At 42.8% G+C, this 144,179-nt stretch overlaps 3 protein-coding genes, 1 long non-coding RNA gene and 1 pseudogene across 9 annotated transcripts; 3 read left to right on the top strand and 2 right to left on the bottom strand.

Moving 5' to 3' along the window:
- The first annotated feature begins 19,032 nt into the window (after positions 1-19,032).
- Positions 19,033-54,120, top strand: KLHL7 (kelch like family member 7). Its single transcript, XM_006138353.5, has 11 exons — positions 19,033-19,568; positions 28,007-28,109; positions 29,136-29,229; positions 31,095-31,219; positions 31,908-32,083; positions 34,483-34,657; positions 36,970-37,112; positions 42,900-43,140; positions 46,102-46,303; positions 46,591-46,688; positions 52,433-54,120. Exons 1-11 carry the CDS (start codon positions 19,449-19,451, stop codon positions 52,714-52,716), a joined length of 1,761 nt encoding a protein of 586 aa, XP_006138415.1. The 5' UTR covers positions 19,033-19,448; the 3' UTR covers positions 52,717-54,120.
- A 4,040-nt stretch (positions 54,121-58,160) lies between these two features.
- Positions 58,161-74,253, top strand: NUP42 (nucleoporin 42). Of its 5 annotated transcripts, none has more exons than XM_006138354.5 (7): positions 58,161-58,180; positions 61,521-61,767; positions 63,377-63,471; positions 67,791-67,867; positions 71,833-71,919; positions 73,043-73,124; positions 73,238-74,253. In XM_006138354.5, exons 3-7 carry the CDS (start codon positions 63,396-63,398, stop codon positions 73,807-73,809), a joined length of 894 nt encoding a protein of 297 aa, XP_006138416.2. In that variant the 5' UTR covers positions 58,161-58,180; positions 61,521-61,767; positions 63,377-63,395; the 3' UTR covers positions 73,810-74,253. The 5 variants fall into 5 exon arrangements, with proteins under 5 accessions (XP_006138416.2, XP_014436715.1, XP_075778329.1 ...); XM_014581229.4 differs by lacking the exon at positions 58,161-58,180 and adding an exon at positions 58,270-58,379; XM_075922214.2 differs by lacking the exon at positions 58,161-58,180 and adding an exon at positions 58,412-58,546.
- A 10,214-nt stretch (positions 74,254-84,467) lies between these two features.
- LOC106733019 (uncharacterized) lies at positions 84,468-97,738 on the bottom strand. Its single transcript, XR_001369270.4, has 4 exons — positions 97,611-97,738; positions 94,651-94,769; positions 85,597-85,705; positions 84,468-84,821 (listed from the first exon to the last, which is right to left on the bottom strand). It is a non-coding gene; the product is annotated as an uncharacterized LOC106733019 (long non-coding RNA).
- Positions 85,751-89,097, bottom strand: LOC149525415 (uncharacterized; annotated as a pseudogene).
- A 1,419-nt stretch (positions 97,739-99,157) lies between the features above and the next one.
- GPNMB (glycoprotein nmb) lies at positions 99,158-140,952 on the top strand. Of its 2 annotated transcripts, none has more exons than XM_075922212.2 (12): positions 99,158-99,347; positions 108,595-108,747; positions 109,822-109,965; positions 112,610-112,783; positions 114,990-115,148; positions 116,914-117,222; positions 121,528-121,587; positions 125,498-125,620; positions 126,625-126,727; positions 128,667-128,872; positions 132,406-132,493; positions 136,899-140,952. In XM_075922212.2, exons 1-12 carry the CDS (start codon positions 99,266-99,268, stop codon positions 137,050-137,052), a joined length of 1,755 nt encoding a protein of 584 aa, XP_075778327.1. In that variant the 5' UTR covers positions 99,158-99,265; the 3' UTR covers positions 137,053-140,952. The 2 variants fall into 2 exon arrangements, with proteins under 2 accessions (XP_075778327.1, XP_006138417.2); XM_006138355.5 differs by having other exon boundaries at positions 99,159-99,347; positions 132,400-132,493.
- The last annotated feature ends 3,227 nt before the right edge of the window (positions 140,953-144,179 follow it).

Raw genomic sequence — 144,179 nt, 5'->3', positions numbered from 1 at the left:
AGTTAAGAATACCTAAGAGAAAGCAGAATGTCCCTCCTTTAATATAGATGCTGGCAACATATATCTGGAAATCACATGTCTTAAATGTTGACAGTATTACATATTTTGATTCTAAACTCTTTGAAGCAGTGACCATCCTCTCATTCTGTATTTGTACAGTGCCCAGCATAATGGGATCTTGCTCTATGACTAAGGCTCCTAGGATTTATGATATTAAACCTAATTAATAAAATAATAATATAGCTACTTACAAGCTATCCAAAGAATAAAAATAGCACAATGAAAATTGCTCTATTTAACTCCATTATTGTTTCAATATGCTACACAAGAGCTAACTGCAACTCTAGTCACAGCAAATCTTCATTTATAATACAGCTTTCTGTGAATGAATTAATTCAGTCCAAGAAGATTCTGCTGTGTTGAATGTTATAGTTTTGTTGTGACTGCTGGAGCCTTTCACTTAGTGCTAGAGCTGTTAGGACAGCACAGAACACATCCATGTCTCTTACGGAATGTCTTCGGAAAGGGAAGCTAACAAGGTTTTCCAATTAAATTACCAGGAATGAAATGCAAAGATACAACATTTCATCTGTGCAAATGCTAAAAGTGCCATCTTGTCAGGTGAAATGATGCAAAACTTGTTCTCAAAGACAGATATTTTCCCCCCGGCTACAAACATTAGGCCAAAGTTGATCTTAGGAAAGAAGTGGAAAAAATGGGTGATCTTTTGAGACAGCATCCGTCACACATCAATTTTGATTTAACCACAATCCACTCTGCACTGCTCAGAGCTGATCTCTAATTCTACTGCTCTGTTGTGTTTGTACATCAAGGATGAAATTCAGTCAAGTGCAGAGGACCCATATAAGATTCTGTGTACCATTAAGCCCTCTGAATTCACTGCGGGGGTGGGGAGGTGTTTAGCTAACCCATGTAATGCACTTTCTCTACTAGCTCTATACTTACATAGGTCTAGTAACTCAAGCCCTACACTGGTGATGCAGCAGGCAGTGGCTTCTATTCCAGACCTTATGCTGAAAACAGATACAGATGGCTGCCTGCCCATTGGTTTCAAGGTGTGAATTCCATCATCTCCAAACTTCAGCATGTCAGCCCATTAATTGTATCTAGTACAGGAAGAAGTATATTTCACTCTCATAACAAAAACAGGGAAATAGAAATAATGGAGCATTCCAGACAAAATCTGAAATTTTACAAATCATAACCACCCAAAACCACATTGAATTCTCCATCCAATCTGATGTCCCAAGCTAGAATTAAGTCAAAAAACAGATATTAAAGCATCAAGTACTGAACAAGAAACAAAAATAATTTTGCATATGGTGGGTCACAGGTCAATGCCTAACGCCTCACTGGTTTTCTAATAAGAGTACTTCTGCAGTAACTTGGTCTTTCAAACTAAATTTTTATCTTAATTCTGTAGTTGTGATGTTAGTATGACTTTCACATAAAAACATAACAGTAATTCTTACTGTAATATAAAGAACAGATTTGCTTCTTAAAACATTGGGCAAGTACATAAGTAGCATGACACTGTTAATAGTACTTAGTTATTTTAATTGGCTATACAGGGAGCGCCTCAGTTGCATGTTTCACGAAGATGACTCATGCATCCTTTCCCTGAAAGCATCCAATTACAGAACACATTTGAAATGGAAAACATTGTTTTACTTAAAACATTTACAGAAATATCATTAGGATCAATGATATATCCATAGGGAAATTGTGCTTCGGAGTTTCGTAAAATTATGATGGGAATCCAGGATATATGAAGAGTGTCCTTTTTCTGCCATTTTCAGACAGCGCGTGCTACTGTTCCAAAAAAAAGTGCCCAGATCCTTTCATGATGTGTGATGTCTTGCAAATGCAGATAAATCATAATGGTTACAATAATAATTAAGAACAGCTTTGTCTTAAAATTCTAGCGCCAGAATGTTGTTATTCCTCTCCATCCTCCACAGATTGCCATATGGAAGGTCTTTTCTGTGCAGATCTCTTTGTTCCTATGCAAAAGAGGGTGGGATCAGGCAATGTTTGCTCTAATATTTTCTATCCATAGGCAGATTTTTTTCATCCATGTGAGGAATAAAATGTTATGGGCACCAAAGCATGTGCAAATGTGCACCACTCACAGAAATAAAAACCTAGCTGTGGGTGCTCTGCTAATCAATTTGACAGCATTTGAATTTCTCCTGAGCAGCCACACAAGCACACAGCTGACAGGGAACGCTGGGGTCAGCCCTGCCCTATGGGATACATGGGATATCTCTGGTCCAAGGAAGTTCTCTACAATGTTCAGAAGGCAGAGAGGAAATGTAAGATGTACACTGTCCCTCAATGAACCCCATGAACAATCTTCAGAAAAGTTAAAACAGGTTGGACTTCCCTTGTCCAGCACCCTTGGGACCTGACCCATCCCAAATAAAGGAATTTGTGGATCCCCTGACACGGGCATCCCAGGATGCTTCCCCTCCCTGCAGCTGGCTCCACTCCTGCCCTATTGCCACTGGGCTCCAGCCTGCAGGGCTTGGACCTGGGCTCCGGCCCACTGGGACTTACTGGGACTTGAAAGCTGTCCCGCTTTTGCTGTGCTCCTCTGGGTATCCTTGGGGATGGGGCTTGCCAGATGCCCTGCCTTTGCTGTGCTCCGCCGGGGATTCCTGGGGATGGGGCTTACTCCGCTTCTGCCGCGCTCCACTGAGGATCCCCAGGGACCGTGTTTGCTGGCTGCTTTGCTTTTGCCGCTAGCTGCCCCACTGAAGTCCTGCCCGGCCAGGACTCCCCGGGGATGAGGCTTGCCAGTCCTCCTGCTGCCCCACCTGGCTGAGACTCCCCTGGGATGGGGCTCACCAGTCCTGCTTGTCAGGGCTCCCCAGGTACGAGGCTCCCAGCTGTTTTGCACTCCCAGGCACCAGGACTCTCTGATCCAGCAACATCAGTGGTCCTGCCAGACTACGGATGTTGCCAGACCATAGAGCAGAGGTTCAACCTGTACAATCTGAGGCTGCAGCACATATGAGAATTCATAACAATCTGTATGAATTGTAAGATATTGACATCTCTATTCACCTTACTTTAATTGATCATTATTCTTTGAAAAGTTAATAGAGATGGGTTTTTCATCTGGGAATTTCCTTTCTTTCTCTTTTTTGTTTTGAAAGGAGATGCATCTCATACATAAGATCAGATGGGATTGAAAAGAGATCATTGATATAATGGTTTTATCTGGGGGAGAGGAGTATTAAATTGTGAGGGCAGAGATGAAACTGTTTGTACAAATATTTGTCTATGTTGAAATCCAACATTTACAGGAACCAATTTGTAGAATGGGTTGGGCTAAATTGGGCTACAACTACTACTTTCCCACTCCCCTATCCTGCACCTCAGTATAACTCTGCTGAAATATAGGCCAGAGTTCAGTCTTCACGAGATTTTTTATTTTTTTGAAGAATCCCACATGGGGCTCAGCAAAATGTTGCAAATAGTTTATTCCTTGAAAAATGCCGTTTCAGTCAACCTAAAACTATTAATCAATTTTACATGAATTTGGTCAATAATTTTGGCCATTTAAAAAAAAAAACTAAATTCACAAAAGGCATTTGGTGCCATTCACAAAACACTGAATCCCCTTGGATAGCCTTTAACCTAGTGGCTAGGTACCCAACTGGAAGAGTGAAAACTCAGCTTCAAATACTGCTCTGGTCTGGAACAGAAATTAGAATCCCTTTCCCTCCCAAGCATTCCAGGGGAATGTCCTAATTACCAAGTTACAGGCTATTCTTTAGTGGGTGCCTCTTAATCTGTCATGTTGAAACTGTTCCACTTTGTATAAAATACTTAAATATTCATTAGAACAGGGACTTGAACATGGGACTCCCTCCACATGGGTGAATCTCCAACCTCTGGGCTGGGGGGTGTTCTATAGTGGGTCTTTCTAAGTCCTTCCTGTTGAAGTTGTTCTACCATGTAGAAAATACCTGAAAACTCTCAGAGCCAGAAAGAGAGAGTGAGAATGTCTGTCTATCTTTTTTGCTTCTGTTCCCAACTCTGACAGTGACCCACTGTAAAAGGTAAGACAAGCCACTTACCCAACATATAAATAGGGGAAACCAAATCACTGTGAGATTATGTAAATGCTCATCTCCACCTAGAGTTCAGAGACAGCACAGGGAGATATCCTGAACTAACATGTGATAAGGCGTAGCTTAGTCCCTTAAAAGAAAAGTGGATTAGTTCAAGGCAGAAGACAGAAGCATGGGCAGTGAGGGTTCTAGAAGTCAGGACATGCTGAGTGACCCAGTTTGGTTTGTTTTTTGTAGTTTTGAGTTTACTACTTTTTAAACTGTGTAGAAGAATTCAGGTAGAAGCTTTAGCCAAGTTAGGCATCATACACAACCCCTACAACAAAACCCAACCCAGAAAAGGTAATTGCCATACACACCTCAGTCTCCAGTGCATTTTTCTTGACAATTCACTGACATGCCTTGCTACAAACACTACATTACCACAATCACTTACCCATATTTCCTCAGACCAAGGAAGGACTAGACCTTGTTCTGTCTGAAACCTCTGCAGTATCATTATATCCTGCTGGCTCAGGAAGTGAGAATCTGACCGTATATCCCCATATTACTCTTCCATATGAAATCATGTAGTTTTACCAGTAGAATGCCATATATTTCAGAGATGCTCACTTTCTCTTGCCGCATATAATTATGCTATTAGAATCATAAAGTCATAGAACTGGGAGGGACCTTGAGAGGGCTTCAAGTCTAGTCCCCTGTCCTTATGGCAGGACCAAGCACCATCTAGATCATCCCTGATAGTTGTCTGTCTAACCTGCTCTTAAATATCAGAGGGGTAGCCGTGTTAGTCTGAATCTGCAAAAGCGGCGAGGAGTCCTGTGGCACCTTATAGACTAACTGAAGTGTAGGAACATAAGCTTTCGTGGGCAAAGACCCACTTCGTCAGATGCATCTGACGAAGTGGGTCTTTGCTCACGAAAGCTTATGCTCCTACACTTCAGTTAGTCTATAAGGTGCCACAGGACTCCTCGCCGCTTCTGCTCTTAAATACCTCCCTGACAGCTAGGAAGTTTTTCCTAATGTCCAACCTAAAATTCCCTTGCTGCATTTTAGGCAAATTGCTTCTTGTCCTATTATCAGAGATTAAGGAGAATAATTTTTCCCTCTCCTGCTTGTAACACCCTTTTAGGTACTTGAAAGTTGCTATCATGTTCCCTCTCAGTCTTCTCTTTTCCAAACTAAATAAACCCAATTCTCTCAATCTTCCCGCATAGGTCATGTTCTCTAGACCTTTAATACTTTTTGTTGCTCTTTTCTGCACCTTCTCCAATTTCTCCACATCTTTCCTGAAATGTGGTGCCTAGTGTGACGGCGCGTTGGGGGTCCCCCGTCTCCTGCACCCCGAAATGGCACAAACAGACTGCACCAGCCGGTGGAATAGAGGAAGCTTATTGCCTCTCCAGGATACAGCACAGCACAGATGTAATCTGGTCACAGAGCTGGGCTAGGATGCCTCAGGCCCCCTTGAGATAGGGGGGAGACTGGGCCCCTAAACTCCAGCCCCTTTCCCTAGGCTGTCTCTTCCATGCTCCCAGACAGCCACTAAACCCCCCTCTTCCAGCCCTGCCCCCCAGCCAGGGCAGCATTCCCCCTTCCTTTGTTCCTCTCCATGGGGGGTATCTGGTTCAACCAGTGTGGCATCACCTTTGCATAGTGAGGTTTTCCCTGCTGGGTCTTGCTCCAGACAGCAGAGGTCACCACAGCCCAGCAAGTACCCCCGCTACGTCACACCTAGAAATGGACACAATACTCCAGTTGAGGGCTATTCAGGGCAGAGCAGAGCAGAAGAATGATTTCTTGTGTCTTTATCACAACACTCCTGTTAACGCACCCCAGAATCATGTTTGCTTTTTTGGCAACAGTGTCACACTGTTGACTCATATTTAGCTTCTGGTCCACTATGTAGCACTCCTTCCTAGACAGTCATTTCTAGGGTTGCCAGATGGTATCGACAAAAATACCGGACACACTTGATCTCAGATGGAGGGGGGAACTGGCCACAGGGAGAGCGGGGCTGGTCGGGAGGGAGTCGGGGGGAGCGGGGCCAGCCGAGGGAGATCAGGGTGGGGGGACTGGCCAGTGGGGAGCAGGGCTGGCCGGGAAGGTGTCGGGGGGAGTGGTGCTGGCCCGGGGTGAAGAGCGGGGGAGAACCGTCAAGCAGGAAGCAGGGCTGGCCCAGGCACACGCAGATCCTGGGGTACTGGCCATCCTGCGCACAGTCCCGGTGGAGCGCATTGGTGAGTCCGGCCCCAGGATTCCATCCTACCCTGGCACCGCCCCCCTCCACTGCACAGTTGTGTACTGCCTGGCTGGTAGACATGCTCATGCAGTGTGAGCGTGTCTACCAGCCAGGCAGTACGCAACTACATACTGATACTCATGGTAATAATAAAACTTACTTAATTAGAAAATACCGGACATTTATATGTCTGGTATCTTCTCAATTTGTTTCCCGGACAGAAAGCTCAAATACTGGACTGTCTGGTTCAAAACTGGACACCTGGCAACCCTAGTCATTTCCTATTCTGTATGTGTGAAACTGACTGTTTCTACCCAAGTGGAAAACTTTGCTTTTAGCCTTATTGACCTTCAACTTATTTATCTCAGACCATTTCTCTAGTTTGTCTAGAGACCCCGGCCCCAATCCTGGCTGCTTTATTGGCCGGCATCGGCTTCCCTGGCTGCATCCAGCACTGGGCATTCTGCGTCGGCGCACACAGCACTGAGCAGGTTGTTCCGCCCCCCCGCGGCCCCAATCCCGGCCGTTTTATCGGCCGGCGCTGGCTCCTCTGGTGCCAGGCACTCTGAATTGGTGCACATGGCACCCAGCCTACTCCCTGGGTTTTAGCGCCCACCGGATCTAGCCCCGCCGCCTCGGAGCATGCCTGGCAGAGATACTGCAGTGGCGGACACTCTCTCAAGAGGGCCGTACCACCGCACTCAGCAGTGCGGGGTGCTGCTATCCCATCACACAAAATAATAGGACTGTGCGCAATAATTTTTCTAAGGACCGATACTGGGCCTCGGACCACACTTTGGAAAACGCTGGTCTAGATCATTTTGAATTATGACCCTATCCTCCAAAGCACTTGGAACCCCTTCCATCTTGGTATCATTCCCAAATTTTATAAGCGTACACTCTCTGCCAATATCTAAATCATTGATGAAGATATTGAACAAACAAGTCCCAAAACTAATCCCTGCAGAACCTCACTTGATATGCCCTTCCAGCAAGATTTTGAACCATTAATAAATACTCTCTGAGAAAGGCTATCCAGCATGACTGTGAACCCTTGATAACTACTCTCTGAGAATGGTTATCCAACCAGTTATGCATCCACTTTTTAGTAGCCCCATCTACAATGTATTTGCCCAGTTTATTGATAAGATCGTCATGTGAGACTGTATCAAATGCTTTATTACAGTCTAGATGTACCACATCTATCACTTCCTCCTTATCCATAAGACTTGAATCCTATCAAAGAAAACTATCAGGTTGATTTGATATGATTTGTTCTTTACAAATCCATGCTAATTGTTACTTATGACCTTATTATCTTCCAGATGTTTGCAGATATATTCCTTAATTATTTGCTCCATTATCTTCCCTGCCACAGAAGTTAAACTGACTTGTCTGTAGTTTCATGGGTTGTCCTTATTTCCCTTTTCATAGATGTACCCTTTTCCAGTCTTCTGGAATCTCTCCTGTCTTCCATGACTTTTCAAAGATCATGGCTAATGGCTCGGATACTTCCTCAATCTGTTTCTTAAGTATTTTAAGATGCATTTCATCAGGCCCTAGTTACTTGAAAACACCTAACTGTTCTAAGTAATATTTAACTTTTTGTTTTCCTATTTTAACTTCTGAACCTGCCCTTTTTTCACTGGCATTCAGTGTCAGGTGACCAATCACCACCAACTTTCTTGATGAAAACTGACACAAAGAAGCTGTTAAGCACTTCTGATATTTTTCTGTTATTGTTACTGTTATTCCCTCTTCATTGAGCAATGGGCTTATCCTGTCCTTGGTCTTCCTTATGCTTCTAATATATTTGTAGAATGTTTTCTTGTTACCCTTTAAGCCACTTGCTAGACTGAGCTCATTTTGTGCCTTTGCCTTTCTAATTTTGCCCCAATATATTTGTTTATATTCATCCTTTGTACTTTGACCAAGTTTCCACTTTTTAATAGGGCTCCTTTTTATTTTTAGATCATTCAAGAATGTATAACTAGTAATAAATTCTGTAGTGTTTGATATCATTACAAGTTACAATGTTGTTTTTATAGGGATGAGAAAAGGAAAGTTAATTGGGTTAGCAGTATAGAGGGTAAATGACACCGATATTTAGCCTTCCTCAGAGAGTTAACTTTAAGAAATGGTCTTGAAGTAGCTAATACACTAACAAAACCAAATAAAATCATTTAATCTAAGTCAAACACCCATAATCAAAGAGGATAATGTTGTGTAATAAATACTATTAGAGCAATAACTTCACCTCACCCATAAGCTGATTGACCTAAAGGTCAGCCAAGCAAGATTCAGATATTTTCCTCCTTTTATATAATTTAATCTGTTCCCACAATGAGATTATTTTCAGAATATTTACATGGATTTGTCATAGGTGACTCCTTAGGGTGGCCCTAAGAAGAGGTTGTTCCACAACAAGCTAGAATAGGAATGTAGTCAGCTATAAGAAAAGCACGGCTTGACTGAATGTACATAATAAACTGTCAGAGAGAAGCAGGTATCAAACATTAAGCTATCAGTCACTGCAACTTTAACAAGAGTGTTTCCTCTGATTCACCAGGCTCTTGATTTAAATTGGGGCTAAAAAGCGAAGTGGCTCACATAGTCTGAACACAAAAAAAATCTCTCAAATAATCAGGCTGGTGTTGCTTGGTATCTCATCACAAACTCACTATTTCTCCAAGTTATCCATGGACTCTTCTAGGAAAAACAAAGTAAACACAACCTGAACACCAAGTATGAAAGAAAAAGAAAAGGGAAAAAACTTTAAATTGAGGTCTTCATCCCACATCATGAAGAAGCAAAAGAGGACACAAATCTATTACCCGCCCCCTCCAATGAGGTCATTTCTAAAACTACAGTGCTTTTAAACAGCTAGCACCAACTTCAGTTGCAAACTGAAGCAGAGCTGTAAGAGAACAGCCAGTTCCCCTTTTTCTTTGGTCATAGACTCATAAGCCATAATTGCGTAGGAAGAAAACGAAAGAACTACTTGTTCAAGAAAAAGAAAACAGAAGAGTAGAACAAAGAGCTCTACAGCACTAGAAACAGACAATAAGCCTCTTATTCAATGAAACACCCATTCAAGCCAAGCAATAAGAAAAACTTAATAAATTGTGCAAGGAGTATGCCAATCCAACCAACGCCCATTATTAAATACAAATCCCCTTAGATATGAACACAACTTAGAAAGGATCAAGAGAGATGAGGCAATGTTTTTTCAAGGGGAAAATAAGTTGGCACATCATAACCTGCACCCACAAAGACTGCTGCGCAACTGACATTTTTAAATGTCACTGTGCTCACCCAGCCACCTCTTGAGTACCTCCTCATGGCCTCAGGTGGCTTTTCAGCAATCTGCATTAATTTTCCCTCCCAGGGTGTTTTTTTCTCTCCTAGGAATTCACAGGGCTTAGCCCCACCTCCAGCTAGGACATGAGAGTTCAATTCCCTTTCAGGGTAACAGCAGTCCCGACAAAAAAATTCTCTTGCCCCACTTGGGCTCATCAGCTTGTCTTCTGGCCTCCCTCCTGTGGCGACAGAGCACTAACTCTTAGGCTGCTTCCCTGAATCTCTCTTAAATCCCAGCCTTTCTAGGCTACTTTATAGTCATCCTTGCTCTAGGATAGGGTCCTGGCTTCCAGGTTACTTCCCTTGATTATCCAGGTTTTTTCCCAGGGCCTACCATAAAACCCCAAGTAGTTCCTTTTCAAGGTGTGTCTAGATTACCGAGTTTTGTCGACAAAAGTGGACTTTTGTCGACAAAACTATACCAGCATCTACACTACCGCTGAGTTCTGTCGACATAATGTCGACAGAACTCAGCAGTTTTGTTGACGCTGGTATACCTCATTTTACAAGGCAAAACACCTTCTGTCGACAGAGTTCTGTCAACAGAAGGTGTTATTGCCTGTAGGGTTGCATCCAGACTACGGGGTTCTGTCGACAAAGCAGCTTGCTTTGTCGACAGAACTCAATGTGTCTGGACGCTCTTTGTCGACGGAAGTTTTGTCGACAGTATCTGTCGACAAAACTTCCGTCGACAAAACGCGGTAGTCTAGACGTACCCTCATTCTGCCTCTGAAGAGGCCCAGGTGTTCATCAGTCTTTCACCTTATCCCAATTAGTTCTATTCCCTTAGACTGGGAAGCCACTAATTATGGAACAGGCAGAGCTGGCCCCATTTTCCCTTAAAGAAGCCAGTCACCCCATGACAATACCAAACTGAGGTGGAGTTTTGATTACGGCAATTCCTGTTAGAGCTCCCTAATGCACCACTGGCCAAGAAGGGTTAAAGCAGGCTGGAGGGACCCTGCACAGAACCCTAGCCAATCAGGGAGAGACTTTTAAGTAGCCAGTCAGAGGGCTGCTTGCTGGGACAGCCCTATATATAAGGAGCTGCTCATTAGCGAGTGAGCAGTTGGCTGTTGACCAGGTAGGGTACAGGACTGGTTCCTGGAGCAAAACAGACTCGGGCTTCAGCTTGGTACTTGCCAGGCTGCAGACCTTGACACAAGGGTCAAGGAGGTGCAAGGGTCATAGAAGAAGTGGCCCAGGGAACAGGAGGCAGTAGAAGGGAGAGAAGGAGGGCAGGATAAGTCTGCTGCCAGAGTGTGTCTGGGCTGGGAACCATATTCGTGGGTAGGCCTGGGTCCTCCCCCCCACACTTTACATAAGAATAGTGGCCAATACAGACTGTGGCTTGCCCCTAAGGCTTTGGGGTCACAGTGGCAGGTGAGACTGAGGACAGCTGATCCCCCTAGAAAAGGGGCAAGAGACCACTATGGAGGGCACTGCCCCTAAGAAGATGCCATTGTCTGGGAGAAATTCAGGTCCAGAGCAAGATCATGGGGAGAACACAGAATGATGACAGATGAGACACATCCCCTGTTGAGGAAGGCAGCCTGTGTTTTTGTGTCCACCATTTTGATTTTTCCCTTGAGGATGCTGTCAGCCTCCCTGTCACCATCCTATGCCCAAAAAAGGCAGGAAAAGGAAATGTGGGAAAAGTTGAGTCAACTGACCCTAATCTGTCCAGCAACAGGAGGGCATATGCGAGGCATTCACCTGCTCTCTGCATGCTTAATGCGGCTCTGCGATGCTGGAGCGGCAGCTGGACTGTAACCAAGTAGCTAGGGCAGACTGTCAGCTTAATAGGCCACCAGAGGCAGGAGCCTGGTTGCTTGCCTACTATTGAGAGCCTAGGGATCTCCAGCCATAGAGTCTGGTACAGTCCTCAGGAGTGGAACAACTCTGTTTCCCCTCACCAGTGGCGGTTGCTGGCATAGATATATTTGATTTAAGCCAGGGTAACAGTACTAGGATTAAGGCTGTCAGATTCCTCAAGCATACTCACACACGCACACCTGTTACTTGCCTCCTCATTCGCACATTACACAGACAACTGGTCAAGAAGAGAAGAATTGAAGAAAAGAAGAGAGAAGGCCTCCCGGCTGCCTGCAACAGTGATCCGTTGTCCCAAGTTCCCTTTTTTGTGGTGTCTCCTGTTCCTGTGACATCTTGCACAGAAAATATGAAAACTGCTATCCTTGCTATATGGAACCAGCTCCACAGGCTGTTGTAGTGATGCTATAGCCCCACAATCTTCCTGACCTCTATACGAAAATTTATACTTCAGGATACATAGCACTCCTTGCGCTTCCCTGAGTGCTGAGGCTAGACTTGTCCCTGGTGGTGTTCCTTTCCTATCTTATATCCTGTAACCCCATGAAAAGGCCAGAGACTCTAAAATCAGGGTAAATGGTGGTATTATTAATATTTAATGTTCATGCCTATTCATGCAAGTATAGTTGTCACAGAATTTTGCTCAAATTTTACATATTTATAAACATCTTAATCTTTAGACATACTGGAATAATTTTTGAGATTCCATTGGATGACCTCCACCCTTTTTACCCTCCCCTTATAAAAATGAAGGATTGATCTTGCATAAGGAGCTGCCACAAATGCAGGGAAGTATCCCTAGTCATCTGCATGCCAGAGCACAACACTACTGCTGCGCCAACAGAAAGCTGGTTTAGTTGTTTCTACAATGCTACAGACTAGAGATTACTGGAGTGACCCAACCATGTGCATTTAAACATTTCAGGATACCCAGGCACTCTTGTACAAACCTAGTCAGCAGTGCTAGCTGAAAGCTCAAAATGTAATACTATGTATTTCTTTCGATTGCTCTGAAAAAGGTATTTGTACCAGTCCAACTACTTTTCTACCCAAGCCTGTGAATAAAATGCTTTTGGGGGAGGATGAGAGACCTTTCTAAATTTCTCTTATACACAGTTTATAAACAGTGTACGGTACAACTAATTTTTTACAGTATTTTGCAAATATAATGTACCATACCAGGTCTAAATATTATAATAAAATTAACTTAATTTCAATAATAGGCAACTTTCAGTGTAAATTGGCATATTTCTCTTTCAATTAAATTATCTGGTGCTTATTTCTTATTTTTACATGGGTAGCACTATTTTCAATCAACATCACCACCAGACTTGTACATTAAGGGTCTGCAATGCTGAATGCTTATGGCTACATTGTGCAGCTTTACTCCAGGCCCCTAGAAGTTCCACAGGGTTATCAGCAATCTACTGCAGTCAGGATAATGGCAGTAGACAGCATGACTGTTGCCAGTCCATGGCCAATGTTCCCTCCTGACCCTCCAAGTCTCGATTTGTCACTTTATCTCAAATGAAGGCTACATGACCAAAGAGTGCCAGCCAGCAACAACCAATGATTTTAAGCCTGTCAAAGATAGTTATCAATAATATACCTATATTTGTGATAAAAATCAAGCCATCTTATGCCCTGCATATAAAGTGCCTCTAGTCTCTTGATAACTTATCCTGCCCATGTTTCAGAACCATACAAGAGGATTGGAAATACACAAATACTGTTCCAATCCCCACCCCAAAATTCTAAAGAAAAGACTTTCCATATGTGTCTTGTGTTGTACTCTTTCTCACATTCCTCTTAAGGCTGAAAACTCACATCTTGTGATTTAGCATCTTAGCACACATTTTTTTCTTCATAATTTTTTCCTCCTCTTTTAGATTACTTGTGGTTCCATCACAAGAGAAAGATGGAATTCATGAAGATTCATCTATTTCTAATGCATTCTAGATATTACTTTGTGTTCAGATCTAAACAGAGAACTCATCTCTTCGAGACACTGTAAGTTCCCTTGAATAGATTATTTAGGCACACGAAGCCAACCATGAACTAATAAAGCTATTTCTCTTGTTGTCTGGAAAGGAAATATGAGACAGATTGTTGTTTTCATTTTTAAATACTCATGAGACACTCAGAGTGTATGGTGACACAGGCCAGATAAGTATTTAGAAAACACTCACACCACTCTGTCTTCTTTGATACTTACAGTTCCGGAGACTGTCTTCCACAACTGTATGTAGTGTAAGGGTAGTTGTGTCAGTCCCAGAAAATCATTCTCTCTCTCACCAACAGAAGTTGGTCTAATGAAAGATAATACCTTATTCACCTTTATTTATGAGATAATCTAGCACCTCACAATGTGGAGATATTGAGAGTTTAACTATGGCATGATGTAGGGAGAAAGGATTTTGATTTATTAGGAAATGGGGAAACTTTTGGAAAAGGGGGGACCTATACAGGAAGGATGAACTCCACTTAAAGCAAAATGGAACCAGATTGCTGACATTTAAAATTTAAAAAGATTGAAGAGAAGTTTTTAAACTAAGGACTGGGGGAAAGCTGACAATAAGGATGTAAAATTCTGTTTAATTGGTTAACCCATTAAACATTATGTTGAACTGGTTAACTGCTAAAAGAGGGGCAGAGCAGTCTGTCTGTGGTGTGCTGCCTGGGCCAGGCCCACCACGGACAGCGGCTGCTCCAGCCAGCCGGAACAGCCCCTGCCTGCAGTGGACCCTGCAGGGTTGCAGCAGTCCCCTACCCACAGTGGGCGGGGAGTTGCTTCAGCCCCTACCAGTTACCTAGAACATGTCTGGAGTGGCTGGAAGGGGGGGCGCAACCACAAGCTCCCAGCTGGGAGGCAGGGCCACGATCGGCGCTGGGAGCCTGTGGTTGCGTGCAGAAGGCAGGCGGGGGGAGTGGCTAGGAATCCCAGCCACTCCTCCTGACCCTGCCAGGCTTCAGTCCGGTGCCCAGCACATGTCCAGTATTTTCTGAATTTTTTTACCAAACAGAGGGTGCAAAATTGGACTGTCTGGTAGAATACCAGACACCTGGCAACCCTACGGGAGACGGGGGCCAACAGAGCTGGGAGGTGGAGCAGGGGATGAGGGGCTGGAAGACTGGGGTTTGCCAGAGCCAGTGGTGCCCACAGCCAGTGGTGGCCCCAGGCATATGCAGCATAGGGCACAACCGAATTTAGAGCACCACTGGTTCTCCAAATTTAGTGGTGCTCTACACCAGTGTTTCTCAAACTGTGCTCCGCGGAGCCCCAGGGCTCCGCAAGACACCTCCAGGGGCTCCGCGAGGTTGACAAACAGGAACAATGCATACAATCAGTGGACCACTGGGGCTCCGCATAAATGTTTACGCATGTAAAGGGCTCTGGAGCTCCAAAAGTTTGAGAACTGCTGCTCTACACTGTTGTATATACCTAAGAACAGCCCTAATGTAATGGCAAAAAGCTAAATAATAACAAGTTTTTAAACTGCTTATATATAAACACTAGAAGTCTAAATAATAAGATGGGTGATCTAGAGTGCCTCATATTGAATGAGGATATTAATAGGCAACACAGAATCTTGGTGAAATGCGGACAATCAATAGGACACTGCAATACCAGGTACAAAATATATCCGAAGGAAAGAACAGGCCATGCTGGTGGGGGAGTGGCACAAACATAAAATCAAATGGAGTAAAAATCTTAAATGAGCCAAACTTCCACAGACTGTGTATGGATAGTAAATCCATGCTCTAATAATACGAATATAGCAGTAGGGATATATTACTGACCACCTGTAGGGATATAAGTGACTTGTCGAGTAGTCGACTACCTGATAAGCCTAAGCTCACCCTCCCTACTGCCTCTGTATCAGAAGCAGCAAGTGTGGGGGAAGCAGGAGCTGGTGCTGTGCGGAGCCGGCTTCCCCCCCTCACGGTGCATGGGGATAAGCAGGGGAGGCAGAGCCACATTAGTCCTGGTGCCGGCACAATCCGGGACTGCTCAGTCCTGGCTCACGCCGGCCCCAGAAGCTACCCTTGCTGCCCTAGTAAGAGCCTGGAGAAATTTGAAGCACAGCTAGTCAAAAACTCAAAAAGTAATAGCAAATTTTTTAAAGTACATTACAAGCAGGAAGCCAGCTGAACAACCAGTGGGACCACTGGATGTTTGAGATGGTACAGGAGCATTCAAAGACAATAAAGAGGTCATTGCACAGAAACTAAACGAATTCTTTGCATTGATCTTCACAACTGAGGACATGAGGGAGATTCCCAAACCTGAGCCATTCTTCTTGGGTGACAAATCTGAGGAACTGTCTCAGATTGAGGTGTCATTAGAGGAGGGTTTGGAATAAATTGATAAACAGCAACAAGTCACCAAGAGCAGATGGTATTCACCCAAGAGTTCTCAAAGAACTCAAATGTGAAATTGCAGAACTACTAACTGTACAGGTTGGACCTCCCTGGGTCTGGCACAGTCAGGACCTGAGGGGGTCCCAAATCAGGAAGTTTGCCAGACCAGGGGAGGACAATGCTCCCCTGCTGGCTGCCCCACTCCTGGGCTCCTCTCCTTGGAGCTCCTAAAGCTGGAGTTGTTGCCCTCTCACTGCCACCAGAGTTCCCCAGGATTCCAGCTGGGACCGCCTGGCTGCTCACAGAATAACTGCCGCTGGAAGTTCCCCGGGGATCCTTGGCCAAAGTTCCTCTGCTGCCGCCTGGCCGCACTCCACCAGATGTTCATGGGATTCCCTGGCTGGGGCTGCCTGTCCACTGCTGCCCCCCCCCCAACAGGGACAATCCTGATCTCGCCAGGGGTTTCCTGGACTCCACCAGCCTGGGGCTGCCTGGACTCCACTTGGCCCTGCTGCCACCGAGGATTCCCTGGCTAGAGCAAGGGCTCCCCATTTGTCACCTGGCCCTTCTGATGCCAGGGTATTTCCTGGCCAGGGTGGGACTTCCCACCCCTGTAAGCCCTGCTGATGCTGGGGATTCCCTAGCCTGGCCAGAGCTCCGCAGCTGCCACCTGCCCCAGCCACTGCTGGCCCAGCTAGGGCTCCTCAGCCCTGCGTGCTCCCACTCCTGGCATCCCGGGCTCATTGGTCCAGCAACATCCAAGGGCCTGCCTCACCAATCTACCAGAGTTGGGGAAGGAGGGGAAAGATAAATAAGCATGTGGACAAGGGATGTTCAGTGGATATAGTGTACTTAGATTTCCAGAAAGCTTTTGAAGAGGTTCTTAAGCAAAATAAACTATCAGCAAGGGAGGTTAAGGTTGGACATTAGGAAAAAGTTCCTAACTGTAAGGGTAGTCAGACACTGGAATAAATTGCCCAGGGAGGTTGTGGAATCTCCATCTCTGGAGATATTTAAGAGTAGGTTGGATAGGTGTCTGTCAGGGATGGTCTAGATGGTATTTGGTCCTGCCATGAGGGTGGGGGACTGGACTCAATGACCTCTTGAGGTCCCTTCCAGTCCTAGTATTCTATGATTCTATGATCATGGGATAAGAGAGAAGGTCCTATCATGGGTTGATAACTGGTTAAAAGACAGGAAACAAAGGGTAGGAATAAATTGTCAGTTTTCAGAATGGAAAGAGGTGACTAATGGTGTCCCCACAAGGTCTGTACTGGGATCAATCCTATTCAGGATATTCATAAATGATTTGGAAAAAGGAGTAAACAGGGAGGTGACAAAATGTGCAGATGATACAAAAGTGCTCAAGATGGTTAAGTCCAAAGAAGGCTGTGAAGAACTTTAAAAGGGTATAACAAAACTAGGTGACTGGGCAACAAAATGGCAGATGAATTTTAACATTGACAAATGCAAAGGAATGCATATTGGAAAACACAATCCCAATTATAACATATAACATGACAGGGACTAAATTAGTTGTTACCACTCAAGAGAGTGATCTCAGAGTGATTGTGGATAGTTCTCTGAAAACATCCACTCAATGTGCTGCAGCAGCCAAAAAAGCAATGTTAAGAATCATTCAGAAAGGGATAGAGAAAAAGAGCATATTTTATTGCCTTTGTTATATAAATCCATGGTACACTTACATCTTGAATACTGAGTGCAGATGTAGTCACCTCACCTCAAAAAGATGTCTTGAAATCGAAAAAAGTTCAGAAATGGGCAAAAATGATTAGGGATATGGAAAGGCTGCCATATGTGGACAGATTAATAATACTGGAACTTTTCAACTTGGAAAAGAGACAACCAAGGGGGCATATGATATAGGTCTATAAAATCACAACTGGTATGAAAAAAATTGAATGAAGTTATTTATTCCTTCCCATAATACAAGAACTAGGGGTCACCAAATGAAATTAATAGGTTGCAAATTTAAAACAAACAGAAGGAAGTACTCCACACAACACGCTGTCAACGTGTGGAACTCCATGCCAGAGGATGTTGTTAAGTCCAAAACTACAACAGGATTCAAAAAAGAGCTAGATAGATTCATGGAGGATAAGGCCATCAATGGCTATTAGCTAGGATGGGCAGGACTGTTATCCTTAGCCTTTTCAGAAGCTGGGAAACAGCGATATGGGTAGATCACTTGATGATTGTTTAGTCTGTTCATTCCCTGTGGGGCACCTGGCATTGGCCACTGTCAGAAGACAGAATACTGAGCTAGACAGACCTTTGGTCTAACACAGTCGGGCCGTTCTTATATTCTTATCTCGATTTGTCCTCCACTATGGTCACTATCACCCAAGTCAGCTGCTATTATGAGATTTTCACCACTTAGGACCAAAATATCAGAAGAATAGAGCTCATGTTCTTTTCTGGGTTTGATTTTGCTCTGAAACTAAAACTTTACAAACAGGTATTTGCATACCCTGATTAGTGTTTTTTGAGGCTAGATTAAAAAAAAGGGAGGAGAGCTAAGAAGGAGCTACCCTAGTTCTTAACCTTTGCAGGACAAACATGATTGAGACTACCATGTGGCTATTTCCCTATCTGCAGGGGTGCGGTGCCAAGATGCTCTGGCCTGGATTGGTGAGTGCCCAAGTAGTGACTTTTTCTTCTTCTTCCATAAAAGGCAATAGGATGTGGATTGTGGGAGCTGGGAACAAAAACCGTTATCAAAAACTAGTTTTTACCTCTCCCCGTAACACTGCACTGCCTCCGAAGCTCTGCAGCTGGCAGTAGCTCAGATAGCGCGGGCTTTGCAGAGCGCCTTTCCCAGCCCGCAGCCTCATAGGCGAGCACACACCAGCTACATTACGACCGACCCTGCCTATAAGGGACCTCAAGACAGCAACAGTCCCGCCGGCCGTGCGCGTGCGCCCTCCTTTCGCTCGCCCCTGTTCATAAACCAATCACATGACCCGTTCCGCCTCCTGCTCCTTTGTTTGTTTTTCTCCGGAACGCCTGAAGGCGACGGGCGTTCCGGAGAAAAACAAACAAAGGAGGGGCGGGGCGAAGAAGACTAGAACGAGACACCGCGCTGTTCTATGACGTCATTGTGCGCCGGTCCGCTCGCCTTTGAGAATTATGTAGGATACTCCTCAGGAGCTCGCGTTCTACCTATGGAACGCTGGCAATAGATGTATCGCGCGCCCCCAGCCCCGGAGCGCTGCAGACGCGGCGGGCCCTAGGCTGCATTCCCAGGAGTCTGCGCTACGGGCTGCTTGTCCCCGCGGCTGCTTCTGGGGTTCGATCAGCCCTGCTGCTCCGGCTGCCGCGGCAGGTGGTTACCCAAGCGGCTCGCCCTGTGGGCTGCCTGGTTGCAGAAGCAGCAGGAAATTCTGCGACGGTGCAACCTCCTCGTCAGTCTGGGATCTTGGCTGGGGCCGTTGGGCTGTCTTATAATTTGCTTCCATTGGCTGCTGTGCATGGGCCTGTCTGGGTCCTGCAAGCCCTTGTTTTCTTAGTGGTGAGAGGAGGGGAGCATGGCAGCCTCTGCATCAGAAAAAAGCAACAAGAAGAAAACAGAGAAGAAACTTGCCGCCCGAGAAGAAGCTAAGCTGCTGGCGAGCTTTATGGGAGTCATGAATACCATGCGAAAACAGGTAGGGCAAGAGATACAGCTTGAAAGAGCAGAACGTTCTTTGTTCTTTCGCTGTTTGTGATGAAGTCTGCCCTAAAAGAACCAATGTCCAATGTCTAGTAGGAAACTTCACCACCCCTCAGTCTTAGTAAACTGATCTAACCTTAGGTTTCCTAGTAATTGTAGGTATAACATGTCATCGTTAGTCCTCTGTTTTTTGATACACGTGTGGTCTTTCAGTGGCTTCACTGCTAGCTTTGAATATAACACATTAAGCTGTACTTAAGTAAGCTATCCAAGGTCTGAATTCTTGTTTCTGTTTTACAAGCACCAAGACTTTAAAGTAACTTTCCCGAGGGTGCATATCCTATCAGATGTTGAACCGAGAAATCCTGCAAACCCACTTGTATTTCCTAGACTTTTATCTTTAATACACGAGGTATCTTCCTGCCTATATGTTGATTGCCAATACATCTTTCAGTGGTACTTTGTTAAACCACTATCTCCTCTTAATTAGTTTAGTAGGACATTCACCAATTCAGAGTTTGAGTCCAGCCAAAGTTAATTTCTCAACTAGGCTTTTGTAGTATCCTTTTATTAAATGAGTATGTTCATATAGAATAATCTAGAGATCTTGTGGCACTTTTTTAGGAAGGGATTTTGTCCATCCCTATTTAATCCATGTACATACTGGTTTTTGATAGGAAGATGTCACAAAAGATACACAAATAGTCTTAACACCCAGCATGCTTTGAGCATTATAAAAAATAATAAATAATTGCTAACATACGTATGTGGTGTGACATAGTAAGCATCCTCATGTATTGAAAGTTCTGTTATTGTTATGCGGTGTTGCTGATACTAAAACAGGAAGAGTTACTGTAGTGGGTCCACTTTCTTATTTGAGGTTTTCTTTGCAGTAAGCCAAAAAGTCAAATATGGATAGAGGGCTGAGTTATTTTGGTTGAAACTGTACTAACACAAACTTCTTTCAGAGACTGTTGAAATTGAAGTGGATATGCACAGTCAAAGTCTTTATGCCTGGTGTAGACGGAACAGGTGATGGGTATTTTTAACATGTATTCATCCACTGTGGAGAGGAAATACAACTCTTGCCCATTAAATCAGTTGAGATGATTCTGCTAGAACTCAGGTAGCAACTTTACAAATAAATTCACCAAAATGTTGTGTTTCGTGTGCAACATGGCTGCTTACTTCAGAAGCCCATGCTCATGTTTGTAGCCTGATCGATACTACTGAGTCTGTCTCTGTTCTTCTGAATTGTTGTATGCTGGCTCGAGCCTTGTCTTCAGGTTGATCAGCCTCCCAGGCCAATAACCTGATGGGCAGCCAGGTTGCCTGTCACTTGGTGAACACAGTTTCATTGTCCAATATCTTGACTCTAGAACTGGCTTTCTGATAAACTGTCAGAGTTCATGAAGTGCCACTACTGGGGAAAAAATTAACCTTTGCAAGTTTGGTGCAAGAGCATCCAGATAACTAAAATGATTGATTCCCTGATGCAAAGGAAGACCTATTTCTTTTTTCTGTGAGGAAGTTAATCAGAATCTATATAAAATGTAGGACAGGAAGAGACCTTGATAGGTCACCTAGTCCAGTTCCCTGTACTGCTTCAGGACTAAGTATTAGCTATATCAGCAGTTCCCAACCACCGGTCCGGGTACTGGTGGTGGGCCACCAACTTGCTGAGCAACACACTCTGCCAGGCCACGCCTCCAGCTGCTAATGAGCCCTTCCTGCTGGGGAACTCCATTCCCTATAAGTTGCACGCTTGCACATGTACTAAACATTCTTCTCCCACCCTCCCACAGTGAGTGGCATTGCAGGCTGTGTGCCGTGGCTGGAGCCTGCCCGCCGTGAAGCTGTTCCTACTGTGGCAGTCTCATCATGGCCCTAGTTCCAGTTCCAGCTCCAGCAACAGCCATGTGGCCCATCCAGTGGCCCAGTGTGCTGAGTAGCTGCCCCATGTCCTTTCTGTTGCAAACAGCATGTTTGGGACCAGGGAGCAGAGTTTTCATGGCCATGAGCGGCCTTTATTGATACCAAGGAGGATCAGGTTAGAGGCCCCAGAGATCCGGGCTGGCTGTCTGCAATTTCTGCCCCTCCTCCGGCAGGGTCTGGCTTCCCCCACGGGGTCTCCCCTGCTGGCTCTGGCCTACACCACATGTTTGGCCGCTTCCCATGTTTGGCAGCACCGGTCAGAGTTGTGCGGGGGAAGCCTGGCTCCTTGACTCAAACCAGCTGATGTCAGCGGGGCTAGTACCACTAGTACCACCCAGCTATTAGATGGATGCTGTGAGCCCGAGACGTGCATGGACTGAGTGTCTCGGCATCTCTAGGCCCTGACTGTTAATGGCCTGTGGAGGAACTCTTGAGCCACCAGAAACATGGTTAGTGGAATTTGTGGGCCCCTCTATAATCTGAGGTGGGGCCAAAAATGAGGGATCCAGTGTGCGGGACAGGGCTGCCAGTGTGTGGGATAGGGATGGGGGTGCAGAATTTGGGTGGGAAATAGGTTACAGGAGCAAGCTGGGGGTAGGTGTCTGGCCAGGAGGGAGGGGTCAGGAGCAGGGTGCTGGTGGGGGTCTGGTCAGGGGGCAGGGGCAAGGTGCTGGTGGGGGTTTGGGCAGGGTACAGGGGAGTCTGGTTAGGGGGCAGGGTGCTGGTGGGGGTTTGGGCAGGGGGCAGGTGGAGGCTGCTGATGGGGGGGGGGTGCGGGGGTTCTGGCCAGGGGTCAGGTGCTTCTGGGAGTCTGGGCAGGAGGCAAGGTGCTGGGGCAGGAGGCAAGGTGCTGGGGTATGGTGCTAGAGCACGGGGCAGGGTGAGGGTGGGGACAGGGTACTCATGGGGTGGGGTCTGGCCAGGGGGAGGGGACAGGGACAGCTTGAGCTGGTACCTGGGGATCCTTCAGCTGCACTCCAGGTCTCAGGAAGCATGCGGGCTGCTCTTCCACTCCCCCAAACAGCCGATGCACTTCCTGAAAAGCCGGGTCTGTCATGTGCCGTCAACTTCCTTCCCCTTGCTGCCTTCCTGGGGTCAGGGGAGTAGGAGTCCCAGGACTGCGCCAGCTCCAACTGCTCAGGAAGTACGTGCCCTGTTCCTCCACTCCCCACAACAGCCATGCGCTTCCTGAGCAGTTGGAGCTGGCATGGTCCCAGAACTTCTACTCCCTCTTCCCCCCCATGCTGCAGGAAGCCGGCGCTACCTCCATTGTCGCTGGAGGTAACGTCAGTGGGGGCTGCTGCTTCGGGGTGGGAGAAAATGGGGGAGGGCCTGAACCTTTCATAATCAACTGGTCGTGCCCCCCGATTGACCAGTCGATCACGATCGACGGGTTGGTGACCACGGGTCTAACCTATACTGAAAAACTTCCTGTGACAAGAGATTCCACAGTCTCCCTAGGAAATATGTTCCAATGCTTAAGAAAAACTTCCCAACTGTAAGGGCAATTAACATCTAACCTAAATCTTCCTTACTGCAATTTAAACCCATTACTATTTGTGCTGTGCTCACAAATGAAAGAGAACAATTGATCACCCTCCTCCTTGTAACATCCTTTTATGTATTTGAATACAGTTACTGTGTCTCCCTTTTATTCTTCTCTTCTCCAGATTAAACAACCCCACTTTTTTTTTCAATCTTCCCTCATGGGTCATGTTTTCTAGACCTTTAACCATTTGTATTGCTCTCTTCTGGACTTTCTCCAGTTTGTTCACAACTTTCCTCTAGTGTGGTGCCCAGAACTGGTGACATTACTGTAGATGAGGCCTCTTGTGTCTTGCTTCTGCTAATACATCCTGGAATGCTCTTTGGGTTTGGCTGTTTTGTTGTTTTGTTTTGTTTTGTTTTGGTGACAGTGTTATATTGTTGACTCTTATTTAATTTGGTATCTATTATAACCCCAGATTTTGTTTCTACCGTATTTTGTCCCAGGCAATAACTTCCAGTTTTGTATTATGTGCATTTGAATTTTCCTTCCTATGTATAGTACTTTGCATTTGTCCTTTTTAAATTTCAGCCTGTTTAATTCAGACCATTTCTCTAGTTTGTCAAGATCATTTTGAATTTTAATCCCTTCCAGAATGATACCATCTACGAACTTTACAGATGTACTCTCTATGCCATTAACAAAATTATCTATGAAGATGTTGAATAAAACTGAACTCAGGAAAGATCCTTCTGAGACCTTAGTCAATATGCTCTGCCAGCTTGATTATGAACCATTGATAACTATTCTGAGATTAGCTTTCCAGTCAATAGTGCACCCACCTTATAGTAGGTTTGTCTAGGCTATATTTCTGTAGTCTGCTTATGGAGAAGGTCTTGTGAGACAGCCTTACTAAAAGTGAGATATCTGACATCTACTGCTCCCTCTACCCCTATTCACAAGGCTTGTTATCCTGCCAAATAAAGTTATTGGTTTTTTGTTTTGTTTTTTGACAAATCAATTTTTAGCTGTTACTTATTTTCTTCTGAGTAAGTATAAGTTGATTGTTTGTTTACTCCGTTATTTTTCTGGGTACTGAAATTCAGATGGCTGGGCTATAATTCCTTGGGTTCACCTTACTCCCCTTTTTATAGTTACGTACTGTATTTACCCTTTCTGGTCCTTTGGTATCTCAAAAATAATCACTAGTGGCTTAGAAATCTCATCAGCCAGATCCTTAAGTATTCTAGGGTATATTTTATTAGATCCTGTTATCTTGAAGACATCTAACTTGTTCTCTTCCTATTTTATCCCCAGATTCTACCCCTTTTATGTTGTTGTTCACTATTTTAGTCATCCAGTCATTGCTAAATATCTTTGGTAAAATCCAAAACAAAACAGGCATTTAAGACTTAGGCCATCACTATGTTTTCTGGAAGAACATATATCAGTGTTCACATCACATGCCCCAGCAGTACCCAAGTAACTACAGTTCAAGTCTCAAGTCGAGTCTCTAATGTCACTTTTGAGTCAAGTCCCAAGTTGAGTCTCAAGTCTTAATTTAAAAAATGTCAAGTCACTTTTGTACAAGCCATCAATATCGGCATTTTCAGACAATTTTTTCACCAAGGCGATTTAACAAAATTAGCAAGTCTCAAGTCACAAACAATGAACCCGAGTCGAATCTCAAGTCAAGTCACCTAGGCGACTTAAGTCGGACTCGAGTTCAAGTCGTGGGACTCGAGTCAACAACTCTGATGTCTACAGCAGTTATTCTGGGGGTGGCCGTGCCTGGCGGTTTGGGAAGGCAAAGCCTTCCCCCACCTAAGCCACCAGATGCCCTGCCTCCCCATTAAAGTAAGGTAAAGGTTTGGTTGTGGGGGGGGAGGGAAGGGAGGGGAGGCCAAAGCGCTCCTTCCCCTCACCCCCACATAGGGGTATTCATAAAACCACACTGAAAAAAGACAGAATAACCAGCCAGGTGAAAGGGTCTGGTTGGGAGTGCCACTCCCCCCATCCCCGTCTGGGACTGCCCCAACCCTGAGCCTTCCACCCCTCGGTGCCTTTCGGGAAGATGGGAGGGCTGCAGCTCATATGGGAACGTTGGGAACATGCTGGCTGTTTCACTTGGTCAGGGAGTGGGGGGAAAGTAAACAGTTAATTTCATTCCTCAATCTGGTTGGGGAGTGAACAGAAAAGATGAATTTGGGCCTACCCCAGCCCTGGGACATGCATTCCCACCCCAGCTGTGCCCACTGGAGCAGCAGCAGCTGTGGAGAGATGCCTCTCTCCTGTTTCCAAGCTGCTGTGCTGAGAGAGGGCTGAGAGTCCTCTTTCCCGGAGGAAGCCTGCATATTGAATCCTTCATTACCAATCCCACCCCAGAGCAATGATTTACATGAAAAATAAAAAAAAATTAAGGACCCAAGCAATGCTGGGTGAATCTTCTACTGTTATACTTTAGATCAGTAACTAGTTTAACCTTGTTTTGTGCTATGGCCTTTCTGATTTTTTCCCTACATGCCTGTGATGGTTTCTATTCCTCCTTTGTAATTTGATTGAGTTTCTACTTGTTTGATTCTCCTTTGAATAACAGGTCATTGAAGATTTCCTGTGTAAGCCAACATAGTATCTTACCATACTTCCTGTCTTTCCTGTGCAGTAGGATAGTTGGCTTGTTGCTTTTAATAATGTCTCTCTAAAAACATGTTCCTTCAAAGGTGCGCGGCCACATGTAAAAAATTCTAAGCCCACCCACCTCCTTCCCAGAGCCACGCAGCAGCACTCACCTTCCTACTGGAAGACGAGCGGCGTGGCTGCTCCCAGGGCTGGGGAGTAAATGGAGGCAGGGACAGGGCTGCATTGGGAGGTGGCTGCTTGGGCAGCTGCTCCAGTGGCTGGAGCCACATTGGGGAGCAGCTGTTTCTGCTGCTGCCGGGGGGCAAGGCTGTGTGGCAAGCTCAGCAGGCAGCGGCTGATGCTGCTGCCGGAGGCCGAAGTCACAGCCACGTGACAGACTTGGCAGGCAGCTGCTGCTGGATGCCGAGGCCACCGGGGGTTGGGGCCACAGGCGGACAGCTGCCACTGCCAGCCGGGGGGTTTCTAATGCCATTAACATTAATTTTCCTGGCTCAAATTGTAAACTACAACATTTTTATTCCTTCTTTAACACACTTAATTTTAAGATAATAATGACCACATGATTATCATATGAAGAATAAGAAAAGGCACCAAAAGGCTCTTTCCTATACCAAGTTCTGCCTGGCAAAAGTATTAGGGAGCCAGTTATGTTTTTCTCATCATCTGGGTTGAACTTTATTTTGGCAGCACAGATTAGAACAGCTAGCACCAGAAGATTATCAGTGAAAACTGCAAACCCATGTGCAAGCCACTCCTCTTCTTTACTTTCTCTACTCTTTCTCACCCCTCGAATACTGCTCCTATACCAACGCCATGTAAAATTGTGACAATACCAGACAGTTGCATCAGCTGAAAGTAACCACATAGAAGTGGAATTCTCAGCTAGCCAGAACCAGCTGCTTTCTGGGCCCCACTTTGCACAGGGATGGCAATTTGTAAGAAAGAATCTGGCCCTATTAATTAATACCAAGTTTACCCAGACATTAATGCAGGGCCTCAGACAGCAGAATTTCTGCCCTGGAATTGAGGTGTCAACCTCTCCTCTGTAGAGTGTCCTTGTGCAGAGAAACCATCTAATTGCTTACCAAGAACAAAATTGCTTTCAATAATCAATAAAGAATAAAATAGCTTTGTAATATATCAGCAAAGCTGAAACAGAGGAAATATACAAAATGTCCTTTAAAAAAAATGATTTGAAGGGAGGAAAGGGAGGCATTCTAGAATGTAGAGCTGAATTACAACAATGCCTCTAGCTGGAATTTGGGAAACGACAAATTACATAACAGATTTCGGAAAAAAAGATTTCCATCTAGGTATTAGAGAGAACAAAAATGAACTTCATCTTGATACTTTAACATCCTTTACTTTAGTTCTGTAATTTTAAAAAACATTTTATTTTTTTCAAATTCCAAGATGTTAGCCTTTAATGTGGATTAATCCCTGTATTTTTAGACACAGTGGTTTTGCTGGTCTCCACATGTAATTTGAAGTCTGAATCTTCCCTATACCATAACATCTTAGAAGAAATTGTATCCCATTGGACCCATAGTAATTAATAACTGTTTAGATTTTAAACTATCATTGTGTTTTCCCTATGTCATTTTTGACTATGCACTCTTCCTTCTCCATATTGATGGGTTTAACTTTCTTGTAATAAGGGAACTTAATGCTACTGAAATTCTAATGCTACATGCTGTATATCCTTATGTTCCATTGAAGTCTTACATAAGTCAGTTTTAATGTTCTTAATGTCCATCTTAAATGAATGCCAACTTTAAATCTATTCATTTGTATATATTCCACCCCCACTCACTAGTCTTGCCCCAGCAACTTTTCAAGTTTCACAGTTGCTTTCTCTCCTCATCACTGTGTGAAAGATCACACAACTGGGAGAAACTGACTAGACCTAGGCAGTACTGTCAAAACATACCAGGAAACCCAACTGTGTAAAAAGAAAACTTTTTCAGAACTGTGAGATTACATGTTACTTAGACAATGGTAGATAAATATCATTTATTTGTGAAAACTCTTAAACTGACAACTCTTTTAAAAACATCAACTGGTTTGTTTTTGAGTTAATGCTTCGAGGTTCCATTTGTCTCCAGTATAAAGGTGTATTATTGTCTTGCTAAACAGAGTAAACCAAGATTGATACTTAAGCCTTAACTTGGATTGTCCCACCTTTGTTTGACATATTTAAACTACTGATTCTTCTTAAGTTTAGTAGTAGGATGGTTTTTACTTCACCTTTATGTGATGAGCCTGCTGAAGAGCACAGAAAGCAATTGATTTCTAAAAACTTCTTCTAAGATAATATTGTGTGTGTTTCTCATGAAGTTGATCTTTATTTTTTATTTTGTTGTTATTATCAGAAAACTCTCTGTGATGTCATTCTCATGGTCCAGGAAAGGAAGATCCCAGCTCATCGTGTTGTGCTTGCTTCAGCCAGTCACTTCTTTAACTTGATGTTTACTAGTAAGTCTTTTCAAAATTGCCTTGTTGTTAACCTTTTTATTTTAAAAGCTTTTTGCCGTGGGTCTCTGTTTAAGAGCCAGTCTCTATTACTTTGTTCAATCAGAGAGAACGCTCTTGTACTTTCCTCTCTCCTTAATTTCTGTTCTTCCCCCATGAGTCACTGCTTTTTACCCCTTTTATCCTCTCTTGGGGCTACTCATGTGATTAAGGCCTTGTCTATCGTTACTTGAAAGGTTGAATTAATATACACAACTCTAGCTACATTAATTGCATGGCTGGAGTCAACGTACCTTCATTCGTCCTTCACATTCTCCATAACAGCATCAACAGGGCACTCTTGGCATTCAATTTAATGGGTCTTTACTAGACCCACTAAGTCGAACTCCGAAAGACCGACCGCTGTAACGTCTATCTTCCTGGTAGTGAAGACATGGCCTAAGTATCTTCCTTCATCAGAGAGAAGGCATGTGAGAGAAAATATTTTATTGGACCAACTTTTCTTGGTGGAAGAGATGGAGACAAGTTTTCGAGCTACACAGAGCTCATCTAAGGTCTGCGAATATGTATGGCTAATAACAGACATTTAGTCTGTTCTTGATTTTTTTTTTTTTCTTGTGAGTCTTTTCATAATGCAAGAGGTTTTTTTTGTTGTTCCCTCCTTTCTGCTTTCACCACTCTCTCAGCACCTTCCACCATTAGGCACTTGTTTACAGAAATGTGAGTTTCTTTGGATGAGCAGTATCTTTTAAAAGTTTAGTTGTATAGTATTTATGTCAAAATGTGACTGTAATATACAAAAGGAAAGTTATTATTGGACTATTAGCAAGCTTTCATGATAGAGTATAAATTAGTTTTGTTTTTATTTTAAAAGTTCCTATGTTTGAATATTTAGATTCTGTAAATACTCCTCTTGGTGGTGTTTGGGTTTTCCCCTTGGCATAGTTGCTTTACTGTGGATTTTTTTCACTAATGGATAAATAATACTCAGTGATACACTCATGTAGTTCTATTTTACTTTCATTGCAGCAAATATGCTTGAATCAAAGTCCTTTGAAGTGGAGCTAAAAGATGCAGAGCCTGACATTATTGAACAGCTTGTGGAGTTTGCTTATACGGCAAGGTAATGTGTGATTTTTAAAAATGTCATTTTTGCCAGGAGGTTGACAACTTATTTATGATAAAATCTCAAAGAAAAAAATGCTTGTGTAGTTCAGTGACTTGTTTTTAATAGTTCCTTATTTCAGTCTTCCTTAAAATCTGTTAACATTTCTGTACCATTGTCATTCAAATAACTACTTCAACTAAAATGTTCATGTATGCCTGATTCTGAAAACACTTATACATGTATATCTTAAATAGGGCTTTGTGTGTGTACATCTACGCTAGGAGTTGGGGTATGATTTCCCCTCTTCGTGTGAACATACTCATGCTAACTCTCATCTGAGCTGTGCTGAGTACAAGCTGAGTCAAGTTAGACAAGTACATGTACATGAGCAAGGAATCACACCCATAATTCTAGGTGCAGACATGGCTTAAAAATGTATAGTTAAACTCTAATATGTATATGAGATCAGTACCATAGTGATGTAAATTTCTCAAATCGTTTTTCCATTGTTCCAGTTTAGGAACTTTAAAAAAAAAAAAAAAAAGAATTTATAATTGGCAAGTTTTTGGCTTTTGTTTCTAAATATACATTCCCAAATGCTTAGATGTGCTATTACTAAATGGAGTTGCAAAACATCAGTCTGAAAGCACCTAAAGCTGCTTTATATTTGCATCTATGAAAGAGACACCAAAGGCTCTGATCCTGCAGTCTGTTCTCTGTAGACAGGGACCCTCGCATGCACTGTTAACAACAATGGAGCTCTACATGGGCGCTGGTCACTGGAGTCTGCCTATGCAAATTAACTTGCAGGACAAGGGGAAATGGTTCTAGGCAGACTAAATATGACTTAGTGGACCACAAGATGGAAATCCAGAGGAAATCTGTGGCCCATTGGGGTTCCACCTACAGCCTGTGCACCCTGTCTCTGCCCCTTTTTCCCCCCCTGCTTCTCGCGCACTGGAGCCCTGCACATACCTACTTCTCTCTCTCCCTCCCAGCATTTTTGGAGTGCCATGAATTGGCTAATTCATGTCCCGTCCACACTTCTCCCCCTGCTTGAACACTGCAAATCATCTGATTCACAGCGCTCCAAAAGTGCTGGGAGGGAGGAGGAGTAGGTAAGTGCAGGGCTCCAGTGCCCCAGTGCGCAAGAGGGGTCAGGGCTTGCTTTTCATTCTGTTCCCCGGATTACCAGGGAGTGAGGGGGAAGTACTTGAGAGGTCTTCATGGAATGCAAGGATTTTCCCCTCACTCCCTGATAGTCCGGGGAATGGGATGAAAAGCAAGCCACATCCCAGAGCACACGGCTCCTGCTCCCCCTACGCTCCCAAAATGGCACCCTTTGTAGAGAGGGAGTGCATGAGCCGTAGGTGGAACCCCAATAGGCCGCATGCTGGTGCAGGTTGCCCACCACTTATATATGAAGTTTACAGAACTACCTATCAGTATTTCTTTCCTCTTCTGCTTTTACATAGTACTTCAGTCATCTGGATTGTTTATATGGTGATTGGGGTGACACTTTCTGAAGACATGGCCTGTTCCTTCAATCTGCCTCCACTTGTATAAGGGATTGTACAGAAGAGGGGTGCAAGATCAGGCCAATACAAATCTCCAAATGTTAAACATCATCTGTTAGAATTAAGAATCAGTGGTTCCGACTTGCCTTATTTGCTTATTGCTATACAAGTTTTGGTATTTGGGAGGGGCAGGAAAGGGCCAAAGGAAGAATACATCTCATACTTAAATGGAAGGTAAAACTGGCTAGGGAAAGCATGGGGAAATAAATTTGCAGATCTTTTTGCTTAACTTTGTTTAAATGTTTCAAACAACAGTAGCTTTATAATTTGTAGTGCTCATTTTGTACTAAATGTGTTTTGCAGAATTTCCGTTAATAGCAATAACGTCCAGTCTTTACTAGATGCAGCAAACCAATATCAAATAGAACCTGTGAAAAAAATGTGTGTGGATTTTTTGAAAGAGCAGGTGGATGCTTCAAACTGTCTTGGTAAGAGATTTCTTTAACAGGAGTGCATCATTTTAAAGGTATTCTTTGAAAAATGCCATTGAATATTTGAAGCTGGGTATTTCTTTTTAAAAGATGACAGACTTTGCACAGATCAATATGCCATAAACTTTTGAGACTTCACTTGGAAGCTTGTGAACTGGTTATATTACTAAAAACTTACCCACCCAGATCAACTTGTTCAAATTTCAGTGTCGTATCTACAAACAGTATTGCTTATAAAGTTCAATAGATTTAAGTACAGGATCCTGTTTAACAGAATGAAGTTTATAGTCTCAAGTTCTTGGCACTTTTTGAGGAACTTATTTTGTTTCCATTATAAATTGAGGTTCCTATTCTATAACTAGCTCTGACTGGGCAAATACCTATTAGAGTGGTCCAATTACGGGCTTCTGCATGATTTGAAACTAAGAATGGAATATCATTGGTGGTAGCAGTGGTTCTCTCCTTTCTTTCCACTGAGGTAGATCCATAAGTTAGTGTTTACTTCAGAAGAAGAGAAGCATTCAGCTCTTGAGTTATAGATGAATTATGTGTAAAACTGTGTGCCATGTAAGTAATAAAAATACCATAATTCTAGAGATACTTACTCCAATGGCATATATGAAAACTTCTTGCAGTACAAACTTTGGGAAAAGTTTAACCCCTTTTTTTATTCCCCCCCGTATAGGTATAAGTGTATTAGCAGAATGCCTAGACTGTCCAGAACTGAAGGCCACTGCAGATGACTTTATCCATCAGCACTTCACTGAAGTTTACAAGACAGATGAGTTTCTACAGCTTGATGTTAAACGTGTGACACATCTCCTGAACCAGGACACACTGACTGTAAGGGCAGAAGATCAGGTAAGACTCCAGTTTTCTTAGTACAGTGTGCCTTCTACCAGCTAAATACATCAATTAAAAGGTTTAAATGCTGACTTAAAATGTATTACATTGAATATTTCCATAGTGTTAATAATATCATCAAATAATTTATGAGCCTTGGTCCAGAAATCTGTCTAATTCAGAAGACCCAAGGCAGCATTTCAGTTGTTGGAAGCTGCGTAGTTGTGAGGATCGCTTTAAGGAAATAAGAGGGGGATTATGGAAAGCGTTCTGTCTGTCTAGCTCCGTATGTGATCTCCATTGCCATAGTTAAAGTTAAGTCCCAGGTATTTTTAATAAAAGTTACAGACAGATCACAGGCAATAACAAAAATTCACAGAAGCCTATAACCTGTCTGTGATTTCTATTAAAAATACCAGGTAGATGGGGAAGATTAACACTGAGAGCTCCACTGGGGTCTGACCACTGGCAGGTACAGTAGGCTGAAGCTGAAAAAATCATGGAGATCCACTGAAATCACGGAATCTGTGACCTCCATTGCAGAATTCTATCCTTAGTCATAGTATGTGAGCTGAATTTGAAGAGGAGTCGGTCTAGCTAAAATGGAAGAAATAGTCAATTTTCAGGAATAGAGACAGGTGACTGGTGGTGTCCCCCAAGGATCCTTACTGGGACCCCCGTTCAACATATTTATAAATGATCTGGAGAATCAATGAGGGTAGAAAAATTTGCAGATAATACTCAACTCAGTATAGTTAAGAACAAAGCAGACTGTGAAGAGCTTCCAAAAGATCTCACAAAACTAAGTGATTGGGCAACAAAATGTCAAATGAATTTTAATGTTGATAAATGCAGACTAATGCACATTGGAAATAATAATCTCAACTATGCATACAATATGATGGGGACTAGTTTAGCTATAACCACTCAAGAGAGAACTATCCACAGTGACTCCAAGATATCTGAAAACATCCACAGAGGCTATGTCTAGACTACACTGATCTATCAGAAAAAGGCAAACTGCATTCCGTCTACACTGGGCCAAATTTCAGAAAAGCCTCCTCTTTCGGAAGAGCCTTTCTTCCACGTGGAAGGAGGAAGACAGGACTTCCGAAAGAGTGAGTCTGCTCTTCCTCAAAAAAAAAAAAAGTAGAAGAGCAGATGCGTTCTTTGGATGCGGCTAAGTTTAGAGGTATCCCGGAAAAACCCTGTAGTGTAGACATAGTCTTAATGTGCAGCAGCAGTCAAAAAAGCAAACAATGCTAAGAATCATTTAAAAAGGGATAGAGAATAAGAAGAATATCTTATTGCTTCTGTATAAATCCCTGGTACACCCACATCTTGAATACTGGGTACAAATGTGGTTGCCTCATCTCAAAAAAGATATATTGGCATTGGAAAAGAATCAGAAAAGGGCCACAAAAATTAGGGGGTTTGGAATGGTTCCCATCTGACAAGAGATTAAAAAGACTGGGACTTCTCAGCTTAGAGAAGAGGAGATTAGAGGGTGATATGATAAAAGTCTATAAAATCATGACTGGCATGGAGAAAGTGAATAAGGAAAAGTTATTTACTTGTTCACATAAGAACTAGGGGTCACCAGATGAATTAATAGGTAGCAGGTTTAAACAATCAAAAGGAAGTTTTTCTTCATGCAGCACACAGTCCACCTATGGAACGCCTTCCCAGCGGATGTTGTGAAGACCAGGACTTTAACAGAGCTCAAAAAAGAGCTAGATAAATTCATGGAGAATAGGTCCATCAATGGCTATTAGCCAGGATAAGTATGATGTCCCTAGGTTCTGTGTGTCAGAGGCTGGGAATGGTGATAGGAGAGGGATCACTTGACAATTCCCTGTTCTGTTCACTCCTTCTGGAACATCCGGTATTGGCCACTGTTGGAAGACTGGATACTAGGCTAGATGGACCTTTGCTCTGACCCAATATGGCCATTCTTATGTCCTGAGCTGAAGGGTGAGCTACAGTTCAGCTCAGGCTGTAAAAAATGTTGTGTAGGAAGGACAAAAAACCTCTAAGAAAATGGGTATATGAAGATTTAAGTTGCATAAATTGATCTGTGTTATCAAAGGAAACTTACTACCAAACTGTCTAGAGGAGGAGGTGGGGAGGCATTGTCATCATCCATGCCAGCCCCTGCTCAGCCAATGCCCCTTCCTCCCTGCATCAGGCTGCTGCAGCTCCCAACATCAGCTCCGCAGGCTAGTCCCTCCTGACCTGGGAGTGGAAAAGCAGTCAGCAGACAAAGGTGAGGTCTTGGAGGGAGAGGTGGTACAGAGGAAGTTCCAGTACTTCTTCTGGAGTATCTGGTCTTTATATATTACCAAGTTGTCAACTCCTAATTCAGCTACACAAGAAAAACTGGTTTGCAGCTTTAATTACTTGTGTTTGTTCTTTAGGTTTATGATGCAGCAGTCAGGTGGCTGAAGTATGATGAGCCTAACCGCCAGCCGTACATGGTTGATATCCTTGCTAAAGTCAGGTTTCCTCTTATATCGAAGAACTTCTTAAGTAAAACAGTACAAGCTGAGCCACTTATTCAGGATAACCCTGAATGCCTTAAAATGGTGATCAGTAAGTTGCCTCCCAATTGTACATTTTAATATTTTGTATAATAAGTTTAGAGATGTAATTTTTTTGCTTTGACAATTGCTTACTTTAATATGGAATTGTTTTCCGCTGTATTTTAGTTTAGTTTAACTATAACAATAACTGTATTCCTTCTAAGCTGTCTCGTTTAGCTGCTTGTCAAATATCAGTAGCACCAATTAGTGTGCAACAGATATAACGAGAAAAGAAATGAAAGTTGTTGGTAAATGATCTCAATGTAATAAGTAATGAAATGTGGCTTCTTTTCAAGATTATTAAAGATAATTGGGAGGGTTAGTGCACCTTTGAGACTAGCTAATAGCTTTAATATTTCTCAAGTTTACATTGGAATTAATAAGAAATGTTTGTCAAAATAACTGACTATGATCCTTCCCTAGGTAACTTAAAAAAATTAGACCTATGCTCCACCATCTCTGGAAGTAATGCAGACTGACAATTGGAACTAAAGATACAGCACTCTAAAGTAGGGGTGTTAAAAAGCAGTTTTATTTGTAAATGTATAACTGCTGAAATTGTCAGTGGTTATGCACGGGGGAGGCAGCTGGGCAGGAGCTAATGGACCCCCTCTCCCTTCCTGTGCTACTGCCTCTGATACCAGTGGCAGCAGCGTGGGGAGGGTGGGAGTGGGGCATCAAACCAGTTTGATAGCTTTCTTTGATAGGATATCAAACCTTGTGGATAAAAGGGAGAAGCGGTGGACGTAGTATGCCTAGACTATAGTAAGGCATTTGATAGCTTCCTGCAAGCACCGTCTCCTCCAACCTGCCCCCCTCACTCTGCTGCCTCTCATACAGAGGCAGCAGTGGTGGGGTGTGGGGATTGTGCGTAACCATGAATGTTAACTGAGTATTTAAACCAGGGTTTCCCAATTTTATTTGGCCATGGAACCCCTTAAAAAAAATAAACGCCAGGGGAAATTGATCGACAATGGGGAAAAAAAAGTAGAAAAACTGTCAAGCAAAAAAAAAAAAAGCCAGCCCTAAGACTCCTTGAAATGGCAGCTCTAGGCAACCATCCAGCTTGCCTGCCCCTAAGACAGGGGGCTGGGGGAGTGATCGAGTTCTCTCAGAACCCTTACTTCACTTAGGAACCCCAGGGTTCCATGGAGGAAAAACTGATTTAAACTATCACATCCCTATTCTAAAGTGCTAAATGCAATATCTCTGACAATCTCAGAGGGGTAGCCGTGTTAGTCTGTAACTTTAAAAGTAACGAGTAGTCCTGTGGCACCTTAGAGACTGTGTATATTTTTGTTGGTATGAGATTTAATGGGCAAAACCCACTACTTCAGATAAGCTTGAGTGGTTTGAGTTTATTTAAATGAATACATTAAAAAGAGAAAATGGGAAGGGGACAAATCCATCTACCCCTCCTTCCTGACCTGGATTTCTAATGCGGTCCCTAAAACTTCATCAAATGCCAGTGATGAATGCAGACATTCATAAACATTCAGGTTTTTGGAAAGAAAATCCAAGTTTAACTATTAGCCTTCAATTACTGCTGGAATAGATTACATGGCATTGCTTTATAACCACATACAGCCATTCTTTTCCTGCTAACAAAACTTTCACAAACTGAATCTTGCAGAGTGCTGAATGACCTTTACTCTCAGTGAAGCCAAATGGAGATTAGAGCTCTTAGTATAAAGCAGGGGTAGAGTTGAGAAGACAGGTTATACCAGAATATTTCCTAAACAGATAGTAAAGTAAGTGGTTGAATTATCTTTGAAAAGGTCTTACAGTGTTGTTACAAGTAAACTGAGGTTTTAGGTTGTTAAAGAGGAGGGGAACACAGACCGCTGCCTCTCCTTAGTGTTATTAGCTGGAAACTAAAAATAAGTCAATGTCCTCCCAGTCTATTTGTATCCCCCTACGATGTTGCTTGTTGGGTGTCTCTTTTCTTACATTTCTATTCCCAGTTCTGCCTTTCTGTGCATGTTCCTTTCTGCCAGTTTCCATGAGTCAGATTTTGGTTATGCCTTTAAATGGATAGATTTTTTTTGACTGGATTGGAGCATGCAGGTACTTTTTTATCTTTGTTCTATTTTGACATTGCAGGACTTGTCTGGCATGGATCCCTAAACAGGGTATTTTTCCTATCCCTGTGTTCTATATATTCTCTCCTAAATGGAAAAAATGATAAATCTACTTTTGACTCAGAAAAATATTCAAGAAAAAAGCTGGATATTTGGAAAACATAGCTTGAAATTTGTTGCTCTGTAACTACCATATGCATACCTATCTGTCGCTATACAAATTGCATGGATTTCCTTGTAGGTGGAATGCGGTATCATTTGCTGTCTCCAGAGGACAGAGAAGAGCTAGTAGAGGGCACGCGGCCGAGAAGGAAAAAACATGATTACCGCATTGCCTTGTTTGGGGGATCACAGCCACAGTCTTGCAGATACTTTAATCCAAAGGTAAATCATTGTCAGAAAACATTCAACATCTTTGTTGTAATTTGCATTTGTTGTAGTGGTGGTAGAGTCATTAACTGAGCACTGATGATGTACTTGGTGCCAGGATTCATCACCCTCACTGTTAAAATGTGTGTCTTATTTCGGACCTGAACTTGCCTAGGTTCTGGTTCTTGTTATGCCTTTCTTCCTAATTAAAGAACCTTTTAATACCCAGTATTTTCTCCCTGTCAAGGATAAATACACTTTAATCAAGATGCCTCTGTCTTTGTGATAAGCTAGATAGATTGAGCTCTTCAGGTCTGTCACTGTAATACATTTTCTCCTTAAATAATTATTGTGGCCCTCTTCTGCGCCTTCTCCAGTCTTTCAGCGTCCTTTTTAAAATGTGGACATCAGACCAGTACAAAGTATTGGTCTCATCGATGCGGTGTACAAAATCAAAATTGCCTTTCTACTCCCTAGCATGCATCTCCGAGGATGACATTAGCCATGTTTGCAACAGCAGCACTCTGGCAGCTCCTTTTAAGTTGTCCACTTAAGAGTTTCTGACTTTCAGGATGTAGTCCCCAATTCTCTAAATATGGCCTGCTTTCCTTGTTTCTACATTGATCACTTTGCATTTGGCTGCATTAAAATGTGTTTTGTTTGACTGGGCCCAGCCACCCAAGTAATCCAGGTTGCCCTGTATGACTGCCTGGTGCTCGTAATTTACCATTCCACCAATCTGAGAATCATTAGAAAATGTTATCAGCAGTGATTTAATATTTGCCTAATACCCAATTCCTTTATGGAATCCCATAGAAACATCCCTATTCAGGGATGATTCTCCCTTGATTGCTTTTTTAGAACAACCAGTTAGCCAGTTCTTAATCTGTTTAATATGTGCTTTTTATTTTTATATATATATAATATTGGTATAATGACATTTTTATGTCAGTTACTGATAAAGCCAAACCACACGTAATTTCTCGTTCATTACGTTAGCATTGTGGTATCACCTAGACATCACCAAGCAAAGATGAAGACACCAGTGTGCTTGGTGTGGGACATGCACACGGACACAGTGTTTTCAATCTAAGGCTCTGATCCTGCAAAGATTGGCACATGTGCTTTATACTTTGCCAGTAATCTCACTGAAATCAGTAGGACTGCTCATGGTGAAATTGTTAGGCATGTATGTAAATCTGTACAGGATCTTAGTAAAGAAAACAATGATATGATGCTTGATGTACTCAGGCTTGATAGAGAGTAGTCCTTCATATTTAACTTTACTGCAGAGACATATCTTGACTCCTACATTATTTCCGATCCAGTAATTTGGAAGGGGAGGCTATTTGGTGAGAAGTAGCATTGCCTTCAAAGAGAGTGATTGAGTATCTTTCTCAACCTGTAATTCTTTGTTTTTCAATATTAAAACCCACCATCCCTAAGGAAGGAATTTCAGAGGGCAAATTACAAAAGAATTAAGTTCTGTGTTACCAGCACTATTGGGAATGCCCTCATTCAGCAAAGTAGGTGCTTAAGTACTTTCCTGCATTGAGCTCTTAAAGCATTACCATTAAATAAACCCATAAAAATCCCAATTAGTGTCTTCTACAGGTAATAACTGGATCATTGAGTCCCATATTGCTATTTTCTTATTTTGGGATTTAGCTGCTGTTTAACCTTGGAAAATCTTGTGTTTCTGATTCATCCCTTCTCCAAACTAGATTGTTGAGTAGTCTCCTTGGAATAATACTAAACAATGTAATAGAGTAACAGCATGGTAGTTGCGTGACAACTGCTATTCTAGGAGATAAAATAGAATTTAAATCTCACAAAAGTGAAGAAAGTTAGGGCTAAAGGGACACAAGCAATTTCAAAATATGACACATCTCCCTAAAATGTTTTCTCTAACGGTGTTATCATTTGCAATTTTAAGTAACAGGATGCAAAGCATTTCTTTCAGCTTGTTTATTTTGTACACCAAGTGCTGCCAAATGCAGAGTTTCTCCTGTACAGACTGCTGGTCAGTTTTCCTGTTTCTTATTTCCTTTGTCATAAAACGGAGAAGAGGAAAATGTTTTAAAAACAGAAAAATGTGATTGCACAACAGGGGCAGAGAAATTAGCTGGCTTTTTGTCATATTGCTATCTAGTCAACTAAAAATGTCCTTTTTAAAGTTAAGTTCAGCTTTTCTAGATTCACCCTGGCTAAGGGCTCCTATGATGCTTGTTATTTCCTCACTAAAAGGGGGAGAGGAGAGTGGTGCATCATGGAAGTTGTAATTCAGCTCATAGAGAATGAGTGCATAAGGTGTCTGAACTACAGCTTCCACGAGGCACTATGGCACCACTTTAATTAAATATTTCAGTTTTCAATGTTTTGTTGAAACACATGCAGGAGGGTGAAAAAAGCACCATTTCCCAATCTGCTCTGATTAGTAAGACGTGGGTAACAAGCTTGGCTTCTTGGTAAGTTGTCATTGCAAATCTTGTATGTATTACCCTGAGTCAGCTTTTTTTTCCCTCTGACAACCTGAACAATTGAGTTCAAAGTTTCTGGCTTCCCTTTTTTACTTTCTTTTACCCCAAAACCAACCAGGCTAGAATGATGTAGACTAATAATGGGGAGCAGCATCACTAGAATGTCTCATTAGAGGGTGATGAATCTGTTGAATAGGTCAGAGGAGTGCGAGGAAAAACCATAGACCACCCTACAAGACATGAAGTGTGATTATGAAGGAAATAGAAGCTGTGGATTGAGGCTGCTCTAGGGGTCAGACCCATTAGTAATCCCTCCACTGTTGCAAGGGAGAAGCTTTAGCAATGAAATCAGGTAGAAAACAGGATGGTCTTACACAAAGCAGCAAGAGAACTTGAAGTTTATTCCTTGATAAGACTAGTTTTCTTCCAGTGCCATAGCATATCTTTTCTGGGAGGCTGTTGGGAGGGTCAGCCTAAACAGCATCCTTGTGTGACAATACTGATAACATCAATAGTAGTCCCAAAGGTGACATAAAACAGAAGGGCCTTTCACTTTCTTGTATAGCACTGACAGATTTTCTCCCCAGAGGCCTTGCATTGATCCAAGCTTCTGACATCAGTGCTTTTCCTAATAGGCTGGATTCTGATTTCTAATCTCCCTCCTAGCCATCTGCCTGGGTTTTGGCCCTTTTGAGGGCCTTCCAGCGGAGCCTTTTTTTCTGCCGCCACCTCCCTTCAGGGTCACTCACAGGAAAGAACTTTCCTCTTGCAGTTCTTCTCTCTGAGTGTGACTGAACCCTCCTTCCCTCCATGCTTTATGAAATAGACTTATGGACATAGATATGCATAATTTGAAGATGTTTGGGACAAATTACATCATGTAGTCTTAATGTCATGATATGCTGGATTTGTATCTTTTATTTTGGTGTATGTATCATTCTTGTGTGTTAAGTCAGAGATATGGAATGGTTTGTGATGGTTTTAAAAGTGCAAAGGAAAGCCATCAAGGGTGTTTCCCTCAATGTCTGGTCATATGTAAACAAACCCTTTTGTCCTTTAAGTCTTAGCAGTGGTTAGTATTAAAAAGGCATGTGACATACACACCCCAACTGGTAGGGTCTGACCAGTTAAGACTTTTCCAGGTAAGGGTGGAATGTAGAATTCCTGCCTAAAGGTGGAATCTATAAAACAATGGGAAGCTAGCAATTTCTTTGTCTTTGGTTGGTATTACACTCCCAAGAAAGTGAACCAGAGACCCCTGGGAGAGGAACTTCCCTGGTTTGGAGGCTTAGCTGGAATAAGAACAATTTTAGGGTGAGTTTATTATAAGTTTGTACTGAGGTGTTAGAATTACCTAAGCATTTTCTGTTGTTTTAGATTTGTAATCTACTTTGCTCTGCCTTTTTTCACTTACCACCTCCTAAATCCTATTGCTTATACTTAATAAAATCACTTTTATTTACTATCAAGCCCAGTGTAAATAATTGTTACATAGGGAGCAATCAGTGTGTACATCCTCCTTTTATTGTTAAAGGGGGCTTACCTAAATAATTCATTTGGGGTTCTGATCCCCTCTGGGGAATGGTATTCCAGGATGCTGGGCCCAAAACTGCATTTACCATGTACCTCAAGTGTTTCAATGTCTGTATTGTTCCTCAGGGAAGGGCAGTGATCTCAAATCTGTGCCTTGGCTGGGGGAAACGAGCAGAGCTGGCACAGCAGGAGAGGGTAGTGAGAAGCCCCAGAGTGCAAGAAGGCGAGTGTCGGTGGCTTTGTGACTGTAGGAAGCACCCCCAAGGGGTCTTCTGTGACCATCACAGAGAGCACCCAGCGCTTCTGGAATTCATCTGATGCCTTCCCAGTGGATCTGAAACTGAAGTCAGACACCTAATCCACTTGGGGGAGAGTTGATAAGGCAACGGTGGGCCTGACTCAGCATAAGAAGCCAGCCAGCTGGTCAGACAGGTCCAAGAGAATAGTGCTAAGCCATTGGTCATGATCACCAAGATCTGCATGCATCTTGTCAGCCCTTCTTGATACATGTGAAGCTTCTAAGGCAGACTGCAAGATGTTTTGGGCTGCAATGTCTTCAGTATATTGAATGCTTAGCCCTGTTGTCTTTCCATTGAATCCAGGTATCGGTAACCTTTCACTGTGTCTGATCAAGCTTATTCTTGCTAGCTTCTTGTAATAGATACTTATGGGTATGTGGAAGACCATTCAGCAACTTTAACTAGAATAGAACATTGCCACCCATCACCTGAAAGAAATAGTGTGGTGCACATTTAATCTCCATTGGCTCCTTTCGAAGCTGTTAGTGAAAATCTTTTAAAACAATGAATGATCTGAGATATAGCTGTTCAAAAGCTGCCTCTTCTGCTATTTGCCATCACAGTGTGCAGTCAGCTCTTTGGTTGGATGTTTCTAGGGCTATGTCTAGACTGCAGGCTTCTTTCGAAAGAGGCTCTTTCGAAAGCATCTTTCGAAAGAGCCTCTTTCAAAAGATCGCGTCTAGACTGCAGGCGGATCTTTCGAAAGAGAAATCCGCTTTTTCGAAAGAGAGCACCCAGCGAGTCTGGATGCTCTCTTTCGAAGACGGCCTCTTTACATTGAAGAACGCCTTCCTTCGAAAGAGGAACTTTCGAAGGAAGGCGTTCTTCCTCGTGAAACGAGGTTTACCGCCATCGAAAGAAAAGCCGCGTTCTTTCGAAATAATTTCGAAAGAACGCGGCTTGAGTCTGGACGCAGGGGAAGTTTTTTCGGGAAAAGGCTACTTTTCCCGAAAAAACCCCTGAGTCTGGACACGGCCTAGGACTTTCCCAGCAGAAGTCCCCCGCTCTTTACCATCTATGTTTAGAGTCTATATCTTCTTGCAGTCCATTAGAGACCAGATCCCTGACAATGTGACCGCTAACATTTCTGCCAGCAGTATTATTCGTTGTTGTTGGTGCTATTCACTGTGGGTAGCACTATGTATAACGTGTTGGTAAATACTGTAAACAAGTTCATATCTGTCATAGTAATTAGCTCTATGTGAGAGAGAAACTCCCTCTTTTGTAAAATTTGGTGTATTTTTATTCTGTAGCAATGTGTTCTTTCTCTGTATCAGACGTCTGTTCTTCCACTCCTGTAAACAAAAAGCTTTAATCATTTTATGGAAGTCTAAGAGACTTTTTCAAAATATATGTGCCCTAGGAGTGCTCTTCAATTTGCAGTACTGTTTTGAAAAGGAAAGTTAAAACTGGCTGCCTTAAATCTCTGTGAAAATATTTCTTCAAAAACTCTCCCTGCAGATAGACATTACCTATTCTTTATATTGCAGGATTACAGCTGGACAGACATCCGCTGTCCCTTTGAAAAGCGCAGAGATGCAGCTTGTGTCTTCTGGGACAATGTAGTTTATATTTTGGGAGGCTCCCAACTTTTCCCCATAAAGCGAATGGACTGCTACAATGTGGTGAAGGATAGCTGGTATTCCAAACTGGGACCTCCAACGCCTCGAGATAGCCTTGCAGCTTGTGCTGCGGAGGGCAAAATTTATACATCTGGTGGTTCAGAAGTGGGTAAGACACAATCTTTAAAAAATTATATATATAAAATACTTTTTAGTTGCATTACTTCCTTGTTTGAATAGAATCTGTGCATGTTGCTGTAATACTAGACTATGAAGTTCTCCTGTCTAACAATAGGTTTCTATCTAGATGCTAAGAGGTTTTATCAATTTGTAGTGCATATTAAGACTCCATTTTACTGAGTAAAAATGAACAGTCTGTCTTTTGTTTGTATCATAAAGAAATAGCTGCAGCTGTCTGAAGTAAATTAGCTGCAAGCAAATACATTTCGGGGGGAGGGTCTTTGCTTACTGGTGTAACTTGCAGAGAATTTCACTTTTTTTTGTATTCAGTAACAACAGAATGTAACCCGAGATTTTAATGTAACAATATAATATTTCCAAAAGCTATCCATTTTAATTGAAGGGAAACCCCTACTTAACTGTTCATGTACAGAAGGATTTCCTACCCCCAATTTTAGGTGATGGTTTGTTGAAAAAAGTTGCTTCTTGCTGGTGTGACCTTTTTTTTCCTCAATTAGCATCTGCCTCCTTAACTGAAGTGAACTTTCTCCTTCAGAAACAGATTTTTGACTAGAGTGAAAAAGATCCTGTATGCCACAGAGGAAGATAAATCTATTGCAAAACACAAGTGCCCTAGTTCCAATTTCCTACTTCTGTATTAACTCAATTTATTTCATTTGGTTTATGCCTCATTTATACTGATGTAAGGAAAGTCTGCATCAAACCAACTTCTGCGGTATAATGTATGGAGATTCACAAAAATAAATACCGTGACAGTATAATCCATAGTTAGTCATTTTGAGTTCTGCCTTCCTACAGAGTAAAGCAAGCAGAAAATAAACAACCAATCATTGTCAGTAGCTAACATGAAGTATTATTCCCTTGATAAGTTGTGATTTTTAGATAGTATTTGATTTTAAAATACTTCATCAGATTTGACTTTGCAATTGGTAAGGCAGCAGTTCATATCTGCCATCTAGTGTTGTACATATGAAATAACTGTTTTCCCTCTTGCAAATCATTTACTCCTCTCATGCTGTGAAATTCAGACCTGAGGTAAGGCCTATTCTTCTCTGTCCAAAATGACAGTCCGTTAAGGCAGTGTGACTAAACTTGGACTGCACAGGCTCTCTTCCCCAGCATATCACAAGAAGTTAATACACTTGTAATAGGAAACTGTTATAGGATTTGTGTTTTCAGTAAAATATATAGTTCTTCTTTTCTTGCTATCAGTGTTGAAGATAATTTAGTTCTCCTGTTACTATTTTATTAAAATTAATTTTGATAATGTACAGATTTTGGAATCTTTGACAAATAATGACCAATTGTCCAAAAATTTTCATTTACACTGTGTCAAACTTTTACCTTCCTGATTAAGATCAGAGAGAATAAGTAACATTTTCACCTGACGTATGTCTAAAGTGTTTTTATTTTTTTATTCTTCCCCAACCTCCCTCCCCACTAATCTTTCTGTAACAGTTGATAGTAAATTACAGGGCTGCTTTTTTTTTTTTTCCTTCTTCAATTAAACTCCTTGACAAGTCAGTAACTTATTGTCTGGTGTTGGATTGGCTATAAAAGTCTGAAAAACATGTCAGGATTTCACTGATTGTTTTCCACTTAATCAGCATGATTAATATACCCTCTGAATCCCTTATGACCTTTATGCGTGTGCTGCTTAGTTTTATCTTGAAAATTTTTGTTAGCTGGTACAAGTGATGGAACTCTCTCTCTCATTGTTTAAATAAGGTAAAGATTAATTTACAGTGATGATGTATTCAGAACTGATTTTAATTTCAGATTTTTTAAAAAATATAGTTTGATGGCCATTCCTGTTAATGCTTCCATTATTGTTAATGAGTGTGTGTTTTTGTATAAAGGAAAAATATGCTCCATTCTGTGTGTAGCTTGGCTTTATAATTTTGTGTTGCCCCTGCTAAGCAGAAGTAAGGTGCGACACAGCCTGTTTCATAATTAGTAAATGTGCATCTTGGTTAGTCCAACAAAAATATGTACATTTCATAGAAGTTTCTGCAGGCCTGATGCCCTGCCACATGGGTTCCAAGAGTCTGAATCCCTACCTCCCAAGACAGGCAAGGGTTGGGAGTTTGTTCACTTCTAGAGGTGGAGAAAAGTGGGAAATATCTTGCCCTTATTCAGGTGGTATCAGATGGAATAAAGAGTTAAAATCACAGAGTAGCTAGTGGAAGCTATCTCCCAACATTTTTCACTTGTGCCATGATTCAGACCAGCACCAGCTTAAATGCTAAAGTATCATTGAATTCCCACTGCAATCAATAGGACTTTTTCAGTTGACATCAGCAGGACCTGGATTGGGGTTTTCAAGGGAAGAGCACTGATACGGGACCTTTAGAAAGTGAGAGGGCACGTCATCTTGCCATCCCCTGGAAAGAAGTACAACTTCAAATGGCAGTTTTGTAGTGAAGTGATCACTAATCCCATGGAAGTAAACTACAGTATAACTTAATATTGCCACTATATTCCAAAAAGAATACATTGCAAGAAACATTACAAAGTGAATTAATCATACTATGTATTGCAATTTGAATCCTGTTGATTTGTATGAATCTGTGCAATTTACAAGTCTTCATCTGTTTTAACGACACCATCTAAGAGTTCAGCACATTTCCAATAAGGAAGCTGACATCAGATAAACTATCCTGTTAACTAATTGTAAATACATTCTCTCATGTCCCTGTTCATTTCTTCTTTTAATCGACCTCCCTCGGGCATCCAAATGAGTTTCATTAAAGTACATATGTCAACACTTATCCTAGGTTTAGGCCAACTAGTCTGGGATGGGGTAGAAAGGAGTGGGATAGAAAGCAGCTTTCCCCTGTAACTAATGATTAAAGTATTGACACAGTATTGTTAGGTTTTTCTTTTCAAATGCAACCTTTAAAGTAAACATTACTTTGCTTTCTTGAAGGAAACTCTGCTCTGTATTTGTTTGAATGCTATGATACACGAACAGAAAGCTGGCACACCAAGCCTAGCATGCTGACTCAGCGGTGCAGTCATGGGATGGTGGAGGCAAATGGCCTGATTTATGTATGTGGAGGAAGCTTGGGAAACAATGTTTCTGGAAGAGTCCTGAATTCCTGTGAAGTTTATGATCCGGCAACAGAAACGTATGTACTGATTCTAACTACCTTTGTCATTAGTAGCTATTGTGGATTTGCTTGCATTTCAGATAGCCAGCAGAGAGACAACTGAGAAGAACTGTGCAGTTACTGAAGAAGGAAAGAGGAATAGTGAATAGGAACGCAGGATATTTGGCTGGCTGGATGCAAAGTGCAGGCCTGTGCTTTAGGAACCTTTCCTCTTCTATATCTTGCCTTTCCCAATGTCAGAAGTTGAGAAATAATATAAATACATTATCAAGAACTGGGTGAGTAACTCTTCATTTTTTTTTCAGGTGGACTGAGCTGTGTCCAATGATAGAAGCCAGGAAGAATCATGGGCTGGTGTTCGTAAACGACAAAATATTTGCTGTGGGTGGACAAAATGGCTTAGGTATTCAGTGTTTAACTATATTCAGTTTATCCACAAAATATTGTTTCTGAACAGGCTTTTACACGTACAAGTTATAAATTATTAATAATCATGTTTTATTACAGTAGTACCGAATGACCAACCAGGAATAGGGCCCCAATGTGCTTGACACTGAGCGAGCAAACAGAATGACAGAGACTCCTTGTCCTGAAGATTGTTAAAACTACATAAATAAGATAGACACAGGGATGGGAGAAAATATACAATAGAGCGAATAACATAGTGGCAAACAGCATATTAGTTCCACACTTGTTTGAAGGGGGCAGAGTAGATTTGCTTAAGAGTGGCTCAACGGAGGGATCCGGGTGAGGGAGAAGAGGATAACCGGATCAGATATGGAATGAAAAGAAGGAGGATTGAAGCAAGCCGCTAATCAGAACAGAGAAAGTCCATTGCAGTCATGTTCACACTAGGGATGTAATAGTGAAGTTGATTAACCAGTGAACCGATAAGCAAAAGCGTATAGGTTAATGCTATAGACTATGAACATTTCTCCCCCTCCTCTGCCAGTAAACTTTTTAGCAGGCTGGCCAGCAGCCAAGCTCTGTCCTGGCTCATGCCAGGACCGGGGCCTACCCCCACTGCAACTCTGCATTTAAAGTGTATTAGGAGCCAGGTGGGCAGGCAGCCCGACTCAGTTCCGGCTCGCACTGGGTCTGAGAACTCAACACCTCCCCCGACGGGCTGCTTCCCCCCTGCGCTGCTGCCTCTTTATCAAAGGCAGCAGCATGGGGTGACAGGCAGCCAGTCCGTGAGGGGAGCTAGTTTATAAACACCTGCCTGGCACTCCATGCAGCTGCCTCCAATACAGAGGCAACAGTGCAGAGTGGCAAGGGGCTCCTCAGGAGTGGGGCTGGAGAGCACTGGCTGCCGGCCTCACCCTCGCGGATCATAGAATAATCAAGTAACCAATAAGAATTCATGAGGTTAATTGGCTATTCAATTAACCGATATTTAACATCCCTAGTTCACACAAGTGACAGATTTTTATGAGCAAATGAGTAAAAGACTGACTTACAGTCTTCCAATTGATCAGTTATTAGGATCACATGAACATTTAAAAAAAATTGAATTATGCAGCTTTGTAACTTGTATGACCACTTGTTGGTTTGGGTTTTTTAAATACATTAAATACTACAATTAACAACAAATCTACTTATATTATTTTTTGAATGTATTGCTTGGCAGCAACTGCAATCATGCAAAATAAAAATAGAAGCTATATCATACTCATGATTTTATATACTTGCACTGTAAACTATGGTTTAGGTCAGAAATTATGATACAGTCAACCTATTGTTTAGTGCTTTGCCTTATGCTTGGTAAAAATCTGGTACCACAGTCATATAAAGGTATTAATCAAAGGCTAAAATTGAAATTTACTCAGTAAACAAAGATAAGCATTCCTTTATAAGAAAAGAGCTCTAGGATCTGCAAGTCTCAGTTTATTAAAGGCCCTCAATATTGCATCATCTGCAGTAGGGATGTTAAATATCAGTTAATTGAATAGTCAATTAACCTCATGAATTCTTATTGGTTACTTGACTATTTCATAGTCCTTAGGGGTGGAGTCAGCAGCCAGTGTGCTCCGACCCCACTCCTGAGGAGCCCCCTGCCACTCCATGCTGCTGCCTTGGTATCAGAGGCAGCAGCGCAGGGTACCAGGAGGGAGCTGGTCCAGAGAGGGGAGCCAGTTTAAAAACCAGATACAGAGGCAGCAGCATAGGGTGACAGCAGTCCCTGTCCGGGAGTGGGGGCTCAGCTCCCAGACCTGGCGCAAGCCGGAACTGAGCTGGGCTACAGGCTAACCTGGTAAAAAATTTACTGTCCGGGCAGGGGGGAAATGCGTGTAGCTTTTGCTTATCAGTTAATCCACTACACTGTTACATCCCTAGTATGCAGAAGATGGCAGCTTCTTCAACAAACTCTTTTCCCTTGTTTTCAACTCCCTTCCTAGCAGTATTTTCTTCATCATATATGTCATATCATATAATATCTGATCGTATCATATCATATATAAAAATTTCCTGTGAGATGGCACATTGACATCATCTTGTCACTCTGTGTCCACAGGCTCTGCCCTCGCATGGGCTCCCTGCCCAGACAGGCAGATTTGCCATCACCAAACACTAACAGCCCAACCTGAGCAGATTCTGCCTCCCAATGGTCCTGCCCACTCAGCTCTGGCCATGGCCTTTTGGACAGCCTGTTCCCCGGCCCAGGGGCTGCTTCGGCTGGTGCAAGGCCCACTCGTGCTGGGAATGGAGGCAGGCTCCCATGCCCTCCGGGCACCATGACTTACTCCAGGGCAATGCTGCTGTCGTTCTTGGTGCTCACGGGCTGCTGAACCAGCAGGCTCAGGAGAAGCACCAGGTGCAGGGCGAGGCGCTCCACATCCTTGGCTGCCTGCCACCCCATCCTCTGCCGCATGCTGAGTGGCTATGTTCTGAGCCCAGCTCCAAGCCACCCCAGTGAGACCCAAGCACAGACTGTCTCCCCAGCCACGCATGGGGCTGCAGCAGTGAGTGGCACTTCTGCAACGTGGGAAAGGAGGCAACTGGCAGCACTGACCTGACCAGCCCAGGCCCCCTTTGTTTGGCCATGCAGCCTCACCCTCCTTCCTCCCCTGCGCAGTTGGAGCACCAGCACTGGCTTCCTGCTGCAGTAGGGGAGAGGGGAAGGAGGAGAGAAATCCTCAAGCCTCACTGCACGGAGAAGCAGCACTCCCCCTCCTGGGCTGGGGAAACAGCAGTGCTTGAGTGTGCTGTCTGGAGGCTTTTGTTGCGCTCCTGTTGGTCAGAATCTAGCTAATGGGAGCAGCTGGAGTCCAACCCTCGGACTGATGCAGGGCTCAAAGACCAGTAAGTGTTCCCCATCCTTTCATGCCCAGACCCTTACCCTCTCACCATCACTTACCCCTGTGCTGAGACCCTGCACCCCAGCCTGCTTCTGTTCCCTCCCCCATTCCTACCTCTCCTGCCCAGACATCCTTCCCCCAAGCCCACTCCTGCCTCCTGTCCCCAAGCCTGCTCCAGTCCCCCCCTCCTGCCCCGGCCAGACATCCTACTCCCAGCTTGTTCCTGCACCCTCCCTCCTGGCCAGACCTCACACCCTCTGCCCTTCCTGCATCCCTATCCCACTTGATGGCAGCTCTGTCCCACACACTGAGCCACTCATATTTGGCCCCACCCCAGAGTCTGAGGGAGGGGGCGGGGTTTCCACAAAATCCACTACCCTGGAATCCCAGAAGAGTTAATCTGTCCTGAGGCCTTGAGCCTCAGTCCTGCTCACTCCCATGAGGTTGGGGCACCACGGAGTGAGGTGTTTCAGTGGAGGGCCACATCACTGATGGTTGGGGATTTTGAGGGGGGAGGCTTTTTTTCCTTCTCACATGTATGGTCCCCAACTGATTTTTCTGTTGGTCAGTGGCCCCGACCCAAAAAAGGTCCCCCACTCCTGCCATAAATAAATAAAATGTTGAAACCTTTTTGTGTTGGACATAATATTTTACTTTATTAAAATGAAGCCTGGCCAACAAGGCCCCATTTGGGGCCCAGCCCTCATCTGGCCTCAGCATCCTATCTCTGGCCCCAATCCTGGGGTCCAGGTCCCGTGGTCCAGCCCCCATCTGGCTACAGAAAAGGCTGGTGGCGGCTCCCCCTCCTGCTGCTCCATGGGTAGGAGGAGAGGCCACAATCCAGCCACAGTGGACAGAGGGGTTTGGCGAGTGTAGCGAGCACTGGGCACAGCCCTCTTGTAATTACTGATCATTAAAAATAATTAACCTACCTATTTGGTTTTTTGCAGCATTCATTTTTCATCCCTTACTGTCCTTTGGAATTGCTCTAAATACAGTATCTCTGGATTTAAAATACATAATCTTGCTCAGTTTAAGGACATGCCATCACTACAGCCTGGATCTACAGGCAGCAATCGATCCAGCAGGAGTTGATTTATCATGTCTAGCAGAGATGCAATAAATCAACTGCTGAGCGCTCTCCCATCAACTCCACCCAAAGGAGAAAAGTAACTAGAGTTGATGGGAGGGCTTCAGCTTTTGATTTACTGCACTGAAGACATTGCAGTAAGCAGACCTAAGTACATCTATTTCATCTACGTTATTTGCATAAATGAAGTTATGTAACTTAGGTTGATGGCCTGCAAAAAAGTTTTGACACACAATCTGAGACAGGATCACAGGTGAGAGAGGTTTCTCTTTCAGCTTGGTTGGGAGAATTACTAAGCTTAACTTCTTGAACATTGCCACTCTCAAAAACTTCATTTTATGATCTTTATCTCCATTTCTTTGATTTTTGGGGTGACAGAAAACACATGCCTTCCACAGTTGCCTCCTTTCTTCCTACCTCTCTGTATCCTAGATACTTCCCAGTCTATCCTACTTGAAATTGGATTTGGTGGAACTGCCAGTAGGAAGCTGGGGGAACTTGTTCCCACTATTAAATGAAACTTCTTGTAAAACAGGGTTAACTTGATTAACTTGTCATCTGACAAGAGGGTAACATGGTACAGTTGCTGCCCTGAGGAATTTACAATTTAAAGAATTATCACAAATCTACAATTAAAAAGGGTGAAACTACCTGTTTTGACTGCCCTAGATACTTAACATAGGATTTGTTGGGTAGTCTTGTGCAAGTCTTATCCTCTCTCTCCCTTCCTGTAAACCAGAAATAATAATACCTTCCTCACAGAAGTGATGAAAGTTAATTAGGTAATGTTTCTAAAGTGCTTTGAAGATGAGAATTACTGAGATGCTAACTGTATTACTTATTCATGCTAACAATGGGAATATTTTGTTTCACATTAATGCTAATTAAATGGCAAATTATAAACTAACGGTATTCTAACATAATGGTAGTTTTCAGTGCAAAGAATGATATGTAGATGCATCTCACATGCACGTAATGAGACACTCAAACTCCACCCTTTGAGCCTGCTAGTTGAACACTGAATTGGAAAATATCTATGACTTCCAAGTGGGGCAAAATAGTATTTTGAAATTAACTTTTTGTTAGTGAAAATTGGCGTGATTAACTAAATACTTTCACCACAGTGACGGCACTGAAATAAATTTATAAATAACAGCCATCATCCTAGATTATGCATCTTTTCAGGGTAACAGTTCTCAAAATCGCGTGTGTCTGAGCAGTCAGAATTTAAGACTGGGAATTACTACTCCTCTCTGCCCTAGGTGTGATAGTGTTGTGAGGCACTGATTATAAAAGTGCTTTTGGATTGGATGGTACATTAAAATTGTTTGTGGTCTTGTAATTGTTTTTCAGCACTTTCCTTGCTGCCGCCTCTCTTTTGAGGGGGGAAAAAGCAGCTAATCCCAATTACAGACCATGTTGCCTTCTTAAGAAGGGAGGAGGGATTGATTTTAATAAAAAAACACAGTTGGGATGTCCAGTTTCAGCCCGGAGTGAAAGCTTAATGAAGAATTATTAAACAGGAACTTGTAATTGGAAATAACACACAGCTGGAACTCCAGCAATACAAATATTACCGCCTGTATGGTTATGCATTCTCTACACAAATACATGTTCTATAAATATTCACATTGTGAAAAGATATATGATGGATTAAAATATCCTCTACTACTGTGAGTCAAAGGCCTTTTTGGTGAGATTTTTTTGGTAAGCAGTAGCAGTGTTCATATTGCTAATAATTGTTTGATTTATTTCAAGGTGGCCTAGACAACGTGGAATATTATGATATTAAGATGAATGAATGGAAGATGGTATCACCAATGCCATGGAAGGGTGTGACAGTGAAGTGTGCTGCTGTGGGCTCTATAGTCTATGTCCTGGCTGGCTTTCAGGGTGTGGGCCGATTAGGGCACATCCTTGAGTATAATACTGAAACAGACAAGTGGATAGCAAACTCCAAAGTCCGTGCTTTCCCAGTGACGAGTTGTTTAATCTGTGTTGTTGATACTTGTGGAGCAAATGAAGAAACGCTAGAGACATGAAGGAGAAGTCAGGACATTCTTCAGAGACTTGGAAAAGATGGCCATCGGTGCTTTGCTTTTGGATTTTATTGATTCTTGTTAAACTGAATAATCTTGAAAAACTGAGATGTAGCCCTCACATTTGTATATACAGTATGTGCCCATTTAATTTTTACCCTTTGTTCTAAAAGATGGGATGTATTTCAAGATTCCAGTATCCTAGCTCAGAACACGACATGTTTTCTTGAACAAATTTTTTGTGTGGCTTTGCCAAAAACTAACCAGCCTCTCTCCTCACCCTTCAGCTTAGTTACCTGGAAAATGTTAGTGCATTTGATATAGTTTAGCCTAAATCTCAGAAAAAACTTAAAAACAACAAATAGTCTAGTAAGCACCTTAAAGACTAACAAAACAAGTAGATGATATCATGAGCTTTCATGGGCACAACCCATGTCTTAGATGACAGGAGTATTAGAAGTCCAGATCCAAGAATAAATAAGGGGAGGAGCAAGGAGGAAAAAAATAGCACAAAGGGGGAGGGAAAAAAAGACAGTGAGTAGATAGTTCAAATAGTTACAAGAGGCTGATAAGAACAATTAGTACCTCCATTGGTTGATTGGTTAAGTCATTAGGCTGTGGAAGGTACCGTGCAAGCCATTACTTTATTCAAGATACTGAAGTGCAAACCAGACTACAAAGAATTACAAAGGGATCTTATAAAACAGGGTAACTGGATAACATCATGGCAGATAACTTTCAATATTGATAAATGCTAAGTAAGGCATATTAGAAAAATATCCTAATTATACATACATACAAATGATGGGGTCTAAATTTGCTGTTAACCACTCAAGTGAGACAGTTTGAAATCATTATGGTTAAGTCCCTGAAAACATTTGCTTAATGTGCAGGAATCACTAAGAAAGGAATAGATAATAAAACAGAAAATATCACATTGTCTCTATATCAATCCATGGCATGCCCGTATCTTGGCATGAAGTTGCCCCATCTCAAAAAGATATGTTGGCATTGGAAAAGTTTCAGAAAAGGGCAACAAAAGTGATTAGAAGTATAAAACAGTTGCTGTAGGAGAAAAGTTAATAAGGCTGGGACTTGGAAAAGAGATGACTTAAGGGGATTATAATAGAGAGTTGTAAAATCATGTCTGGTGTGAAGAAAACATAGAAGTGTCATTTACTGTTTGTCATTACACAAGAACTAGGGATCATCAAATGAAATTAAGGGGCAGGGGTTTAAAACAAACAAAATGAAGTATTTCTTCTAGGGATGTTAAATTGCATTTACTACCTGATTAGTTTATAAGAGGGGAAACTGCGGAGTCTCAGCAGGGATAACTCTGGGCCCCAGGAGCTAACCCTGCTGTGGCTCTGCCTTTTAAATGTATTAAGAGCTGCCAGGTCTTAATACATTTAAAAGGCAGAGCCACAGCATCTGGGGTTGAGCGTGAGTTGGGACAGCTGATTCCCAGTTAATGCCTGGTCATCCATCCCCCCTGCCCCGTGCCTTTTCCTCTCTTGCCCCCCCCCCCCCGGGGCGGGGCGGGAGAACTGGCTTTTAAGCCCACTCTTCACAGCACTGGCGCCCGCTCCCCCCTAACTCCTTTGCTGCCTCTCTCTTATAGAGGCACGGGGAGGGGAAATGCGACTAGTTAAGTCACTACTTGACTACCTGATAAGCATATGTTTATTGGGTAGTCTACTAGTTGCTTACATCCCCAATTTCTTCATACACTGCAGTCAACTTGTGGAACTGTTTGTCAGAGATTGTTGTGAAGGCCAAGACTATAACAGGGTTAAAAAAAGAACTAGAAAAATTCATGGAGGAGAGGCCCATCAATGGCTATTAGCTGAGACGGGCAGGAATGGTGTCCCACAAGCTGTGAATGGGCAGTAGGGGATGTATCACTCTGATTATCTGTTCTTCAGAGGGAATGAACAGCACCTGATGTTGGCCACTGTCAGAAGACAGTATACTGAGCTAGACAGACCTTCGGTCTGACCTAGTGTGGCTGTTCTTAATATACATTCTACAGCTCAGACGTAGAAATTCTCTAGATACCCAAGGTGAATTAATACAAGTTGTCATAGGCGAAAATGAATTTCCTCATACTGTTCTTTCTCTTTTATGCACATTGCACAACCACTATTCTTGTTTATATAGCCATTTAGTACCAACCTTGCAACACAAGGGGTATACTGGATTAGGAATGATATGTGAACTCATAACTTGCACAGCTCCTGCCTGTAGTATGGCAGTTTTATACCACTGTTGTTCATACATCATTTTGATAACTATTTCAGTGCATACTCATTTTAAAAATTAAACAGGCCACATGTATATTACAGAAACTTTGTTCCTTATTTGATTTGGCACTTTGAGGAACTTACACAAAAAGACCTCTAAATTATCACAAAACTCAGAATCTTGAGGTTTGATTGCATATTTCATTCAACACAATAAAAGTGCTCTGTACTATCAGGTTGGGCACTTGGGATCAAGTCACAATTTGTTTTCCTAGACCAATGTGCTAAAAATATGGAAGCCAATCCATTTGTGAAGATGTGGAGGGTGGGGAGAAGTAATAAGTTAGTTATAACCATGCAAACATAAATTCCTTTCAATTTTAAAGAGACTTATACATTTGGAAAATAATTTGAAAAATCTGTGGGCAATTAAGTGTGCAGTGCTAAAAATGTACCTGAATCATCAAAAACTTCACTGTAGACATGGATACAATATAATCTTCCAAGTTCCATGGTGCTCCAGCTCACAGTATAGATAAACCAGGCTTGCCAACTAACCTCTTGTACACTTACCAGTTAGTTCATGAAAATTTTCACTCTACAGGCGGCCCCCGACTTGTGATGTGATTGGTTCTCCTGGGGAAGCGTCGCAAGTTGCGGGTGTTGTAACTCGACCCCTCATTTACCATGTGCGTCGTCGTAAATGTGGGCTGAAGACTTAAGTTGGGGGGGTTTCGGCCCCTTCCGCACTTACAAAAATGGCTGTAAGTGCAGGGGGTCAGAACTCGGGTGGTCTCATGTTGGGGGTTTCCTGTAATTCTATCTGTCCAATAACCTGCTATCCTTTTTCAGACCAATCCCTTCTAGACTACCAAGACAGCATTGACTTCTTAAAAAAATAATTACATTGGTACATACTTTTTAACGGATACCCTTCCAAAAGGAGAATGGATGTTTAAGATGCTCTGCTCCAAGTTCTTAGTAAATTTGGTAAATTTCCAGCTTCCAGATCTCACTATCTTTCTCAGATCTCATGGACTGGATTAAATTCTACTTTCTGAGTTGAACAGGCTGATTATTATAGCTGCTAGCATGTTTTTAAGATTCTGAAGCACATTTATTTTCCATTGGCTTAATAATTTTCTTAACTACAGATAAATTTATAAATACAAAGAAGGGATTTGAAAAAAAATTGTCATAGCACAGTTAAAAAGCAACTTCAGTGGAACATTTTGTTGAAACTGCTGTAAGTAAAGAAGATCTTGCTTATGTACATCTGTTCAAGCTTATGATTATTTGGGATTTCTCATGCTATATATTCTAGCTTGCAGGCTAGAGCATGCTGAACTTGGTTCATTGAATTAGTGGTAGCAAGTATTAGATTATGAAGAGTGCAACAAAACTTTTCTTAGATAATTCTGTGTATCAAGCATGTGTATTGATAAAACTTAAAAGGCTTCTGTGTTTGGTATCAGAAGCATCCTTTGGAACTTTCTGATGGAAATGAAACACATACCTCAGTGAAGCTTGTGGGTCAGTAAATGATGTTCAGTAAATATGTTTTCTTCAGTCTTATCTTACCACACAAACTTTAAAAAACACAACTGTTTGTGACAAACAGTTTAGTGACAAATCCCTATGCCCTACTTCATGATACAGCTGTGAAGCTGGCATCATCCTAAAATCAAGACAATTTGATAGTTTATCTGGCAATTGAAATAATTCTGGTATTTTATGTAATTTGTAGGATTTTTAAAATGTTTAAAATAGAGCTGGCCTATCAGCTAGATAGTGTTCCCTATTTGAATGCTATCCTTAACTATAGTGATAGAAATGTAGCTGTGTTAGTCTGGTGTAGCTGAAACAAAATACAGGACTATGTAGCACTTTAAAGACTAACAAGATGGTTTATTAGATGATGAGCTTTCGTGGGCCAGACCCACTTCCTCAGATCAAATAGTGGAAGAAAATAGTCACAACCATATATACCAAAGGACCTAATTACATGCATCCTACTCCAGAAGACTTTCAAATCTGCACTTGAAAGGGAATCCTCTGAACTGTCATTCATGCTAAAATTCGACACTCTCCGTGGGGGGTTGAACAAAGACACCAACTACCTTACCCATTACAAAGATAGCTTCCCCAATTATCACCTCTAATACCATTAGCTCATAGACATCTACCTTTCCCCACCTCTAATATCATTAACTCACAGACATTTACCTTCCTTCTCTCCCCCCCCCCCCCCCCCCTCCCCCCCGCATCCTCCTTCTGTTCTGAAATGTGATTTGTCCTTTTCATATGTGTTCATTTTTTTTAATTGTATCCTTTGGTATATATGGTTGTGACTATTTTCTTCCACTATTTGATCTGAGGAAGTGGGTCTGGCCCATGAAAGCTCATCATCTAATAAACCATCTTGTTAGTCTTTAAAGTGCTACATAGTCCTGTATTTTGATCCTTAACTATCACATTTTATCTGCTATACTTTTCCCAATATGCATTATATATAAAAATGCATAATATGAAGGTGCAATGTTTGGCACAGTAGGAGCCTGTTTTCCCTTACACCTATGGGAAGAGGGTCAAGGTGGATCCCTATCTCCCCCTTGTGTTGGCAGTGTGCATTCACTTTCTCTTTTGCATAGGGAGAGGGTAACGATCTGTTTTCCAGGGGAGATGGTATTATGAGCTTTCCTGGGCAGTGAAAGCTCATGATACCATCTACATGTCTCCTTAGTCTATAAAGTGCTACCAGACCAGTTTTTGTTTCTCCTGTACAGACTAACTCAGCTACCACCTGAAGCTTCCAGGGGCGAGGGGGATGAGCAGGTCCCAGACCAGGGGCTTTATAGTCTACAGGTAACTGGTGACGTGTCCCCGCTGAGAAGAGAACAGCCGCTGTTTCACCATTACTAGGGGGTCGCTCCAGCAGGGAGAGGGTGTCAGCGGGGGTCACGCCTGGGGGAGGGGCGCAGAGCTGTAGCCAGGGATGGAGGCCTCCCCGCGGGGCAGGCGTGGGGGTGAGTCACGGGATCTCTCCCCCGCGTGCCGCTGCGCCGGGGCCCAGTGGATCGTTGCAGCGCTGGGCGCGTGAGTCAAAGGCTTGTCCCTCGCGGCGGCCCGTCCGAGCCTGTGGTGGAGGCGGGCCGCGAGCGTCAGTCCGGACTTGGGGGCGGTGAGGAGAGGAACAGCGATGGCAATCATAGCACGTGCAGGTAAGGCTAAGGACGCGCTCTCATAGGCTGTTCCGCTACTCAGGGCTTAAGGGGCGGAGCAACAGCTGGGCTTCTCATTGGGCCGCTCAACTGGCACTTTCGCGCACAACCGGTAAAAGTCAGGAACCGCCTTCTCACGTTCTCCCGCGCCTGGGCAACGGCTCGCATACGTCACTCAGAAGCGCCGTAATGTCACGCGGTGAGGCGGTCGCGGGCCTTGCACGTCGTAGCAGTGGGTGGTTCTGTCGGCCGGTGTCGTTAGCCGCGGAAGCTATGACGCAACGGAGGCCGGAACTCGGGGGCCCCGGCCGCTGCCATGACCATCTGCCACTTCTTCCTGCAGGGCCGCTGCCGCTTCGGCGAGAGGTGCTGGAACGAGCATCCCCGCGGCGGGGGGCGCCCGGCCCCGGCCCCGGCCCCGGCGCCTTCTCAGGGTACCTGCTTCTCTCAACTCCTCCGCCTGCGGCTGGTCGCCTCCGCCCCTCGCAGCCCTCCCGGGGGCTCTCGCCGGGGCAGCCGAGGTCCCGATCCCCGCTTTCGGGGCTCGCGTGCAGCCGGCCGGGTCACAGATCAGGGCCCAGCTGCGGCGCTAATGGCTGAAGCGTCTGGGACGCTGCTTGCGCACCCCCCCCCCCCCGACCCGTGAGGTGTGAGCCGGTCACCTCCCTGACCAGTCCAGCCTAGCGCCGACGGGCCTGGTCTGAGCCTGGGTCCCTGCGCGCTTCCAATAGACGTGATTACCCTGGTCGGTCCCAGTCCCGTATCCCGCCCGCCGCAGGGTGCAGCTTCGGGGAAAGGTGCCAGGAATTTAGCAGGCCTGGGATAATCTGCGCCCGGAAAAGGTTCTTCCTGACAACCCCCTGTCCCCTGTTGAGAGCTCGGGTTCTGCCATAAAACCTGTAGCTCTGTGTCCCTGCCAGAACTCTTGTTGGTTCTCCTTAGGGTTCGCTGTTAGACGTCTGGATATTCTTGTCTTCTGCGCAGCAACCTATTTAAAGTCAGACCTTTTTTAATCTCCCTTCTGTCACACTAATACTGTAACCTTGGTGCAGCTCTTAATCTCTTGATGTTTGAGTGCTTTCTGTGGTGGGGTTAGGGTAATGTATAAATTTTGACAGGTGGCCTCTTGAAATCTTCCCCCCTCCTTAATGAACGGGGCTGGTAAAATGTGACTGCAATTCGTTGGCTAGTAAAGTTTAAAAGAAATATACAGAATTGTGTTTTACCACATATAAATACAGAACTTAGCTGCACCAAATGCTGTAGGTTTTCTCAGGAATTTAAAGTTGAGGGTTAGATAACTTTCAGTTAAAATACTAAACGTATTTAGTAGCAAGCAAACAGTTGAACATTTTACCTCTTTATAAGTGGTGAGTCATCCTTGCAATTGTCACTAAATCACATAGCTCAAGTGGGTATTTATTGTAAATGACTAATAGTTTTGGAGTAATAGTATTTATAAAATAGAGAAGTTAGAGGTTTTTTCCCTCATTTGAAATTATAGCCTATCTGGATGCTCAGGAAACAATAAACCAGAATGTGTGTTGTTTTCAACCTGTTTTTCCTCTTCCTCCCCCAATCCTCCATTCTTGATTACTGGAATTCTAATAGGACTCTGACATTAGTATTAAGGAAGATGAATTACAAGTATGCTGAAGAGAAACCTTGCCCAATTCCCCATCTGCATATGATTTTCCATTTCTCTTCCATAGACAAAAGAGACATCACAGTGCCACAATTTGTTGTTAAAAAACGGACCGTTTGAAAGGAAACTGAAGTGCCCGGGCCTATTAAATACATTGATAAATTGCTTATGATTTAACAAATACACTTAAGCAACAAATAGTCTTGCAGCATCTTGGAGACTAACGAAAAATGTAGATGCCTATGATATCAACTACATTTTTTGTTAGTTTTTAATGTGCTGCAAGACTATTTGTTTTTTAAGTTTATTCAGTTACAGACCAATACAGCTACCCCTCAGAAACACTTGCTTATGATTTGTAAGGAGTACTGCCATCCTTGAATCTGTTCCATTTCATAATTGTTATAAGTAGTTTTTTATGCTTATACCTACCTTCATAATCTCCTAGCAAATGTTTGTAGCTTAGTCACATGTTCCCTTGTTTTTGTAATGTTTCTGGGTCTATGAAATCTCTCACAAGAAGTGTGAAAATGAGGGGCTTTTTCTTCCAAGTTGACCATGTGGATTGGATCTGGCAGGGTCTGGGCTGCACAGGTCATCTTTCAGGATTGGTGTTTAAGTGCTATCAAATGGGCAAAATAAACAAGAATAGTGAAAATACTTCTAATCTTTCAGATATTAGAGCTGATCTCAGCCCTTAAAATCTTTATTACTTGCAGTAACAATGGATTAATATCATATAGTGTGTTGGCCTCTTGAAAGGTTTTAAGATATGAATGAGATATCTTAAGACCCCATTCTGGAAATAAATAGTCCCATTTAACTTAATTATGCTCACATGATGACAGTTGCTTAATGTAGGGGTTCTCAAATTTTGTGATACCATGACCCCCTAAAATGCTAAATGAATTTGTGTGGAACCCCCTCCCCCCCGGGTCTCTTCCTCCCCCCTTCTCACCAGACTCCTTGCCCTCCTGGGGTTCCTTTAAGGCATTTGCAGTCCTCAACGCCCTTCCCCCCTGCAGGCCCCTTCCCCCATCTCTTTCTCCTCTGTGCTTCTTTTCCGCTCCGCATCCCTTTGGTTCCTTTCCTCTCCTCTGACCCCCATGTGCCCTTATTTACCTTCAGGTCCTCTGCCCTGACCCAATCCCCCAGCCTGTTGCCTGAGGGACCTCGCCCTCTCCCAGCTGGGGAAGAGTTCAGTCACCTAGCAACTATGCCCTGGCCTGCCCCGCCCCTTGCGCATCTGCTACTGCGTTGGCCTCGCTCTCCCACCGCCTTGCCTCCTACTGCAGCTGAGCCGTGCTCCAGGAGTCCTGCGGCCCTGGCTACACTGTGCGGCTTGCCAGTGGCTGCCTTACACTGCCCTGCCTCTCTTCGTGGCCCGGGGGAGAGGGGTCACAAGTGAAAAAACGAATCCAGCTGCGACCCCCCTGGGGGTCACAACCCACAGTTTGAGAAATGATGGCTTAATGTGTAATTGCAGGCATGGACTCTATTTGTACATACATCTTTTTAAATAAAATAAACTCTGATCACATAATGCACAACTAAAAATATTAACTGTTCTAGTAATTGGTTCTCTTCATGCTCTGTAATTTTCAGTACTAGCATACATAAGTGAACTTGGTTCACTTGATTTGTGGTAATGAGGAAAATGTGAAAGAATATTTGTTTTCTCTTTTTCAATGCAAGGTACTGGCAGAGGAGGATGGGGTGGCCATAACCAGAGATACACCAGTGTTGTCCAACCTTCTAACTTCTCTAAACCCTCTACGTGGGGTGGCAGCAGAAATGATGGAAAGGCTTTTTTTGGATCCTCTGACTATGGAGCACCAGGCAGTGGCAATAAAAGTTCAGGATTTTCTCAAAACAGATTCTCTGCATTAAATTCTGAGCAAAATATTGTCAGTGACTACAGAGATGAAGAAGAGAAGCTTCTGTAAGTCCTTGTTCTGTGATTATCTAGAAAGAATTTAGGTAAATTTTACAAGTGTAAATTTGTATGGAGACACTTGAGTATATTATGTAACTTCCTTATAATGCCAGTTTGAAGAGATTTCTAATGTCTAAATATTTACATTATAATTTGTTAATATGAACATCTTCATTGGGAGGTAATGAAGTGTATGTGTAGTAAAATTAATTGTCATAGGAATTTAAAATGCACACAGACAACCTTTATTAATTGAAATTGTTGTTTTTAATAATTTTGCATTCATCTTTAAAGTGATCTGCAAAAGGGGAAAAACTGGGCTTTTTTTCCTTTCTCTTTCTACTCTACAAAGCAAGCCTGGGAGGTTTGGGGAAACTTTTCATTTAAAAAAAAAAAAAAAAAAAAACCCTGCTGTTTAACCAAAAAGTGTCAGGTCTTGGCTATTGGATGACTGGAGTACTGTTGTGATATAAAAATCCTAAGTATTAAGGAATTGAGGTACTGGTTGAGGCCAAAAGTGGCTTTCATTCACCCTCTAGTTAAATAGGTGTTGTGAAAGAGTTTTAATGTTCCTAGATCTAAGGGAAAACTTCCTCTAAGACTTAGGTGCAAGACTTGCAGAGTAAGAAGTTGCAATCTATGTCTACATTCCATTGCAGGTTTATTTGTTAGAGCAGGATGAGGAAATTTTTACACCCCTTAAAATCCTTAGATTTTGGTATTTACTTGCATTCGTATGAGATTTAAAAATGTATCTTTAATAAAAGCAAATTTCTAACTTGCTGCAGTACAGTATTCTTGCTTTTGCTCTCTCCAGAGTTTCTTTAAATATTACACTTATTTTACTTCAGTTAATAGTCCCTTATCCCTATTTCATTACTTCTACCAGGGCTCGACAAATTAATGCAATCTACTAGCCTGTGGTGAGTAGATTGCAACCCGGAAGAGCCGCGTTTGGGCGATCTGCTCATGCGCAGATCGCTGGACAGCGCAGCTGGCGAGTGGGGCTCGCTGCAGTTCAGCGAGCCCTGACTTCTACAATATATGGATTTCTGTAGTCTCTAAAATTGAGATGTCTGTTTTTCATCTGGTCTGAAATCTTTCTGCTTTTTACTTTTTGCTGTTATACATATTATTAGCTTATTTTTGTAGAATTTTGTAACTTTCAAGGTTTCGCAAATGTTAATGCTGAGATTATGATTGCAGCCTACAGAGAAAATCATTTAACAGCATATTTGCCCTTCCTGCCTGTCTTTATCCAGCTTACTTAATTCATGATGCAATTTATATACTTTAACAAAATGTTTTAAAAGTGGCCATTTCTACATATCACATCACAATTGTTAACTGAGGGTCCAATTCTCCCAGTATTGCTCATGATAAAGAGTACCATACTTCAGTGTGCATAAACCATTATCTTCCACGGTTCATCTTTACTACTAGGATGGGAAAATATTTTGTCTGTTAAAGTCAGGAAGACTGCTAATGGAATACTATGCTGTGGAAGGTTAGGGAGTATATCAGAATGTGGCACTGCATTATTTTGAAATACCTTCTCTTGAGTAGAATAATTTGTTTTTATTCACACTTTTGATTTTGGTATAACTTTTTTTAGTGAAGGTATAATAAAAGACATGGAAGTATGGGAATCTTCAGGACAATGGATGTTCTCTTGTTATTCACCTATGAAAGAAAAGCCTAACATCTCAGGTAATAACTTCCTCAGTCTCAACTTATTACCAAGAATGTTTTTCTCAAGTTGTTGCATTATATTTTAAGGTCCAGAAGTGCCAGTTGCCTTGCAGAAATGCACAAGACTAAAGCTCTTCCTTCTAAAGAACTAAGGTTTCAAACCTTCCACTTGCTCCACCTATGTGGAGGTCATCCGAGATCTAGACTTGACTTGTCATGCAACAAAGAGGAAATGAGATTATGGACAAACTAGAAAAATGGTCTCAGGTAAATAGGATGAAGTTTAATAAGGACAAATGCACAGTACTCCATTTAGGAAAGAACAATCCATTTCATGCATACAGAATGAGAAGTGACAGTCTAGGAAGGAATACTACAGAAAGGGATCTAGGGGCTTTATAGACCACAAGGTAAACATGAGTCAAGTGTGACACTGTTATAGAATCATAGGACTGGAAGAGACCTCGAGAGGTCATCGAGTCCAGCCCCCTGCCCTCAAGGCAGGACCAAGCTCTGTCTACACCATCCCTGACAGATGTCTGTCTAACCTGTTCTTAAATATCTCCAGAGTGGGAGATTCCACCACCTTCCTTTGCAGTTTATTCCAATATTTGACCACCCTAACAGTTAGGAATTTTTTCCTAATGTCCAATCTAAACCTCCCTTGCTGCACTTTAAGCCCATTACTCCTTGTCCTGTCCTCAGAAACCAAGAGGAACAAATTTTCTCCTTCCTCCTTGTGACACCCTTTTAGATATTTGAAAACCGCTATCATGTCCCCCCATAATCTTCTTTTTTCCAAACTAAACAAGCCCAGTTCATGAAGCCTGGCTTCATAGGTCATGTTCTCTAGACCTTTAATCATTCTTGTCGCTCTTCTCTGTACCCTTTCCAATTTCTCCACATCTTTCTTGAAATGTGGCACCCAGAACTGGACACAGTACTCCAGCTGAGGCCTAACTAGTGCAGAGTAGAGCGGCAGAATGACTTCACGAGTTTTGCTTACAACACACCTGTTGATACAACCTAGAATCATATTTGCTTTTTTTGCAACAGCATCACACTGTTGACTCATGTTCAACTTGTGGTCCACTATGACCCCTAGATCCCTTTCCGCCATGCTCCTTCCTAGACAGTCGCTTCCCATCTTGTATGTATGGAACTGATTGTTCCTTCCTAAGTGGAGCACTTTGCATTTCTCTTTATTAAACCTCATCCTGTTTACCTCTGACCATTTCTCTAACTTGCTAAGGTCATTTTGAATTATGTCCCTATCCTCCAAAGAAGTTGCAACCCCACCCAGTTTGGTATCATCTGCAAACTTAATAAGCGTACTCTCTATCCCAATATCTACATCATTGATGAAGATATTGAACAGTATGGGTCCCAAAACAGACCCTTGTGGAACTCCACTTGTTATCCCTTTCCAGCAGGATTCAGCACCGTTAACAACAACTCTCTGACTTTATCCAGCCAATTATGCACCCACCTTATCGTGGCCCTATCTAAGTTATATTTGCCTAGTTTATCAATAAGAATATCATGCGAGACCGTATCAAATGCCTTACTAAAGTCTAGGTATATGACATCCACCGCTTCTCCCTTATCCACAAGGCTCATTATCCTATCAAAGAAAGCTATCAGATTAGTTTGGCATGACTTGTTCTTCACAAACCCATGCTTGCTATTCCCTATCACTTTATTACCTTTCATGTGTTTGCATATGATTTCCTTAATTACCTGCTCCATTATCTTCCCTGGGACAGACGTTAAACTGACCGGTCTATAGTTTCCTGGGTTGTTCTTATTCCCCTTTTTATAGATGGGCACAATATTTGCCCTTTTCCAGTCTTCTGGAATCTCCCCTGTCTGCCATGATTTTTCAAAGATCATAGCTAAAGGCTCAGATACCTCCTCTATCAGCTCCTTGAGTATCTTGGGATGCATTTCATCAGGACCTGGTGACTTGCTGACATCTAACTTTCCTAAGTGATTTTTAACTTGTTCTTTGTGTATCCTATCTTCTAAACTTACCCTCTCTCTGCTTGTATTCACTACGTTAGGCACACCTCCAGACTTCTCGGTGAAGACCGAAACACAGAAGTCATCGAGCATCTCTGCCATTTCCAAGTTTCCTGTTACTGCTTCTCCCTCCTCACTGAGCAGTGGGCCTACCCTGTCCTTGGTCTTCCTCTTGCTTCTAATGTATTTATAAAAGGTCGTCTTGTTTCCCTTTATGCCTGTAGCTAGTTTGATCTCATTTTGTGCCTTTGCCTTTCTAATCTTGCCCCTGCATTCCCTTGTTGCTTGTCTATATTCATCCTTTGTTGTTTGTCCTAGTTTCCATTTTTTTATAGGACTCCTCTTTTATTTTGAGATCATGCAAGATATCCTTGTTAAGCCACGCTAGTCTTCTGCCGTATTTTCTATCTTTCCTACACAGCGGAATTGTTTGCTTTTGGGCCCTTAACACAACGTCCCTTTGAAATACTTCCAACTCTCCTCAGTTGTTTTTCCCTTCAGTCTTGCTTCTCATGGGACCTTACCTACAAGTTCTCTGAGCTTATCAAAATCTGCCTTCCTGAAATCCATTACCTCAATTGTGCTGGTCTCCCTTCTACCTTTCCTTAAGATCATGAACTCTATTATTTTGTGATCACTGTCCCCTATACCGTCTTCCACTTTCAAGTTCTCAACTAGTTCCTCCCTATTTGTTAAAATAGGGAGCATAAACAAGCATGCCTCTGGGATGCATTAACAGGAGTGTTATGAGCAAGACATGAGAAGTCATTCTTCCACCTTATTCAATGCTAATTAGGCCTCGGAGTATTGTGACCCATTCTGGGAACCACATTTCAAGGAAGATGTAGAGAAATTGGAGAAGGTCCAGACAAGAGCAACAAAAATGATGAGAGGCTTAGAAAACATGAGCTTGGAGACTGAAAGAACTGGGCTTCTTTAGAAGAGAAAAGACTGAGAGGGAACATGATAGCAATTTTCAAGTACGTAAAAGGGTGTTACATGAAGGAGGGAGAACAATTTTTCTCCCTTGCTTCTTGTCCTATTATCAGAGGCCATGGGCTTATATTGCAGTAAGGGAGGTTTAGGTTGGACCTTAGGAAAAACTTCCTAACTGTCAAGGTGGTTAAACACTGGAAGAAATTGCCTAGTGAGGTTGTGGAATCTCTATCACTGGAGATATTTAAGGGCGGTTTGGATAGACGTCCATCAGAGATGATCTAGATGGTGCTTGGTCCTGCCATGGAGGGCAGGGGACTGGACAAAATGACCTCTCGAGGTCCCTTCCTGTTCTGTTTATGATTAAATGGTGCCTCATTTTTGGCATGTGTAAAATTGCAGTTATTACAGTAATGACCTCTTCATCTTTTTAAATGTAACTACAGGCAGTCCCCGAGTTACGCAGATCCGACTTACGTCGGATCCGCAGTTACGAACGGGGCCATTCCTCTCCCTGGTCTCCAGCAGACCAGGGAGAGGAAGCAAAGCGGCGGAACACGTAGGCAGCGGACAGGGCTGTCCGCTGCCCACGCGCTCCGCGGCTTGGCTCTGCTTTGCCCCCCCCCTCCCCCGTCCCCCTGGTCTGCAGCTGGCCACGTCCTCTGCGGCTTGGCTCTGCTTTGCCCCCCCCCCCCCATCCCCCTGGTTTGCAAACCAGGGGGATGGGGGGGGGGGCAAAGCAGAGCCAAGTCGCGGAGCCCGAGGGCAGCAGGACAGCCACGGCGCGTCTGGGCTGTCCCGCTGCCCCCGTGCTCCGTGGCTTTGCTCCAGACACCTGTGGTCAGATTCAGCAGCGGCTGAATCAGGACGCCTGGGGCAGAGCAGCTTGGGTGCTGCTGGGTTGGTCCAGTAGCGCCGAGGAGCGGCGGCGCTACTGGACCAACCCAGCAGCACCCCAGCTGCTCTGCCCCTGGCGTCCCCAAGTCAGCCGCTGCTGAAACTGACCAGTGGCTGACTACAGGAAGCCCCTGCCCCGGGCTTCCTGGAATCAGCCGCTGATCAGTTTCAGCAGCAGCTGACTTGGGGACCCCTGGGGTTCTTAAGTTGAATCCGTATGTAAGTCAGAACTGGCGTCCAGATTCAGCCGCTGTTGAAACTGATCAGTTTCAGCAGCGGCTGAATCTGGACGCCAGTTCCGACTTACATACAGATTCAACTTAAGAACAAACCTACAGTCCCTATCTTGTACGTAACCCGGGGACTGCCTGTAATTGATTTATTGTTGAAGATGATGCAAGGTCTATCTGCTGTAACTTCACAGATGTGCTCTCAAACAATATATCTTTCTCTTAAGATTTTGATTGTTCCTTTCCCTGCAGGTTTTCCAGACTTCTCACCAGAAGAGTTGCATCTTGAATACTATAACTGCAGAGCAAACAATAATATTCAGAACTATGTAAGTTTTTAAAAAATATTGCAGACTTTCCTAATGTGGCATACACACTTCAGAGTAGTGCTACTTTAGTAACTGTCCAGTTGTGGATCATTTGATTTTGTGCAAGAAATTACAAGGAATTTTCAAAATGCCAAAATACACTGTCATAACAAATTGACTTTTTTATTTTTTTTTAAGTATACTGTGCAGGCTTTCCAATTTAATCTTGATTTTTTTTTTAACATTGGCCAAAAAACTGTCAAGACTGAGTGCCTAAAAATAGGCAGCTTTAGAAAAGTGGTTTGATTTCTATAAGTGCTGGGTGTTTGCTTTGTTAATGCTGCTACTCCATGGGAAGCAATGGGAGGAGGGTGTTCGGCTAATCCTACATAATTAAATGTAGGGGTTGCTCTTAACCTAGATTTTTGCCTCTGTTCATATTTATTCTTACTCCTGAATCTTCTCTGTACTGTCTGTCTACTCGAATCATGGCCTGGGAGCTTGACATAGGGTCTGTGCTGCTGGGTAATTTGATACTGAGATGGCAGAGCATAGAGCACAGTGAGGATAAACTCCCTGTATTGTTTAGTTTACCCTTTAGAACAGATGTCTTGTACCAGTACAGTTCAACAACTATTAAATTTTTATTTTAATTTGTTCTTGCTGCTCCTAAAGCCACATTGGTATCAAGGGAATCTGCCTGGCAGTGGAGAGTATTTGACACTGGAGCCTAATAGTAGGAATCGGTCTGTTTGACAAATGGGGGAGGGGGACTTCATAGTTTAGTACAAGTGGTTTTTTTATTTATTTACACACACACACACACACACACACACACACACACACACACACACACACACACACACACACACACACACACAAAAATTATGGCGTGGTACAGGGACTTTACCAGCAGTATCAAAAAGTGTTTATTTGATAATTATATGGGGTTTGTAGCACTTTCACTAGTCAGTTTGTATTATAAAAGGACACAGATGAAACTTCAGTCTATCAGACTTACAAATGATGACACTAAACTGATAGGCAAACCTGAGACACAACCAGGCTAATTTATCTGTATTACAAACTTACAACACTGAAGACTTTTCTTGTGAGCAAAGTTTTTGTTTTCTTGTTCAAAAAGTTCACCTACACTACCAATGCAGCTTTTTTTTTTCCTACAGTTACATTAGTAATGCCTCCTAAGGTTTATACTGGCAAATAAGTGACTTTTTCAGGACAGCTATCAGTTTCTCAAATAAGCTGTAGTCTGTCTCCAGTCAGAAAAATGTGCCCATTGACACTATACTTCTCTGTTCTTCCCATTCTTTTAACACCAGTATTGCTTGTTACAAATCATTCTATCATACTTGTTTTTAGTGTAACAATCTATTTAATACCATCAATAATCCACTTACTATTTTTTAAATTTTGTTTTCTTGTCTTTTTTCCCTCCGTTTGCAAACAGGAAATGATACTTGCAGAAGATTTGGTTTTTTTTTTTTTATAACGTACTAACAACATCAAAACTCAAATTTCTCTTTGAGAAAATTTTCCTGATAACTCCCAGATTAAAGGCAATCAGGTGTTACTTGGGGGGCAATCAGGAAAAATTTTTCAAAGAGAAATTTGAGTTTTGATGTTGTTAGTACGTTATAAAAAAAACAAATCTTCTGCAAGTATTTCCTGTTTGCAAACGGAGGAAAAAAGACAAGAAAACAAAATTTAAAAAATAGTATTTGCAATTAATACTTAAATAGTAACAAGACTTCCCATATGTGTGTCTATTTCACATACTTTTAAAAGGAGCTGAAAGCGTTTTTTTTAATTGTTATAAACTCACATATTACAGGCATTGAAACTAACTTCTCAAACATTTTGTCATTGACTAGATTTCAAGTTAGTATGTGTCTTTAAGTGGACTTTAGATATTGCTGCTGTACAGAATCTTATGCTGGGGTTATAAAATCAAACTCCATTTATTCTGGAATATCATGATTTGGATGCCCACAACTTTTCTTCCTCTTGGGACTGCATTTCAGAAAGAATTGCTGATACTGCTAGTCTTACTGCTAATACCACTAGTATTTTTTGTCAAAGATGGATCAGTTGCTTTCCTAGATCTCTGAAGTGAGCTTTCCAAATACAGTAGAATTCCAATAATCCGGCACCGTTGGGACCTAGGTGGTGCCGGATTATCAGATATGCTGGAGTACCAGGAGGTACTATAAGGGGGCATATGCCCAGTCCAATCTCCCTCCCCCTCACCGGTACAGCCGCGCATCTCCCTCCAGGTGTTGGGACACGTGTGCTGAGCGGCCGGCTTTTCAATGAGCCAGCCAGGGTGCCGTGCGCAACCCAATCTCCCTTCCCTTCCCCAGAGCTGAACACCTCCCTTCCCTGCTGTCACCCAGTCCCCCTTCTCCCCCCCCAACCTTATGTCCAGGTCCCAAAGCAGCTGCCTGTGCTCAGCAGCTGGCTGCTAGCACATGCAGGCTGGGGACCGTGAGCGGAACAGTGAAGGCTGTGAGCGCGCATGTGGCTCTCAGCGGCCCGGACGTGAGAGCGGCTGACCCGAGTAGTTCCGGGTTCCCGTTGATGCCGGACTGTCAGGAGTGCCGGACAACTGGATGCCAGACTACTGGAGTTTTACCGTATAACTTTCTAATCTAGCAAATGTCTTGCCTTAAATAAAAGCTTTGTATGTTTTCTTTGTCTGGTATTGCTGTAATGCAGAAAAGTTTTTTGTAAAACCTTAACTATTCAGTACTCTAATCAAACTTAATGGTGGTGGGTAGTATATTAACTGGAATTTAAGATTTATTTTAATTTTTTTTTAATGGGAGAGCATCACTGGAAAATTTAAGTTCATGAAGTCTTCAGTGTATAAGTCTAATTATTTATCTTGTATAGTCCTTCCATGAAGTATTCTCATCCAAATCCTGTTTCATTAATAAACTGGGTCAAAATATATACTTGAATTTTTCCCAGCTCGTCTTAAGAGCTGATGTCGAACAGTATTTTTTCCCACATGTGACAAGGCTGAAGAGAATTGCTGATATGTTTTGCGATGTTTATAATAAGACCCTTTGAAAGTGAGCAGTGTCTATTTACTAAAAGATTAAACATTCCACTCTCATAGGTGCTCACACATGAAAAGTCTTTTCTTATTTTGACAGGTTTCTTTATGGAATGCTAAGCTTTAGCTACTTGTATGAAAGTGCACGTTCATACTTATTATAAATGCTGTTAATGTGATATCACTATTCCACATTACAATATTGTATATTAAATAATTATGTAATGTTTTAACCTTTTCTCTAAAAGTTGGTTTACTGTACTTAGCAATCACTACAGAATTGTGTGTACTAATCCTCTCCAGCATTTTAAGGGAACTGATTATATTGGAGAGTAAGTTAATTGGTAAGTAAGAAGTGTAAGAGCTAAATTATTCTGAGATAAGAGGGTGCCTTTGCTAGAAAGCAGAGGCAGCCTTAAGTGAACTTTTGGTACTTCATCTTCATGATTCAGCACGTACAATGTCACTATCCCAGGAAGGAAACAAGGATTGAAGAGTGGTTTGGGTGGTGGTTTTTTGTTTGTTTGGGGGGAGAGGAGGGGCTGGCGGGGGGTGTGTTTTTGTTTTTTGTAGAGCTGAAATTTGGGATTCCTCTTTATTACTAGATCTTGCATTAAAGAAAGTATCCAGTAGTTTCTAATGTTTCATATGCATACAAACCAATATGCTTGGTCTGAGAGCAACTGTAAAAAAGTTTGAAGGCATCCTGAGTTTCCAAATTACAGACCCTGTAAATTTGAGCAGTATGCTTTGGGAAGGGATAAGTGTCTCATTACTTTTAGGCTAATGAGGTTGTTCTCTTATCTGAGAAACCAGTACGTTTTTAGTTGAATCAAACTACTCAGTATTTCCATTTCTTATTTGCATCATTAACACAGATTTAAAATGTCTTTTGCCCCCTCATTAGATAAATTCAGTCCAGCAATTAATAAACCAGTCGCGAAATAGATTGCTTGAGTTGAAGACTCTAAATGCATCTACCAAAGTAGCGTTGGTAAGTGTTACTGAAAAGTAAACACATTTAATACACTCTCCTTCTAATTTTAAACAGGAATGGTTTGGGGTGGGGGGGGGGAGGTTGGGGTAGGTTGCTGACCCACAGAGAAATCCACCATGGGGCCACACACACTAGTGAAAAGAAAAAACAAAACATCACTGATTTGGCCGCTGACTGAAGTAGAAAGACACTCCCCACATTCCCTTTGCACACCAGAGCCATGGTGGGGCCTAAGCTAATATATTTTGTATGCTCCAGCTCTGCAGTGTGGTGCTGGTGGGGGGAGCCCCAAACTTCGGGAGCCACATGCAGGCAAGTCATATGTGGCCCCCAGGCCTTAGGTTCTCCACCCCTGTAAAATACTTTTGTTAGATGTATGACAGTGTGCTTCACATAACACAGTTGGTTGCTTTCACAATGATTGTTAATGAGTCAATTTCTAAGACATGATATGGGTGAAGAAATTGAATCCTTATTTGCTGTTGTCTTGATAGATAGCATAGCAAATATAAGTTCTATGTGCAGAAAATACTGATAGAGAAGTTAGTCATATGGTTTTTTTAACATTAAATTCTAAATCCCTCTGCTTGGCTTTGAAAATGTCAACATTTGTTATTTAAGACCAAGTACTTTGCACCCAGTTAGAATTGTCTTTCTTGGCTGTAAGATTTGGAAATATTTGCTGTGTAAATATGACAGTTTTTACTAAAACCTCTGCAATGCTTTGAAAATCCCAGCTATGGCATTTATCTTCAATATTGCTGCCAGGGAGAGGCATCCATATAAAAGGGTTGGGCCAAGTAGTAGATTGGAGTCAGGTCTTAAGTGATGCTTCAGGAACATTTTTGGGGGGATGATAGGAAGTGAAGAACTTCCAGGTAGGAAAAAAAGGCAAAGAAAGAGGTGTTCTGGATTTGACAAGTGTCATCCTCTATCCCTGCCACACAGTATTTTTAGGCTTGGCATGATATGGCAATAAAATACTTAAAAGAACATTCCCATTAACTTTTTCAGGTGAAGCTAGTTTTGACATAATTATCAGAAGTGTGTTCTAAATCTTTATAGAAAGAAACCTATTGTTTCACTTTAAAATATGAAGCCAATTGTCCTTTCTTTAAAGGTATCTGAACTGAAAAATGCAGTTAATCAACCATTGCCTACCTTTGGATTTGGACAACAGCCACCAACGTTTGGGTCATCAAGTAAGTTTTCAGTATTAATAGCTAGTCCTGTTAAATCTTCTCTTCGTCTTTCTACCGTATTCTGGTGCAAATGTGCCTGTTCCAAAGGGTTCCCTCTGTGTTTATAATTACAGGCTTTCCACTAAGCAGCAACAGCAGTAGGAGTGCCAACAATTTCTCCTTTAATTCAAATACTGGATTTGTCAGTTCATCCTCTGGAAGCACCACAGCATTTGGAACCCCTTCTACAGTTCCGGATTCTTCAGCATTGGATGTGACATCTTCCTCAAGATCAGCCCATTCCATTGGCTTTGGTAGCCAACCAGCTTTATCTGCAGCCTCATTTTCATTTAAAAAGCCTGAAACGGCAAGTGGCTTTGGAGCTTCTGGATTTTCAGGGTTTGGCAGTTCCTCTGTGGTAAACTCTTCAAACACAACCTCATTTCCAGCCTTTGGAGCTGTTAATGCAGCAGCTGCTGTCCCTGCTTCAGAATCGGGTAACTCTTTGTTTGGACAGTCTGTTAGTGCCTTTGGGTATAATGTAGCACCAGCACCTCCTGCAGCCACAAGTAGTATTACCTCAGATAAGTTATTCACACCAAAGACTGATCTATCAGCTGAAGACTTGAAGCAATTTGAAGCAAAGAAGTTTATGCTGGGAAAGATTCCTCTAAAGCCACCACCAATAGAGCTTTTAAATGTTTGAAAAAACTAACATGTACAATAGGCAAATTCTGGAATTGTTTCATAGAATGTTTACCTTTCTGTGAATAGGCCACTTGACAATATAACATTTCAAATGTGTAACTTTGGGGCTTGGCACTCAGATGCTTTTTTGTAAGTGTTTTTTAATTGCCTTTCTCAGGGTGCTTCAGGAAGATAGGATACCAATTGTAAATATTCTTCGTTTGCTTTGGAAGAGTCTTTAAACCAAGAAGTTTACAATTGGAAATAAAGCTTTATAATGAATTAAATATAGTGATAGCACCTCAGTCCATCCTTCTCTGCTGTGGAAAGAGAATCTATTATGTAATAAAGTGAGTTATATAGTCAATCCACTGATAACGAAATGTGTACAAAGTAAAACTAATATAAACATCAAATCACCTACTTTTCCTTGCCTTCTGTGTGGTGTGTGGGTTTTTTGTTTGTTTAAAAAAAAGAAAAGGACATGCTTTCTTCAACTGACAGTTTTACTGCGTGTATCTACTTCTTACAAGCTCTGAACTTGCTTCTTCACCCTACAGCATTAACATTTACAATGAGGCAATGACCTGGCTGTCAGAGAGCTTAGGTTTTTCTGTTTTTGTTAATTTTTTTAAGCTTTTGGTTGGCCCTCATTCGCATAGCTCTCAAAGGCTAATGAGTTTTAGAGCAGATCAGTATATGATTTTTCCTGTCTCATAAGAGTTAGATTTCAGAATTTTTACACTTAAAATCATTACGTAAAGTTGATCTCAGGTTTTTGCTTCTCTGAAAAATATGGAACAGGTCAATAGAAATTTCAATTTCCAAATAACTTTGTTTTGGAAGTTTTAAACAAAACTTCTTCGTAAAAAAGGTTGAAACTTTTTTATAAAAATGTTTTGCATCAGGGATGTCAAACAGCTCTTGAGAGACTTGACTTGAACTACCATTTTGCTACTAAAAACCATGTAATTGGGAAACATTGGATTATCTCCTACAATTGACTTTTTTTTTTAAGAGCTTGTGGGGTGAGGAAGCATATTTATCATCATTTTACAGATGAACAGGCAAAAAGATTGTGATTGAACCCAGATCATTTGTGTGTGGTAGAAGCAAGAGCAGAACCATAGTACCTTTTTTGCCCATTTTTGTCACAAGCTGTGTGACCTTGAGCAAATCACATCATTTCTCTACCTTTTAGTTTTCCTATCTGTAAAATAGAGATAATTACTCACTTTGTAGAAATGTAAGGTCTATGAATGGAAGCACCCATGTAATCAAATAGGCCTTTCTATTTCCCAGTTTAGGGCATGAATTAGTGTATTTTTCATTGTTGATAGCTACAAGAGAAACTTCAAATGGGTAGCTGACTCAGATTGTCCAGAGACATATTCTGATTGGCTGGAGCTCTTTTTGGAGATGTCACAGCTTGCACCAACTCACATAATTGAGTTCTCTTCAGCAAGCAAAGGAGAATCTCTCCACTCTTTATTCATGCAGAAAGAAAATGTTTTAAATTAGAGTTTTAAAGGGTGGGAAGGGCTGGTGATTATTCTATGAATCACTTTTCATAGTAGAAGAATAAATTGCACAAATCTTCTCTAAAACTGGTTAAGTGTTTTAATTTACTAAGCCCTCAAGTTTTAATTGGGAAGCAAAATAAACCCACTTCATGCTGTGCACTAATAACCTGAGGTAATTGGGCAGTTTGAAGACATTTTGCCTTCAGTCTTACTATGGACCACATTGCATTGGCACAAATACAGTGCTAATTAACACAGAAGATGGCTTGTTTTAAAGAGTGGGAGTGAATGTGGTGTGCATGAAACAAACCTGAGACAGTACAGGCATTTGCTGTGCAGGCTTACCACAGAGGCTCATGTGTCTCAAGCCTCATCTGCAAACGCTTGTGTCTGTGCAGAATGTGTAGTGACTGATGTAGAAGAATGAAAGCATATTGTTTTTAATTTCTGACCCCAAACACAAAGGAAAGGCTAATACTTTTCACAGGAGCCAGGTAGCATGCCAGAATGTATGGTTACCTAACATGCTACATCTTTTGAATTACTGATACTTGTACAAATTACGGCATACACATTTTCACTTAGAGCTGTCATAGCTGTGGGTTTCTTACATCAATTGCTTTTGTTTTAAGACTTCTTGGTAAAGCTGACACGCATATCAGAATCAAGATGAAATCTTTGCTCTAAGCCTTACCAAACAATTAAAAAAATCCTACTTGCATGTCAGTCATTCCTCTGTAATGCTAAAAATATGCACCCTCATAGCCATTACTTCCCCCACTTTTGTAAAATTACTTGTAGATAAAAAATGACAGATATCTGCTATAACTGTAATCTTGGTGCTTAATTTCAGAAACCTATCAGTAGTTGGATAGATTTCCATGTACAAATGAAATCGGATGCTGTAACTAGTGTTTAAAACGGTGTATGATTGCAGACTGAGTGGTTATATTTTGGAACAAATCTTAAATGAAGTGGTCCTGGTATTAAAGATCCTATGGCATGTTTTAGTACAGAATGGTTAATGACTTTCTTCTAACAAAATTCCAGAAAAGTTAGTTACAATCTAGAAATTCCCTGTATTTCAACTTTTAATACACTATTCATATCCCTTAATGGTTTGTCCATTTGAATAGCTGCCCTAGGATCCTTGAAATAGCAGTTGATGGGCTGCCTCTAAGTTTAAGCCATCTTCCCAACCCTGAAAAAATTAGGCCACTTTAAGCCTTAAGCCTTACTTGCAATACAAATGATCCTTACAGCGGCTTAGCACTGAACTTGAGTGCTCAGCTGCCTAAAACTTTTAGTCCCTTTTGGGGTGTCTCACAGGCTGCTATTAAGCTGCTTTTAAGAACTTAAGGGCCTATGCGGCCAAGGGCTTCTGTAAGTTGCAGTGGTTTGCATGCACACCACATTCTAAACAGCTATACGATGCTGTAATTTGGAGTAGAAAAGTATTTCATGCAGCCAAAATGTCAACTTTAAAATAACATTTTTCAAACCTAGATTGTGTCATGATGATTTTTGTTACAGCCTTCAACAGCAATTATTTTAAAGCTATTACAAAAATATATATGGAATGCATTACTCAGACATATGAGAGATTTAAAAACAACGTCATCTTAAAGTTGATCAAATCCACCTCAGTGAGCTAGCACCCCTCCATCCACAGCAGTGCAGAGGTGGGAGTGGCAGGCTTAAAAGCAGGTTCCCAGTATATACTGGCTCCTGCCTTGTGCACTCTGTTACTTTCTTACCACCACCACCCCCAGGCACTGCAAGTCTGGAGCAGCCCCCTGTCTGGTGTGGGTGGGGAGCTGCTCCAGCCCCTACCAGTTAAACAGAACTGGTAAGCCTCATCTGTTAAGGGTGAGGCTTACTGGTTAACTATGTATTTATATCCCTAATAGCTTTACCCTCTTTTTAGCCTCCTGATGACTAAATTGCTGCCTTCTGCCTTGTTTGGCTGCCATACAGATATGTCAAGTCCAAACTTTTGACTATTTAAAAAAATGGAACAGTAGCAGATTCACAGATCTCACTGCCACATTTAAACACTTGCCTGAACTGAAGCTAAAAGTCTCAGTGCAGGGCTATAACCGATTTAAGCATCATGAGTGCTGACAGAAGGCTAGGTACAAAAGGAGTCAAAAATACTCAACCCAGGCTCTGGCTCCATGTGATACTAAGTATTTTCCCTGCTTTGATATAACTGGATTTATGAGTCACTAAATTCCTGTGGTGTGAACAAATAACTAATTTTAAGAATTATTTGAAGTTTGGTTCATGGGAGATGTTAGTGCTATTCTCAGAAACCGGCAGCTATGGGCGGGCTGGCTGTACACCAGAGAGATTCATCATCCAAAGGCATCCCTCTACCACAGAAGTGAAAAGAGCAGATTTAATGGGCAACAACTGGACCTCTTCCCAGGCATATTCAACCAAACTTAGCTGAAGCAAATATGGGGCCTCAAATGTTAGCATTAAAGGGCGAGGGGAAGTGATAGATTTGAAAGTAATTACAATTTTGTAATAAAAGGAAAGGAAAGTACTGTAGAAGGAATAGCTTATGTGTCTGGAAAAGAGAGGTTAACACTATAAGGAGTGAGAGGGAGGCGGTGATGAGCTGAAAATGTTAAAACTTGTACAGATAAGGGCAACAACAAAAAAACCACAAGTGAAAGTGGAAGGTGAAAGAAGGGATTTTATAAATTAATAGACTCTTGTATTTCTGTAATTACAAGTGACAATAAGATGAAACTGACTCTGAAATCACTGAGGTTGTTTTTTTTTTAAAAAAAAAAAGCCTGTTGAAATAACTAGCCAAGAGGAAGATAATGAAGATGTAAAACAGTTAACTCATAAAAGGCAGGTAAGGGAATCTTTGTGAAATGAGAACTTTCTGTACACAAATCATTGAGTCCAGATGGTGGATCTCCTCTGGTAGTAAGAGAGTGAGCTAATGCACTTACTGTGTTACTGACAGTTATTTTAATAAGTTATGGAGCAGTAGGGTGGTACTAGGGGAAATACTTAAGCAAACATTTGCTTTTTTTACAATTATAACATAGTTGAAGGGAATTCCATGGATGGATTGTTCAACTTTTGGTAAAGGAATAGATAGCGTAGCTCAAAAAAGGTGATGTTAAAGTGATTTGGATAGAAACAATTTTAAGTGCATTGAAAAATGATGGAATCCTATTTAGAGTTTACTTTTTGTCTCTAGTTTAAGGGGGGTAGCTAAAGGTTGGTATTCTGTTATTGAACACTTATCTGGAAGTAAAAGGATAGCATGTTAATGAAATATACTAGATAATATTATGGATAGAGAATGAGAGTGTATTTAGAGGCTATAAATAAATGTACAATTAACTTTGAAAAATGCAAACAGAGCTGGTGGCGAAACCCATAAATGCTGGAAGATGTTAAGTGGCACTGGACAGTAAATCACTTTGTAAAGGGCTAATTTCAGTAGGAAAAACAATACAATTTTAAAGTAGACAAATATCAAATGACAAAAAAAAAGTTCCAGTCTAAAGCTGTGTCAGTAATGATGCAGTTGCTTCTAAGTTCTGTGTAACCATTAAGATATTTGAACAGTTGAAGGAAATTCAGAGGAGAGCAAGCAAACTGAATGCAGGATTTGGATGCATGGATTTATGAAGAAACTTGAGAAAAATAACTATTGCTTAAGTCAAGATAGGGAGTGGATAAACTTAAATAGTGTAAATACAAGGGTGGAGATGGAATTTTTAAAGAAGTTCACTAGTCATAATAGGTGAAATTAAGAATTTGTCAGCCTTATTAGGCCAGTAGTTCCCATTGGAAGTACTAGAAGTTCCATTCCTTCTCTATTTAAAAAAGTAAGGACCTACCTTGCTTTGGCTGGTATATGGAATAGGCAACTTAACGTATTTCTAGGATACCTAATTATGTGTATCAGGATGGAGAATACTTAATCTTGAAACTCCCACCCACAACTGTGTAGTTTTCCTTTTTGTACTCTGGTTTTTGAAAAGGAAGTGTAGCTCTCCTAAACAATCGAACTTATCTGATCACAGGTGCTCTCTTCAGAATTTGCACCATGCAGGACAAAGACACTTTTGCAATTGTCAATATCATCTTTCATAAAATAAAACTACTGGGTGTAAGTTTTTCCCCATACAAAATGTTGGGAAGAGGAACAAAGGTGGAAAAAAGATAATGAAGTTAAGTGTCAACACATCTATCAAAAGTATTTTTGATTTGAGTTTTGTTCATGCTTCTCCCAGACTACACAATCGTGGATGAGATTTTATTGTACTTAGTTTACAATATTCAAACACACAATCATAGAAACAACTTTCATGCTCTATCTCCTTTCAACAGTGAGTTTGGTAAAAATGTTCATTATGCAACTGAATAGCAACTATAAAGGAGACTGATTACAAGTACATTCAGCTATTATTGACTGCAGGTCCTGTGTTTCTGTTCATTAAATAGTTTTCCACGTCGCTTTCAGCAAACTAAATACTTTCTAGTCAGCATCGTGGTCACATTCCTTTAAGACTTCTTGTTCCTTTATCCTCACAGATCACATGAAATCCTACCACAGCATATGCTCCATCATGTGTTCTATCTAATTAGATTGTTCCTAATTACTTAAATGCACCCAGTGTACTCTGCAAATACTGCTTTACTGCTTGTTTTGTTTGGTGCGTTTATATAAAATACATGGTGTAGTAATGTATATAAGGCCTTTTCTCAAAGGGATCATATTTGGCATTGTTCTTGCTGTTTACTACATGGCTGTCCTACCTTTTCCCTGTTAAATGTTTTCATCTTGGTTAGTCATTGAAATATTTGAACTATGGATTATTGTGAAGTTAAATGCTACTGCAACCCTAAAAAGCAAAAAAAAAAAATGTTTACTTTATCATCATAATGGTAGCCTCTTTACAATGAAAAATATATATTCAGCTTTATCTTGACGTATCTAGTGATGTCCATTGTACAGAATACCATTTTATAACAATGGGATACATTTATGATGTTTTCCTTAAGTAGTGCACAATATTTCTGCACGTCAGATGCATTTCAGATTAGAATCATGTGGAATTCAGCCTCAGGTATTTTTGAACTCTTCCTCTCATCAAGGATTTACAACATTAGAGTAAATAACTGCTGTCCACACTGACTGAACTGACATGATAGCATTCCTCCTTCCATAGACAAAACAGCTGTTGCTCTGAGCACCTTACATGTTAAATTCCTTATCTACTAACAAACTTTTAGAAAGGCTTAGAAAAGTTTTGAAATATTCCTTACATTTCTGTGCAAGGTCACGTCTGGCACCCTATCCATTATAACACAATGCAAAGCATGCAACTCTAACATTACTAAGCAGCAGGATGAGTGCTCCCCCACCTGGTCTTGGGCATTGTGACATCACCTTTTTAGGCAGAATTCCACAAGTAGGTGACCCTAGACCAGTTCTGGGCCAGGAGGTGACCATACCCTGTGTACCACCCATGCATACCCACCAGAGTCTATTAGACTTAGTACATGTGGTAGTTGTGATCAGTGGTGAACACTGTGTTCCCACACAGTCTTATTAAAACAAAGTGTTTAATCTTAATAGTAGAATCAGCATAACAGTAAGAGGAAAGGGATTGTAAAACAAACTGGATATAGCATTTATCTTATGGGCTTACTTATGCCTATCTTACCCCAGACTCCTATCTCTAGGGTCACTCCGTTCCTAAACAGTCTCCTCCTTAACCATCAGCCCTCCTCAAGTCTGTGTCTTTCAATCCTTCTGAGGCCTTTGATCCTGTCCACCTTCAGGGGAATTGAATCCCTCTTGGAGATGACCCCTCTGCCTGGCCCATGAGAGCTCTCTGGGTGCCTGAGTCAGGTCTTCAAAGTGAATTGCTCCGCATTATCCTCCAATGTTTGCAGAGACAGGTGATTATCAGGAAATCCCCTGGAAAAACTGCTCACATTCATATGCATGCAGAGAGTAATGTCACAGTCCAGCTCAGACATACTATTGATAAATTATTCTAGGCAGCGCCAAGGCAGTTACTGCCAGCAATGGGATCGGCACTATATGAGACCACAGAGGGGCAGTGCTGCTACTTAGCACAACTTGTTTCAGGTTGGAGTTGTTCAAAGTTGCCGTCCCATCACAGCAGTTCTTCTACAAGGCCAGACAGGATTGAAACAGATTTTAAAATGTGGGTCTGTCACCTGAACAAAATAAATCTGAACTTCTGACATAGCTATCTGGTGTAACCTGTTATTCCCTCTTCCTGCTTCAGCTCAACCAGCTCTCCTTATGCTCCTATTCACGACAGCCTGTGGATGGGTGGCACTGAAGCTGCTGTGTGAAGTGCATGCTCCAATGGAGATAACTATTTTCTCCCAGACACCTGTCCAGAATAGGTTAGAACATATGGAAATGACTTGCCTTTTTTTCCCTTTAAATAAGTCATCTAGCTTGTCCTCTCTTTCCCTTTAGCAAACACCACACCAAGGACAAAGTCTCTGGTATCCCATCACCCTGGGATTAATTGGCTTTTAGAGTCTGAGACCCTGGAGGATTGAAAGACTCAATTTCATATCAGATACAATGGTACAGGTTATGCCAGCGTTTTGCTATCATAGGGCTTGATAAGGTCAGAGTCTGGAGAAAGCAGACTAGTCTTGATCCATCAAACAATGATTCTACTCCGTAGCATTCTGTTTCCTATCCGTCCCCTCCCCATTTCCTCTAGGAAAACATTTCAACTTCCCCTTGAATTTTTATCTTTACCATAGTCAGTCTAGAGTAGCAGGAAGATTGGGTTCTGGTGTATGTATTCTACTTCTAAAATGGAAGAGTTGTTTTGGAGGTGTGATTATAATACAATTTATTATTAAGCTTTAATGCACACAATATTTGTCACCCACTCCAACCATCACATCTTATTTCTAAAGCAGCATCTCCACTCTGAAGGTTGTCAGCTTTTGGTTTAGATGAGCAATCAGTGCTCCTGGGTGGAGGGAGTAAAGCCCTGATTCCAGATCAGTCTGCTTTTAAGGGGACAGTACGGCTATGTCTATACTGGCAGCTTCTTGCGCAAGAACATCTTACGCAAGGGGTCTTGTGCAAGAAGTCTTGCGCAAGAAAACATCCACACTGCCATGTGTGCGCTGTGCTTTTGCACAAGAGTTCCCATGGTAGTGTGGACACTCTCTTGAGCAAGAAAGCTCTGATGGCCATTTTAGCCATAGGGCTTTCTTGCGCAAGAAATCCCTGCCGAGCATCCACACTGCCCTCTTGCACAAGAGCTCCTGTGCAAGAGGGCTTACACCTGATAAAAAAGAGCGTAACTCTTGTGCAAGGAGCCCTTTCTCACCACGCCGTACTGTAAATTTCCTTGCGCAAGAGCGGGCGGGCAGTGCGGACGCGCTACAGATTCTTGCGCAAGAATGGCCGTACTGCCGCAAGAAGCCGCGAGTGTAGACATAGCCTACTTGTTTTCTTAGACTTATCTCTGTTCAACATGCAAGTGACGAAGTCATAATATTGCAACACTGCATAGACTGAATTTTAAAAGGTAAATCCCCATCCTTTAGGCACAGTCCTCGGGGAAAGAGAGGAATGGGATCTTCCCTTCCCTCCAGTTGTAGAGCTGTTCTCAAGACTACTGCAGCTCCTGAACCTGCACACAAATGCAGCTTTAACTAGCAGGTCCTCATAATCTACTGCTACCCTCCCATGAATGCCCCCCAGACAGAATTTGCAGGCTCCTCTCATTCTAAGGATTTCTCTACAGTCTGTCATCCTGCAGACCACATCTGTATTTTACACATGGGAAAATGAAGACACAAAGCATTGATGTGTCTTGCCTCTCTGGTCACACAGGAAATCTGACACCACTGGGCATTAAACCTAGATCTCCTGACTCTGGATCCCGTGCTTTAATCACAAGACCATCCTTCCTCACACAGTAGAGCTACAGAGTACTATTTATGCAGGGCATTCTTTTTTATAAGAAATAGCCCAAGTTGTGCATGGTTTAGCCATATGTTGATTCTTGCATCAGGAAATATATGTCACATATGGCTGCTGATTTTACTTCAATGAAAATACAATAAAGCAATGTATGTGGACATCTGTCAGTGTGCAGGTCTGGACTGTCAAACTGATTTGTGCTGAAGAGTTCTGGGAACTCTTATTAATATTATTCTTCCCTCCCCATTTACATTTTCACTTAGAATGTAATCTAATATTTTCCCCCAAAGATTAACATTGTTCCCATTGCTTGGTATTTAAATTCAATACTGCAGAACCAATAAATAAATACACACAACAGAAATCTTGATCACAGCTGCCATAAAAGTGATTCTGGCAGCACTGGGAGAATTCCTCCCAGTTAGATGTTCATTGGATACATTCCATTCTTATGATGATCTACTTTGAGAAGGTTTTTTTTTTCCCCCAACAACAACAGGATGGGAACATTAATGAACAGAGGGAGCCCTGTTATTGTTCTCATCTAAAGTCATTATATATTTTCATAATTGCAAACATGTGTTGTAATCTATAGCTATGTAACTTAATTCTTAGTGTGCGTGTATATATATACACACACACACACACACACACACACACACACACACACAGAGAGGAGTGAGTATATATATTAGAACACTGGTATACCTGAGAAGGATATAGGTAGCTTTCTACCAGATTTTTGTCCTGGGATTAGCCAGGGCCCATTTTGCCCTCTGGGCTATTACAACATGTGCTGGCAGCCCCAGACCATTAGGCTACGTCTACACTGGCCCCTTCTCCGGAAGAGGCATGCTAATTTCGAACTTTGGAATAGGGAAATCCGCGGGGGATTTAAATATCCCCCGCGGGATTTAAATAAACATGGATTTCCCTATTCCAAAGTTCGAAATTAGCATGCCTCTTCCGGAGAAGGGGCCAGTGTAGACGTAGCCTTAGAGTATGATGTTCTCTTGTCCTATTCCTGAAAGTCCTCTGTGCTGGGGATGGCATGACCCAGGAACAAGTGGCATAAAGCCAGCTACACGTTACTAAGATATTTCCCCATGTTAGGAAAATCCCCAGCTAACAGTTTAAGCTTTCTGGAGCAGTGCATAAGGGACAAGGCAAGGGTGGAGGGCTGGTCCATGGTATTTATTTTTCTGCTTAATAGGTCAGCGCTGCAAAAAAAAACCAACACATTTTTTTAATTAAAAAAAACACAATACAAACCCCCTGTTGAAATCCATAGAAGAAACTCCAGTTTTGGCAGCCAGGAGGGGGAACAATGGAGAAAGCAGTTTGCTTAGTCCTTCACATGGGGAAGATTGTTATTATTAGGCTGGCCACAGGCCCCATACGAGTAGCACTGATGAGCTTCTAATGAGTTGTATCAAGCCTTCATGAGATCGTAGGGAAAAATGACAATCACTGGAGATGAGCACCAAACCAGTTTCTGCAGCTGAACATGAATCTTGGTCTGCTTCCCTTAGGAAATAAACAAAACTTTTAAAATATTGATGGAGGTAAGTACTTCTTACCAGTGTATTTATTCTTCTGATCATATACTAGGCTATTTTTTTATAACTATTCACCCCACTCTAGTCTGTACATATAACATGTTCGGTTGTTTCCCATTCAGTCCAATAAGAATCTCCCCTGAAATACTTCTGGATTTTTAAAGTTATTTTAAAGATAGTGCCACCCAGTGTGACAAGCCCTCAAAAGCTATGCCTCCCTAGCAGACTCACAGATTCACCTCATCCCTAATCATCCCAGGCTCAGAAAACAACTCCTGCATCTCACCAAACTAGTAAGACAACAGATGAACCCAGAACGCTGCTCTGAAGAGAAATAAATTTAGGCTCTTTTGAATCAAGAAGAGATTGAGCTCTGGCTTCAGAGATCTCTCACAAAACTTGCTTAGCCACTGGGCTCCTCCCTTTTAAATCAAGGAGTTGATTATTCAAGTGCATCAAGTGATAGCAAAAGAGATGCTATTGCATGGGAAGAATCCAAACCATGTCATTCTTTATAGATCAAAGTCAGAACTTTAAACTCCACCTGGAAACTGAGAGGCATTGGTGTCTCCACTAACTTAAGTTTTTGATTGGTCTGGTACCATTTGGCTATTTCTTCACCCTTTACACAGTTATAGTGAAAGACTTCATACGTTCTTTATAGCACAGTCAACTTTAGCATAACATTTAAGTCAAGAGTACAGTGTCCAAAGCATAAAACAGAAGAAACTGAAAACAAATACCAGTGGCCCAATCCTCTGCCTTGGTTCATCTCTTATGTGCTTTTCTGAAAATCTCAAACTGTTAGCAGGGGATATTTTTCCATCTGTTTCAGCTGTGGATCATGGTGACCTGTGAGAATGAAATAAAGTGGATATTTAGAAGCCCATTCCACTGCTAGAAGGCCACAAGGTCATTATAAAGTTCTCCCAGGTCCCTGAGAGAGTGAGCATTAGGCAAAAAGTATTGTCTCCCAGACAGCTATAGGAACAGGGTCCATTAATTTCAGAGATTATTTCATCAAAAGATTCCTCTGAAATGATGCATGCTTTGCCCTAAAATCAGAGGAGATACTATCTGCCTTTGAGAGAGGTGCATGACATCTCTCTCTGCTCCCTAGCCCCAACATTTTCCTCTCTCATTAGTGTTGCCAGCTCTGTGAGATGAGCCACAAACCACCTGGCTTAATCCCAGGTTGCCATGACAGCTTGAGCTAACTCAGAAGATTTGCCCATAATATGAACATTGTATTAACATCAGCAAAGAATCAGGGTGATAATAATAAGCAAGTGTCAAGTAAGATGGTGTTTATTATCCATGGCACCAAAACGGAAAAAGGAAGAGTAGAGGCTCAGCCCATACAGTGCAATTCAATCTGACAATGATAGTGACATTTCAGAACGCTCCATATATTATTAGAACCAGAGTTTACACAGCTGAGTCTCTATGGCAGAGTGTCATTTTGTATATGTCTGTACAATGCCTAACACAGTGGGGTCCTACCAGGGTGCAGCCTCAAAGTATTACTGTGATATAAATATTAAGTAATACACTACTTAATTAACATCACACTTTACTAGTTCTTAATTACAAAACAGCTTGTGAAGGCTGAACATTAAAAAAAATCCCCAAAATATGTTTTCTGGATGTATTCCTAAAGCTATTTAAAAAAACAACATCCCCAATTCTTTTAGTTTGAGAACCTACTATATTATATCAGAGTATAAAATAACTCAAATCAATATGTGGATACCAAATTAACAGGAGACTGAGATATGTAATCTATATAGCTCAAATTTTGTATGAACTGGGACAGTTTACTTGCCAGAAAAGATAATATACTAACAAGCTAGAATTTCTTCCTTTCAATAATTTCCAAGCACATAATGAATAAAATATACACAACTGCATGGTGGAAGCTACTGATCTTGATTTAAAAGTTTCCCCCAAAAATGCATGATGTAACTTGGAACAGAAATGTGTCTGCTGAAAGCTTTTTCTCCCTGATTTCTTATTAGCAAAGGCACATGTTCCTTCAGCTCTTTTGCCACACAAACCTCATGCAAAAGTGCATGACTGCTGACCTAAGCACTCTCTGGTTTTTAGGAAATACAAAATCATGCCTTCTAACAGATTTTGAGGAAAAGGCAGCACTGGAGAGTAAAGTATTGTCAGTGGAAACATGTGCTCCCACCATCTGTCTTTATACAGATTTATTTATATAGCCTTGTCAATTAACCAATGTGAAAATTATACATACGTTGCCTCTGAGATTGGCCTATGAAGTCTCTAACTAAAGCAAGGGAATCCAACAGTGCAAAATGCTCAAAGCTAAAACACATGATACATCATCACGTTTCTCATAATAAGGTGATGAAATCATGCTGCAGGGGCTGACATGAGGTCTAGGCATGGCACTCCGTCCTTATTCTGGGGTCAGGGTGAAGAGCAAGCTTCTGCCTCACAGCCACTACTCCTGGCATGAGGTTGGAATAGTAGCTATAATCCCTGTGTGCTACCACCATGGGTTGTTAGGCCAGTTGAATCCAGTTGGTCCTCCCAGTTCTACTCTCCACAGTGTGCAGAAGTCCCCTGTGCAGTTGCTCTGCCTTTGGACCGCAATAGATGACAAAGATTTGTGCAAAAGTGACAAGGAGACCTGTGGCACCTTATAGACTAACAGATTTATTGGAGCATAAGCTTTCGTGGGCAAAGACCCACTCCATCGGATGCATGTAGTGGAAATTCCAGAGGCAGGTATAAATATACAGGCATAAGAAAAGAGTTCCAATCAAGAGTAAGGCTAGAGATAATGAGGTCAATTCAGCCAGAGAGGATGAGGCCCATGTCTAGCAGCTGATGTGGAGGTGTGAACACCAAGAGTCAAGAAAAACTGCTTTTGTAGTCGGCTAGCCATTCACAGTCTTTGTTTAATCCTAAACTGATGGTGTCAAATTTGCAGATGAACTGTAGCTCAGCAGTTTCTCTTTGAAGTCTGTTCTTGAAGGTTTTTTGCTGCAGGATGGCTATCTTTAGATCTGCTACTGTGTGTCCAGGGAGATTGAAGTGTTCTCCTACAGGTTTTTGTATATTGCCATTCCTAATATCTAATTTGTGTCCATTTATTCTTTTGCGTAGGGACTGTCCAGTTTGGCCGATATATATAGCAGAGGGGCATTGCTGGCACATGATGGCGTATATTACATTGGTAGATGTACAGGTGAGTGAACTCGTGATGGTGTGCCTGATCTGGTTAGGTCCTGTGATGGTGTTGCTGGTATAGATATGTGGGCAGATTTGGCACTGAGGTTTGTTGCAGGGATTGGATCCTAAGTAAGAGTTACTGTGGTGTGGTGTGATGTATAGTTGCTGGTGAGAATTTGCTTCAGGTTGGCGGGTTGTCTGTGGGTGATGACTGGCCTGCCTCCCAAGGCCTGTGAAAGTGAGGGATCATTGTCCAAGATGGGTTGTAGATCACTGATGATGCGTTGGAGAGGTTTTAGCTGAGGACTGTAGGTGATGGCCAATGGTGTTCTGTTGGTTTCTTTGTTGGGCTTGTCTTGTAGTAGCAGGCTTCTGGGTAAACGTCTGTCTCTGTTAATCTGTTTCCTCACTTCCTCGGGCAGGTATTGTAGTTTCAAGAATGCTTGGTGTTTCTCTCTGTCTGAGGGGTTGGAGCAAATGCGGTTGTACCTTAATGCTTGGCTATAGATAATGGATCATGTGGTGTGTCCGGGATGGAAGCTGGAGGCATAAAGGTAGGCATAGCGGTCAGTAGGTTTTCGGTCTAAGGTGGTGTTTATGTTACCATCACTTATTTGCACCATAGTGTCCAGGAAGTGGATCTCTTGTGTAAACTGGTCCAGGCTGAGGTTAATGGTGAGGTGGAAATTATTGAAATGGCGGTGGAATTCTTCTAGAGCCTCCTTCCCATGGGTCCAGATGATGAACATGTCATCAATGTAGCATAAGTAGAGAAGGGGCACTAGTGGACGAGAGCTGAGGAAGCGCTGTTCCGGGTCAGCCATAAAAGTGTTGGCATATTGTGGGGCCATGCGGGTGCCCATAACAGTGCCACTGGTTTGGAGGTATCTATTGTCACCAAATCTGAAACAGTTGTGTGTGAGGATAAAGTCACAGAGCTCAGCCACCAGTTGTGCTGTGGCATCATCAGGGATACTATTCCTGACAGCTTGTATTCCATCTATGTGTGGGATGTTGGTATAGAGAGCCTCTACATCCATGGTGGCTAGGATGGTGTTTTCCTGAAGATCAATGCATTGTAGTTTTCTCAGGAAATCAGTGGTGTCTCGGAGATAGTTGGGAGTGCTGCTGGCGTAGGGTCTGAGTAGAGAGTCCAAATATCTAGACAGTCCTGCAGTGAGAGTGCCAGTGCCCGAGATGATGGGTGTCCAGGATTTCCAGGTTTGTGGATCTTGGGTAGTAGATAGAATAACCCCGGTCGGGGTTCTAAGGGTGCATTGATCTGTTCCTGTGCTTGTGTAGGGGGTGTCTTGAGCAGATGGTGCAGTTTCTTAGTGCATTCCTCAGTGGGATCTGTGGAAAGTGGCCTGTAGAATGTGGTACTAGAGAGTTGTCTGGCAGCCTCCTTTTGATAGTCAGATCTATTCATGATGACAACAGCACCTCCTTTATCAGCCTCTTTGATTATGTCAGGTTGTTTCTGAGGCTGTGGATGGCATTGCATTCCACATGGCTGAGGTTATGCAGGCTCTCTGCATTGGGACACATTTCACTGTAAGAGTACGATCTTTGGATGATGTGTTATTTGGCACAGAAATCATGGAATGTACGGGGAGACTCAGATACGATCATGAAAAGTCTTCTAGTTATTCTTCTGAATCATAACTGCTCCAAGCTGGAGTTTGCTTGATTCCCCATTCACTTTGTCAAGTAGGTGGCATTTTCATCATCAGTGCCACTAGTAATGCAGTAATAAAAGGCAATGCCATTACTTTTGCATCAGGGCTATAGCTTTATACAGGAAAGAGGATGTTCCCCCTCCCCTTATAAGTAAATTTAGTGCTATAGATTGATAACTGCGATGATAGAAATTCTTTCTTTATCAGCAAAATAGGCACCATATATGCAGATAAAAGTGTCCTAATGTGTGTCAGTCCCTTTTTTGGACCTCCCCCATCCTCCAACTTCCTCCCTCTTACCCCATCTGAAATTTCTAAGACTCTCCACTCCTCAATCTTAACTTCCAGAACAGAATATTTAGTCCTTGGCCCTTCAGCTCCGCTATCCAACAATAGTGCTGTTGTGCTGGTAGTTGTTTAATATGAACAAGCAACTTTTTTTTTCATTTGTGAATAACCTCAAGCTTTCTTTTTCTTTTGCAATGATTACAAAGCACTCTCTGCTACAGATTCCTGAATAATCCAAAAATTTGTGAAAAGCATTTAGACGCTACAGAGACAAAAGCTCTCTAAGTACAGACGTACTTCAAAGGTCCAAGTGGCCTATTTCCACTGTAGGGTTCTGGGTGGTTTTAACTGTTTCCAGTTCCTACTTGGATGAGCTAAAGGTTTTGAAACTTTTCTACACTTTTCCTCTCCTTCCTATGATTATTTATTAAAGTAATTAACAAATTGTATCTTTTTTTTTGTTGAGCTAGTCAAATAATACTTAATCCTTAGCTATTTTTGGCTTCACAAGCTGGCAGACTATTTTATCCCTGCTACAAATCTTATAAAAGGATCTTGCAATCATTTGTATATGTACAATCTATTAACTCTTTAGAATGCTCTTCTTTTTTTTATTGATAAATCTTAAGTTAATTTACTAAGGATTGGCTCACAGCATGATATTTGGGTAAGATCTGAGATGCATATTGAGTTGGGGATATGTGTCTGATCGTTTGGGACTGGCAAGAACCTGGCAAGAACCTCGCAAAATAGTTTTTCAATATCCTCTCACTATATTAGACCTGGGTGCCTGATTGGGAAACAAGGGCTGGAATGTTTCTGGCTTGTGCTTAGTCAATGTGATGCTGCTAAAGCTTTTTAATACTGGTTTTGTGAATCAATTATAGAGGAAACCACCAGCTTTGGGGATTGGTGGTATGCTCTATTTCTTGCAGTCTGCCCTGAGTGTGGCATTATCAGTGTGGTATATCCCAGGCACCTGTTCATAAGAGAGCATCCTTTAAAAATTGCAGTTCAAATCCTAATGAGGAAAAGAGAATGGAGCATAAACTCTGGTAAACCAAGTGTAAAAGTATAATTAGGCAGACCAAAAAAAAAAAAAAGAAAAGAAAGAAATTGAAAAGCAACTAACAAAGAGCACAAAAACTAAGAGCAAAAAGAATGTTGAGGACATCATAAGCAGGAAGCCTGCCAACAATGAGTAGGGTCACTAAATACCTGAGATGCTTAAGGAGCATTCAAGAACAATAAAGCTGATGCAAAGAAATTAAATTAATTCTTTCCATCCATCTTCACTGTAGAGGATTTAAGGGAGAGTCCCACACTTCAGCCTTTTTTTTTTTAAGATCACATATCAGGAACTATCCCAGATTGAGCTGTCAGTAGAGAAGATTTGGGAACACACTGGTAAATTAAACAGTAATAAGTCACCAGAAGTGATCCTAGCAATTGCAGGCCTCACTTCATTACCGGGCAAACTGGTTGAACCTACAGCAAAGAATCCAATGATCAGATACAGAGATGGCCACAATGTATTTGGGAAGAGTCAACAAAGCTTTTGTAAAGAGATCTATTAGAATTCTTGAGGTTGTCAACAAGCATGTGGCCAAGAGTGATTCAGCTGATCTAGTATATTTTGACTTTCAGAAAGACTTTGACAAGGACCCAAACCAATGGCTCTTAAGCAATGTAAGCAGTCATGGGATAAGAGGGAAGATCCTCTCATGGATTGATAACTGATTAAAAGATTGGAAACAAATGATAGGAATAAATGAAGAGAGATAAATAGCAAGGGTCCTCCAAGGACGGGTACTGGGACGTGTGCCGTTTAAAACATTCATAAAAGTGGCAAAGTCTACAGACAATACAAAATTACTCAAGATATTTAAGTCCAAAGGTGACTGCAAAGAGTTGCAAAAGTATATAACTAAACTGGATGTTTTGGCAACAAAATGGCAGATGAAGATCAGTACTGATAAGTGAACAGTAGTAGGAAACCATAATCTTAGCTATACATACAGCATGATGGGGGAGGGGGAGTCTGACCAAGCTGTTACTATTCAAGAAAGATCTTTGAGTCATTGTGGCCAGCTCTCTGAAGAAGTGGGTTGTGCCCACGAAAGCTCATAATATCATCTACATTTTTTGTTAGTCTCTAAGATGCTGAAGGACTATTCATTATTTTTTTAATTTTTTCTCTGAAAACATCCATTCAATGTGCAGTGCCAGTCAAAAAAAGTTAACAGAATATTAGGAAGCATTACAAAGGGATAGATAATAAGACAAAAAAATCAAGATGCTGCTATATAAATCCATAGTACACCCTCGCCTGAATATTAGATGGCGTTCTGATCACAAAAGCTAAAAATGAATACATTAGAATGGGAAAATATACAGGGAAGAGGAATAAAAATGATTAAGGGAATGAAGCAGCTTCCATACAAGGAGATATAAAAAGCCTTAGAAAAGGAATGACTAAGAAGGGATATGATGGATGTCTATAAAATTACAAATGTCACAGAAAGTGAATTAGAAAAGTGCTTTTTACTCCTTCACATAACACAAGAGCTAGTGGTCACTCTATTAAATGAATTGGCAGCAGGTTTAAAACAAACAAAAGCAAGTACATAAAACACAGTCAACCTGTGGAACTCATTGCTGGGGGATATTGTGAAGGCCAAATGGGATCAAATAAGAATTAGATGAGTTCAGGGGCGGATAGGTGCATCAATGACTATTAGCCAAGTTAGTCAGGGATGCAGCCCCATGCTCTGGGTTAAACCCCATGCTCTATGTTAAAACCTCTATGTTAAAAGCTGCAGCTAGATGAACGGGGACAGATAACTTGATAATTGCCCTGTTCTGTTCATTCCATCTGGGGCACCTGGCATTGGTCACTGTCAGAAGACAGGATACTTGGCTAGACAGACCATTGGTCTGACCCAGTATGGCTGTTCTTATATTAATTTTATTGGAACAGAGAAAAACATGAATAGACAATGGTAGCCTGAAACACCCAGCCAATCAGTAGCATGATCTACAGCACCAGTCACGCCTGGCAGCAGGTAGGAGTGCACAACTGCTACCCTCACTAGGCAGGGCCCCTCCTCAAGGGACAGGGTCCTATGGGGATGAAAGGGCAAGATGATCCCAAGAAGAGGTAGGGCTTGGGACCCAGTAATGGACAGCAGATTGTGCAATCGCTGCAGCTGGGGATGATCCCCAGCTGGGAGTTTGAGACCCCTGAGTTAGGTGCTCAGAGGAAACATTTGCATTCCTCAGCACACCAGGCAGTGTCCCTGGGTAATTATTCTGTGTATAAATCAATGGGTGATGTCGTTGCACGTTATCTTTATAATGCCCCCTCTCCCGTCTTATGTATCACTAATTCTTCCTTCCACCTCAGTTTTGCTCATTACTTTAGAGCTAAAGTAGCAAGCCAGGAATGTAGAGTTCTTTATTTATCCAGACAACCATACAGCAGAGGAAACAGCAGTGCAAGCTTCTTCACATTATCCTGATAAAGCATCTTACTCCTAGCCTGGAGGAATCACATAGAGGTGAAAAGGTGTTCGCATCATCTGGCCACTCAGTGTTTGGTCAGTCTGCTTCAGCTACCATGCCAAGTGTGGGAGGATCAAATTTATTGCTTTGCTTCTGTTAGACAAATAAATACACTGTGTAAGTCAGTTTCATACAATTAGTGTCCAGTTACAAGAAGAAAAATGAAATAGCTAATCTCTATGTGAATTAATGGTTGAATAGATCTCTGATGACTGTGAGGTATTTTATGGTGAAGTGCTTCTAGCAGAACCTGACTCTGGAATGTAGTTTCCCCTAATAGCAGCAAAAAATGTGATTTTTTTTTTTTCAAATGAGGATCAGAATGCCCTCTGACTACTGCCAATGATCAGAATCCAGATACTAGGTCAGCCATAAATGACACAATGCCTTTCTACTACCTGATAGCACAATTACACAGTTAATGGATCAGCTACAGCTCATGCTGTGCTATTTATTTTTAATAACCACCATCACCTCCAAGTAAGTCCTGTCAGTGAGCAGATCATTACTGCAATGGGAAATGCAAAGAGTCTTATCTTATGACAAAAATTGGAGGATTTCACAATCACACTGGGAGCAGAACATAAATAAGTACATATATGAAGGACAAGTACTTAACTACTAGCATGTAAATGAACAGTGTCATTGAAGCTGAGATCTTTCTTGAACTAAAAGATATCACTTAAAGATAAAGCAGCAACTTTTGGGGCTTTTTTGCGCAAAACAATACTACGTTGTCTACACTGGCCCTCTTGCGCAAAAGCATTTGCGCAAGAGGGCTTTTGCCCAAACGGGAGCAGCATAGCATTTCCGCAAGAACACTGACAATCTTACATGAGATCACAACTGGTATAGCCCACAACTGGTATAGCATGGCAAATGGGTGGGAGTGTGCAAGAAAAAAAGGCGCAGTATAATACATACAGTTTTTATTATATCACACAAAAAACCTAAATGGTGTGGATCTTGGTTGTTTGAGAAAGCACCTCTCTCGCCTGTGTCCCAACACAGAAATGATTATTCACACAATTTACTCTTGCTAAGTTATTTCTGCTCACCTACCACAGTCCAGTTCTTCCAGTGTTGGTCTTTTTAAAGCGATTTCTCTCCTGCTTCAAAAATGCCTTTAGCAATTGGCCAGGGTGACATTTTCAGCAATAATGTGATTACACTGAGCAGAACTGAAAGATATAAAGTAACAAAACCTTGGCTTTTTCAACAAAAGATGGTTGAATAGATGTTATTATTACATGATGCGGTGAAGCATATAAAATTGTATATGACATCACAGTAACTGTGTACTTTCAAAGTAATTATATGCACTGCAGACTGAATGCCAATTGCCCTCTGAGTTAATATGAATATAAAACATGTAACCATTGTTCATGCAGCTACTATGAAACAGGTTGTCTAGCCATGTAATCTGCAGTTCACTGATCTATTAGAAATGTAATATATTTGGGTATGTCTACACTACCCCGCTAGTTCGAACTAGCAGGGTAATGTATGCATACCGCACTTGCTAATGAAGCCCGGGATTTGAATTTCCCGGGCTTCATTAGCATAAGCGGGGAGCCGCCAGTTTTAAATCCCCGCTGCTTCGAACCCCGTGTAGCGCGGCTACACAGGGCTCGAACTAGGTAGTTCGGACTAGGGTGCCTATTCCGAACTACCGGTACACCTCGTTTCACGAGGAGTAACGGTAGTTCGGAATAGGACCCTAGTCCGAACTACCTAGTTCGAGCCCCGTGTAGCCGCGCTACACGGGGTTCGAAGCAGCGGGGATTTAAAAATGGCGGCTCCCCGCTTATGCTAATGAAGCCCGGGAAATTCAAATCCCGGGCTTCATTAGCAAGTGCGGTATGCATACATTACCCCGCTAGTTCGAACTAGCGGGGTAGTGTAGACATACCCTTAAATAGTATTTTGACTGAAAAATAATCATGGTTAGTAGTTTTTGTTATTTTACAAATGGGTAAACTGAGGCATGGGCAGATTAGCTGATTTGCCTAAGGTTATCTAGATAGCCAGTGGGGTCATCAATGGCAGAACAAAGGAATTCTGACCAGTTTGCTGTTCTGACTACACACCCTGGGATGGACAATCTTTCTACCATCTATCAACTCTAAAGAGACTGAAAGAAAACTTCTCCCTGCCACTCATACATCTTTTAAAAATAATGTTGGGGGGGGGGGGGTTGCTTGGAGGGTTCATGCTTATTAAAAGATTAAGAGTTCAAAAGTGCTGGGCTGTTCCTTAAGTTGCTGGTTCTTTTGCATTTCTCAAGTAAAATATATATATTAACAAAATTCTGAAAGACTTCACTTGGACCGAGACCATGCTTGGAAAATGTCAACCTAAACAAAGACATTTAAGGAAAGGTCTGACAGTGAAAATGAGTTCTAATAAAGCCTGTTTTTGCACTCATAACTATCATGTTAACTGCCCCCAAAATGATAACAAAAATATCTGAATTATTATATTCTGAGGACTCTGTATTCTCAGCTCTTTGTAAGGTCAAGTCCTAAAACCTTCCTTACTTCATATTATCTTTGTTTATCTAGATGCTTAAAATATTTTCATTAACTCAACTTTTCCTGAACTCTGATATAGACATAGAATTTTTATTCAAATTATAGTCGTACATGAACTTCTCTTGGACTGCCAATCCACTGCTCAGTAGGAAGCCAGGATTAGCTCTCATGTGAAATCTATAAAGCGAATGAAAGACTTTGCAATGGTGAACTAATCTGATCTGAAGAAAATGGATTTAAACAGTTCCGCAGTGTAGTTCAGAGGAATTACTTTACACGTGTACAAGTAATAAGTCATCAGCTGAAGTGGGCTAGTAGAAGACTTTGTCTTAGATCAATCAGCCTTCAAGAAATGTGATCCAGCTTTCAGGCAATCCCTTCAGTCCTGAGGGCTGGGGGCCAGTCACATCATTTTTAGCTTTGTTAGCTTTGCTGGCCACATGAAAGAGTAAAAGTATCCAAACATTTTCTGTTTCGTTTTGAAAATGTTTACTCTGAAGCACAAGGGCTGAGGACACAACATACATTCCTAGATCTGTGCAGCACAGACACATTTCAGTGTTCACTCCTCTCAGAGGCTGTGTCTAGACTGGCAAGTTTTTCCGCAAAATCATCTGCTTTTGTGGAAAAACTTGCCAGCTGTCTACACTGGCTGCTTGAATTTCCGGAAAAGCACTGATGATCTCATGTAAAATCATCAGTGCTTTTCCGGAAAAACTATGCTGCTCCCGTTCGGGCAAAAGTCTTTTTCCGAAAGACTTTTGCGCAAAAGGGCCAGTGTAGACAGCATAGTTCTGTTTTCCGCAAAAAAGCCCCGATCGCGAAAAAGGCAATCGGGGCTTTTTTGCAGAAAACTGCATCTAGATTGGTCATGGATGCTTTTCCACAAAAAGTGATTTTGCGGAAAAGCATCCTGCCAATCTAGACGCGCTTTTCCAAAAATGCTTTTAACGGAAAACTTTTCTGTTAAAAGCATTTTCGGAAATTCATGCCAGTGTAGACGTAGCAACAGTGTATGTGGATTTCTCCTCCCTGGAAGTCCATGGAAGCACTGATTTCTCACCACATAAGTAAATGGAAGAAGAAAATGCACAAAATCTAGACTGAAGCCACATGTGCACTGCAGACCTATGTCAGTAAAACTACATCCCCAGAGAAATGAAAAGTTCATGTCCTGAGTGATGTGGTTATACTGACCTAGCTCCCAGGTAGACAGTGCCATGTTGACAGAAGAGCTTCTCCTGTCAATATAGCAGGAAGGTGGATTAACTATACCAACATGTAGGGCCGCCTTTAGGAAGTGTGGGACCCAATTCGAACAATTTCAATGAGGCCCCACAGCAATTTTGACTGAGCAAAAAAACAACAACACGCACACAAAAGTTTCAACGGGGGCCCCAGGAACTTTGGTTGAGCAAAAAAAAAAAAAAAAAAAAAAAAATCCCCAGCTACTTCCCCAACAACAAACCCCAGAGGTAGCTAACATACCTGGAAAAAGATATCCCAGTCAAAAAGCATCATGCTTAGTTGCTCAAGCAGGGGCAAGGATAAGTCCAGTGCATCCTCCGGGAGGAAATTAATAAGTCCTATGTTTGCTTGGTCAGTGGGATGGGGCGGAGCTGAAACAGCAAGAGGCATTGATTAAGAACCCCCTGAATTTTTGGCAGCACCAATAAAACATTCTGGGAAGGGGACTGGTGGTCCTAGGTCTGTGTATGTGACTGCAGTTTATGCCCATAGAGCAGCGTTCTCGTCCTGTGAGCGGGCCACCTGCTCTTGTACTATCTGGTTATCTGCAATGTGCTATGTCTGTTGAGCTCACAGTGCTGCATTTTCGTTTGTGCAGAGCTTCGTTCTCTGTTGTGAGCTGCAATACTTGGTCTTGTAAGATTGGGGGCCCTTCCTGGATGCAGTCAGCCCATTCAGGCATTTCTAATACTTACTGGGGCATGGTGGGTAAAGAGTAGGCCTTCCCCATGGGATAGGATTGACCAGGAAGACTGTCAGGATCATGACAAGAGCAGTCTCAGGACCAATGGTCAGAGTAGGGACAAACCTGAAGCTGAGAGTAGCAGAGGAGTTTGTAATCCAGTGCTAAGCATGTTCAATATCAACATCAGAGTCCAAGTCTGATTTTTGGTCTCGAGCGGCATGGTCCAGATCAAGCTGAGCTCCAAGTCAGGAGTCCAAGAGCAGGAAAGGTCATGACAGACACAGGAAACCCACATTGTTGCCTGGATGCTTCCTGGATTGCCCCTAAGGCTTATGTAAGGCTTATGTATTGCCTGTTAGACCCCTGAAGGCAGGACTTCCAATGGTCTGTGTCTGCAGTGCGTCATGGTAGCACAGTACCCGCTAGCTGCCACTGCTCCTGGATGGCAGTGTGGAAGTGTTTGTAGCCTGCAAGCATGGATTCGAAACTCTCTGGGCCTTATGCTCAGTCTTACTCACGCTTATAATAATAGCTTTACTTAATGGAAACAACAATAACAGAATATGTTTTGGGGCCTGTCAGCACACCATCATAGAGTGCTTCCATGTAGCATCATGTATCACAAAAAATGCTACTTCAGATGCAGGAGTGTGTTCTGATTCGCAGGAAAGATATTTTAAAGAGTGGCTTCTCTAAATGTGAGCCCAAGTCCTAGTGGTGAAGTGGAGTGAAATATTCACCTTTTAGCCCCAAAATGTTACCCACCACACAGCACAGATGTGGCCCGGGTCACTCTGAGGTTTACTGCAGGGGAAGGAGTGTCTGCAGTAACAATGGCAGTTTGGGCTGAGAGGAGAGGTAACTGAAAGGGAATGGCTTTAATTTGAAAACCAACACCACCAAAAGCTGAAAATGGGGAAAAGTTGGTAGATGAATGCCTGTGGGGTGAATGGCATGCTTCGAAGTGCGTCTCTTAAAAATGCCAGTGAATGTTAAAAGTGAGAGGAGTGAGTCATAAGCACATGAGCAGGGAGTTGAGTGGAAGACAAGAAATCATGCATCTCTGCTTAATGCCATCACATGATGAGCCCTAGGGCTCTCCATTTAATCACAGAGAAGGAGGGCAGCAGATAAACATTATCCTCACTTCTCTGAAGAGAGTTGAGGTGTGCAGGAATTGGGGGCACAAGACACACACACTTCCATACCAATGAAGGGTCCCTGCCTCCTCCTCCTCCTCCTTCTTGGAGTCCTGCTGCTGGCTGAAGGGGTTCTGCATGCTGCTGCCAAACGTGAGTTCTTTCCAATGCTTCCGTCCCCTCAGCTCCCTGCTCTCCCAGGCTTCATTTGCTGAGACTCGTGGGATCACAATTATGCAGCTGTTTTGGAATGTTGGCTTTGGTTGCTGCAGCTCGCGATCGGGGCTTTTTTGTGGAAAACAAATCTCTGCTGTCCACACTGGCCCTTTTGCGCAAAAGTTTTTCAGAAAAAGACTTTTGCCTGAACAGGAGCAACATAGTATTTCCGCAAAAGCACTGCCAATCTTACATGAGATCGTCAGTGATTCTGCGGAAATTCAAGCAGCCAGTGTAGACAGCTGGCAAGTTTTTCCAGAAAAGCAACTGCTTTTCCGGAAAAAGTGGCCAGTCTAGACACAGCCTAGGGGTGGAGACTGAACCTCAGTTGACCTCCTCTCACATCCTGGGGCAACATATTGTCTCAGACTCAGCTTTCCCTCTCCTCGCCTTCCCTTCTCTCCACCAGAGATAGCATCCAAGCTCAGGGACTGGAGCCCAGCTGAGTTGGGAGCAGGGTGCAAGGAGCACGAGTGCCTCTCTTCCAATAACACTAATGAAGGGGTCATTATTAACAAGAATCACATTCTCACAGACTGCTTTGGGCTGAGTTGCTCCAAATGTGGTCATGACTGACACTTGCTTATGAAGACTTTGTATAATTAAGTGGAAGGAAAAAAGGCTCTTTTTTCTGACCCTTCAGTTCACCTGCATGTGGTTTAGCGGGACGGGTGCCGGAGTAGATGCTAGGCTGAAAAATGCCTTGACTGTGTAATCCAAAAGCATGTGAAACTTTTTAGATATCCAATAAACAAATTAACAAGCCAGTGAAGAAATACCATAGGATTTTAGCTAATGAGTTAGAATTTGTGATGCCCAAAATTATGCAGAGGGCTGATGGCTTGTCATAGAAAACCATACAAGCCATGATCCGGTTGTGGAGCAGATACTATTCCCCTCTGCAGAGGCCAGGCACAATTGTAGCCCTGTATGCTGAGGTAAAAGACTACTCCCTCTTAAAGACCGTGCAGGGCATAATTCTCCACAGAGCAGGGAGGGGCTAGCAGCACTGGCTGAGCACAGAGAATGGGACACATGGAACTAGCCAAAGGGAACTCCAGTCTGGTAGCAACTTTAATGTGTAATAAGGCAGGTGGGAAAAATAGCAGTTGTTGCTTCTCCTTCAGCACTGCTTTGCTGTTTTCACCTGAGGAGTGCATTGTGCAGCACCACATACTCCAGCTATATCTGCATGGTGCCTCTTCTCAATGACAGAGAAGTGAAAGGACCCTTGAGCACATAACACACCACTATAGGTGCAGAAGTGGATTTAGATTTATTGGGGCCTTGGGCACATAGAACATTGGAGCTCCCCCACACTCCAGGGGCCTGGGATGCCAGAAAGGGAGGAATCAGGAGGGCCATCTTTGCCCTCTTTTAAACATGGGCATAGTAGCCTTGGGCAGTGGTAGAATGGCAGCAATAGGGCGACACTTCATGGTGGGGTGCCATTAAGTGCAGCCCCTGCTAGCAGCACCAGCTTCTTCCCAGTGGGGGGGGGGGGGCTGAGGTGGACCGTAGCCCTCCCTTGCCACAGAACCCTGCCCTCTGCTGCTCCTCTTCCTACCATGGCCCCTCCAGTGGCATAGTGAGAAGTGGGGGGGCAGTTGTCCCCGGGTGTCATGCTGGGGGGGTGCCAATTTAGTCCCCCTCCACTCATCCTGTCAACCCTCAGCTCGCCTGCTCCTCCGCCACCCATCGCCACTGGCTGGAGCCGCCTCTCCGCAACCCCCAGCCCGACCCTCTTCTATCTCTCCCAACGGGTTAGTGCATGCGGAAGCCCATCCCCAAGCTTTAGGGAGCGGGGGAAAACGCGGTACAAGCTCCCTCCCCCCACCCCACCCGTACCCCGGGCTTTCCTCCCAGGGTCAGGATCAGCTGTGCGCCAGGTCCGGGGCCCCACCGCATGGTAGTGGCGGCGCAAATTTTGCCTTTGCCCCCGGGTGCATAATACCATCGCTACGCCTCTGGGCCCCACCCGTAGGCCAGAAGCTGGAGCTGAGCTATGCTCAGAGTCACCCATGGACCCCAGGCTACTGTGGTGACCTGCCCTGGGTGGTGTGCTTCGGGGGGGGAAGGGAAACAATCTAAGGGCTTCTCTCATGGCTTTCTATGTGATCCATCCATAAAGAAGTCTACCTATTTATGAAGTGAACCAACCGCACAACTGCAGCAGTATTTCCAATGATCTGAGCAATTTCTGCAAATATCACAGTAGAAGTTCCTGTGAAACTTTCTTCTCTTCAGCTAAATATGATAATACACACAGCAAATAGAAAATGTACAGATGGTCTTAAAACTTTGGGATGTAAAATATTTCTTGCCAGGGGAGACATATGTTCTGGCCTCTTCTAAACAAATTACAATGAGATGTGTGGGTATGTGTGTCCCACGGATCCCATGGTGCCACCTGGTCAAGGGCACAACTGCACAAGGAGTGCATGAGGTTTTTCAGGGAATCCCCTGGGTCAGATACATGCATAATAGATCATCAAAGGGTGGCATGTGAGGTCTCTTCAGACTGCCAGTAGCCCACTGGCCATCATAAGCAAGTGTATTACAGATAATAGCAAAGAAGTTATGTATCTATACTGAAAATTAAATTCATAAGGTCTTGGAGTTTAGGCAGATCATCAGGAGCTAACTGTTACCTATCTCTTTACCTGGCCATCCCTGTATTGTGTGCTCCACAATTAATGCTCAGCTGCACACTGGGCCAGGTGCAAATTAAGACACTGTGAAATTCCTGAGATGAATTCTTCAGGAAGAATAAAACAGCCAGGTGTGTCCTATTCATGAATGAAAGCGAAGGCTTATTCCGGTACATCTTGGGGTGCAAAGAGACAAAGGGAATCCTTCATCTAGGATGCAAACTGGTGGTGTGCTTGCTCATGAATGGGTCATAGCCTGACTTGCTGAAAAGTACTGTAAGGATTCTGAGGTTAGCAATACTCCACAAGACATAAAAGTATTGTATTAATTAAATCTATGCTCAGAACTTATGATTTTGTTGTATATCTAACCATTTGCTTCCAACATTTCTTCTACTTAGAATCCCTTTCCTGTGTCATATACATTTATACTAGATACACTATACAGGCAGTCCCCGACTTACGCGGATCCGACTTATGTCGGATCCGCACTTACGAACGGGGCTTTTCTCACCCCGGAGCTCACGGGCGGCGGGTTGCCGCCCGTGTCCTCCAGGGCGAGAAAAGCTTCTCCCGGAATCCCTGGTCTGCTGGGGGGGTCCAGCAAAGCCGCTGGACCCCCCCAGCAGACCAGGGAGACAGGAGCAAAGCCGCACAGGCGGCATCCCGCTGCCTGTGCGGCTTTGCTCGGGGGCAAAGGAGCAAAGCCACACGGGCGGCGGGGTCCCTCTGCCTGTGCAGCTTTGCTCGGGTCTCCCTAGTGTGCTGGGGGGGACTCCCCCCAGCATCCCAGGGAGACAGGAGCAAAGCCGCACGGGCAGCGGGGTCCCTCCGCCTGTGCGGCTTTGCTCGGGTCTCCCTGGTGTGCTGGGGGGGACTCCCCCCAGCACACCAGGGAGACAGGAGCAAAGCCGCACGGGCAGCGGGGTCCCTTTGCTCGGGTCTCCCTGGTCTGCTGAGGGGGGAGGGGGCACAGCTAGTGCGCCCCCCTGCCCCCAGCAGACCAGGCTTTTGTTGCGGGACGCCTCGGGTAGAGCAGCTGGGGTGCTGCCGGGTTGGTCCTGTGGGAACCTACCAGGCAACGCCCCAGCTGTTCTGTCCCAGGCTCCAGATTCAGCAGCTGTTGAAACTGATCAGGCTGATTCCAGGAAGCTGGGGACAGAGCAACTCTGCCTCCGGCTTCCTGTAGTCAGCCCCTGGTCAGTTTCAGTGGCAGCAGTTGAATCTGGAGCCAGTTCCGACTTACATACAAATTCAACTTAAGAACAAACCTATAGTCCCTATCTTGTACATAACCCGGGGACTGCCTGTAAACGTATCGAAATGCATGATGGTGGTCTGAGGTGACACTGATAAGCTGGAGGTGACCGTATACCAAAGGTGAAAATAAGCCAGTGCAACACTCCGGCAAGAAGAAGATTCTGCTCCCAGCCGAGCTCCCAAGGCTTTCTGCAGGCTGTCGTGCTAAGCAGCAGGTAGCTAGGCAGGTGAAAAAGGCTGGCTGGGATGTCCCCGCACTGGTCTGGGAGTGCCCCAGCCCTTCCCCTCCAGGCGCCCTTTAGGGAGGGCAAGTGGCTGCAGCCACAGTACCTGGGCACTACTGGCCTATTTCCCTTCCCAGGACTGTCAGGGAGCGAGGGGAAAGTACACAGCTTGCATGCATTCCTTTCACTTCCGGCTGCCCGGGGGGAGGGACAGAAGAGTATTTCATGCATGTTGTGCACTTTCCCCTTGTTCCCTGATAGGGAAGGGGAAGAAGAACAGTGGTGTCCCAGTATGCGTGGGTGCATGCTCCCTGCACTCAACCCCCCCACACACCCACACCCTCCCAAAATGGTGCCCTTGCTCCACCCATACTCACCCCAGTCCCTGCCCAGAGCCCCCCACGCCCTCAGCCCCCTGCCCTGCACCTGTGCCCTGACTCCTGCACACACACACCCATATTCCCACCCCCTCTGCCCTGAAACCCCCTTCACTCCACCCCACTTAAATTTCTTACAGGTACTGTCACATTGCCCCCCTCCAATTCCCCTGCCCTGAGGTCCTCCCAAGGGGGGGGTGCAACACAACAGTACCTGTAAGTAACTTAAGTTATTTTCACCCTTGCCATGTCCTGTTTCTTTGAAAGCAGCAAATATGTGAATACTGCAAGTGCCCAGTAGAACAGGGTCTGGACACTCCAGGGAGATGTTTCATTGTGCCAACTGCTAACTTGTAGAGTGACAGTGAGGCCTACAAGGCCTAGAAGGGAATGCTTGCATTGCCCGTGGCTGGTGGAGCAACACATGGCTGACCTGTGGCAGGCACAGATGTGTTTTTCTCTCACCAAAAACAAGATGCAAGATGCCTGAGTCACAGTATTCCATACCCACTTATAGAATCATAGAAATTCAGAGCTGGAAGGGACCTCAAGAGGTCACTAGCCATCCCCTCCCACCCTAACCTCTGCAGCAGGACCAAATATACCTAGACCATTCTTGACATTTGTCTAACCTGTTCTTAAAAACCTCCAGTGACAGGGAGTCCACAGTTGCCCTTGGTAGCCTATTCTAGAACTTTTAATAGTGTTACAGTTTGAAAGTTTTTTCTCCTGTGTAACATAAATTTCCCTTGCCTCAGATTAAGCCCATTACTTCTTTCTCTATCTTCCATGAATGAGGCAGAACTGATCACCACCTCCTTTATAGTTGTCAATATACGAGAAGACCAAGAAGCCTTCCCCCATCTCCCTTTTTTCAGAACTAAACCTGCACAGTTTTTAATATGCCCACGTGACAAACCTTTTATCACTTTGTTGCTCTCCTCTGGGCTAGGGTTGCCAGATGGTTTCCCAAAAAATACCGAACACACATGCTAAAAATTTGTTGAGCAAAACAAACAAAAAAAACCTACCACAATTATGCTTAACACTGAATGGGGACTTTATTATAAACAATCAACAGTCTACATCATATCTTTTGACTACATGAACCTCCCAACCTCCCATGAACCTCCCAGCTGAGGGCTCCAACCTGGCAACGGTCTAAGAGCCTTTATTCAGATGTCGAGGGGAATAAACGGGAATTCAAGCCTGGCCCATATTCTGGCTATGACAAGAAGTGGATTATATGCCTGAAAATCTGTGAACAAAAAGTGGAAGGAGCTGTACTCTGCCCCCACTCCCGGGCCAGAATGTCTGGCTGGGCTCTGAGCAGAGGGCAGACTGTCTTATGAAAAGGGGTGAAGCAATTTACACTTCCCAAAGAGGATGGGGCAGCAGGGGAGGAAATTAATTACCTGCTCCCACTGGGAGCCCTCAGCTGGTTGCATGCGGAAGCCTGGCGGGGGTGGGTGGAATGGCTGAGGAGGCAGGGCCACGATCAGTGCTAGGAGACCAGTTCTCCAATTTATCAAGGTCATATTGAATTCTAATCCTGTCCTCCAAAGAGCTTGCTACCCCTCCCACCTTAGCATCATGGATGAATTTTAGACGCATACCATTCTATTGTCCAAGTCATTAATTTGAATATTGAATACTACTAGACCTTGGACAGACCCCTGTGAAACCATAGAAATGATACAAAACTGTTTAGGATAGTCAAGACAGAAGCAGACTGTGAGGGACTCCAAGAAGATCTCACCAAACTGAGTGACTGGCCAACAAAATGGCAAATGAAATTTAATGTGGATAAGTGTAAAGTAATGAACATCGGGAAAAATAACCCCAACTATACGTACAGTATGATGGGGGCTAATTTGGCTACGACAAATCAGGAAAGAGATCTTGGAGTTATCGTGGACAGTTCTCTGAGAACTTCCACGCAGTGTGCAGCGGCGGTCAAAAAGGCAAATAGGATGCTAGGAATTAGTAGGAAAGGGATAGAAAATAAGACCCAGAATATCTTACTGCCCCTGTATAAAACTATGGTACGCCCACATCTTGAATACTGTGTACAGATGTGGTCTCCTCACCTCAAAAAAGATATTTTGGCCTTGGAAAGGGTTCAGAAAAGGGCAACTAAAATGATTAGGGGTTTGGAACGGGTCCCATATGAGGAGAGGTTAAAGCGACTGGGACTTTTCAGTTTAGAAAAGAGGAGACTGAGGGGGATATGATCGAGGTATATAAAATCATGAGTGGTGTGGAGAGGGCTGATAAAGAAAAGTTATTTATTAGTTCCCTAAATAGAAGAACTAGAGGACACCAAATTAAATTAATGGGGAGCAGGTTTAAAACTAATAAAAGAAAGTTCTTCTTCACACAGTGTGTAATCAACCTGTGGAACTCCTTGCCAGAGGAGGCTGTGAAGGCTAGGACTATAACAGAGTTTAAAGAGAAGCTAGATAATTTCATGGAGGTTAGGTCCGTAAAAGGCTATTAGCCAGGGGATAAAAGGTGTCCTTGGCCTCTGTTTGTCAGAGGCTGGAGAGGGATGGCAGGAGACAAATCGCTTGATCGTTGTCTTCGGTCCACCCTCTCTGGGGCACCTGGTGCTGGCCACTGTCGGCAGACAGGATACTGGGCTAGATGGACCTTTGGTCTGACCCAGTACGGCCGTTCTTATGTTCTTATGTTCACACTAGATATTACCTCCCAATTTGACAGTGAACCATTAATAATTACTCTTTGCGTATGTTTTTCAACCATTTGTGCAACCCACCTGATAGTAATTTCCTCTAGTCTACGTTTTCCTAGTTTGCTTATGTGAATGTAATGTATAGCTGTGTTAAAAGCCTTACTAAAATCAAGATATATCATATTTATGGCTTCCCTTCTATTCAGTAGGCCAGTAACCATGTTGAAGAAGCAAATTAGGTTGGTCTGACATGATTCATTCGTGACAATTCATGATGGCTAATACTTATCACTTTATTATCCTGTAGGTGCTTGCAAACTGATTTTTCAATAATTTGTTCTGGGATCTTTCCAGGTATTGAAACTAGTCTGACAAGTATTAATTCCTGTGGTCCTTTTTGTTCCCATTTTTAAAGATAGGTACGGTGCTTGCCTTCTCTAGTCTTCCGGGACCCCACCTGTCCTGTTCTTGAAGATAATCACTAATGGTTCCACTAATTTTTTCAGCACCCTAAGGGTGAATTTCAAGGCCCTGCCAACTTGAAGTCATATTTACCTAAATATTCTTTAACCTGGCTCTTTCTTTATTCTGGCTTATGTTCCTGCCCTATCTATTATATATTTGGAAGAGTTTGTTTGTTTGTGGATTTGTTTGTGCAAAATAAAGCCATACTTCGTGATTACCTACAGATACCAAATTTTGCATAAACAATCCTGCCACTTAAATTAGCTGAATGCACTATTTTTACACTGGAATATACTGGGTGAAAGATTTTTTTGTTTTGTTTTGTTTTGTTTTCATCAGAAAAAAAAGTCATGGCTATTATAGTTAGAGTTCATAAAAAATATTTGCTAACAAAATTGAAAATCAAGTCACCTATTCAACTGTCATTTTAGTGAAAAAATGTTTACTGTTACAAATCACAAAATCATTTAAATTAGTTACGCAAAGAGTAATGGAAGCTTTACAAGTTTTTGATTCAAATGTACTATGTATGGTAATTATTCAATAAAATGAAGAATGTTTGAAGCTGAAATCCTACAAATGTAAAACTGTTCTTTTACTTCCCTTTTTCAAGCACATTAATAAAAAAATCTATTACTTATATTTAATTTCTTGAACTTTCTTATAAGTGTAATCTACGCTAAATGAATTTGCCCGGTCAACGACAAGCCTCACCTGCTAGGTCTTTATATTAATTGTGTTAAGCAGCTGGTCACAACTATGTTTTTAGTTAAGACTGAAGCAAAACAGCTCAGCCTTCTTAGTGTTGTCCATTAGTAGCTCTCCTTCCCCGCTAAGTAATAGGCCTACATTTTCTTCCAGCTGTCCCCTTCACCTAAAGTTTATAGACACACTTATATTTTATGTCCTTTCTAGCCTTATGTCTTAGCCTTTCTGATTTTGTCCCCAAATGCTTGTGCTTTTATGTCCATAACAGTAACATCAGACTAAATAGAGCCCCAGTCCTGCAAAGCATTCCACGTAGGCAGGTCCCTAGGTATACCCATGGACGTTAATGGATGCATAGGTCCACTTGTGTAGAAATCATTGCAGAACTGGGGCTTAATAGCTCACTATTACATTGACTTTTTTTTTTTAAATAATCACCTGTCAACATTTTTACATATAACTTTTTTGGTTTATAATACACTGAAAATATTTGTGAAACGTCTGAGAAAATATAAATGAGCAAGGATAGGATTGGAAATATTCATCCGTGTGATTTTTATCGCTGCCAGTACCCTTTAATATAACTTGTACATGTCCTAAAGGAAGGAAAGGATGAAATGCTCATAGCCTAAATTCAGAGAAATTTCCATTGTCAATAGACTTGAAAACATAATTTTTGTTTATAATGATAAAGTTCCAAGCATGTTCATTGATTAAGAGTTTTGCATTCAGTTCCAGAATATAGTATTATGGAATGGAGCAGTGGAAATATTAATGTTTTATGTTGCTCATATTTCTATCTAGAGTTTCACGATGTGATGAGCCATGGGAGATCTTCTTCTCATGTTAGGTCTCATAAGAAATTACATGGCTGGTTTCCTGATCAAAATCAGTGGAATGAAAAGCTTTATCCTTTTTGGGAAAAGGGAGATCCTAGATGGAACAACTGCTGGAGAGGTAAGTCTTGATATACAACCCTAAAACGCTGAGAAATTTACCCAGAAATAGAATAGAAATAGAAAGTTATCGATAGTATGCTTTGTTCTGTATGTATCCCAAAGTTGCTCTGTACAATAATGGGCTAGATACTAATACTTAATACATTGTCTGAGGAAGCACCCATGGCTTACAAAATCTGTTCGGTAATAATTCACTGCCTCCGATATTGAAACCTGGAAAGAACATTAGCCAGGACACTGGGAAAATCCCCTGTTCTTTGTGAAAAGTGCCTGGGATCTTCATCTTCCACTCCAAAGGAGTGTCACTGGATCAGGTCAACGCTTTCTATGAAGAACCCGGACATTGCATGGCACTGTTTTATTCCCACAGGCTATGAGTCCAGGACTAAAGACTACCCCGTCTGTTAGAGACAAAAGAGCTGTCCTCTGGAATATGTTGCTTCTTTTGTGTACAAATGTGCTTTGACATCCCAGCTTCTAGTTTATAGTAGGGGGATGTTTAGAGAATCGTGGACTTCAGTTCATTGCAATGAAGCTACACTGATTTACACTAGCTTAGAATCTGGTCCACTAAGTCTAATTTATTGGTATGGGTTGGATTTTTGAAAAGCAAAGTGAGTTTCACACGTCCCATGAAAAGTACACGAGACTTGTGCTCTGAAGTCACTTAGAACTTTAAAAAAATTCAGACTCATAATTTCCAACTGATCTCCAAACTATTGAAGTAAAAAGTTTATAATTTTGTTGCTCTGGTTAGATATTAAGAGCATCCTGGTTAAACGGAGGGTCAAAAGGATGTCTTCAGGAAGTTGACTACTACACAGCACAGTATGTTGTAAGAAGAGAGAGAAAGACACTTAGGATCATCTCAGCAAGCATAAATAGGTGTAACTCTTTTTGCAGCCAATAGAGGGATACTAGTTTACACAACGGGGATCTGTCTCTTGCAGCCTTTCTAAAAGGAGTAGTATGATTGATTTTAAACGTTCTTGTTTACATAGTACACAGATGTAAGTACTAGCTACTCAAAAGAGACTGGTGTAGAAATACAATCTCATTTCAATTTCTTTAGGAGGAAAGGTGGAAGCCAGACTGACCTCTGACAGCCCAGCTCTTGTAGGATCAAATGTGACCTTTGCTGTGATCCTACAGTTTCCCAGGTGCCAGAAAGAAGACAATGACAGCAACATAATATATGACAGGAACTGCAGGAATGGTGGGTAACAACTATACCTTTATATTACTGGTGGTGATCATGGTGCACTTGTGGCCTAAGGAAGTGTCCCAAGCACTTGAAACCATCAGCATTCTGCTTCCAGGCTATAGTTCTCTCACTGTTAAACTGAGCACTACATTAATCTATAATTTGTGTGTCATACAAAAGCACCTTGTTCAGAAGACGACTGTCTTATTTTTACCCATCTTCACCCACAACATATAATGGCCAAGAACTTTAAAATGGATTGCTCCCATTACAAAAAGGAGTGTTTTAATCTGGAACCCAGAAAAACTACTGCTGCTTAGCTCAGCTTGCAAGTTTGGCCAATTGCTGGACTGACTACAGGCATGTTATATCAGTAACATGGGTTTTTCTAACCAAGTTTATAAACCTGACAATCTTCAATACAGAGTTTAGAGTTCACTAAAAAACATCTTTATATGGCTACCTCCCAAGGAAGAACACATCTTACATCTATCTATTATATATTTCAGAGAGTTTGTTTGTTTGTTGATTTCTTTGTGCAAAATAAAATCATACTTTGCAATGAACTATAGATACCAAATTTTGCATGAACAAGTTAAATTAGCTGAATGCACTAATTTTTACACCGTAATATGCTGGGTGAAAGGTTTAAATAATTATGTTTGTTTTTCATCAGAAAAAAGACCTGACTATTATGGTTAGAGTTCATAAACATATTTGCTAACAAAATTGAAAATCAAGTCACCTATTCAACTGTCATTTTGGTGCAAAGAAAATGTTTACTGTTACAAATCTCAAAATAATTCAAATTAGTTACACAAAGAGTAACGGAAGCTTTAAGAGTTTCTGATTCAAATGTACTATGTATGGTAATTATTCAGTAAAATGAAGAATGTTTGAAGTTCAAATCCCACAAATTTAAAACTGTTATTTTACTTCCCTTTTGCAAGCACATTGCTAAAAAAACTATTACATATATTTAATTTCTTGAACTTTCCTATAAGTGTAATCTATGAAAAATGACTTTGCCTAGTCAACAATAGACCTCAACTGCTAGTTCCTTATATTTCAAAAATTTAAAAAAAAAGCAAGAAAAAAGATCTTTTTAGAACAAAAAACTTTTTATACCCCTCATTTAATGAGGAAAATAAAGGTCACAAACCCAGTGTTTTTGCTGCAGTTTGAGAGAAACAGACATTTGTTACAATGTCTAGATATATTAAATAACACTTTCTACTTCTCTTGCAAGAGATGTCATTCACTATTTTAATAGCATAGCATCTACTGACTTTGCAGTTTAATACAAGCATGTCAGGTACCTGTCCCATGCTTACTCATTTTGAGCTTTTCCAGGGAAGAAACATATTTTTTGGATTCTAGTGGTGCTAGTAGTTTACATGGCACTTGATTTAAAATGACACAATTGGCTCTTCTGACAAAAAGAAAGAAAGAAAAATAAGAAGCAAGCCAAATTCTACTTTGAGGTTCATGGTTGTAACTCCCATTGGTCCAGAATGCAGGTGCAACCCCACTGACCTCAATGAAACTGCATGCTCCCATGGGGCTGGCAGCAGAATTTGGAGCAACAACTTAAATTGGCATCTTCCCTGGGAGCCAACTGAATTCTTGGAAACAGCTAAATGTTTTCATCAGAATAAAAACACAGAAAGCACTAAATACCTGGGCTTATAATTAGAAAGAAAAGAGGAATTAGGATGTAGTGAAATGCCCTCTCCACCCATCCATATTTACAAACGTGCTTGAAATGCAATATTGTGGCTTACATGGTAATTAATGCACTGCTTTGGTGGTGTAAATTCTTTGGGTGTGATTATTTCCACTGAAGTTAGTAGGTATTTTTCATTGACTTCAGTACAAGCAGGACTGGCGCCTCAAGTCTTCAATCTTGTTCCTTCATGAGTCATCCATAGGCATGTGGTTCCCACATCTTTTCATAAGCCAGTCCATGTTATTTAGTTATGTACAATAGTCCAGACAGTTTCTCGGGGCACAACGTAAGCTTGCACTTACATACTGTGCCAGGAAAAATGGGTCTTGTGGTTAAAGCACTGGACTGGAACACAGGATATCTGCATTCTGTGTCCAGCTTTAGCACAGATTTCTTGTGTGAGTTCGAGCAAGCCATTAAGCATGCGGTGCCTTAGTGTCTACTATGAAATTGAAATAATATTTCCTTTCCCTGCCTCGCTGAGTCATTGTAAAGATAAGTTAATGGATGTGTCAGATCTACACTAGGGGGCAATGTCGAACTAATGTACACAACTCCAGCTACGTGAATAATGTGGTTGGAGTTGATGTACCTTAGACTGAGTTACTGTGGCGTCACCACTGTGGGTGGTCAACAGAAGAAATTCTCCTGTTGACTCCCCTTATGCTTCTTGATCCGGTGGAGTACCAGAGTTGACAAGAGTGCGATCAGCGATTAAATTAACGGGTCTTTACTAACCCACTAAATCGACCCTTGGGAGATTGATCCCCACAGCGCTAATCCCCTGGTAAGTGTAGACAAGGCTTGAGGCACCCTGTTCCCATAAATGAGTTTCACAGAAATAAAGAAGGGAAAACATTCCACTTTGAAATAAAAACACATAAAAATAAATAAATATGGCACTTAATAATCTATTTCTACACCTAGATTCTTCAGACTTTCCTGATCAGTATGTCTACAACTGGACTAAGTGGATTGATGACTGTGGCTGGGCAAACTGCACAAGCAACAATAACCATAATGTGTTCCCAGATGGGAGACCTTTCCCTCATCATCCTGGCTGGAGAAGGAAGAACTTTGTCTATTTGTTTCATACACTTGGTGCGTCCAGTAAAATGTATCTTGGTTTTGTGTCCAAACTTGTTTCCCTAAATGCCTTGCATTAGAATTCCCAAAGAGGAATTCAGCAGTTGTTGAGTGAGAGAATACTAAACACATTCCAAGCTGCTCAGTGAGAATAGCATCTGCTCTGTTAAATTCCTCTGAGGTTTGGAAGTCATGTACTACCATGACATGTTCTGTAAGGCTGAAAATGTACTGTTGAAAAAAACCTTCTGTCTCAATTGCAATTCAGATATAAAAGAAATCTTCAGGGCAAAGAGGGTGGGAGAGCCAGATAATTTAGTGATTAGCACTAATAAGTAAGAATCTGAAGTTTCACAGTTATCTTAAAAACACTGAGTAGTCCTGTGGCACCTAACAAAAATATATTTAGTATCATAGTTTTGGAACTGGTTCTGTTCAATATCTTCAGCAACGATTTAGATATTGGCATAGAGGATACGCTTATTAAGTTTGCAGATGATACCATGCTGGGAGGGACTGCAAGTGCTTTGGAGTACAGGGTCATAATTCAAAATGATCTGGACAAACTCGAGAAATGGTATGAGGGTAAATAGGATGAAGTTTAATAAGGACAAATGCAAAGTACTCCACTTAAGAAAGAACAATCAGTTTCACACATACAGAATGGGAAGTGATTGTTTAGGAAGGAATACTGCAGAAAGAGATTTAGGGGTCATAGTGCCACAAGCTAAACATAAGTCAACAGTGTGATACTGTTTCAAAAAAAACCATGATTCTGGGATGCATTAACAGGAGTGTTGTGGGCAAGACATGAGAAATAATTCTTCCACTCTACTCTGTGCTGATTAGGCCTCAATTGGAGTATTATATCCAGTTCTGGGCACCACATTTCAAGAAAGATGTGGAGAAACTGGAGAAGGTCGAGAGAAGAGCAACAAAAATGATTAAAGATCTAAAAAACATGAGCTATGAGGGAAGACTGAAAGAACTGGGCTTGTTTCTTTTAGAAAAGAGAAGACTGAGAGGGGACGTGATAGCAGTTGTCAAGTATCTAAAAGGGTGTTACAAGGAGGAGGGAGAAAAATTGTACTCTTTGGCCATTGATGATAGGATAAGAAGCAATGGGCTTAACTGCAGCAAGGGAAGTATAGGTTGGACATTCGGAAAAACTTCTTAACTATCAGGGTGGTTAAACACTGGAATAAATTTTCTAGGGAAGTTGTGAAATCTCCATCACTGGAGATATTTAAGAGCAGTTTGGATAGACATCTGTCAAGGATGATCTAGATGGTGCTTGGTCCCGCTGTAAGGACAGGGGACTGGACTTAATGACCTCTCGAAGTCTCTTCCAGTTCTAGTATTCTATGAGCTTTTGTGAGCAAAACCCACTTCTTCAGATGAGCTTGAGTGGAGAAAAAAGGGGGACTATCAGAATTTATCACAGAAAAAGAAGGGAGAGGAAAAAATGTACCAGTCAATATACCAGTACTTGTTAGGTACATTTTTTCCTCTCCCTTCTTTTTTCTGTTATAAATTCTAATAGTCTTCCTTTTTTCTCCACTCAAGGTCATCTGAAGAAGTGAGTTTTGCTCACAAAGGCTCATGATATATTTTTGTTAGTCTCTGAGGTGCCAAAGGACTACTTGTTGTTTTTAAAGTTACAGACTAACACAGTTATCCCTCTGGGACTTTTTAAGAATGATCTTGTACCTGTAGCTCCTTAGACTGGCTTTTTCACCTCTGGAAAGAAGGTTTAATGTGCATTTTGCTTCAGCACTCCTAAGCTGGCTGAGTACAGTTCTGTTCCTCTCATGGCTGTGACTTCCAGTGGCAGAGTGTGTCATAATTGGCCCATTCCTGCTATTGACTACACTGTAAATCTTAGGCTCTTAAATTTGACTGAAAAATTATTTTAGGCATGAATCTAATTTAGTTGTATTGGAGTGATGAAGGTTTTTTGGCAAATGCCCTTTCTTGGATCCACGGGAGCAGGCACATGTTTCTAATGTTTTTGCCTGCTTTGCTGAAACTCAGAAAAAAACCTAAGGGCGGGGAACATAACAATGACATGAAATGTACTTGAAAAGTACATTTCACACAAACGAAGGATGAGCATGAAATACACTTTTGTTTTAGAACAATTTAACAGAAATGCTGCTTCTTTTTATAAAACTTCTCACTGGTCACAAGAGGAAAATATGAGTTCATGTGCTGTTCACAGGCCAGTACTACCAAAAAACTGGAGGCTCTTCAGCACTTGTTTCCATCAACACAACAAATATCACCCTTGGCAAGCAGATGATGATGGTCTCCGTTTACAGAAGAGGTCATCGAACATATGTTCCAGTTGCAACAGCAAGTGTCATCTATGTTGTGACAGGTGAGTCTTCTGTAATAAACCACAACTTGGCAGTATTTGTAGTGAAGATTTTTCATAAATGCAACTAAAGTGCTATCTGGGAGAGTGGGGAGGGATGTAAGAAGGGACTGGAACAACAGATGATTTTAACTCTCATATGAAATTTCTAGTAGATACCCAGGGCAAACTGCACAAGCAACAATAACCATAATGTGTTATTATAGGGTCTAGTAAATACCCTGAACACCTTAGCAGACTTGTTAAGAAATAGTTGCAAAATTTGGCCTTGAGTACAGATATTAACACTAAAAATATATAAGTAGGCATGGAAATGAATTATACGAATGATATTTATCCAGAAGCTTATTGAGAATACTGTTTATCTCTGTTACAGCATCTGAATTGATTTGTCCCAAATAAAATTTGGGATTAATGTCTACTTATGGTTCTTTTTCTGAAATATTTGAATAAGCAGCAGAAATCTGTGGTGCATGTAAACTAACTTATCTTTCATACAGAATCTGAATCTAAGCTGAAATTTATGGACATAATGCAAAATGGTTCTTTATTCTGTCTGTATTCCACATGCATCTGTAGTACTAAAATTCCAAAGGAAAGAAATTGGAGGGACTTTCTGACCCTTTCTCTGGATGAAATTCATCACTCGTCTCTGGATGAGACTGGCTAACCTATCCCAGGGATAAGTTCTATCCCTTCATCCCAGGTGTCTCTTAAATTTAAACTTAAAAAACAACAAATTGTCTGGTAGCACTTTATAGACTAACAAAACATGTAGATGGTATCATGAGCTTTTGTGGGCACAGCCCACTTCTTCAGATGACCGGTCAACTCCAGTCATCTGAAGAAGTGGGCTATGCCCACGAAAGCTCATGATACCATATACATGTTTTTTAGTCCATAAAGTGCTACCAGACCATTTGTTGTTTTTTTAAGTTTATCCTGTACAGACTAACTCGGCTACCCCCTGAAGCTTCTTAAATTTAAGTACCTCACCAACATCAACCTAAAAGCACCCACTGCAGCAGTTCAACCAAGCGATCATTTTTTCACCACTGGAACAGATAGTCTGATCCTTGCACACTGAATATGAAACTTGCTCACTAAACCTCATTCTCATTTAGACAGTTGAAGACAAAACAATGGCAAATGGGAAGAGTCTTATTCATGAAGGGCCACGTTCCAACACCCTTGCTCATGTTGAGTGGCATCTTTCACCACAGGTGGCCCCATTGAAGTCCACAGGAGTTTTGTCATTGACTCCAGTGGTTGCAGGATGATGTCAGATAATGTCCCCTAACCCAAATTCACTAACCCCTCCCCCCTTTAACGAATAGCATTTCAAGGTTTTTTTCTCCTCTTTTGTATTGATGGAAGGGGGAGGAAAGTACAATAGGTCCTTTAGAAACACAATTGATGTGATAAAGATGCTATTGAAAAGCAAAGGTTTTGTTTTCTCCATGCATCAGGTTGCGCTAACTGGCAGGTACTGTATATCACAATATTAATGGGACAGGAACCTCTAGATTACTATAAATATAGGGTCTTCGTTAGATGTACATGGCTCTCTCCCTGGTTGCTTTGTTTCATTTTATTATTAAAAAGCAAGTTAGAGAAGAAGAAACCCGTAATAAAGAAATGAAGCCTGACACTTAACATGATGCAGGCTTGTGTTTTACACTGTGATCTTTGCAGTCTGAGGGCTGTGAATCAGTCTGTTATTTGCATCTGTACATACCTGATTCACTTGCTTTAATTTCTTCTGCAGACAAGATTCCTTTATATGTAAACCTGTCCCAGAAGAATGACCGCAATGCCTCAGATTCTGTCTTCATCAAGGACTCACCTATTACATTTGATGTCAAGATCCATGATCCCAGCCACTATCTTAACAATTCTGCTATCTCCTACACATGGGGTTATGGAGATGGCAGTGGCATATTTATATCTAACAGCCCTATTTCAACTCACACTTACACTCTGCAGGGAAACTTCAGCCTGAATTTGACCGTCCAGGCTATTATACCTGTACCTTGTGGGCCAGCAACACCTACCCCACCGCTTCCTACCTCCCCAGGTAAGAGACTGTTAGTCAATAAATATATTAGGAAATAAACTAATAAAAATTACATACCTTTAAAAACTTTCCGATCATCAAAGTTAGGGCTACACAGCTTTTTAAACACAACACACACTTAAAAGTCTGAATCAATAACAGGATGAATATGTAGTCCAAAGTTACAGGTATAAAGGGATTTTCATTTATCTAATGTAACCCACACACCTACTGGGAGTACTTTACTATCCCATGTAGCAGCACTTAGCCCACTTACAGAGAAAGAGATGAGTATGAGCGAGAGCCACACTTGTAAGATTTTTGACTGTCAGTTTATCCAAGACATCACCCAGTGTTCAGTTACTGATTTATAATCTTATAACAGTTTTATATGCACAAAGTTTTGCCTCCAACTTTGACTGTTATAAAGCAGCGATTCCCAACCGCCAGGCCGCAGTCCACTGGCTGGCTGCTGGGCTGAAGCGGCTCTGGAGGCCGGGGCCGAAGGAGCTGCATGGTGGGTAGCAAGCTGCTACTCCAGTTGCTGGAGCCAGAGGAGCACCATAGCAGCTGGGGCTGGAGGAGCTGTGTGGCAGGCTGCAGCAGCTCCAGCGGCTGGGGCTAGGGCAGCTCTGTCCCAAAGAATACAGGTAGGATTGCCAGATGTCCGGTATTGACCCGGACAGTCCGGTATTTTCGCCTCCTGTCTGGTAAAAAAATTCAGAAAATACCGGACACCTAAAATGTCCGGTATTTTCTGTTTTATTTTCCCTGGTAGGAGGCGAAAATACCAGACATCTGGTAACCCTACGACACACTCAGCAACCGCCCCACCTCCCACCCCCTGTATAACTGGTTCCACAGGGGCTTGTCTTGTGGCTGGAACAGAAAAACAAAATGGTTGCTGGCAAAAAAGCCTCTTCTTAAAGGGGCCATGCTGATTTTTTATTTAAAAAACTTTTTTTTTTTTTTGCTTAATAACTGCTGTCGGGGTCCTTTTTTTTCCTCAACAACTTTGGTCTTCCCCCTTTTTTTCTCAACAGAATTTTTTTCCTGGCTCCTTTTGGGGGTGGCGTGGTTTGGTATTTTTGGTTAAACCATCTGGCAGCCCTACATCCAGGGAAGACAAGCTCTTGCCAGAATCAGGGCAGGCAGGCAGTGAAGACGTCACTGGAATTTTCCCCACATCCCTGTGAGTTAATTCATTCCAGTAAATCATCCAAAATAATTTGTAGCAAATATCAATTTTCTGTGTGAACTTCTCCCTGGCTACACAGAGTATATCTGCCGACAAGTCTCCCCAATTCTGATGATAGGAGACAAGAAAGCAGCTGGGGAATAAACAGGCTCTAGGGGTTAGGGCTGGCACTGGGGGCTCTAGAGGCCAGGGCTTTTGGCAATGGTAACATTTTATTTGCACACTCATTATTTGCATAATAAATATGCAAACATGCAAATAAAATGTTACGAGTCCACTAAAAGTTTGTGAATGGGTTTGCTGGTCCACGGTATAAAAAAGATTGGGAACCACTGTTATAAAGCTACTGGCATTGCAGTATAAAGTGGAGCTGGTCAGCACACGTCAAATTTTAAAAGGTCAACAGCATGTTTTCAAACAGATGATGACTCTCAAACAAAAAAAGGTCAACATTTTTCACAATTTCCCCCTTATATTTCAATTCAGTGTGGATTAATAGATAAGCATCTACTTTAAGAACAAAACTAAATCTGTAATTTTCACATTTATTCTGTTATTGATTTGAGATGCTTAAACAAGCATTTTTATCTGCCCATATTTTGCAGGTCTACCTTCCCTTGCTTAGAGACAGATGGGACTGTAAAACACTACAGTGGGACAACCGCAGCGCTGCAGCTGCGCCTCTGTAGCACTTCAGTGTAGACACTGCCTATGCAGATGGGAAGAAGTCTCCCCTCGACATAGGCAATGCACCTCCCCTAGGCTGTGTCTAGACTGTGGGGTTTTAAAAAACTTCACCTGCGTCTAGACTACAGCCGTTCTTTCGAAATTAAATCGAAAGAACGCGGCTTTTCTTTCGATGGCAGTACTCCTCATTTCACAAGGAATAACGCCTTTTCTCGAAAGTGCTCTTTCGAAAAAAGGTGCTATCTAATGCAAACTGTGCTTTTTCAAAAGAGAGCATCCAGACTGCCTGGGTGCTCTCTTTCGAAAAAGCAACTTGCTTTTTCAAAAGTACTGATTGTAGTCTAGATGCTCTTTTCGAAAGAAGCTTTTTCGAAAGTATCTTTCGAAAAAGCCTCTTTCGAGAGAGGCTTGAAGTCTAGACGTAGCCCTAGAGGCAGCAGTTAGGCTGACAGGAGAATTCTTCTGTTGATCTAGTGCTATCTACAAGGGGACTATGCTGCTAATGGGTGTGGATTTTTCCACATAGTTTAGCTGACCTAATTTTTTAGTGTAGATCAGATTGTTGTACGTGGGTATTTTTAGTGAGAGGAACCAAATATGCAGGCCTGCTGATGGCAGGGAAAAGGGGGACAAAGCCGGCAATTGCCCATGGGCCCAGGTGCTTTAAAAGGGTTTGGGAGCCCCCAGATGCTCCTGTTGCTGCTGTCACTGCAGCACGGCTAAGGCAGTCTTCCTGCCCATTCTCACTGCCAGCCACTTCTGGGAGCAGTGTGCAGCATGGCACATCACTGCAGCTCCTGGTAGGGGGGTCTCCACATGCTTCCCCTACCCTGAGCGCCAATGCCGCAGCTCCTATTGGCCAGGAACTGTGGCCAGTTGGATCTGTGGGGGTTCTGTGGGCAGTGGTGTGCAGAGCCCTGCTGGTCCCCTGTCTAGTAATCACTGCCTGAGTGGTGTGCCGAGATAAGCACCCCCTCCAGCACCCCAGCCTCCTGCTCCAGCACAGAGCCTGCACCTTCTTCCAGAGCCCACACCCTCTCCTGCACCCAAACTCCCTCCTAGAGTCCAAGCCTGCACCCTCTCCCATACCTCAACCTCCTGCCCCAGCCTGGTGAAAGTGAGTGAGGTAGGGGAGAGCGAGCAATGGAGGGACAGGGGATGGAGTGAGCAGGGCTGGGGCCTCAGAGATGCAAGGATCTTTGGGTTTGCATGATTACACCAGGCAAGCATGAGGAAGCCCTGGCTATGCCATCTAGGGTTGCCAGATGGTTGAAACAAAAATACCGAACACCTCCTACCCCCAGCCCCCCCCAAAAACACCAGGAAAAAATTCTGTTGAAGGAAAAAAAGGGGGGGGGGGAGAGACCAAAGTTGTTGAGCAAAAAAAAAATCATTAGAGCATTGTTTCCCCCTGGTCGGCAGCCATTTTGTACCAGCAGCCTTGCGGAACCAGGGTAAGCATGGGGGCTAGGGTCGGGGGGTTGGGGTGGTGGGAGCCAGGAGGAGCGCTCAGGAGGGGGAGGCCGGGTGCTGAGTGTTTGTAGGGTTGCCAGGTGCCTGGCATTTTCACCTCCTGGCCAGGGAAAGAATCAGAAAATACTGGACGTTTTAGGTGTCCAGTATTCTCTGAGGGTATGTCTACACTATCACCCTAGTTCGAACTAGGGTGGTAATGTAGGCAACCGGAGTTGCAAATGAAGCCCGGGATTTGAATTTCCCGGGCTTCATTTGCATATTGCCGGGCACCGCCATTTTTAAATGTCCGCTAGTGCGGACTCCATGTCGCGCGACTACACGCGGCACGGACTAGGTAGTTCGGATTAGGCTTCCAAGGATTAGGCTTCCGAGGAGTAACGGTAGTTCAGAATAGGAAGCCTAGTCTGAACTACCTAGTCCGTGCCGCGTGTAGCCGCACGGCACGGAGTCCGCACTAGCGGACATTTAAAAATGGCGGCGCCCGGCAATATGCAAATGAAGCCCGGGAAATTCAAATCCCGGGCTTCATTTGCAACTCCAGTTGCCTACATTACCACCCTAGCTCGAACTAGGGTGGTAGTGCAGACATACCCTGAATGTTTTTACCGGCCAGGAGGCAAAAATAACGAACTGTCTGGGTGAATACCGGACACCTGGCAACCCTAACCCAGCAAAGTGGGCTCCAGCAGCACAGCTGGCAGCTTGCTAGACACCAACCACGGCAGGTGCAGCATTGCCCAAATGTCAAGGGGAACATGTCCACACGGGCGCAGTTTGTGTGTGCGTGGGGCCACTGGCTGCTCTGCCCAAGGGCCTGGAATTGCTGCTGGATGGCCTACAAATGTGTGTGAGTCACACAAACTAATGCAGCACTGTGCCAGAATGAGCCTTAATACCAAATCAAAGGTAATTATACTGCTGTTGTATTTTTGGCGCTCACATTTATCACAATGATCTTTTTACAGGGGCAACAACTCAAAACTCAACCAGTAGTGAAAACAAAACTGAGTGGACCACTCCTGCTTGTAAGTTTATATCTCTTCCTGGGTAGACTGTTAAGAAACATTTTTCTACTAATAATTCTCCATTATTTTTACAGCTTGATTCACAATGTCAGGAGCTCGTTTGCTCCTACTAACTTCACACAGTTTCCTCACAGCACCAGTTTGAGGAAGGGTCTGCAGCCTGTTGCTTTGTCTGCATGCTCAGCTTGTTCCCCTTTCCTTCTGACCGCCCCCCCTTAAGACACAGAGCGCTGTCCTCCCTTTCCAGTTGGGACATCAGTGGCAAACCCCCAGCATCGAGTCACAACATCCAATCCCCGTTTCCTTAAATAAAAATTTGGTTGGCACAGAACAGCGGCAAGTGTGGAGAGGATGGGGGCAGGGTGAAAAAAAAAAGTACAGACCAAATAGTGCACGCAGAATGTCTGGTCTAGCTGGGTGGCACTCACCAAAGAGGGAAGGGGGCAAAGAGGTCTTCATACCACTTTTGTGGCTCCTTAATCTGGGGGCTGGTCCTCAGTTCCTCTTATATAAGCCTCCCCAGTTGCCCTTGGCCTGAAGATGCTGTTCTGTCAGCCATATCCAGAACAGATGACTCTTAAGTCATGCCTCCCCTCTGACATATTCCTTATGTTAGTAGCTAGGAGAGAAGTGGCTTAGTGCCTTTATGTCAGTGATGGGCAACCTATGTCCCAAGGGCCACGTTTGGCCCATTGGGGTTCTATATGTTTACCCTTGCCCATGCACAAGATTGCCAGAAGTCTGCTGGTTTTTGTCTACGTAGTTTTCCTTCTACTGGTATTACAAAAACACATGCATGTAAAGCAAGAGCATGTGAAATGAGGCACGGGCTGCTTGCACATAACGTTGTGAGAGGCATGTGCTCCCTCTGAATCCAAACAAAATGCTGCTGTGGTTCCATCAACACACCCTGCAAATTGTAGGTATGTAAGCACAGTTAGCATGATTACAACAATCTTGCAGCCCACTGAAATGAAGGAGGGCCACTCATGCAGCCCACTCACTAGCCTTGGTTGCCCATCACTGCTCTGTGCTGGCTCTATATCACTTAGAGCAGTGGTCTCCAATCTTTTTAAGCACGAGATCACTTTTTGAATTTAAGTGCAACCCAAGATCTACCTGAAACCCAAATACCCTGTCCCCGCCTCCTTTGTGCCCCTTTTCCAAGGTTCACCCCTGATCACTCCATCCTCCCTTCCTCCCTATCTTCCCTTACTTTCACCAGGTTGGGGAAGAGGGTTGGGGTGCAGGCTCTGGTCTTGGGCTAAGGGATTTGGAGTGCAAGAGGGGTTCTGAGCTGAGCTTGGGGCAGGCAGTTGGGGTACTAGAGGGTTCTAGGTACAGGCTTGAGGAGGGTGTTTGGATGCAGGGGTGCCCGGCACTAGGGCAGATGCATGGAGTGCAGGAGGGGGTTCATGACTGTGGTATGATTTCAGGATGTAGGCTGCAGCTTGGAACTGCTTACCTCAGGTGGCTCCTAGGGCTCACCCCTGCCCTGGCCCTGCACCACTCCCCAAAGCAGCCAGCAGACTCCCTCCATCCCAAGCCCTGTTGTTTCCCCTCTCTGTTCTGCGGGGATAGGATACAGGGTGGGAGGGGGGCACCTTGACATCAGCACCCCTCTTCTCCCTCCCCTGCCCTGCACAGCAAGCAGGAGGCTCCCAGGGGTGGGTGGAGGCAGCTCCAAAGCAAAAGGCAGGAGATGCGCAGCAGTAGGGGTGGAGGCAGCTGAAGTGCTGCACTTGATAGACTCTTGGCCAAACCAGTCAAGATCAGAGGCTCCAAAATCTACCAGTAGATCCCAATCTACTGGTTGGTGACCACTGACTTAGAAGGAGTCGCCCTCTATAAAAGGGACTCTCTAGGGGGCTTTTTAATGCAGCTTTTGGGGTCCCTTTTAACCATCAGAACAGTGAAAAGAGGTTGTAGCAGTGATTCTAGCCTACTACTGGCTTGTTTGGATTTGAATAAAAATAAAGAAATGCTTATTGAAAGCTTACTAGTTAGGCTTATTTAGTATTCTTTAGCTAAACTAATCACTGTGCTGAGTAGAACTGCTAAAGCACTAAACTTAGTTTCCCCATATGAGGAAACTACTAAACTTAAGCACTAAACTTAGTTTCCCCATATAGTTACCCCATACAGTTAGTGCTGACAATGTGCACATTGACTGTTTTCAACACCTCTTGGAAGAGAATGGTGCATTGCCATGCAAATGGAGATAGCCCCACTTTCTGCCTAACTGATACCAAATATCCCTGAATGACCCATGTAATAACTTAGGGCTCAGTCCATCCCCCACTGAAGTCAGTGGGAGTCTTTCAGTTGATTCTGATGGGTGGACCAGGGCTTTGATGAACACAACTTTGTGAACTCAAACCAGTGGATGAACTTCACATCACAGAGCAAAGCACACTTGTATATACAAATACCCAAACAGCATAAACACTATGGCTGTGTCTAGACTGGCAAGTTTTTCCGCAAAATCATCTGCTTTTGCGGAAAAACTTGCCAGCTGTCTACACTGGCCGCTTGAATTTCCGCAAAAGCACTGATGATCTCATGTAAGATTGTCAGTGCTTTTGCGGAAATATTATGCTGCTCCCGTTCGAACAAAGGTCTTTTTCCGAAAAACTTTTGCACAAAAGGGCCAGTGTAGACAGCAGAGAGTTGTTTTCTGCAAAAAAGCCCCGATCGCGAAAATGGCGATTGGGGCTTTTTTGAGGAAAAGCACGTCTAGATTGGCCATGGAAGCTTTTCCGCAAAAAGTGCTTTTGCGGAAAAGCGTCCTGCCAATCTAGACGCTCTTTTCCGAAAATGCTTTTAACGGAAAACTTTTCCGTTAAAAGCATTTCCAGAAAATCATGCCAGTGTAGACGTAGCCTATGAGCATAAAATGACACATCTCACGGACAAGTACAATGTAAAACCTATATTGTATGCAACAAGAAACAGACAAAGACAATGGAAGGTTTTTTTTATATATGTCACAATATATCTGGAACAGGTCTGATAACATAGAGTGCGTCTAGACTACATGGCTCCATCAATGGAGCCATGTAAAGTAGTTTACTTGGCATAGTCAAAGAAGCAGGGATTTAAATAATCCCCACTTCGTTAAAATAAAAAAGGCCACCACGCTGTGCTGACGATCAGCTGATCCGACACAGCACGGTAATCTAGACGCTGCGTGGTTGACAAAGGAAACCTATGTCAACTGCTCCGGTAAACCTCGTTTCACGAGGCATACTGTCACTAGACTACCGCACTGTGTCAGATCAGCTGATCGTTGGCACAGCGTGGTGGCCATTTTTATATTAATTAAACGGGGATTATTTAAATCCCCGCTTCTTTGACTATGCCGAGTAAACTACTTTACATGGCTCCATCGACGGAGCCATGTAGTCTAGACGTACCCATAGTGAAAGTTCCTGCAGGGGAGCTGGAATAGACATGATTAACAGTAGCAGCAGTTCAAAAAAAGAAGAAAAGACAAAAGAAAAGAGTGGCTAATTCATTCTATGTAGAAGGCTGAATTCCATATTTAATCGCCTGTGAGCTGAGACAAATTCCTTTTCCCATCTCATGTATGCTACTTCTGCATCTCCTACCAGCCTAGGGATTTGAAATCCAAATACCTCCTCTTGCCCAGCTCTGCAGAACACTGGAGCAAGCAGATTTTCTTTCAGTTTAGCAGAGATCTCTTTGAGATAAACTGCATCACTTATTTACTCACTGTGCATTTAGCAGAAGGGCAAAACCCTATTTTTTTAATCATTTCACTTCCTTTTGTTGGTGGGGTGAAATAAAGTAATCCACTTAAATTTTGCCTCCATAACATACATTGTGCAAAATATTTTCTAAGCAGCGTAACTAGCAATATCTTTCTTTCCCCCATTCAATCCAACAGTAACTACTAAACCACCCTCTAATCTGGACTCTCCCACCAGTGCTGGAGTAATGGAATACATTCCCAATGCAGGCTGCAATATTTACAGATATGGACATTATAAAACGACTATCTCCATTGTAGGTAAGTGCCTAAACCAAAAAAGACAATAGGAAAATCAGTTGATATGGTACTGAATGCATAGGGACTGCTTTCTTTGTTCAGTTTCCATGCTATCTATTGTGTTAACACCACAAGAAGAAACAATAAGGACCTATTCTACCAGTTGACATAGTTTGATTTTTTACAATCTGGTCTACCTACTTGTTAAACTCAAAAGAAATGACCAGTGGAGGATTTGAGCGAGTTTGTCACAAATTAGAAAGGAGGGCAACAATCCAGTATAAAGTGCAGGATTATGTGTATTATAACGTCTTAAAATTTCCAACAACTTTTGAAGGGGTAGGCTGGAGCATAGTAAAGAGACCAGACCTGAGCTGATCATTAACAAATCGCTTATTGAGTTTTAAATGTGTAGAGTTCAGACCCAGTCAGGATAATTCAAATATAGACCTATGATTCTAAGTGGACTGTTTTAGTTGTACAGGTTGGACCTCTGTAATCTGGAACTCCCTGGTCCAGCAACATCTGTCAGCCGGAAGGACCACAGGTGTTCCAGGAACAGAGAGTCCTGGTGGAGGGCTGGTGGCTGGGTTCCCCTCAGCTGGTCTGCCTGGCACATCGCAACTGGGCAGTAACGCACAACGCAGCAGGGCCAGGAGTCCAGCGTGCCACAGCAGGGCTGCCCAGTGGGGCTAGGAGCTCAGCACACCACAGCAGGGCTGCCGAGAGGGGCCAGGAGCCTGGCGCACAGGGAGCTGGACTGCCCAGCATAGCAGAGAAGGAGGTGGGGGAACCGGCAAGGCAGCAAGGCTGGTGGCAAGGGGGAACCGGGAAGGAGGCTGGTGGCTGGTCCAGGGCTGAGCGAGGCCAGTAGCAGGGGAGCCAAATATGACCTCCCCTGGTCCGACAAAATCCCTCAACCAGGACCAGTCAGGTCCCACGGGTACCGGACCAGGGAGGTCCAACCTGTGTCATGTCATTGACTAAGTAACCTAACTGGTTGATGGGGCTCTTTCCTCCCTTAGAGGGAATCCTTCAGGTGAACATTATTCAGATGACAAATGTCCAGGTGACAGTGGCTCAAGGTGAAAACTCCCTGATTGATTTTGTTGTTACGTGCCAAGGGAGGTAAGTGTATTCACTAATTTCCCTTTTTTAAAAATTAGGTACTTGTACGTAACTAGAATGCTATCCACATTCATATGCAGCTGCATGAACAATAACTGGTAACTGCTGGGTTGACTGAAATTAAAATAATGTAAGTATCATTTGTGAGTTTTAGATCAAAAGAAATTGTTGCCAGGTTCTTTGGCATCAGACCCAAATGACATGCCTAAGCAAAAACTAGTAGAACTAGTTGGTGGACAGAAGCAATTCGCTGTTCTCCAGGCAAAGATGGAGGACTTCAGCACTCACGCTAAAAGGAGAAGTGGCTTGCTCAAACAGGGAGGAAGTTTCCTAGCCAAAAGTTTTTTGACATTTGGAATAAAAACTTGTATCAAGGGAATTCCCTAACTGCGAAGAGCATTTCATTAATACTCTTTGCCACTGGAAAGGATCTGAGGAGACTGAGAGGTGCTGATGAGTCTTGGCAACATAACTGGGAAATAATCGCTTTGAAAGTAATCCTAAAACTAGCAAGACATTCCTGCCACATGTACTAGCACATTTAAGAATCTCCAAAGGATTTACATTGTATGCCTGGTGACCAGAAATGAATAGATTTTTATCAACTTAGGGGGCTGGTGCTTCTGTGCTTTGACAAATGAGTGTAATTGCTGGTACTGTTATATCAGCTAAGTCTGAATGACGCCAAACATAGTTCTGCAATGATGTATACTTGCAGAAGTGAAGTGGGGAAAATGCAAAGGCCTCTGTAGTCAGAAAATGGTGAGGGATATGCCAAACAGGTAATTTAATGGTGAGGGATATGCTGAACAGCTAATTTAATGGAAGAGTAAGGCTATGGGGCCAGTTTTATATTGGTCTAACACAGAGGTTCTCAAACTGTGGGTCAGGACTTCTAAGCGGTTTGTGATTTTGTTTTAATGGGGTCAGCAGGGCTGGCTTAGACTTGCTGGGGTCCAGGGCTGAAACCTGTGCCCCACCTTCAGGGGTTGAAGCTGAAGCCATTAGGCTTCAGCTTTGGTCCCACATGGCAGGGATGATGGGACTTGAGCTTCCCCCTTCCCCAGGGAGTCAGGCCTCAGGCTTCAGTCCCCCCACCTGCAGTCATGTCAGAAAGGGGTGCAGGGAAGTCTGAGGTTTAACATCACTGATTGCAGCAGAGTTGCACCAGCATAAAAACAGGTCTCACAGAAGAGAGACTTAGGCCCAATGAATCTATGAATTGAATCAGTAATGATATTCCTTCAGAGGCCCTACAATGCAGGGGGAGTAAATGGGGCAGTTGCCTCTGGGGCTTGGCAATTCAAAAGGGCCCAGGGCTCCTGGCCACCGCTGCCACTACTAAGGATGTAAACAAGTAGTCGACTAGTCAACTACCCAATAAGCAGGAGCTTATCAGATAGCAGCACTATCAACTACTCGCTACCCCCCCCCCCCCCCCCCCCGCTGCTCTGGGTTTTTATAGGGACCCGGGACCAGGGATTCAGCCAGCATTCTCTCATGCCGGCTTTCCTGTCCCTTTAAAAATGCAGAGGGGCAGCAGTAGGTTGTGCTGAGATCTGGTATGACCTGTGAGTGAGCACTGAAACTGCCCTTCCTTATCGACTAATTGAGTAGTCGGTGGAAATTCCATCGACTACTCTTTTAGCCAATTAACCACTGCTTAACATCCCTAGCTACTACTGCAGGAGCAGCGGCAGTGGCTGGAGCCCCAGGCCCTTTAAATCGTCAACAGAATGCTATGCAGCACACTCCAGGCAGCACTAAAGGCTGGAGGGGAGAGGGGCCATGCCATGACATGCTCCAAACAGACATCTTGTGCCTGAGGCCCCATCCCTTCCAGGAGCACAGAGCCAGGGCTCCCTCCTACTTTTCCCAGGGGCCCAGCAAGTCTGTTGGCCTCCTTGTTCATTCATTTTCTCTCTCACACTTGCCCCAGTCTTCCTACAGATGCCTGTACAATAGTCTCTGACCCCACATGCCAGGAGTCCCTCGGTGTGGTATGTAACCCTGTTGAAGTAACGGATCAGTGCTTACTGACCATAAGAAGAGCCTTCAATGAGCCTGGAACCTACTGTGTAAACATTACCCTGGGTGATGACACCAGCCAAGCCCTCACAAGTGCCCTTATATCTGTAAATGGAGGTGAGTCCAAATGGAACCGATACTGAAGATCCATGAATAGCTTCTCTTCCTAGCTCTTTCATGGGGATATGGGGTGGGGCGGTTCTTATTAATTATTTGCATGATACTGCTGAGAGACCTCAACTGAGATTGGGCCCCGCCGAATGAGACACTGCACGAACACACAGTAAGAGAGAATCCCTGCCCCCAGAGAGTTTCTAATCTAAATAGAAAAAAGAGAGACAAAGAGCGTGAAAAGCAATCAGAGGCACAGACAGAAAAAGTGATTTACCTACGGTTACCTGGTAAAATCAGGATTAGAACTCAATCTAAGGTATTCATATATCTTACAGTCTTTCCTGTGTTTCTCCTCACAATGACCCTGGAAGGTCGAACATTGCCATTATCCCCATTTTACAGATAGGGAAGCTGAGACAGAGAGGCTACGTTACCCAACATGACACAGGGAAATCTGGGCTGGAGCAGGAAATTGTAGCCTGGTCTCCAAGTCCTAGGTTAGTGTCCCAGCCACTAGGCCGCACTGCCTCCCCAGTGATTTCAATATTGTGGGCCAATTTATGTAATCTGAGGAAGTAGCCCTTGGTGTTTGTTCACAACACTGTTCTCAGCAGATATTATTTACTGTGGACTTGATGTGGTGAGACACTGCAGCTGAGGGCTCTCTGGCCCAGATTTTAAGAGGTATTTAGGTGCATATAGATGCAGATAGGTTCCTAGGTGCTTGTAAAAGTCCTAGTAGGTGCTTAACTCCTGTTAATTTAAATAGGAGTGAGGGGCATGGGCATTTCTGAAAGCCTTACTAGGTGCCTATCTGCGTCTTTAGATACCTAAATACTTTTGAAAATCCGGCCCCTGGTGCTTTGTAGGATTGTGCCCTCTCAAAATTGGAGTGCTGTATATCACAGCTAAGTTTACATGTATTTAAATTAGTGTTAGAAAGGATGCAGTTCCACAATATATACATACTCTTTGGATGTGTAGTATAGTACTTTCCAAAACAGTCTAAAGCAGGGGTGGACAATAATTTTTGACAGGGAGCCACTCCTAGAATTTGGAAAGTGGTCAAGGACCACACTCTTCCAGGATATTAATGGAGAAGGTGCAGGGTCTGGGATTAGGGTTGCCAGATGGTTTCAGAAAAAATACTGAACAACAACTACTAAACCATGCCAGGAAAAAGTTTGTTGAACAAAGGGGGGGAAAAAAAGTGTTCCCCGAGAGTTGTTAAGCAAAAAAAAAAAAAAAATCACTGTGGCCAGTTTAAAAACCACATGGGAGGCTTTTTGGCCCTAACAAGCTGTCAGCAACTGCCTGCCATCTTGCCTCTCTGCATTGGGCTGCACAGCTCCCCTGCAGAACCCGGTAAAGCACTAGGGTTGCCAGGCTACCTCCGCATTGAGCCAGACAGCCCCGGATTTTCACCTCCTGACCGGGAAAAAAATCAGAAAGTATTTTCTGAACATTTTTACCACACAGGAGGCGAAAATACCTAACTGTCCGGTTCAATACCACACACCTGGCAACCCTATTTGGGATGCAGGTTGGGTGCAGAAGGGAGCTTGGGATAAGGAGGCAGTTGCGATCTGGGGCACTGGACTAGGGTGCAGGGATTTGGTTTGTGAGCTAGGGCCAGAGGAGACTGTGATTTGGAGCAGGAGATGGGGTGCCAGATCTGGGAGGGGATATGGGTACAGGATGGTGGCAGATGATTTGGGTATGTGTGGTGGGGGGCAGAGGGTTGGGGAAGGGTGGGACTGGGGTGCCAGAGGTAGGTTCTGCCAAGAGACTTACCAGCCAGTGCTGTCCCTGAATCAGCCTTCCTGCCTGCCCCACCCTGTACAGGCTGCAGCCATGTGCTCTGGTGGCTGCCTGTTATTGAAACAGGCAGCTTCCATTGGCCAGTTTGTGGCCAGAAACCGGCCAATGGGATTGTGCGGGGGGTGGGAGCCGCTCCTAAAGCTTTCTCCCCTCTCCTCTGGATTCACAGTTTAAAAAAAAACAAAAAACAAAAACAAAAAACGCCCCTCCGCCGTGTTTCAGAGTGGTGTGTGGGTGGCGCGAGGCAAGAGGGGAGCCTGTCCGGGGCTCCCTGCAGTGTCCATGGGTCAGATCCGGTGGCTTGGTGGGCCAAATCCGGCCCACAGGCCAAATTTTGCCCAGATCTGGTCTAAAGGTACACATAATTAACACAGGAACGTATATACGCACCATCTCAACAAGGACAACCATGTAAACTAGCTTTACTGTCAAGCTTATGCTGATATTTATACAGTTCTAACAAACTGAAAGATGATGTGATTTGCATATTTTATGTCAACTGTTAACACTAATTTAAGATCTTGTTTTGCATATTTACATAGCAATTATTAGCGTTGCCAGATGGTTTCAACAAAAATACTGGACACACTTGACATTACATTATAATCTACATTACATCTTATTTAGAAAATACTGGACATTTGTATTTTCTCATTTATATTTCCTCAATTTGTTTCCCGAACACAAAGCTCAAATACTGGACTGTCCGGTTTAACACCGGACACCTGGCAGCCCTAGCAATTATGGATTAATAAATTAGATTCAAATCAATGTTTATCTCTTGTTTACTCAACTATATAAACATAATTGTGAATATGATAAGCAAGAGCATGACTCAGCAGCAGTGAATTCACCACATATATTCAAGTGCAGTTTCTGGACCGGAGAATCAAGATGCTTAATATAGATCATAAAAATAGCATGAAACACTATTTATTTATTCAGTGTCTCCTGTGGCCGGATCTGCTGGGATTAGGACTGGATCCAAGTGCAATGAGCTCTGAATTTATGGCCACTGTGAGTGGTAGTCGTTAGCTCGCAAAGCGACAGAGGGAATCACAGGCTGAGTCAAGAGTTAATGCCCCACACTGCCATTATTGCAACCCCTTGAAAGGGCATCACATCCCCATCACCAACCACTCCATCTACAGACGCTCAGTCCTCTCAGGATGAAGTACTGTCCAGCCCTAGGTCACAGAAGGGAATCGCTAGAACACATGGTTAGGGCAAATGAAAAGATACCAGCAAAATTCTATCCTTTCTCCTCCCTCAAACTCCACTCCTCAACGACATATTAATTCACATTCTCTGGGTTTATAAAAAGATTAAGTACATTGTACTCTACATTGTACGTGTATCATAATAACAAATAGCAAAGTAACCCCAAACCTTGTGGGATGACACACAGCCCTCTAATTCCTTTTCCCGCTGTAAAGTTATTTGCATGTTGCAGTCAGCAAATAATATATTTCATATGGAAGCATACAAGGCTCCACTCTCTTCATTTTTACTGTTAGTTTAACACCATTGGCATCAAAGATTAATTGGATTCTATGGTCTATGAATGTTGCTGAACCCTATTGTTTAGCATAAAGGGAGTGTTCAATATACTGCACCTTCCATAGTCACACAGCAGAAAGAATGCTAGAAAATTTTATTTCACCGTATAAAACATGAGGCTGATATTTTAAACAAACTTGTTCTTTAAGCTCCAGGGTCATCTTCAAGGACAGTGGAAGGTTTCTTGATTGCCTCAGGTTTCTTGGTGATGTTTGTCGTCGTTGTGACTCTCCTTTTTTACAGGTAAGTTGCTAGGTCCAGCAGTTAAGAAGTAGATCATGGAGCTGACACAAAACGATTCCACAAATATTCAAAGGCATAAAAAAATTGAATTTGTTTTGGCGAGGTTTGCGTCCTTTTGGGGTTTGCTTTCCACAAATATTTCAGCAAACGAGTTTGCTGGCTAGAATGCTCATAAAGTCAGCACATGGGGAGTGATTATGAAAGAATATAATAGAAAAACAAATTTTGAATTCATCAGCACAAGTAGTCATACTGGAAACATGAGTTTAAAAATTGTACTCATCCAATCAGAGAACAGAAATAATACCAGGTGACTTATGTGTCTAATCAAAGCTAACCAACACAGCTTAAGTTTTAGGTTTAGAATACTGAGTCATTACAAAATGTGTATGAATGATCTGCAGGAAAAGACCTATTCGTCAACATTGTTAATCAAATAACTTTTAAAATAATAAATACATTTGAAAATATAGTAATGCCCTTGCAGGCCATTCACAAACAGAAACATTTATATTGGAGTAGCAGACATTAACCTGTCAAGATCCCATTGTGCTAGGCATTGTACAAACATATAGGGAATGTCTACACAACAAAGTTATTTCAAAATAACAGCCGTTGTTTTGAAATAACTTTACTAGCGTCTACACAGCCAAACCGCTATTTCAAAATTAATTTGAAATAGCGGAGCGCTTATTTCAAATTTGGTAAACCTCATTCCATGAGGAATAACTCCAAATTCGAAATAGCTATTTCGAAATAATACTGTGTAGACACACATCAAAATAGGGGGCCTCCAGCCTTCCCAGCATGCCCTGGTGGCCACTCCAGCCTCAACCAAGAACACTCCTCTCCTTCCCCCCTCCCCGGAGCCCTTAAAGGGGTTGACTCTGGCCACAGTGCCTGTGCCAGCTCCAAGCCTGCCAGCCCAGAGCCAGCAGTCACTGCCCCTGACCCAGTGGCCCCAATACATGAGCCAGCAAGCCACTGGCAGCCAGCCCTCCACCGCTCCCCAGGAGCAGTCTGCCAGCTCCCAGGAGCCTGCCAGGGCCTGGAGAAGGCGGATGCCTTCCTGGTCCAGGGTGGAGATCATGGACCTTATTCAGGTTTGGGGGGGATGCCCCCAACATACATGATCTCCACACTAGACGGAGGAACGTGGCTGTCTATGGCAGGATAGCTGCCAGCCTGGCCACCAAAGGCCACATGCGAACCCAGAGCAGGTTTGCATGAAAATCAAGTTGGTCTGGCAAGACTCACCTTCCCCACCAACACTAAGCCCTGAGCTTCCCCTCCTCCTTCTTCCCCTTGCTTCTCCATTCCAGCTCCCTCCTCCCAGATTTCCCCCTCCCCTCTCCCACCTCCTTTCCCCCAGTTTCACCAGAGTTTCATCCCCCCCCAGTTTTGTTAAATAAAGAGAGTTTGTGTTCATGAAAATACATGTATTTTATTTTACATCAGGAAGGGGGGTTAGGGAGGGGTAAGTGGAAGGACGTGAGGGAGGAATGAGGCACAAGCCCCCAGTGGGGCAGACCAGGGAGGCTCTTAGTGCTCCTCAGGGTGGAAGCTCTCCCGCAGGGCCTCCTGGATACTGACAGCCCCCCGATGGACCTCCCTTATGGCAACCTGCAGAAAGTGCAGCCAGGCTTGCAGTAACGCGTCCACGAGAAGCATCAGAGTGCCCAGGGCAGCTGTGGCTCCATGTTGCAGAGTGCTGTGGTGTCCCGAGTGAGGGCAACCAGAGCATGCAGACACAAAATGCTTTGCTGGCCCTCATCGAGGTAGGCAGGCAAGCAGGGAAAGCTGAGAACCGGCTGTCTGGGAGGGTCCCTTTAAACACAGGCCTCAGATAGCCTCAGGCAGCAGCCACACAAAGTAACTCCTGACCTGGTGCCCTGCCAGACCTGGTTCCAGCCGGCCTTAAGTGTGATTCAGCGTCCACTCAGTGTGGACACGCTATTTCAAAATAGCAAAACGCTATTTCGAAATGCATTTTGTGTGTAGACGTGTTATTTCGAAATAACTTATTTCGAATTAACTATTTCAAAATAAGATATTTCTAAATAATGCTGTAGTGTAGACATACCCATAGTGAATGACATTCCATGTCCCAAGGAGCTTACAGTAAAAAAAGAGGCTAAATTCATCCTCTCCATAATTTGCATAGTTCTGGCTAAGAGTATTCAAAAAAAGAGCTAGATAGATTCATGGAGTTTAGGTCCATCAATGGCTATTAGCCAGGATGAGCAGGGATGCTGCTCCTAGCCTCTGTTTGTCAGAAGATGGGAATGGGCTACTGGGATAACATTTGATTACCTGTTCTATTCATTCCTTCTGGGATACCTGGTGCTGGCCACTGTTCACAGACAGGATACTGGGCTAGATGGACTTTTGGTCTGACCCAGTATGGCCGTTCTTATGCTAGTATTCCCACTCTTTCTAATTCCCATTGTTCTTCAGGCTTACATTTTATTATCATCTGTCTGCATTTGCCCTTCCCTTATCACACTGTTCATATTCTTTTTCATTCCCTGTGAGAGCAGAACCCTGATACCAGTAAATATGACTAGGTTTAAACATGGTTGTTACTAGCAGGTTTCTAGTCCAGTTTCTTTGATCCTATGTGAACAGGGATTTGTTTATCTGGGCACTCTATTAGAAGCAGATTATATAGCTACCACAAGAGTAGTATAAGTGCCCTAAATGTGGTGAGGTCCCATAGACACCCAAACTGTGGACATGGCCCTAATGCCGCATTTCCCCCACAAGATCCCACCCTTGCACCACCCCTCCTCCCTAAGTCCCCGGCTCCCACCTCACCCATTCCTCTACAGCCCTGCCTTCACACTGCCCCTTCCCAGAGGCCTCCCCTAATGTGCCACCTCTCCCTCCAAGACTCCACCCCCCACTCACTACTCTCCAGCCCTGTCCTCCCATTGCTCACCATTGCTGTTGATAAAAAGTGGGAGGGCACAGCCCTCCTACTTTTAAAAGTGGAGGGGCCATTGCTGCTTGGCCCTTCTCTGTTCCAATGCCCCCGAACTGAATTCAGAGGAAGGGTATACAGGTTGGATGTTGCTGGTCTGGCTCACTCAGGACCTGAACCCAGAACTTAGCTAGATCAGAGGAGGGCAATGCCAGTCCCTCTGCTGCTGGCCTCCAGCCTCCAGCTGCTGAGCTTCAGCCCTGACTGCTGGCTCCCTGCCCCCAGCCCCAGCTCTCCACTCCCTGCTGCCAGTCCTATCTGGGTTTCACTCTGCCACTGAGATCCCTGGCTGGAAGCTGTTCTTTCACATACAGGGTATACAGTTTTGCTCAATGGCTTCCAGAACCCCCACTATAAAAACTGTTCCAGTATTACTCTCCCAGAATGCAGTGTGGTAAGACAGGGTGTACAGTAACTTTCCCTTTCCAGTAAAACATAGACCTGAGTTCATAACAACTCAAAATCCTCTCTGGAATGCTATTATTTTCCTTAATAACCTCTCTAGACCTAGCAGCTCTACAAGGTCATTCAGAATTAGTCACTACTGCCTGTCATGGGAGAGGATGGAGGAGGACATGACATCATAAGTGCCAACTTCCCCTAGTGCACCCCCCAACACCTCAGGTCCTGACACCACTCCACCTCTTCCCGCAAGCTGCACCCTTACCCCTTCCCTCTCCTCCCAAGTCCCTGCCATGCCTCTTACTGCTCCTGCCCCACCCTAACCTCTTCTACATCTCTTTCCAGGTCCTCCCTCAAGCATGCCCATCCCAGCTCCTCCCCTTCTCTCCCAGAGCCTTCTGAACAGCTGTTTTGCAGCAGGCAGGAGGCACTGGGATGGAGGGGAAGGAGATGATCAGCGGGGCTGCTATCAGGCAAGAGGCACTCACAGGGAGAGGACAGAGATGGGATTACCTGCAGCTAATTTTTCTTAGTGGGTATGTCTAGACTACAGGGTTTTGTCGACAGAAGTTTTGTCGACAGATACTGTCGACAAAGCTTCTGTCAACAAAGAGCGTCTAGACTACATCCAGTTTTGTCGACAAAGCAAGCCGCTTTATCAACATAACAGTGTGGACGCAAAGGACAGTGTAGATGCAATAATGCCTTCTATCGACAGAACTCTGTTGATAAAAGGCGTTAATCCTCGTAGAATAAGGTTTACATACATCGACAAAATTGCTGAGTTTTGTCGATGTTATGTCGACATAACTCAAAGGCAGTGTGGACGCGGGTATAGTTTTGTCGACAAAACCCTGTAGTCTAGACACACCCAGTGGGTGCTCCAGCCCCAGAACAGCCACAGAGTTGGCGCCTAAGTGTGTTATCAATATTTAGCTCTCCTATAGTCATAGTGCCATGTTATATATACACCATGACTGAAAAGCATGTCAGTTATGATCTTTACAATGTTCCTTGCAGGAGATACAAAGAGTACAAACCTATTGAAAGAAGCGCAGAACAAGCGGTGAACAGGGAGGGGCTGAGTGTGTACTTCAACAATGTCAAGGCTGTTCTCTTCCCTGGGAACAATGAGAGAGATCCTCTGCTGAAAAGCAAACCAGGAATTGTTTAAATCTCTAGTGTAATCTCTGATATTAGAGTGTATATTACGGGGCTTATGTCTGAACTGTTCTTCAATGGATGACTGTTTAGTATGAAAACAAGGGTTGGAATAACCTCCATGTATACACAGATGGGTCCATACCTTTTGTAGCTCAATTTATTTAGAAATGCAAAATGGCCTCTTTTCAAAAATGGAGTTGTGATTATTTTCTGTTCTTGCTTATGATCTGGGTCACACAATACTGAATAATAAATCACTCTAGACTGGACATTTTTATGCAATTCAACTAGGTTAATTTGAAGTCTGGGAGAAGGATATAGATACTTTTTATCTTCTCAGTATTTAGATCTTAAATAAGAATTGCACTGATCCAGTGTCCTAGCTATTTTACTCCCCTTCCTCAGTCTGGGCTTTCTGAAGTGGCAAGTGATGAATAGTCATAATCACCAACCCTGAGTCATTTTATAAAACTAAATCATTTGACACCAGCACAACCGGTGAACAAAGGAACCTAATCTGCTTGGTTCCTCTTAAACCAACTACTAAAAGTTCAATTTAAAATTCTTACTGTGTTATTGCTGCCACTCTGGTAGCTGATGTTTCTACTGATTTTGTGCCATCTGAACTTGCATTGCCCTCTACAGTAGTGTGTCCTACCTCTGTGGGGAGGAGCTGCTTTATTCCAGAGAGCAGGCAAAGATGAGGCCCAACAGAGTGATGGTAACAAGAGAAAAATTGTATCAGTCAACTATTAGTAAAAGAGATCTGAGAAGGCCTTTTCCTTTCTCTTTCTCTTCAATTTCATCTTACCCTTTGTAAACAGCCTTCCAAGTTCTGCTTGATCCTCCTGATCTTCTTTCTTTTACTATTTAAATAAATGAAAATCCCACACCAGAATAATATTCTCCAGTTTCTGTTTGTCCATGAGGCAGTTTAGAAACTGTCAACATCTAGAAAAGTGATGTTCTTTTGCTTGCTCAATGCAGCTGCGGTCTGTTAACTTTCAATGACAAATCTCACTTGGATACCTTTCTCAAGTTGTGGAGTAAAACCCTGCCTTTTAGCCACTCTCTCTTGTATTTTCATAGTGTGGAGTTTAGCCCTGGATGCAATTTTCTGCTTATCTCTTAAAAATAAAAACACACTGAATAAATGGATCATAGAGGGGTATCAAAAGAAGTAAGTGTCATGTCTGTGGAGAGGAGGGGTTATGGAAAAGGTTCTGTCCTTGTGGGGTGAGAAGACAGCCAGAAATGTTCTAAATACAAAACTCTGTATAATAACTTTATGTTTAATATAAGGCTGTGTCTACACTGGGCCACTTATTCCGGAAAATCAGCCACTTTTCCGGAATAAGCTGCGAGCTGTCTACACTGGCCCTTGAATGTCCGGAAAAGCAACGATGCTCTACTGTACAAAATCAGCCGCTATTCCGGAAAAACTATTCTGCTCCCGCTCGGGCATAAGTCCTTATTCCGGAACACTGTTCTGGAAAAGGGCCAGTGTAGACAGCCCAGTAGTCTTTTCCGGAAAAAAGCCCCGATCACGAAAATGGCGATCGGGGCTCTTTTCCGGAAAAGCGCATCTACATTGGCCACAGACGCTTTTCCGGAAAAAAGGGCTTCCTGTCTACATGGGGCCAAAAGTGGGAAAAACCTCCTCTTTCAGAAGAGCACTTATTCCTCATAAAATGAGGACTACAGGGCTTCCGAAAGAATGCACCCGCTTTTTTGGAAACTGTTCTAAAAAAGCGGACGCATTCCCTGGATGCAGCAGATTTTTTCCGGGATACCAGAGGTATCCAGGAAAAACTCTGTAGTGTAAACATAGCCTTAGTCTCTGAAGGATGATATCAACATCAGTGTTTCCTCTAATATTTTCCATTAATGCGCAGAATAAATTTTCATTGCACTGAGGCATGTATGAATGTCCACCACGAGCAGAAACTAAAAACACTCTGCTAACCAGCGGGGTGGCATTTGAGTCTCTCCTGGGCGGCTGCACGAACATATACACAGCTTACAGAGAACACTGATCAACTATATTTTGATTTTTACCTGCCAGCTGTTGCCTGATGCCCTAAAATATCTCCTACCCTCCACAGTGCACACTTGTTAATAATTTGAGAATATCAATAATTGTACAAACACTTATGGGGTTGGTTCTTTGTTTAGAAAACTTTCAGGATGCAGGATTTTTTGGTTCTGTCGTGGCCCTTTCACAAATATTAGTAAAATAAAATGTGTTGCTCATGGTCTTGCCCTCTTTATACATTAAATGACTTATCTTAGGGGCTTGATGCAGACATTACTGGGTGATGTTCTATGGCCTCTGTTATGCTGAAGTGTGACTAAATTATCATAATGGTCCCTTCTGATGATAAAATGGAAAAATCTAAGACTCTTACCAACAAAGTTGAACTTAAACACACACACGCACACGCACACATGCACAAATAAAAGTCTTCCGCAACTCTTGCTTTTTTACATATGCACTACTGTCTAGCTTCTCATCATAGGTATTTGAGTCAGCCATCAACTTGATATCTAAGTGCTAATTTAATTACAATCCAACACCAATGGAAGAACAGTTTTAAAAAAAGGAAGAACTGGCCCAAACTGTCATCTGTTTCTTAATCCAAACTAGAAGCTTTTCCAAAGTCTGGGAGTAGTTTAGTTAAACTATTTGTATCTGCTTGATAGCTATACTTATGGGGTCAGAGCCCAATACCTGTTGAAAGCATGTTTAACTGGGTCATTGGGATTGTTTTGGTGGAGGGGATTCCCTACATGATGTGGAGCTTGCTATCACCCAACAGACCTGGCACAGGGATTATGTCAGAGCATAGTCCAAACTCAACCATACTCAGTGACCCTGGGCTAAAGAAGTGTTCCATTCAGAATCCCTGCAACCAAGCATACGTTAAGGCAGTTTTTAGGCAGCTCTAAGTTACTCCAGAGTTCAAGGAAGCTAAAGGTCTTGTTTGCCCATTCCTGTCTCCTCAGCTGAATTGAGTTTAGCAAATGCAGCTAAGAATCTAGCCCATGAATTTTAAGAATCCATCCTTCAAACATTTACTAATGGGAGTAGAAAGTGTTGACAGGCAATGTTCCCTCTAAATTTTTCCATCCATGGGCAGAATTAATTTTGTTATGTGCACTGAGGCATCGCTCATCTTACAAGGAGCACTGCTGACAGGACCCTTACTCTGCATTTTTCTAGTACAAAATTGAGAATTGTTTGCTAGTGCAGGTGGGAGCTAAAACTACTAATGGCACTGAACAGGGAGGACTGGTCAGTTGCAGGTTGATGATGCTCCTTTCAGAAAGTCAGCAAATGCAACTTTTAGCCTAACAGAGAGACTTATGAAATACATGGTATATATACATGAGCCTGCTTTTCAGATTGAAAGAGCATAATAACTATTATGGTTTTAAATAAAAGTAATTACAGATTTAGTGACAGGAAAGAGGACAGTTGTCATTTTTATGCATTTCCTCAACTTGAAATAGGAGAAAGTTTTTACTAAAAACCTAGTATGAGTTCACTTCTGTTGCAATGGTTTCACTTTTGTATCAAAGCTGATGTGGGCTACTGCTGACCTACGCTCTAAGCAGACAGGATGTCATTTCCCAGAGAATGCTAGTGCTATACAGGAACTCAGAGACATCATCTGCTCTTATACAGTAGGCAACTTTCAGCCATGCTTAGAAAAATCATAAATGTTATACTTTAACCTGTACATATGGAGCAGCTCAGAGAATCTTCCTTTACATCTCATGGTTGGGAATAAAGTTTACTCTTTTTTATTATCTATCTTCTGTGCTGTAACTGCCAATAAATACATATTTGTTTTTGTATAATGGCATTTGATTCTGTATTGGACAATAAAGTATATAGAGATTTCAAGTAGGATGTTACCTTTGTCTTGTAAGCGATGTACTTAAATGAGTGACCTAGTCAAATGAGTCCCCTATTTACTGATCACCAGAACAGTCACTATTCCTACGAGATCTTCCAAAGGGTCCAGCAGTTACACGGTATATGTAAAATGAATCAAAAGGTGCCATTCTATCATCTCATTGCCTTTTTGGTGGTGGGTGTGACTGCTTCAACCTCTTGGGATGTCACCTGATGCACTGCAATATCATGGGGAGAACTTTTTCTGGCAGCCTGGGCACCCTTTAAGCCTGTCTTAGAGAGCCAGACTCAAGCCTCCTGCAGCACACACACAGGGAGGATGCACCCAACTGCAGAACAATAAAGACAATGAGATTAGCTCTGGAAATGCTGAATTTAAGAGACTTAACACAGCACCCCTGTTTCCACCACCCTTGGAGTGCAGAGCAGACACAAAATTATATGAAATTCATCTCCTTCCAATGTGGATCAAAGTATGTGCAACTTCTTGCCCCCTCCCAGTTAGAAATTACACAAACTGAGTTATATTATGAGCAACAAATAAATGTATTAATTTCAATAGAGGTATTTTAAGTGGTTAAAGAGGTAGCTAACAGAACAAAGCAGATTAATAAGAAAATAAATCAAGGCACACAAACTAAACTTGATTTGGTTATACATAATTCCTCATCCTAGATAGTATTTTAGGGAGAGTCCTTTCAGGCCAGCTATCATGATTTTAGTCAGGGTCCAACAGCTATTCCACTACCACCCTCAGTTCCAGGTGTTGTCCAGTATCTCCTTGGCTGGGGAGATGGAGGAGAAGCAAACTGAAGACTGTGATTGTGTGCATAGCGTGGTAATCCTTTATTTGCCCCTCCCCCATCTCTCAGTGGACAATTTAGCAGTCCAAGATGCAGATTAGTGTCACGTGACCAGCTCACCTGACTCTGTAGTATCACAGCATCCATGAGTCAGTGGCAGTATAGCGTTCCCTCAGGAAGGCCAAGCCTTTACACAGTCCATTGTCCTCCCTGATGGACTATCAGCCCTGTCTGGCTTTCTCATTATTGTACCTGAAGTGCCAGTGGTGGATGTCACCCATAGTAATATAGTTGAAATAAAGATACACAATCAACTTCAGATAAATGATATATGCATTCACACAGGATAATCATTTTCAGTAAATCATAACCTTTCCAATGATACCTTACATGAATTATCATACATATACCGTATCTCAGGTATGCCATATTCAACTCATGAATATGTTTTCCTAAAAAATATGAATAAAATGGCCCAGTAGGCATCTAAGTCTCCTGCTGCACCTTTTCCATTCCATTATAACTAGAACAAAAGCCCTATCACACAGGACCGGCTCGAGCCATTCCTGCGCCCCGGGTAGCGGGCGTGCGACTCATGTGCGGCCCCGCCCCCCAGCGCGTTGCGCACCTTACAGCTGCAATCGGGCACGTGGCACCTGATTGCCACTCTAAGGGGCGCTGTGCAGCCCCCCGGCCCCGGGCACGCAGCGCCTGATGGCAACTCTAATGGGCGCCATGCAGCCGGCCATGCAGTGCCCCTTACAGCAGCTATCAGGCGCCTCCCATAGATTGGCGCCCCGGGCAGCTGCCTGGTTAGGCAGCTGCCCGGCTAGCCCCCCCTTAATCCAGCCCTGCTATCAGCCTTAGGAGTGAGGCAAGCATTCTCAGCAACTGACCATGACTGTAGAACCCACTTCTAGAAGAGATCCAGCATATCAAGGAACTCAGCACCTAAAAAATAAATGGCAGGTGATGGAGACTAAAACACACGTGGGTCGTAACAAATTTTAGGAGATGTACAGTTCTCAAGCAAACCTTAGGAGACTCACCATTAGCAAATATCTCTGTCTCAAAAAGCAAGAGAAAGCAAATATGAATATATCTCTTATTTGGAAACAAGAGCTTTTCAAACATGCCAACAAGAATGAGTTGTGTGACATATTGTTGACCAAGCTGGCTTTTAGTTATGGGAGTGCATTATTAACAAGCTCCAGCCCTGGTTACTGCCAGACCTACCCGGCAGAAGGGTTACAGAAGCATATATTTTTCAGAGCAGCATACATTTTAAAAAATGGCTCACCAGATGTAATAGTTTTCATACACAAAAAAGTTGCTTATAGGTTGAGGCTAAGCACAAGAACATTCACCTCTTTTAAGCATTGTCTGAGACAGTTATAATAGACTGAAAATTGAAGTTGGAACAGATTTGTGCATCCAGTTTTCAATTATAGTAGTTCTGTGACTCCACCCTGTGCTGTAGTGTTAATCTTCCATCCCCATGGAACTTGTATTCCTTAATATTATATGCTAATGTAATGAACGATCAAAGATAAAGAATCTCTCACATTGCACCAGGGAATAATTTGACAAGTGAACTTAAAAGTGTCCTCTAACCTTTAACTTCTTGGAGGAACTGGATGCAGGCGGATGTAGCGCTGAACAAAAACAGATGTTTCTAGACACTATCTCATTCTCAAGTCTGCTGCAGTTTTGAAACAAACACTTCCTTTAGCACAAGCACACAATCAGAGGTCAATACTTAATGGGACTAGCATCGGGTTGGGAGCGAGGGGGTGGGAGTGGAGTTTCCTTCAAAGGAAGAGGTGGCTTGGAATTATTGCCAGTTTCACGACACCTTTTATCTCAGAGTTTGTTTCTTCTAAGTGTCTTTTCACTCACTCCAGCCCAGTAACATACCTTGCTTTATGAACAAGTCTCATAACTGTAAGACTAATTTTCTTTCTCTCTTCTATAACTGATGGCATCTGATCCTATGTGTTCTGGTTCAGTAAATATGTGATAGGGGAGTTCAGCATTGTCTGGAGTCTGGTATACTTTCTCTTGTCATAAACTGCTGACATTTGGGTTTTGTCATGTTTGATTTCATCCTGCATTAGCAAGACCATTCTACATTATGCTGAGCATATTAATTAGCATTGCCTGTGCATTATATGACTATAAATTGCATATTTGGTAGGCACCTATTATTCATAAAGTTCATAAACACATTTATATTATGCACAAAGAAATAAGAGGACTGTCTAGGTTTCAAACAGAAACCAAAGAAAAAAGTATGGATCATGCCAGACACATGGAAGGCATGATAATAGACATATCTTAAAGGAGACTCTCTCAGATTGTATCCTTTGGTATGCCAAATTTGGTCATGCCCATTTTCTTCCACTATTTGAT

The sequence above is a fragment of the Pelodiscus sinensis genome, chromosome 2 (genome assembly GCF_052426305.1).
Source record: "Pelodiscus sinensis isolate ZL-2025 chromosome 2, ASM5242630v1, whole genome shotgun sequence".
NCBI lineage: Eukaryota > Metazoa > Chordata > Testudines > Trionychidae > Pelodiscus > Pelodiscus sinensis.
Note: the sequence above shows the minus strand (reverse complement) of the source record. Positions and strands in the feature narration are given on the sequence as shown.

What these genes read in the sequence shown, in the direction of transcription:
- KLHL7 (XM_006138353.5), top strand. Translation starts at nt 19,449, where the DNA reads ATGGCAGCCTCTGCATCAGAAAAAAGCAACAAGAAGAAAACAGAGAAG. An exon ending in CTTTAACTTGATGTTTACTA is followed by an intron (nt 28,110 to 29,135) that starts GTAAGTCTTTTC and finishes CTTTCATTGCAG; the next exon opens with CAAATATGCTTGAATCAAAG. An exon ending in GGATGCTTCAAACTGTCTTG is followed by an intron (nt 31,220 to 31,907) that starts GTAAGAGATTTC and finishes CCCCCCGTATAG; the next exon opens with GTATAAGTGTATTAGCAGAA.
- NUP42 (XM_089776658.1), top strand. Translation starts at nt 58,497, where the DNA reads ATGACCATCTGCCACTTCTTCCTGCAGGGCCGCTGCCGCTTCGGCGAG. An exon ending in GATGAAGAAGAGAAGCTTCT is followed by an intron (nt 61,768 to 63,376) that starts GTAAGTCCTTGT and finishes AACTTTTTTTAG; the next exon opens with TGAAGGTATAATAAAAGACA. An exon ending in CATCTACCAAAGTAGCGTTG is followed by an intron (nt 71,920 to 73,042) that starts GTAAGTGTTACT and finishes CTTTCTTTAAAG; the next exon opens with GTATCTGAACTGAAAAATGC.
- GPNMB (XM_006138355.5), top strand. Translation starts at nt 99,266, where the DNA reads ATGAAGGGTCCCTGCCTCCTCCTCCTCCTCCTTCTTGGAGTCCTGCTG. An exon ending in CTATTTGTTTCATACACTTG is followed by an intron (nt 112,784 to 114,989) that starts GTGCGTCCAGTA and finishes TGCTGTTCACAG; the next exon opens with GCCAGTACTACCAAAAAACT. An exon ending in AACGACTATCTCCATTGTAG is followed by an intron (nt 125,621 to 126,624) that starts GTAAGTGCCTAA and finishes TTCCTCCCTTAG; the next exon opens with AGGGAATCCTTCAGGTGAAC.